The 121,896-nt window shown below is 45.1% G+C and overlaps 3 protein-coding genes and 1 pseudogene across 10 annotated transcripts in view; 2 read left to right on the plus strand and 2 right to left on the minus strand.

Annotated features, from left to right (window-relative positions):
- Positions 1 to 37,346, minus strand: part of ANKRD6 (ankyrin repeat domain 6) — a 161,642-nt gene extending 124,296 nt beyond the window's left edge. For 2 of the 5 annotated variants that reach the window (XR_014780602.1, XM_084789090.1), the window contains exon 1: positions 37,243 to 37,346. The gene's annotated coding sequence lies outside the window, so the exon portion shown is untranslated. Of the gene's footprint in view, positions 1 to 2,299; positions 2,554 to 6,318; positions 6,471 to 37,242 lie in introns of those variants that run through there. The other 3 variants (XM_084789093.1, XM_084789092.1, XM_084789095.1) reach the window with 3 other exon arrangements.
- A 21,025-nt stretch (positions 37,347 to 58,371) lies between these two features.
- On the plus strand, positions 58,372 to 87,347 carry RRAGD (Ras related GTP binding D). The gene is made up of 7 exons (XM_084782962.1): positions 58,372 to 58,711; positions 71,753 to 72,048; positions 77,254 to 77,453; positions 78,235 to 78,349; positions 79,678 to 79,820; positions 83,895 to 84,043; positions 85,759 to 87,347. Exons 1-7 carry the CDS (start codon positions 58,567 to 58,569, stop codon positions 85,908 to 85,910), a joined length of 1,200 nt encoding a protein of 399 aa, XP_084639088.1. The 5' UTR covers positions 58,372 to 58,566; the 3' UTR covers positions 85,911 to 87,347.
- A 6,919-nt stretch (positions 87,348 to 94,266) lies between these two features.
- LOC311598102 (lymphocyte antigen 6E-like) lies at positions 94,267 to 97,193 on the minus strand (annotated as a pseudogene). Its single transcript, XR_014783642.1, has 2 exons — positions 96,104 to 97,193; positions 94,267 to 94,967 (listed from the first exon to the last, which is right to left on the minus strand). The product of XR_014783642.1 is annotated as a lymphocyte antigen 6E-like (transcript).
- Positions 97,194 to 100,643: 3,450 nt separating this feature from the next.
- UBE2J1 (ubiquitin conjugating enzyme E2 J1) lies at positions 100,644 to 121,162 on the plus strand. Of its 3 annotated transcripts, none has more exons than XM_084782935.1 (8): positions 100,650 to 100,885; positions 108,682 to 108,755; positions 109,588 to 109,719; positions 111,301 to 111,385; positions 112,047 to 112,152; positions 114,455 to 114,584; positions 115,676 to 115,795; positions 120,796 to 121,010. In XM_084782935.1, the coding sequence occupies exons 1-8, from the start codon at positions 100,855 to 100,857 to the stop codon at positions 120,886 to 120,888; spliced, it is 771 nt and encodes a 256-aa protein (XP_084639061.1). In that variant the 5' UTR covers positions 100,650 to 100,854; the 3' UTR covers positions 120,889 to 121,010. The 3 variants fall into 3 exon arrangements, with proteins under 3 accessions (XP_084639060.1, XP_084639061.1, XP_084639059.1); XM_084782933.1 differs by having other exon boundaries at positions 100,655 to 100,885; positions 120,816 to 121,162; XM_084782934.1 differs by lacking the exon at positions 115,676 to 115,795 and having other exon boundaries at positions 100,644 to 100,885; positions 120,816 to 121,162.
- Positions 121,163 to 121,896: the final 734 nt, after the last annotated feature.

Raw genomic sequence — 121,896 nt, forward strand, 5'->3', positions numbered from 1 at the left:
AAACAATTTAGTGCTCTTGCTACCATGTCAAACTCCCCAAAGGATGTTCATGGGAGCCAAAGGCACTTGAAAATTAAAAATAGACTTCAGCCTTAATAACAGGCTTTATGTCCTGAGCCTTTCCTCGGCCTCATGATGGGCATTTGGTATGTAAGCACAGAATTGAATTACTATAATTATTCTAAAAGAACAAAATAGTGTCAGTGTATTCAAAGCTTAAAAGATGAACTGTGCACTGAACCCCTACTGTGAGATGTGTTTGCACCCTCAGAGTAGGAGGAGGGAGGAAGCAGGAGGGAGGGGGGCATTCTCTTAACAAAATGTTTTATTTTAAAGAGCCACCACCTCTGTAAGGAGCCCAAGAAATGACTCTGTGTGAGATTTCTTTTATCAAAAGCGTTGACTTCAAAGGTGTCCCTTCTTTTTTTTTTTTTTTTTTTTTTTCTTGCAATGTGGCCCAGGTGAGCCTCAAGCTCAGCCACTGCCTCGGCCTCCCAACTGCTCAGAATTACAGACCACCACACCCAGAGCCCAAGATTTTCTTTTAAGTCAAAATCCTACTGAACTGGAGGTATAGCTCAGTAATAAATGTGTTTCCCTGCTATGCACCAGGAACTAGGTTTGGTCCCCAGCACCACAGAACTAATAGATAATAAAATTCTCTCAGCATTCTGAATATGAAACCTAAATTTGTATTTTAAATCATATTTTTCTGGTTCCGAAAGGACATGTAACACAATCAGCCCCACACATAGGATGTTTGCAAGTGACGAACATACCACATTATTTTACAGTTCCTGTGTTGAATTTCAGATTAGCACTACATCAATTCTTCCACTGAAGTTGTAGAGGGAAACTTGCTTTGTAAAATTTCAGCATATCCAAGGGGCTGGGGAGACAGCCCAGGCAGTGTGTGCCTAACACAGAGCCATGAGGACCTAAATTCAGATTCTCCGCATTTATGTAAAAAGTGGGGCACAGCAGCATGGACCTCTAATCCTAGGGCTGAGGAATTGGAGACAGGGGGATCCCTGGGGATTGCTAGACAGTTAATCTGACTGAAGTGGTCAGCACCAGATGAGAGAGAGAGACCCTGTCTCAAAAAATAAAGCTCGGTGGCAGCTAAGAATACTTGCTACTTTTCCAGAGGACCTGGGTTCAATTCTCAGTACCTACATGGCAGCTCACAGCAGTAACTCAAGTTTCAAGGGATCCGATGTCCTCTTATAGCCTCCAAGGGCACCAGGCACACCGCGGTGGTATACCCATACATGTTAAATTAAATTACAAACAAGATGGAGAATAACAAAGGAAAACACTTGCCTTCAACTTCTGACCTCTATGTGTGTACACACGTACAGAAACACAGAAAACAGTCATGAATACATACACAGATATACACGTGGCACGCACAGTTTTTTTTTCCCAACACATCTTATGTTTAGCTGTGCTCTATTTACACTTGGTAAGTAGTGTTAGGATTCTGTTACAGTCTGCTTACCTGTGATGTCACTGCTTACCTGCCATGGGGGTGTGGCCCTGCCCAGGGCCATATAAAAGAACAGACCCTCTACATGGCTCTCTCTACCTCTCTCTCTCCCCCCCACCCCAACGTGTGTCTCCAGAGATGGGTCTTGTATCTCCCTATTAAACCTCTTAAGTGGATCTGTTTTGTGATGTGATTCCATCCCTCGTACAGCTCCACCGTTCACCTCTAACCTCCGCTGACCACTTTTTACAAGTAGTATGTGAATTCTGCTTCACTTCCTTGACTTCCTGACAGAAGGACAACTCTTTACAAGTTTCCCAATGTACACAAGGTCACACTCTAGAGCAGTAGAAATGATGAGAAGTGAAGCAAGGAGGTGACAGTCAAAGAGCAGCCTGATGCAAGCTGAGCATGGTGACACAGGCCTGCGATCCCAGCACACAGGAGGCTGAGGCAGGAGACTCTCTAGCATGAGTCAGCCTGGGCTGTAACGTGAGGCCCTGTGAGGAGAGGAGAGGGGAAAAAGCAGAACATTGGGAGCAATGTCCCCAGAAAGAGGGAACCAGACCGAGTCAGAGTGCTGGCCCAGCACAACCCAGGCCAGTACCAACATCCCGCCCACCCCGTTCCCCCACCAAAAACAAACAAACAAATAAACAACAGTATGTAAAGAAACAGCACACAATTATTATTTAGAAATTTCAGGTTCATGTCAAAAAAAAAAGTGCCTTTAACCTAGCATCCACCCTTGCTCACTGCCGAACATGTATACAAACGTGTTTCATTGCATCAAACCAAATTAATAATTACCTAGCAGTTCTCATTTTCACTTCAAACCCTGTCAAGCGTCTCTGTCCACACCCGGGAAAGGGCAATCCCAAGACACAGCTCCCGCCACACAGCCTGGTAGAACCTTCTGTCCAGCCTCAGATCACAGTGGAGTTTCACAATGGAGGCCTCTTATCGACTTCACCAGCCTCTGCGGGGACAAGGGACAGCCAAGCACAAAGGCACTAGGGCAGTCCCCGAGCCTGCTTTGTGTGCGCCAGCAGCAGCCTGTCTGTCTGCGGGGATACAAGTGGGGTGAGGGTTCGGACATTTACATGTCAATACGAAAGCCAGCGCCTGCTGCTCCACCACCCCGTCTGGCATCCTGGTCCTCGGGTTTTGTTCCCCCTTACCCAAGGAGCCTGGCGTCTGTGGCTGCCAGCAAGCATTTGGCAAACTCCTTCTGAGAGATTTGCCGTCCTCCTTACTGTGCTGAGCCCAAGTGAATCCATCGCCAACCAGCCAGCAGGCTTTTCAAACTGCCCTGGAATCCACACTGGAGAGCTGCTTGCCTTTTTTTTTTTTTTTTTTTTTTTTAGCTGCTTGCTTTTAAGATAAGAATCGTGGCCTCAGTTCCATCAGTGAGGAGGAGGAGGAGGGGCAAAGACAAACAGATTTCAGAGGCCTACACCCAGGGTCTCACACTCAGTCAAGAAGCAATGGCTGCGAGAGTTTGTTTCTAAGTAAGCGTGAGCCACCAGTCTAAGTATTTTAGGGCTCACGGTTGGAAGTGTGTTATTCATGAGTAAGCAGGTGGGGACAGAAAAGAATACGTGGCCAGTCTACTGCTCTCACAGAGGAGTGGTAACAGGAAAGGAGAAGATCCTAAAGGCCCTGTCCTGTGAGGGAGAAATGATGGAGCCGACGGGAAGGGGAGCACATCCATGAAGGACACACAGACAGAGTTATTGAGGGGCCGCAGACGCAGGAGGAAAGGCCGCTAAAGCGCATGGAGATAACATCTACACAAACAGCAGAGAAGTGGGCAAGCGAGGAGCTTTCCTGCCCGGCTGGTGTCATATGGGGTAGGGGGTGGGGGTGATGGGGGGGGGGGTCAGGTGGCAGAGGCCAGCTGGATGTCAGGACGTAGCAGTCCCTGGATGGGAGAGCTCCACCTTAAGAACAGGTCTTCCCAGAGGCAGAGGCGGGCAGATCTCTGAGTTCCAGGATAGCCATGGCTACACAGGGAAACCCAGAAACAAATTGACTGTGGATATCTATTAACAAAGGAACACAATCTGTGATGCAGACTGATTTGTACTAAGATAAGGCCACACTTTCAGTGCTGGAAATAGCACAGGCATTAGTCACTTCTGAAATTACACGGTGCAAATCCATGACCCCCTTAACTGCGGGTTTGAAAGTAGCAAGGTTGCGGCACTGGATGGAAGTCCCTTAAGTTACTTTTCCTTTCTTCCCTCTTGTTGGGAAGCCTGCTGATGTAATTTGGGCCACTGAAGAACCAGCCTGCCTCCATCTTAGGCTTAAGAGCCATCTTATAGTAAGGCAAACTAGCTTCACTCCTGCTTATGACTAAACCTCTGTTTCTCAAAGCCTGGGCTACGCCCCACCTGTAACCTCAAATACAAATGGTTCGGTACTGCCTGTTCCAGAAACGGCAATGGTGTCTTTGCTTCAGAGAGTTGCATATAACCATCTTGCAACCCTACCTTTGTATCAAAGGGTTAGATGCCCAGCTATGCCCACCTGGTTATTATACGCATCTTGCCACCATGTCTTTGTTTCGGGGGGGGGGGGTCGTTAGGACTAATCTGTCATGCTTATGTTCTGCTCCCGTAACCCCACCTATTCTGAGACCAAATCCATTCGGAAACCCCCTACCCCTGAGCTATAAAAGCCTTGTCTTCCTCACATCCAGTGCTGACCTCTTGAACCCCACCTTAGGAGGAGCCAGCCCACGCCCACGAATAAAAAGCTTGCTTTGATTAACTGCTTGTTTTAATTAATTTGCCCACGATTGAGCCAGTGGTCTTCCTCCTCCCATCTTTGGGATTAACGCAGCATTGACCTTGCGTGTTTGATGGTCAACTGGGCTTCATGATTGCCCCACAGGGTCTCACTGCTGGCCTAGACCCAGGAAGCACAGGACAAAAGGGAGCTCCAGAAAGTGTCAGGGACCTGGGTGGGCACATCGGCAGTGACGAAACCCTTTCCCTTCTAGGAAGCAGTATCTTGGCCTCCGCTGTGACAGCCTGGGCGCACACTGTCCCTGGGTACAGAGCTAGCTTAGACTGATTTCATTAAGCTTCATCAGACAGCATGCTGAGCTCTCAAAACACCACAGTGAGCCACACCCTCCCTTCTCCAAATAATCCCTGCAGATATCACAGAGCTGCTGTCAACAGGAAACCATATAAAACACAGATGAAGACTGGTCGGTTGCCCTCCAAACAGAGCGCCCCTCTTCCTACGCAGCCACCAGCAGGGCTAGGCTTTTGCTGGTGTTGTTGGAGGCAGGGTCTCTCTACATATTGTTGTCTGTCCTGGAACTCCTTATGTAGACCAGGCTGGCCTCGAACTCACAGAGATCTACCTGCCTCTGCCTCCCCAGTGCTGGGATTAAAGGTCTGTGCCAACACCCAACTAATTGGGTTTTTTTGTTGTTGTTGTTTTGTTTGTTTTTTTGTTTTGTTTTTGACATTTGGTTTTATATTTGAGAAGTTTATCAGCAGGGAAAAAAATATTGTTTTTCTTTACTTTGTATTTCATTCATTGCTGCTAAGGCTGAACACTGCTGGGGTTTTTAAAATGGGGGTGGGTAGACAAAGGTGTGTGCCCTAGATTCACAGATTATCTGTGTAAAGCAGTATAAGGGGGCGGGGCTTACTCTATACTCTATCACCACGTGCTTTCGTAACTTTCACATTCCGACAACTTAGCTTTTTTCTATCTTAAGATGGACATGGAGGTAAGAGACTGGCAGGAAGGCCCCAAGTGTGAGGGCAATCAAAACTAAAAAAAAAAAAAGGCAAAGTGTTTAAAAAGTAACAGGCATCACTTTTAAAAGGACACTCAACTGTGCCCCTCAGGCAGTGGAAGAAAAGCCAGGCCAGAAAGACCAGCTCTGGCGCTGGCGGCTGCCAACCCCTTCTTGAGTTGTGCTGACTGGAGCACATGGCTGGGGTTGCATCAAAGTCCGTTTGAGAACAAACCCAGGAGCTGGGGAAGGAATCTCTAAATCCACAGTAGCAATCGCTGTGTCCATGCCTGAGCCACACCCCACGTGTATTCTGCACCTACACCACTTACAGAGACCCAAGGCACATTTTGGTCTGGTTTTGTCCTGGTTTAAAATAAAAGGCAGAGCTTGGAATTCAGACACTTGCTGCTCTTGCAGAGGCCTATGTTATGTTCCCAGCACCCACACGGGGCAGCTCACAGCTGCCTGTAGCTCCAGGTCCAAGGTCCTCCACACCCTCCTTTGTCTACTTGGACACCTGCACTCACATGTGCATGCACACAGAGACACAGATAGACACATAGTTAAAGTAAATAAAATAAAAGGGGCTGGACAAACATTTTAAATAAAAATTATATTGGCCAACATTAACTCTTGGGTACTCTACAAGAGAGGCAATATGCGAAACTGGGTTAAGTTGGGTCCTTAGTACCTGGGAACTCACTGGGTCAATAAAACATTCTTGTGCACATTTTGAAGATGGAACCTTCAGTATAATCCTTGTGAAAAACAACAGTATAACCCCTCTCTCTCAGAGTCAGAACACCCTCTCAACTCAGACCTGCCTCCCTCATGTTTGCGGTTGCTGGGAAGTAAAGTATTAGTCTAAGGGGGGAACAGGGAAATTGAACTTTTAAAAAGGCATTCCATATTGCCTCTCTTAAAAAAAAAGCTGCAGCAAATCAGTTTATTATTTTACTTGAGCAGCTGGGCCTCAGTCAGGAGAGTGTTTGTTGGTCCTTGGATTTGCTCTTCAATCCCAGGAAAACTGGACATGGTCAGGAGGCTGCAATCTCCTTACTCAGGATTCAGAGGTAGAAGAACAGAAGTCCAAGGTCATCTTTGTCTGCACAGCTAGTTGAAGGTCAGCCACAGCCTCTGCTTCTGTTCCTGCCCCCAGGTTCCTGCTTTGTGTTCAAGCTTTGAACTGTGACCTGGAATATGTAAGCCAAATAAACCCTGTTCTCCCTGAGTTATTTTTGGTCAGTGTTTTATCACAGCAATAGAAAACAGTTATGTAGAAAGTTCCAGAAGTAATTCGGGCTGGAGAGATAGATGGCTCAATGGTTGAGAGCTCTTAACGCCCTTGCAAAAGACTACACACAGTCCAGTCGCTAGCACCCATGTCAGGATGCGCACATCCACCTGTAATCCTGGCTTCTGACATCCTCGGGCACCTGCACTCATGTACACATACCTGGGGTTGGGGCTCAGAGAAATAAAAAAAAACTCATAAGTAACCTGATACAGTCTCCTACCATCCTAATCCTTCCTGAATCCTTCCCGTTCAGCATCTCCCTGCTGTATTCACTGTGTGCCTGTTTGTCACTTGGTTGTTGTGAAGGTTATTACATTTGACTACTGCAATACTGCAGTGACACACACACACACACACACACACACCCGAGCATGTAATCAGGGTGTGGGTGTACAGTTGTGGGTGGAGGTTATAAATTAACCTCAAGACGTCATTGTTCATGTGCCACCGCCCTTGTTTCTTTTCTTTTCTTTTCTTTTCTTTTCTTTTTGTTTGTTTGTTTTTCAAGACAGGGTTTCTCTGTGTAGCCTTGACTGTCCTGGACTCGCTTTGTAGGCCAGGCTGCCCTCGAACTCACAAAGAACCACCTGCCTCTTCCTCCCAAGTGCTGGGATTAAAGGCGTGCACCACCCGTGCCTTGTTTCTTGCGACAGGGGTCCCTTACTAAGCTCTACCTCACCACATGCACTAGGCCGGCTGGCCAGTGAGGCCCAGGGATCCGCCAGACAGTGCCTCCCAGCACTGGGATTATAAGTGTGCACCACCACAGCAGCCTTTTCACTTGGGCTCTGGGGATCAAACTCAGACCTCCTGGGTGCACAACAGAACCTTGGTAGCTGAGATGGTGACGTGGAGTGAGGCAATTGCTGGACCCCAATGGCCATGGGGACACCCTTTCTAGAAGGCAATTCTTGGCAACAACTTTTTAACTTGTAAAAGTTCCATCTCTAAGCTACTTTTACACAAAGAGTCTCTTTTACAAAAACCATTTCACGTGTGTCCAATCATGAAAGCCAGAAGGACCACCACCCAGGAGGCTGCCGTGTCGGCAGGAGGCACAGAAGGGGCAGTTTCACTCAGAAAAGCTGTGAGGGAGACCAAGAGTGACTGCTGAAATTAAAAGGGAAGGAAAAGAGGGAGGGAGGGAGGGGGGAGGAGGGAGGGAGGGGGGAGGAGGGAGGGAGGGGGGAGGAGGGAGGGAGGAAAAGAGACAGCTATGATGTGTCACCTCCTTTCAGCCTTTGATGTCTTTATCGTTGGCAACAGACCAGGATCTAGGGTGCTCACCCTGCCTGTTTTGATCACATGCACGCCAGGACAGTTGCCAACACAGCTTGGACTGAAGTAAGCAAGCTCTCTGCCTCCCAGACAGACATTAGAGTAGCAACGCTTAATGAGACAACAGCCACAGAGTGAAAGCCGTATGTCCTCAACTAGGAAATGCACTGTGCACACCTGCAATCCCAGAACTCAGGAGGTGGAGGAAAAAGAATCTAAAGTTCAAGACCATCCCTAGCTTCACAGGCAATTCAAAGGCAGCCTAGACTACATAAATGCTGTCTCAGATTGGGGCGTCGGTGGTGGGGGGGCGGGGCCAGGGGGCTTTGAGAGATGACTCAATCGGTAAATTGTTCTGCAAGTACAGAGACCCAAGTGTTAGTGCCCAGAAAAGCTGCCCCACAGTATGCACTTTTAATCCCAGTGCAGGGGAGATGGAAAAAAGGCAGTTGTCTGGAGCCTGGTGGCCAAGCGGTGTGACCTAATCAGTGAGTCCCAGGTGCCGGTTAAGAGATCCTGTCTCAAAAAACAAGATGGATGGCTAGTGAAGACTACACCTGAGGCTGACCTCTGGCCTCCATTAGTATATATATAAACATGTGCTCATACATATGAACACTGGTATACACACACACATACCAGGAAGTGCCAATTAAAACTTCTGAAAGTATGACAAACACATGCTTTTAAGTAGGTTCTCTAAGCCTACAATAGCAATTACAGACTCAGAGGTATATAGGCAAGAGAAAACAAAAATGTATAACATGTCTGAATTTGAAACTAGGATGCCAGGCTACAAGGAAAGAATCTACTCTGAAATTTCTGATTCCAGAGAAACCAGTGAATACAAAGAAGCACAAACAGATCAGCCACATACGTAGGGCAGGTCAGTGAGTTAAAGAAGCAGCCGCTTGGATATGAGCATGCCCTCCTTCCTCGGGGCTCTCCTCGACCGACCACTATAAGCTCAGAGCCCTGGGAGCTCTGGATGCAACTTTCTTGGGTGGATGGACCCAGCTGCGTGGAGACACAGACTTAGCTACCAGCAACCAAGAGCCAGCAAGAATGAGCCTGTCAGTAGGAGGGAATGGAGGGAGGAAGGGAGGGAGGGAGGGAGGGAGGAGGGAGAGAGAGCGCTCTTGACTTTAATAGGCAAAGAGCACCAACGTGTGCACTAGTATTCCAACAGAACCCACAGCCGGCGCATTCACATTCCAGGTAGCACAGGCTACCCTAGAGGGTATCACACTGAAGGACCCAGCCAGTTTTTGGCAGTACACAGTGAAGTGCATTATTGTACAGCCAAGAATAAGGAAGACCTGAGAAGTGCAATTATCCTAAAGCTAAATCCCGCCTCCCCCCACCTGGGGCACCAATGCTGAGTTCAGGAACTCTGGGCAGAACCACAGTTGCCTAGAGTAACTCTATAGGCATATCTCAAACTATAAATAATAAACATGCACATACGCATATGCATGTGCTGCGTTAGCTAGGGGTGTGGAGTGGAGGGATAGAAGGGAGGGCTGCAGGGGAAGAGTTATCCCTTCATGGAACAAACAGGAGCTGGAACTACAGGCTCTCTTAACTAATCTAATACCTATGGGATCACAGGCAAACCTCTTTACTGAAAAAAAGATATTCCAAGATGATGTTCCAATAGGCATTGTGTTCCATGCACACCGCTCTTTAGGATTAAACTAATAGTACTGTAAGACAATTTTATTGTTTGTTTTGTTTTTCAAGACAGGGTTTCTCTGTGTGGCCCTGGCTGCCCTGGAACTCAATCTGTAAACCAGGCTGGCCTTAAACTCAGAGATCTGCCACTCTCTCCCTCCCAAGTGCTGGGATTAAAGGCGTGCACCACCATCGCCTGGCTGACAACTTCTATAAAAACTAACTGATAAAGAAAAGAATTAAGGGGCTGGAGAGACTGCTCAGCAGTTAAGAGCACTGTCTGATCTTCCAGAGGTCCTGAGTTCAATTCCCAGCACCCACATGGTGGCTCAAAACTGTAGCTCTGGTTCCATGGAATCCTACGCCATCTTCTAGCCTCTGTGGGCAACAGAAGCATACACAGGTTACAACGGTCATAGGTACAGGTGAAGTACCTATACATATAAAATAAAATTAAAAAATTTAAATGTCAAATGACACTATTAAAAGACAGCCTGCAAAATCCAGAAAGGTGCAAAGGACAAATAGCATGAGAGGAGGGAGGAGCGCACAGGCAAGCTGCGTGCAGCTCATCAGGATCCATATTCAAACAAACCACGGTGCCCTCAGATTCCACAGAACAGGAAACTTGAACACTGACTAACGGCTGATGTCATTAGGGAACAAAGGGGGTTTTTTCCTAGATGTGATAATAGTACAAGTATTTTTAACAGGCCCCTGCCTTCTGCAGTTAAATACGGAGATATCAGCAGATAAAATATCCAAAGCATTGGATAAAATAAACTTCAAAGGTTTTTGGAAATATGAATGAAAGGAAATTGATTATTGGTTAATAATTACTGAGATTAGGTTGCAGGTACTAGAAATATCATTATAATATTTTGCCTGCTTTTCTGCTTTCATTTTAAAACAGGGGTGTGTTTCTAATATAAAAATACTCAAGGTAGATATTGAAGACTCACTGACAAACACAACCACTGTGAGGAATGACCCCTATTTATGAGTCAACCAACACTGTCATATGACTTTAATTTTTTTTAGCTTTTATTACATTTTTATTTACTTGTTAGTATGGTGGGGGAGCATATGTATGTCATGTCATATAAATGGCAGTCAGAGGACAATGTCTATCAGTATTCTCTTTGCCCCGCAGGAGTCACGGGCACTGAACTTATAACTTGGTGTCAAGCACCTTTACCTGCTAAACCATCCACAGGCCTGACACTTTTTTTAATTAAATAATATTTTAGGCAAAGTCTCATGTAGCCCAGCCTGGCCCTAAACTCTATACGTATCCAAGTAAAACCTTGGACATCCAATCCTCATACCCCCCACTTCCCAAAAGCTGGGGTTATAGGAAGATACCCCTAATACACACTTATACCAAATTTCTTTTTTAAAATGCTCTTAACCCCTGAGCTGTCTCTCCAGCCCTTCTTTTAGTCATGTTTTTAAAATTATTTATTTATTATATATACAATGCTCTGCCTGCTTGGATGCCTGTATACCAGAAGAGGGCACCAGATCTCATTACAGATGGTTGTGAGCCACCATGTGGTTGCTGGGAATTGAACTCAGGGCTCTTAACCTCTGAGCCATCTCTCCAGTCCCTTTTAGTCATTTTAAGACAGGGTCTCACACTGTAGCCTGGGCTCACTAATCATACACATAGTCCACATATATACATGCAGGCAAAACACCCATACACATAAAAAAAATAAAAATAAAATATACTGAGAACACAAATATTAAATTATAAAACTAAAATAAATAAATAAAACCATAGGCTAGAATAAAATATATATTTATATACTCTTAAGGACCATGGAGGTTTTTTCAATATAATCATAAAGCCAAATATCTATAAAATAAGTATATATATTATTTAAAAAAGAATTCTTTCAAATGAATGAAGGCAAAAACAGTCTACCAGTGAAACAAGCGAAGGACCTGATTAGGCAGTTCTATGCACATTCTAAATTATAACTCCATTATAGCACTAGAATTATTGAAGCTAGGTCCACAGATTGCAACGATAGCAGTCAGTGGACTTGAAGGAAAATATACATATGTACACACATGTGTATACACTGGATGGATATTTACATCCAAAATAAAATCCAACTTCATTGTAGATATTATTTTGTGGATACACTGTGTGTGTGTTTATGTATAAATGTATATAATTTTTAAAGCCATAAAATTGGCAATGATTAAGATAATTTGACAATTCCGATAGTCAGCAAAAGTCATAGAAAGCCACTCACATTTTCATGTGGGCATAGCTTTACCTTTCTGAGGGGCAGGCAAGTCCTTTTAAACACTGAGCCCCCAGGGACCTTTTATTCAATAGAATACTTTATATTACAATAGCAATGAGGGTTGAAATAATTACTTAGAACTATAACCCCAAATATAATTGTTTTTAAAATTTTTGATACTTTATTTTTATTTTATGTATATAGGTGCTTTGCATATGTGTGTATAGGGGTGTGTGTGTGTGTGTGTGTGTCTGTGTGCGTGTGTGTGCACTATGTGTATGCAGTACCCACAGAGGCCAGAAGAGGGTTCTGATCCTCTGGAACTGAAGTTAACAGACATTTGTGAGCTGCCATGTGGGCGCTGGAATCTGAACCTGGGTAGTCTGAAAGAACAGCCAGCGCCCTTAACTGTTGAGCCATCTCTCCAGGCCCTGTTGAATATTTTCAAGATTTATTTCTCTTTATTTTATGTGTATGAGTGTTTTGCCTGCATGTAAGTGCACTGCATGCAAGCCTGGTGCTCACAGAAGCCAGAAGACGGCACCAGTAACACAGAATTAGAGCTACAGATGATCGTGAGCTGCCACATGAGTTCGTGGAGCCTAACCAGGTCCCTGGAAGGAAAGCAAGTGCTCTTAACTGCTCAATCATCTCTCAAGACCCAATATTGCTGAATTTACCAAAAAAAAAACCCCAAAAAACAAAAACAAAAAAAAATTTTTTAAATCAACATTGTGGCACACACCTGTAATCCCAACACCGAGAGAGAGGCAGAAGAGTCAGGAGTCTAAGCTACATAGTGAAACTCTGTCTCAAAACAAGATTACACAACAGAATGAAAGTGATAGCAGTGATAAACTCTGTGTCTGGATTGGAGGGAGAGGCGGCTCAGGGGTTAAGAGCACTGGCTGCTCTTGCAGAGGATCTGGGTTCTGTTCCCAGCACCCGTATGGCGGCTCACAACCCTCTGTAACTCAGACACCTTCTGGAGTCCTTTGTCACTGCATGCATGCAGTACACAGAGACGCATGCAGGCAAGACAACCCTTACACATAAAATCTTAGATGCATGTGTCACTGGAGGGAGGCAGTTCAGTGGCAGGCATTGTGTATCACACACACTGAGTGTGCCTATGTTTAAAGTGACCCGGCAACAATGGGAGGATCAAACTGATGACCTAAGGCTTGATCCCTGGGACCACGTGGTGAAAGCAAAGAACCAACACCTGCAAGCTGTCTTCTGACTTCCACAATACATGTGCACACATGCTCATGGACGCACATGCACACACACACACAGAAGCACACACACTAATATTTTTTGATTAATAATAAAAAATAAAGTGAGACAGGATTTCAGTGAATAAAACAGCTCTGGATGACAGTTTTTTAGATTAATTTTTACTCTTAGGTATTATTTCTATTCTGACCCAATGAACTGGTTTTTATCATTTTAGTTTCATTTTATTTTATTTAAACAGGCTCTTGTAATCTTCCCCATGTTACTGGCCTCACACTCAGTCCTCCTGACTCACCTCCCAAGTGCTGGATTATAGGCACATAATACTATGCCCGGCTACATAAAAATGTGCTTATCAAGAAAAATCAATATACCTGTTTTTTGTTTGTTTGTTATTTTAAGTTTATAGAATAGAGGAGAATTTAGGAGACAGAGGGAGTTTGGGATAGATGTTATTTTATAGTAGAAGAGCTGGAAATGTTAATGAGGAAAAGAATGAAAACCAGAAAAGAATGAAATATTAAGCACAGGGCGAGGCCAAGTAATTGGAGTATGGTAACAGCAACTAGAAACTTCTACATCCCTTGCTGCACCCAGGCAAGAGCTCCATGAAAGTAAAACTAAGGGAGTGAAGCCAGAGCTACAAAACAGAGAAACACTGAGAGACCCCAGTGAGGGATGCTGGTGGAGATGGCGCTCATCGCAGCCTCTGAGGTCAGTTCCATTTCTCTGTACAGGGATGGGTGGTGTCCTACCTTGCTTCTGTGATGCTGTGATAAAACAATGATCAAAAGTAACTTGAGTGAGGTAAGAGGTGTTTGTTTTATTATTTATTTGTATTTGTTTTTGGCTTACAGGTCACAGGGAAGTTAAGGTAGGACTCAAGGCAAGAACCTAGAGGCATGAACTGGAGCAGAGACCAAGGGTGAATGCTGCTTTATTTATTGATTGATTTGATTGATTATACATACGGTATTCTGCCTGCATGTTCACCTGCAAGCCAGAAGAGGGCACCAGATCTCATTATAGATGGCTATGAGGCACCATGTGGTTGCTGGGAATTGAACTCAGGACCTCTAGAAGAGCAAACAGTGCTCTTAACTGTTGAGCCATCTCTCTAGCCCTCTCTTTTTTAATTTTTTAAAAAGACTTATGTATTTGTTTGTTTGTTTGTTATTCTGCCTGCATGTGAACCAGATGCAGAAGAGGGCACCAGATCTCATTACAGATGGTTTTGAGCCACCATGTGATTGTTGGGAATTGAACTCAGGACCTTTGGAAGAACAGCCAGTGCTCTTAATCTCTGAGCCATCTCACCAGCCCTCTTCTTTAATTTTTAAAGATTTATTATTTTACATATGTGGGTCTTTATTTGCATGTACATCTATTTTTACACCAGAAGTCATCTGATCCATGAGACTACAGTTATAGATGGTTGAGATGGTTGTGAGCCACCTATAGTTGTAGATGGTTGTGAGGTACCATGCAGGTGCTGGGAATTGAACTCAAGACCTCTGAAAGCACAGCTAGTGCTTTTACCTGCTGAGTCATGTCTCCAGCCCCAGGACAGACTCTTAATCCTCTGAAATATAACCCCAAATAAATACTTTCTTTTATAAGTTGCTTTGGTCATGTGTTTGGTCACAGCAATAAAAAAGTAACTAATACAATTAGTGATCAAGAAAGTGACCAAAGGGGGCTGGAGATATGACTCAACTGTTAAGAGCACTATCAGCTCTTCCTAGAGGTCCTAAGTTCAATTCCCAGCGACCACATGGTGGCAGCTCACAACCATCTTTAATGTGATCTGATGCCCTCTTCTGGCATGCAGGTGTATATGCAGGCAGAGCATAAATAATAAAACTTAAAAAAAAAAAAGAAAGAAAGAAAGGAAGAAAGAGAGAAAGAAAAGAAAATGGCCAAAGACCATTGCGTTCCCTCTTACAGATAGCTTTAAGTTTGTATCAGGTTCACAGTTGGAGCCAACTGTGACAGGTGGTAACAAAATGGCAGATTATTCAGATTAAGGGCAAAAGTTGAGGTTCAGGAACAGGAATTGATGAGAGACTAATGATATAATTCCACTACAGATCAGGGTAAAGAGGCTTGAAATGTCCAAAGACTGATGACAACACACAGGGAATTTTCAGAGCAGGAAGACAATACCAGCCCTTATGCCCAACACAGATGAATCCAGTGACTAGTGGTTGGACTTAGGGTTGAAGAGACTTGACCCAGGAAACAGGAAAAGGACACTTAAAAACAAAGCAAAACTAACCCAGGGGGCTGGAGGGATGGCTCAGTGGTTAGGAGCACGGGCTATTCTTCCAATTCCCACTACCAGCATGGTAGCTCATTTGTAACTCCAGTTCCAGAAGATTCAAGGTCCTCTTCCGGCCTTTGTGGACACCATGTGCACAAGTGATGCAAAGACATACATTCAGGGAAAACATCCATATACATAAAATTTAAAAATAATAATGGGAAGGGGCTAGATTGATAGTTCAGTGGTTAAGAGCAGGGCTGCTCTTCCAAAAGACCAGAGTTTGGTTCCCAAAACTTACACCAGGAAGCGCACAGCCACCTGTAATTCCAGCTTCAGGGATCCGATGCCTTTGGCCTCTAGGAGCACCTGCACATACCCACATGCAGATACACACATCTACACATAGTTTAAAACAACAAAACAAACCACGCTTTAAAAAAAATATGAACCAGGCAAGGGCCAAGTTGTGACTAAAAATGCTGGTAGAAAATCAAGCGTGCTGGTTAGTTTTACACCAACTTGATGCAAACTAGAGTCATTTTAGAAGAGTGAACCTCAGCTGAGAAATGCTCACACAAGGCTGGTCTCTGGGCAAGCCTGTGGGGCGTTTTCTTGCTTGATGATTGATGTGGGTGGGGCCACCCCAGGCCTGCGTGCTGTGAGAAAGGGAGCTGAGCGAGCCAGTGAACATGGCCTCCCCGTCAGTTCCTGTCTCCAGATGTCTGTCTTGAGCTCGTGCCCTGACGTCCCTTGGTGCTGGTGAATGAACTGAGAGCTGTAAGATCATTTAAACCCCTTCCTCCACAAGCTGCTTTGGTCATGGTGCTTTATCACAGCCATAGAAACCCATGGACGTTGAAATAGCCACCCAAAGCACCAACCATTGCTGGAACCACAGAGAACATCAAATACTCAACATCTACAGCCCCTCCGAGACAAGGTCAACCTGACTGTCTGACACTGTCTATGCTCTGTTTGTGTCAAGACCTCGCCTCACACACCACCCGTTATAAATGGGTGTTTCCTGCGCATCCTCTCCTCCCTCTACAATTGCCTTGTGGGCTGAGTGCAGGGGTGCCAAGGTAATTATCAGTTCTAAAGAAAACACAAAGCCCAAGAGGCAGCACCAGTGCCTCATTATGAAAGACAAGTCCCAGACAATAATCATTTTTCTTAAAGTGAAAATAAATAGACGTTTAACTAGAGGGCAAAAGAGTAAGGGGGTGGAGGTGGGGAAGGGAAATGCTAAGAGCGGACAGTCAAGAAGAAACAACTTGGAAAGGAAAATTTCACAAAGTTATTATGTTATACCTTGAGAAACCACCAAACTCCCCAAAATATGATAAAAAATATAAATGGCCAGAGAAACACTCTAGGTTACCTAGTCATTGAGAAAAAAAAAAATTGAAGCAAAATTCCAAGTTAAAAAGACAACATCTTAACCATGTCCAAGCAAGTCTTAAGTGTTTATAAAGAATGTTAGTGGAGACTTAGGTTCTGACATACAGGTTAACAAAGGCTGTGTACGTTTCCCTGAAGCTTCTTCTCGCTTTTAAATGAAGGATTATGGGTAATATAGGCTTTTTAACTAAACTAAGCAAAACCATCCCGATCCGAAGCCCCCAGAGCAGTAAAGACAATCGCACTAGTGTTGAACTGGATGGTAAGACGCTATTGCTGAAGAACACAGCACATAGAAATCAAGCTGGAACTGAGCTGGAGCCTTTCATAGGGCCTAAAGGCTATTATACAAGGTTGTTGGGGGAGCCGAGACATTAATGGTCTCACCATCAACCTGTCAAGCGAGATGTGCCCACTTGTGCAATCATGAAAGTCTGTTATGGGGGTAACCAAGCACTTTCTGATTCAATGTGACGCCTGCTCCAAAGGAGACGGTTCACATCTGGGTCTGTAAACCTTGTCCAAAGCCCCTGGCTGGGGAGGTTATAGGCCTTAGTACGGAAGCCACTATTGCATTTTGCTAGCTGGACATGATGTGCCCACTAAATCACCTGCTAAATAGATTCCTGCCCATAAGTTAGTGCTGCTTTGGCCAGAGAAGCTTCTTTTGTAGTGGGTGGTGGTTACTGCAGAGGCTCGTAACTGGCCAAAGTGCTAAGAACAAGGAACTACTGAATGCTTTGCCAAACTGAGACTTCTACCTTACCTGTCCACTGACAGACTCAGAAGACACCACAGAGGAAGTAGTGGAAAGAAATGTAAGGGCCAAAGGCAGAAGCTGAGCATTGTGGAACACGGTCTTCTGGCCACAACATGGCTGTTGCACTTTTGAGTTCACAGAAGTTGTGATCATACCTGTACAAGACTGGACCCATAAGCAGCGGGAGAGATGGCTCAGAGTTAAGAATCACTGCTGTTCTTTCAGAGGACCAGGGTGCAGTTCCCAACACATAGGGCAGCTCAGAACCATTTGTAACTCCAGGCCTGAGGAATCCAGAACCCTCTCTAGCCACCGTGGGCACCTGTATGTATGTGTGAAACACAAAAATAACCTTAAAAAAACAAAAAACAAAAACCTGTCAACATCATGTCATGGAGGAGGCAGGAGCTCACAAGTATCTACCCTTCTCTAAGGATCTACAGGCAGTAATGGTTGCTAAGAGAAAGAGACATTTTCTTCAGTTGTGTAGCCACTTGTAAGAAGCCCATGCTCCTGAAAATAACTCCTCACCCAGGTTTTTTTTTTCTCTCACCCATCTTTTTATAAGCAACCCTAATGAACGTCAATGGGTCATACCATAACACACACACACACACACACACACACACACACACACACACACACCCCATACACGTACCACACAAACAACACACACACACATACACACAATCACACACACAAAGACACTAACATAGATGGGAGACTAGTTAGTAAGAGGATAGGAATCAGGAGTGAGTGGGGTCAAGAGAGCTATGCAGGAGTAAATATGATCAAAATGTACTATATATACATAAAACATGTAGATATAAAATAAAAATATAAATCCAGGCAGACAAGATAATCATCTTTATTATCATTATTTTTTTAAAAGATTTATTTATTATTAAGTATACAATGCTCTGCCTGCATGTACACCTGCAGGCCAGACTGCAGGCCAGAAGATGGCACCAGATCTCATTATAGATGGTTGTGAGCCACCAAGAGGTTGCTGGGAATTGAACTAAGACCTCTGGAGGAGCAGTCAGTGCGCTGAACCTCTGAGCCATCTCTCCAGGCCTCTATTATCACCATTTTTAAAAAACGAGAATTAGGAGACTAGCGAGATGCCTCTGTTGGTAAATGCGTTTGCCACCAAGTCTAATGACCTGAGTTCAGTTTCACATGATGGAGAGAGAGAGAAGTTAACTCCTGCAAGTTACCCTTCGATCTCCGCACGTGCACTTTGGCACACACATTCCCACATACCCACTCACATACATACAAGCCAATAAATTTAAGTGCAACTTAAAATTTTATATGAGAATTTTTGGACTTCCTTGACAGAATTTTGGAAATTTCCCTTGGGTCAGGGGCCAAAATATCAAGCGTCATTTGAGGCTGGGTGGAGCTCACGGGCAGAGTGCTAGCTGTATGCACAAGGGAGAAAGAAGAGTCACAGAGATGACCATGGGGCACCTAAGACTTTTGGAAAGCACCTCTGCTCATCAGCAGATGCAGGAAGTTGAGGAAGGTGGAGTGAGAGCTGCACTGCCATGAGCTAAGCCATCAGCAGTGAGCGGGCTGGTGGCCTCACCCTGAGCAGAGCCACCAGCAGTGAGCGGGCTGGTGGCCTCACCCTGAGCAGAGCCATCAGCAGTGAGCAGGCTGGTGGCCTCACTGCTGTTACCTTTGAAGGTGTGTCTGAAAGCAAGGGAAAGGCTTCAAACTGCACTTTAGATCACACACCTCCTGCAAAGGCTCAAAGCTGCTCAGAGGCATGCTGTCCAGCCGAGAATGCCGAGTCCTGTCTGCAAGCAAAAAAGAAATCCTTCACAACGGTTCCAGTCTTTCTAAAATCCCACCTCCAAGTCACTGGCAGCACTATGAGAGTAAGCAGTGCCAACTGAACTCTGAAGTCACTGTAGTCTATGGCCCCTCCATCTTGAATTCTGATTTATCTGTGACACAAGTTATTGCTAAACACAGCACATAAAACTGGCCATTAGTCTAAATACAGAGGCGGTTGGTGTCCAGTACATAGCTGAGGGACTGGTCAAGGTAACAGGCATTCTACCAAATGAAATTCATATTTCACGGTGAGGGACACTGATTGGACTCTGCAAATAAGGCCATCGCCAAAAATGAATTGTGTCACTAACAAGCACTATGTTGAGGAAGAAGTTTCTGTTGTATGTATAGGTGATACATCTTGTAACATTCATAAACATTAACCAAGCTATAGATTTCCTAGTAGAAACTTCATGGATGAAATTTAACTGGCCAACCTCAATTCAACAGAGATGTTAAAACTCATCTGTTCCTTGGAAGGAATCATTTAAAAGCCAATCAAGACTCTTCTATTAAAAAAAAAAAAAACAACTTCTTACAAATTCAATTCAATTTATAAGCATGTAAAAACTTCAAAAGAAAAGTGTCCTCTGGCAATCCACACACACAGATAGAAACAAAAGTAGCATAAGGATTTAAAATATATGAAGCTGGGTGAGGTGGCACACACCTGTAACATCTGCACTTGGTAAGTGGGGGCACAAGAAACCAGAGCTGAAGGGCAGCGGAGGACATATGGCAAGGCTGAAGCCAGCCTGGGCCTCATACGGACACTGTCTTTCAAACTACACTCAGGAGGGTAGGGGAAGTCAGATCTCTGAGTTTCAGGTCACCCTGGCCTACAGAGTAAGTTCCATTAGGGCAGCCAGGGCTATAAAGAGAGAATCAAATCTGTTTTAAAACAGACAAAATAAATAAATAAAAAGCGTGAAGACTAAAAGTATAGCTATACACTGGGCTGCAACACCCATTTTTTTTCATATGTATTAGTGTGTTTGGCTGTGTTGTGTGTCTGTATGAGGGTGTCACAGCCTCTAGAAACAAAATCATACATAGACAGCTGTGATCTACCATGTGGGTGCTAGGAATTAAACCCATATCCTCTGGAAAAGCAACCAGTGCTCTTAAGCACTGAGCCATCTCTCCAGCTCTGAAACAAACACTCTTAAAGATCTGTGTGGGCCAGATATTTCAAGGATAGCTGGAAAGATGAAAGTTCCTTTTTGTCTTACTTAGCAGGCTGTCTTTTTGTTTTAGGTTTCACTCCGACTCTCTGAAATTTTTCTACTTCCTCCTTGGCACACCCACAAGCACACCGTTGACATGTCACGCTGCATGGCAGCGTTCTCAGTCCCCTCAATTCCTTCGCTTCTTTTCTGCCTCTAAAGTTAAAGTCTGCCCTGCTATCAACCCCTCTGAAATCTATACAGACCAAGAAAACTGAACTCAAAATTGAGAATAAAAACCAAAAGGAAAGTTACAAAGTAGTTTAGACGGAAGCAATGCAAGTTCTAGAAAAGGTGTTATTAGCGCACAAAAGACTCTTGGCAAACCATGGCAGGTTACAAAGGAACACACAAGATCACACGATCTTTTCCTGTGTATCATGTGACATTTCTGCTCTGGCTTCCAAACAAAAGCCAGACAGATGTAAGTGCTTGTAGATAACACTCCAGCACGGTTCAGATTTCGGTAAGGAGGCATGTATGATCAAGTTGCGGGAGAGAGGAAAGGGGTGTTCTAGCTTACAGAAAAAACACTACCGATCTGTAGAGCAAGTCCCAGCCGTCTGTTATCCTAACACTGGACACTTAATCAGGTCAAAAGGAAGTACAGCTCCAGCCAATGGGAGCAGAAGCTCACAGCACTAGATAAAATGTCAGGCCAGTGATGAGGCTGCCTCATCGGAGAACAACGGTAGCTTTTTAACCTCAGAGACTAACAATTCTCCCCAGGTACAGTCCATAAGACTGTTTACTCTGTTATCTCAGACCATATTAAAGGCACAGCCCTGTTATTGAAGGGTTGTGGTTTTACCCTGATAAATTAGACAGGCTAACTTTATTTCCAGGACCCAAATACAAATATTTTTCCTTCCAAAATGAATAAGAGGGGCAGAAATGTAGTCTTCCTTGGCACGAATAATATCCTGGGTTCATCCCTAGTACACACATCCCCCAAACACTCAACATACACCCACACACAACACACACACACACACACACACACACACACACCACACACACACACGCCCCCCTCCACCCCAACACAAAACCTAAAGAAAGATTGTCTTCAAGGAAAACCAGGTACAAACATAAGTTCAAGGTTGTCTTTTGTTCATGTTCCCTGCCTTAATTAATAGTATTATCTGAAATAAATAATGGTTTCAATTTGATTAAATATCATGTTAGGATATAAATATTTAAAAGATTTATTCCTTTTAACTAATAATTTAATTTCTGGTAATCTACTTTGAGGAATCAGCTAATAGAATATAAAGTACTTATGTACATATTGTTTCAATGTTGTTTTTAAAATAAAAAACACTTAGGAGGCAGAGGCAGGTAGGTCTCTGAGTTTGAGGCTAGCCGAGTCTACACACTGAGTTCCAGGACTACACAGCCAGGGCTACACAGAGAACACTGTCTTGAAAAACTTAAACAAACAAGCAAACATTGCAGGGTCCTTCTAAATGTTCAGGAAGAAGAGGCCTTACGTAGTGAAGGACACTGAGCTGTTGAGCTTCGAGTGACTGGTGAAGTAAACATCAAACATGGATGGAAGGTTCAGTGGCAGCGGGCCTGTTGAGCATTCTGCAAGGCCATGGGCGTGATGACCAGTGCCAAAACAAATGCTTTAATCCTAAATTATGAGCGCCAGCTTTGCAACAGATGCAAGGTGATTAGCATAAGGCGTACACAGCTCTTCTTCACTCTCTAAATCAGCACGACTTAGGTACAGCCTGGAAACTTAGGAAGGGGAGAGAGAAGACAGTTAAGGACAGAGGAGAGAGGAGGAGGGAGGGGGAAGGGGGGAGGAGGAGCGAGGAGGAGGGAAGGGAAGGGAGGGGAGGGAGGGGGAGGGAGGGAGCAGGAGAAAATACAAGGGCCCTCTTCCAGTCTGACTGGTGACATTGGGAAGCAAGAGCACAAGCTACGCAGAAAAGACCGTGCCTGTGGAGATGAGAAGGCAGCCATCTTCCAGGCAAGGGGAGGCCTCAGAGGAAACCAACCCTACGGACACCTCCGTCTCAGACTTGAACCTACACTCTGAGAAAGTCCATTCCCACTAGTCCAGCCATCCACTCCGTGGCTAGCAAACTAACAGAGAGACTGTCCTAACCAAGCTTCTAGTCTGCGATAAGCACCCTGACCACAGCAATTTGGGAGAAAAAGAGTTATTTCGGCTTACTACTTATAGTCCATCACAAAGGGAAAGCAGGGCAGGAACCTGGAGGCAGGAGCTGATGCGGAGGCCATGGAGGGGTGCTGCTTACTGCCTTGCTCAGCCTGCTTTCCCACAGAACTCAGGACCACCAGCCCAGGGATGTCAGCACCCATAGTGTGCTGGACCCTCCCACATTGGTCATTAATGAAGAAAATGCCCCACAGACTTGCCTATGGGCCAATATAATGAAAGCATCTTCTCTATTCCCAGATGATGTTGGCTTGTGTCAAGAAAGAAAGAAAGAAAGAAAGAAAGAAAGAAAGTCTCACCTGTGCAGACAGTAAGCCCATGTATTAAAAATCATAAAATACATAGAAAATTTAACAAAAACACTCAGCTGTAGGATCTAACGAAGCACCTTAGTGAGATTATAAAACATATATAAAGAAGTGATTACTGTAGAGGTTAGAGTCACGCAGGCAGGGCTGAGCGTACAGCTCAGTGATAGAGGGCTTGCTTACCACGTGTGAGCCCCTGACTTGAATCCCCAGCAAGGGGATAATGTCTCAGGGCTCCCTCATTGTACTGAAAAAGTTCAGGCCACAGGTTACTCCTTAATCAATACGCTCCCACTGTGCTCAGTGGTAAATCACAAGCCTCCTTTCAAAGCCCACTGTAGCTGCTCACTCTTAATCTGTTCTCCAGTTCAACAGATGGCAGCCAATGCCTATGTTACTGAAAGTGTAGCAAAGAAAGAAAAAAGAGAAAAAAAAAAAGAGGCAACTTTGAATGTGACAACTGAATCGGATGTAAACAGTTATACAAGGAAAAGCTGAGGGCTGGTGGGATGGCTCAGTGGTTAGAAGCACCCACTGCCAACGACCTGAGTTTGGTCCCCCAGGACCCACATGGTAGGAGAGAACTGACTCCCACGTTGTCCTCTGACATCCACCTGCTTGCTATGGCACACCATATCCCACACCACACATAAAATAGATAAATGTAAAAAAAATTTTTTGAAGAGAAGAAAATACCTGACTATGGGGATGTTGTTATTGTAAATACTCGAAGATCCTAGCTGTTCATCCAGAACAGATTAACAAAGAGAATTCATCAACATAAATGAGAAAAGAATTGAGAAGTATTTTAAGATTTATTTTATTTAACTGTCTTATACATGTGCCTCTCTCCAGCCCTGTCTATTTTAACTGAAGAAATTACAAGGGTTAGGGAGACAGCTCAGAGATGAGAGTGCTCACTACCCAAGTTTGAAGACCAAGTCCAGAGGTGGAGGAGACTAAGGCTCATCAGTAAGCTCTGGGTTTGATTGACAGACCTTGTTTCAGTGAGTAAATTGAAAGAGTGAACCAGGACGATTCCTTGCATCAACATCGGGCCTCCACATACACATGCATAGGCACACAGGCGCACACGCACAGGTGCATACACACACAGTTACAGGCACACACACAGGCACTGTCACATGGCACGCACACACACAGTCACAGGTGTACACTCACAGTCACAGGTGCACACGCACAGGCACACATGTACAGGCACACTCACATGGGCGCACACACACAATGGAAAGAAAAAGAGAGAGAAAGATTACAGCAGGCTGGGCACTGGAGTGTGCCCTGTAATCCCAGGACTCAAGAAGCAATGGCAAAAGCGCTAACTGTCACAAGTGTGAGGCCAGCTTGACCTCTACAGTGAAACTCTGTCTCTAACCAAGAAAAAGACAAGGAGGCAGGGAAGAGAGGAAAGGAAGGGAAGAAAGATGGAAGGGAAGAGACAGAAAAAAGGGAGGAAGAAAGGGAGGGAAGGGAAGGAGGGGAAGGGAGAGGCACGAAGTAGAAAAGGAGGGGGAGGGAGGAAGAAGAAGGGAGGAGAAGGGGGAGGGGAGGGAGGAGAGGGGGGGAGGGAAATGGGGAAGGAAAGAGGGAGGGAGGGGGGAGGGGAAGTAGATGGAGGAGAGAGGAAGAAGAAGGGAGGGGAGGGGGAAGGAGAGGGGGAAAGGGGAAGGGGCAGGGAGGGGTGGGGGAGGGGGAGGGGAGTAGATGGAGGAGGGAGAGAGGGAGGGAGGGAGGGAGAGAGGACAACAAAATCTTGCCATTGGCGGAATTGTGGGAGCTACGAGACAAAATTGAACACACAAAGGATAAAAATCTTTGGGGCCTGATGCAAGCTTCAAATGGAGTGTGAAGATTCATCAAGATCTATTAAGGAAGCCTGTGTGGCACAAGGTCTCTGCTGAGAAAAATGTTCTGCTCAAACCACTTTTCTTTTTTTTTACATATACATTTATATTACTACACAAATATATACAATACACTAACTACAACAAGAAGAACCATTCTTTTCTTAAACAGTAAAACAAGTCAATCCTTAGTGTTGCTAATGTTTTAAGTGACAGTGTAAAGTCTTACTGCTTCTTCATTTCCACACAGTAAAGGGATTTTTAAGCTTTTGTCAGAAAAAATGTAAAGGCCTAAGAGCAAGAGCAACTCCCCTGGTGAGTGTTAATGCAGTTCCCGGAGACTCTGTGAGCACTAATAAAGTGCGTGTGTGGTGGGGGAGGCGCGGGGGAGCCTTTTGCAGACCAGAGTTGGCGGTTTGTTAAGCAAGAACAATGTCACTGTGCCTCGGATCCCTGGGAGCGAGGGAGTAGTGAATGAGGGTCAGTCTAAACCAGAAACAGAAAAGAGCAGCCACAGCGGCGGGAGCAGGAGCTGGCCGAGGGCACAAAGGCTGCCCTCAGATGTGAAATCAGACCCACGCCTTGCTGGTGGCCAGCCCTGCTCTCCTCCTTTTAAAGTCAGCCAGGCTTTCATGGAACAGGTTCCCTGGAAAGGGCAGCATTATCATCTGTTTTCAAGAAAGGCAACTCAACCAGGTTTGAATGTGTAGACCTGGGTTCTCGGAAATGTTCCTAAATGCTAACTACAAGGGAAAGAAATAAGGCTTTTAAAAGTACAAAAAAAACCCAAACCAAAATAACAACAACAAACTCTACTTGCTTTTTGGTAGAGGGACTGCGCTTTGAGGAGAGCAGTGAGCGGGGCCTCCCTAGTCAAGCACAGCGATGCACTCCACCCTAATTAATGGAGTCTGGCAGCTTTGTTCAGCGATGACCTCAGAGCAGCTTATAATCAATACTTATACTTTCCTCCTGGATCAGAGCTACAGAACAACATTTTCCTCGGTATAATGTGGCTTTGCTTGCTTAGGCTTGGGGAACACTCTGAATGCATCCTTCATCACAACTAATCAAAAATATGCCTTATGGAACTGGGATGCTGACTTCCGCCCAGTGTGGCTGGCTAGGAAATTCAGAGCATACATTCAATGTTGCTTAGGATTTATTCTTTTACTCTTAGAGCAAATGCCTCTGTTCTGCGGGTATTCCGCAGGGTCAAGGAGGGCATGGTAACAAGGAGCACACAGGTCTAGAACAAACAAAACTGGGCATGATTTTATATTTTACCTCAAACAAACAAAAACATGGGTCACTTTTAAGACAGCCAGTAAATTGTTAGTACGATGCTTTTCCCCAAAGGAAGAATAAAGTTTGTTAATTTAGGATTTAAAAAGACAGAGTAGCACAGAAGATACAGACAACGCATATCAAAATGGTGTATACTCTTTTTAAAGATAGGAGTATGCCTTCTTCCAAACGGCCTCCTCAGGACTCAGCCATGGAAAGCAAAGACATTGTAGTATTTAGTGAGCATCTATAGCTGTGAGGGAGAGACGAGGGATGATCAGCAGTTCCATCTTAATAACAGAAGAGGATACATGGAGAACCTTCCCAACGATGGCAGGAATTTGAACTCTAGTAATTCTAATCCTATATCAGATATTGTGGGGCAGAGGAAGCTCGTTACTTAAAAAACAAACACACACCTTTGATAAGCTCCTGTAGGCTCTGTTAAGTCCCTATGAACAATCATTGGTGAAATCACTCCCTTCTATGTCTCCCAACAGGAAGTTAATTTGTCCTCAGTCCTTTATTGGATGACAGTATTTACTTGTATTTCAGTGCCTAAAATGCAACCAAACATCAGATTTTATCTCAGCAAGGTAGCTAAGATTCAAAACACTGCCAATCACCACCAGAGCCTCCTCTGCAGCTTTTTGTAGAGCGGTATGTTCTCCAGAGATGCTCAGCAAACACTCCTCCACTGAGCCCTGGCCCCAGCTCTGAAGCAGAGCTTTTGGGCAGCAGCAATTGGTTAAAGTACTGAGGCTTTGACTCTTCCGGTTTGTTTTCTTAGTTATGTATTTGTATTTTATGTACACTGGCGTTTTGCCTGCACATATGTCTATCTGAAGGTGTTAGAACCCCTGGAACAGAAGTTACAAACAGTTATGAGCTGCCATGTGGGCGCTGGGAATTGAACCCAGGTCCTCTGGAGGAACAGCCAGTGCTCTTAACCACTGAGCCATCTCTCCAGGCCTGACTCTTCTAGTTTTCATTCTTTCCTTTTGTGTATTTGTTGTTTGGGTGTGTGTTTTAGGGCTTCTGTGGCTGTGATTAAACACCATGACCAAAGCAGCTTGGGGAAGGAAGGGTTTGTTTCCTCTCACAGCTTGTACTCCATCTTCCAGGGAAGTCAGGGCAGGAGCTCAGGGCAGGAGCTGACGCAGAGGACATGGAGGGTGCTGCCCACTGGCTTGCTCTCAGAAATTGCTCAGCCTGCTTTCTTATACCATCGAGGCCATCAGCCCAGGGGTGACAGTGCCCACAGTGACCTCAGCCCTTCTACATCAATCATCAATCAATAAAATGCCCTACAAACTTTCCTACAGGCCAATGCTATGGAAATAATTTTTTTCTCTATGCTCTAAAATTTATTTACAGTTAACAAGTTACAAAAAGTACCACAACCAAATTGTAAATCTCATTCATGTGCACATTAAATTGTCCAGGAAAACACTTCAATTCCATTACAAACCATTGCTTTCTAATGCACTTAAGACATAACAGTTTATCTTGTACAATCGCTTTGGAAATCAATCTGGTGCTTTCTCAGAAAACTGGGAATAAGGTTACCTCAAGACCCAGCTATTCCACTCCTTGGAATATACCCAGAAGGTGCTCCGCCACACAACAGGGACATATGCTCAACCATGTTCATAGCAGCCTTATTCATAATAGCCAGAACCTGGAAACAACCTAAATGTCCCTCAGTCCAAGAATGGATAAAGAAACTGTGGTACATTTACACTATGGAATACTACACAGCTATTAAAAACAAGGAAATCCTGAAATTTGCAGGCAAATGGATGGAACTAGGAACGATCATCCTGAGTGAGTTAACCCAGAAGCAGAAAGACTCACACGGTATATACTCACTGATAATTGAACACTAGCCCAAAAGGGATGTCTTCACTTACTAGGAGATTGGGATAGATATGGAGACTTCCTACTGGGACTATAGGTGAGAGAAGTATGGGAGAATGGGGAAATAGAAGGACCCAGAGGGTCCTAGAAACCTACAAGAAGAACATCATGACGGGTAGATCCGGACCCAGGGGGGTCTGCTCAAACTACTGCACCAACCAAGGACAATATATGCAGTAAACATTGAACCCCTACTCAGATCTAGCCAATAGACAGAGCATTCTCCACAATTGTGTGGAGAGCAGGGACTGACTTTGACATGAACTCTGGGGCCCCATATTTGACCACTTCCCTGGTGGCACTCTGAGAAAGAATAGGCAGGCTACCAAGATGAGACTTTGATAGGCTGAGGCCGTATGGTAGGGGAGGAGGGTCCCCTTCTGTCACAGATCTAGGGAAGGGGAATAGGGTGAAAGAGGGAGGGAGGGATGGGAGGAGACAAGTAAGGGAATAACAATTGAGATGCAATCTGAATAAATTAATTTAAAAAAAGAAAGAAAGCATTAAAAAACAGACATAAAGGTTTATCAAAAAATATCTGGACACCCCAATAAGGAAATGTTATGTATGTATAGTCATTAAAAATCACCAATTCAAAGAATTTTTTTCAAATAAGATTCCTTCCCAGGTGCCCCTAGCTTGTGTCAAACTGGCACTGGGTGTTTCCTAGGTCTCCCTCTTTTTTTTTCTCCCCATGTTGTATAAAAACAGAAACAAGGAGGGTTCCTGTTACCCATTACAGATTTTGCAGCTCTTCCAGTTTTTGGACAGGATCCAGAAGAAAACAGAAGGTCCCATGAGCAAGCCATGAATTTGGTATCACATGACTTAGGGATTAAAAGTATCACATAGGGTCAAACAGGCATCCTCTGCCTGTGGAACACACCCTTGAGTTCCTCCTCACACCCCCAACTCCTGCTATTAACTTTCCCCTTCATTCTTACTTTCAAATTTAATCCTTGAGACAGGGTTTCTCTCCAACGCCTGTGAGGCTGAGGGTGATGGGAAACTCCAGATCCTCAGACCCTCTCCTCGCCGCCCTCCTCCCCATGCCCAATGAGAGCTATCTGGCCTGATTTTCAAAAGAACCAGCTATCCCAGACCAAAGCACTAAGTTTTACTTGAACTTGCTCACTTTTAGCACCAAGAGCCACTCTGGGCTCCAGCATCAGCCTCGGCACCAACTTCCTCTTGACTGAGGGAAGAGGCAGGTGAGCTCAGTGAGCACTTTGACTAACGGGGTAAACCCGCTGTTGCGTTCAGAATGCTGCAAATTACTGCCACTGGACACTTGGTTCCAAGCTGCCCCATTAAGCAAGCAAGATGGCAATGCTGCTGTAACAACTGTACTTAGGGCAACAAATGATTTTTTTTTTAAGCCATCAGGGAGCTAGGTTTGTCCCAACAGCTGTCATTGTTGGACCTGTGATCTGGTGTGGCCCTTCCGTCCCCACCCCAACAACAGCCCGCCCCAGATCTAGCATATCATTAACCCATTAAGCCAAGCAAGACAAGCTCTCTGCCTTCCCTGGACTGGTGTGAAGCCAGAACACAAGTCATCATGTGTCTCCTGCCCTCTTTACTGGGAAAAGCGCTTGCCTGTAGCTTCTTACAAGTTTCAAGATGGCACCACAGCAGTCCTCATTGAAAAGCTGTGCTAAGCCTTTAGCCCTCCGCCAATTTATAAGCCCTAAAAATTAAGGTCCTTTTGCTTTGTGCTGCCTCTCCGCTGAAAACAAACTTTAGTCACCATTCTCTACTGCCCCGCTTCTCCCCTCATAGCTATAAAATGGGCACGCAGGGCTTTAATCCCAGTGCTCAGGAGGCAGAGGCAGATGGATCTCTGTAGGAGAGATAGACATGTTTTTGTGTTAATTGATCCCAAGTGTGGGATGGGGAACAGCCTAGTGAGAGAGAGCAGGATGTGTATCCCCTTAGAAGTCGAACCATCTCATGGGGGAGCTTGGATGTTGCCATCTGAAAACATCCTAGTAGGGACTATGAGAGGATATATATAAGCCCAAAACAGGATGCTGAGAGAGAGGACTTGGGATTGTTCTGGCTGTTCATCAACACTTCAAGAGATGCTCCTAGCGAGAACTGCTCCGGGGAAAGCTTCAAGGCTTTGGGCTCCAGCTGAGGCTTCAGGTTCTGGTTGCTCCAAGGTCCGCAGCAACTTTGGTGGGATTGCTGGTTTGCTGAGGTCCTGCTGACTACGCCAGGAGAATGGAGATTCCTTCCTCAGAACTAGTATCCTTAAGGTTTCACTTTTGTGTTCTTTAATCTCCTTTTCCTATAGTTTGGGTTAGTCGGGTTGTAAGGAAGGTAGGCTCATTTAGTAAGTTCATAATAAAATATAGTTGTTAAGAAAATTGAGCCAACAGATCTCTGTGAGTCTGAGGCCAGCCTGGTCTACAGAGAAAGTTCCAGGATAGCTGGAGCTATACAGAGAAACCCTGTTTCAAAAGAGGGGGGAAAAAATGCAAGCAAGCTTCAGCTTTTCTCTTCCGTCTTTTGCCTCAGAGTTCCTAGCTGAGAGCTCAGAGAAGCAGAAGCAAACTTACCTTTTCTGCCCTTACACACACACATATAGGCACCATGAAATGGGACACCCCCCCCCCCCTGTATCTATACCTGGTGGTGTCTCTGTTGGTGGAGTGCTTGTCTGACCGGCCGGCCAGCCCAGGATGCTAAGGGTTGAGCCCACTGGTTGGACCATCCCGTCTCACCAAAGATTTCAGATGTTTAACTATCTCTTTGGTAGAACAGCAGGGCCTCAACTACTAATGGGCAAATGCAGCAGCGGCGCTGTGCTTGGAAGGCGTCACTAAGGCTTCACTTTGGCTAACTGGGCACCAGGACCTTCCCATGACCCGATTTTCACCCCTCAGTATGTCCCTTGTTTACCTGTCAGGCACTAGATAGAGCTAAATGGGGTTTCCTGGCACAAGTGTACTTTTATGTAATTAAGAAGAACCAAACTATATAACTTTAGTTTCCCATAAAAGCAAATAAATAAGATAAATGGCATATATTTTGTGATTATGTAACACATTCCATGCTAAAGCCTTTTTGTTTTGGAGTGAAACGAGCCTCGCACTACACTGCCAGCAGTCTGAAGTAGTTTAATATTAAGATAACATTTAAGAAGCCACTAAGACGTGCGTGTTCTTGTCCTGACCTAATCTCCGCTTCACTCCTTCTTTCTTAAGTGTACGATTTATGGTCAGATGACTGAACAAAGCCAATATTCTTCAGGCACTAGTAAATACTTGAACACAGATGGTTTAATCCATTTTATTTGCTCACAGAACAAGTATGATACCATTATATCCTATATGAAAATGTCATTGATACCTACACTATGAAAACTGTGTGTGCGTGTGTGTGTGCGCGCGCGCGCGCGCGTGCGTGTTAATATGTATGTCTTTGGGAAATGAAAGCTTTATATGAAGGTAGTTATACTTAATTGGCCAGTGATGGGCTGGAGAGATGGCTCAGAGGTTAAGAGCACTGACTGCTCTTCCAAAGGTCCTGAGTTCAATTCCCAGCAACCACGTGGTGGCTCACAACCATCTATAATAAGACCTGATGCCCTCTTCTGGCATGCAGGCAAAACACTCTATAGACAATTAATTGGCCAGTGAAAAGATTGACTTATTGGGACTTTTTGTTGTTTTGGATATTTTTGAGATAGGGTCTTATTCCATTGATCTCCTGCTTCAGAAGATCATTACTCAGCCATCCGCATAGCTGTGCAGGTACCTTGAATCCAGGCAGAGCCACGTAGCTGGCTCTGGCTAACGTCATATGAGCAGAGTGCTGCTACCCAGGCTGGTGGGCAGAGTCAGTGTGGTAAGCCTCTACACTCTCTTCTGCCTTGAGTCACTTCATAGGCATCACAGAGAGGGAAGCACCTTGACCCTTGACTATCATGAAAGAGAACTGCCCAGGAGAGCTAGTTGCCCAGCTTGAAATAACCAACTTGGTTTTGTGCAAACTACCAACTTGGCTGCATGGATACTTTTCCTGGATTAGGCCACTAAGTTCTAGAACTGTTTGTTACTGTGCACAGCATGTATGCCTGAGTGGAAGAGTTTAAGTACATTTTATTAAAAGGCTTCTAACGTGAAGGAAGAATCATATATGTAAGAAAAGCCTGCAAGTTACAATTTTACCATTTTAGCTAAGTAAAAAAAAAAAAAGTCTCAGTAACAGGAACACCGTGTGTTTACGTAAATTCTAACCGTTGTTCCATATTCTCTCTAACAATATGCAATATGAAGCGTTGCCTTAACGACCGCATACTAAACAAAGCAGAGCACACTGTGCAGATATGTTTGAAACAAAGAATAAACCAAAAAAACAGCCTTATAGTTAAAGTCTACCTCTTAAGGACAAATTTACTTAATTTCAGAGGCCAGCTCAGTGGAAGAATACCTGCCCAGCATGCATATCCACAGAGTGGAAGGCTCAGCAGACTTTCAGCTTTACACTGGAGCCCACTAGTAAACAACACAGACACTTGCCTTTCAAGAAGAACACAACTGTTTTACATCTCTTCCCTCTGTCTACGCATGAAGAGGAAGTAGGAGACAGATGATGTCATCCCAGGTTCCCTGGCCACCCCACACGGTCCCTGAACTCAGTGCCCTGGTATAGTCTGGCATCATGAGCAGAAATGTTTACCCTTACATTTTATTTTAAAATACTATTAGGGGGAGAATGGTATAATTATATTATTCTCTCAAAAATAAAAAGAAACAATTTTAAAAGTACTATTGGTGCCGGGCGTGGTGGCGCACACCTTTAATCCCAGCACTTGGGAGGCAGAGCCAGGTGGACCTCTGTGAGTTCAAGGCCAGCCTGGTCTACAAAGCGAGTCCAGGACAGCTAAGGCTACACAGAGAAACCCTGTCTCGAAAAAAAAAAAAAAGTACTATTGGGTTCACAGAGTCCATAACTTCTCATCACGTCCTCTCCCACCTGATGTTAACCAAAATCGGTTTTCTGTCCCTATAAACTTGACTACTCTAGGCGTGGTTCCTCATATGTAAAATCAGAGTCTGCGCGTCACTAACCATAGTGTCTTCTGGGTCGGAGTGCTATTCCTTGGCTGGGTCTGCTGCAGCTGTAATTCACAGGCATGATCTAGTGCATTGAACAAGCTGAGTGCCAACACAGTGCCGAACCAGCTTGAGTACAGAATCTGAAGCCTTTAATCCCAGCTGGGGGCGGGGGGAGGGGGGAGAGCACTGAGTCCTTCCCTAACCCACAACAGCACATCTTTGGAAAGCTGGATTTCCAGAGCTGCCTGTGATGATGTCCTATGGAAAAATTAATGTGGAACAGGAAACGAGAGTGGCGGTGTCCTGATGAGACACTAGCATCCTGCCAGTGGCTGGCTGCATGCTGATGGCCCCATTTGTCATGCAGACACTCAGGAAGACGGCCATGAACTTGAAGCCAGCATAGCTATCTAACAACACCCTGCCTTTGAATAAATAAATATAGGGCTGGAGAGCCGGCTCTGAGGCTAGAACATTCGCTGCTCTTCCAAAGGATTTAGGTTCGAATCCCAACACTCAATTTGCTCACAACCATCTAACTCCGGTCTCTTCTGCTCTCTATGAGCACTGCACACACGGTGCACAGACTTGCACGAAGGCAAAACACCCACACAAATAAGAATCTCAAAAGTATCTTAATTGAAAGTAAGTGTAATTTTTACATGCATCATTTTTTTTCAAGTGGTATCCAAGTACCTAGCTGTTTGCCCCTATCCACCCCTGACTATTCCAACCTAAGAATACCATGAAAAACTTCTTTACACAGTAAGGGCTCCAAGCCCCGCCCCCCAGAGTCCTCCCTTCAACTGAGACTTCAGAGCTGTATGACAGCACTAAACATACTCTGGGGCAGAGCAGGAGGATCTCTGTATGTTGCCTATACAGAGACCCTGACTCATGGAAAAGAAAGAAAAAGAAAAGAAGACCTACTTACTGTAAGAGAGCTGTGTGTGATCCTGAAGAAAAAACAAAGGCACAGCACAGACACACCAAGAAGGAGAAGGAGAAGGAGGAGGAGAAGAAGAAGAAAAAGAAAAAGAGTCTGGGTTAAAGTCATTTAGAAAGGTCACTCTCAGTTAAACGTTCAAAGCCCAAACAATACCCACTGAATAGCTGTATTTTAAAAAAAAAAAAAATTTTTTTTTTTTTTTGCCCTGGGACACATGGACACAAATTACTGTTTTCCAAATTCTTAGGGACTCAAGCAAGCTTTTTAAATTAGAGCCTCCCAGCGTGCAGGAGATGACGGGTTCTCCAAACAGACTGAACACGCCCCGAGTCCACCACAGAGAAACCACCCATGAGCTTTCAGTGGTTTCCACTTTACTCCTGATAGCCTGCTTTTAACTTAAGAATGCACTAAACTGATGCGGAAATGCTTGTTAGGACATTTCCCTTTCCCAGAGTTCTCATTAAGACAAAATCCAGAACACTGACTTGCAGGGGGATAGTAACTTCCCTGGCTCCTCAGCTGGGGTACCACGCCCGCTAGTTACTTTTGTGTTACATGTCTCTGAACAAGATTTCACAGAAGGCACCACAATCTTCTCCATGTGGATCAGAGGACTTTGGGAATTAGAAATGTGCCTTGTTGCTAAGCTGAGTTCTATCACAAGCAATTGGCTTTTATATGGAAGACAGGCTTTGGAAGCACAGGTGGACTAAAGAGGATGCTAAGGTTAACATTTGGTGCCAGACAAGAGTCCAAATAAGCTTGGTGTTTTGTTTCAAAGATGGAACTGTGCTGTGTATCCCAGGCTGACCTCAATCTAATGATCCTGCCTCAGCCTCCAGAGGTCTGGGATCATAGGTTTGTACCACCAAGCCTAGCATTTTTTTTAAATGTGTTTATTTTTATTGATGTGCACTGGTGTTCTGCTTGCATGTACATCTGTGTGAGAGCGTCAGATCTCCTAGACCTGGAATCATAGCTGTGAAGTGTGAACTCCCTGCCATGTGGGTGCCGGGAATCGACCCAGGTGTTCATTCAGACCTTCTAGTGTGATCCGGCTAGAATACAAACACGCCTTTAATCTAGGAGACAGAGGCAAGCAAACAGATCTGAGTTCAAGGCCAGCCTGGTATAGAGCACGTTTCAGGTAAAGAAAAGCTTAGGTCCAGATGTGGTGGTACACGCCTTTAAGCCCAAATCTCTAACAAGAAGGTAAAGGTAGTTTGCAGAAGGAAGCACCCATGTTTGAAAGTGATGCCTAATTGAGTGGCAAACAAGTAGCAAATCAGAGAAGATCTGACAGCATAGCATACACCCAACTCTCAGGAGAAGAGAGAAGAAAGAGAAGCTACTTACGAGGCAATGCAGAGAGAGAGAGAGAGAGAGAGAGAGAGAGAGAGAGAGAGAGCGCAGTTTTTCCAGGACAGTAACAGAGAGAGGCAGGTTAGAGAGAGAAAAGTCAGGTAAAGACCGAATAACCAGAGAATCAGAGAATGTGGAGGAGCCAGGAGATTAGAGCAGATTGCTGGAGTTTGAGGCCAAGCAGAGCAGGCAAAGACCCAGAGAGAAGCCAGACTGAATAAGTCACCTAGGAGAGGAGTTTGAGCCAGAACAGCTGAGTTGAACCAGCCAGTCCATAGCTCAGTAAGAACAAAAAAGGGAGAGCTTATTAAGCAGTAAGCCTCAAAGGCTGAAGATATTCTAAGCCTAGGTTACAATGAACTGAGGCTAGAAGCTTCCAGGACTAGGCCTAGGTTAGCAGACAGAGGGAGTAATCATCAGAAGTGGCGTACGCCTTTAATCCCAGCACTAGGGAGGCAGAGGTAGATAGATCTCTGTGAGTTCGAGGTCAGCCTAGTCTACAAAGTGAGCGCAGGACAGCCAAGGCTACCGCAGAGAAACCCTGTCTCAAAAAATCAAAGGGGGGGGGGGTACTTTTATACCCAGGTCATCTAGAAAAGCAGCCAATGCTCTTAACTTCTGAGCCATCTCACCAGCCCCCTAAGCCTAACACTTTTATCGTAATAGTTTTAGTTTTTTTTTATAAGTTATCTTTGGTTAGATACAACACTGTACAACTGACTGTTTTCTAATCTCTAATTTTCCTTCATTTTTTTCTCTGGCTGCTCCCCCTCTCCAAGCTGAGAGGGCAGAAAGCCCTTCCAAATGTAATATGAATTCCTAGTTTGTTTTTAGATATTTATTTATGTTGTGTCTGGATGAAGCACAGTCAGTGAGGAGGTCAGGGGACTCAGTTTGTGCTAGTCAGTTCCATCTTGTCCCACCTTCTGGGAATCAAGACTCTCCTGAACGGGCCCGTATTCTTAGAATAATGACAAACAACTCACTCATCATATGCTAAGCACACAGTAGGGAGCTTAGTTATTTCAGCTGTGTGAAATCATTACTCCGTGTCAACCAGAACACGTGAGGCGATGTTGCACCTGGGTGTGATTGGTCATTGGCCAGGTTCTTTCCACTACATTTAATTTGGATCAACTTAATATACCTGGCTACCACCAGCCAAGAGACTTGCAGGAAGGATGCCTGGAATGGGAAAGCCCAGTGCCAACTTCGAGGTTATGAATGACGCTTTCAGTTTACAGTTCTAAACATTAAGGCTTTTAAAGATGTGTTTTCCAGTCACACCTAACTGGTCGCTTCACGACTCAGTTTCATGCCACCAAAGTGGCAACACACACACACACACACACACACACACACACACACACACACACCTTACTACCACGTGAATCCTCTCAGTGTACTTCGAGGGAAACAGCCTTGGCCAGTTTTACAAAGCACAACTCCTTTTGGGTCCCCAGTAATGCTCCCCTCCTCTCCAGCTCCCCAAATCTACAGGAAGCGCCACACTTCAATGCCTTAGGTAAGTGAGGACAGCCTGAGAGGCGACGTACAAGGCCCCGAGGACCCGCGGGACCAGCTGCGCCCCAAACGACTGTGCGGACTGGTCTCGCCCCGAGTGCAGGGCATGCACCCCAACGCGCGCGCGCGCGCGCACACACACACACACAGACGCGCGCGCCTGCAGCTAGAAGGCGGGCAAGGAGAGCGGCCCCTGCCAGCGGCGTCCCCTCCGGGTGAGGATTACCAACACCCATAGGTGCCGGCGATTGCCCCGTACCTTTTTCTCCCGCGCCGGCCGGCCGCTCCGCACGGAGCTCGCGGGCCGCTGCGCTCCCTGCCCGCAGCCGCTCGCCTCACACTCCCCCGCGCGCGAGAGGTCCCGACGCCTTAGGGCCCCGCCTGCCACGCCCCCACGGACCACGCCCCACACGGGCCACGCCCCCATCCTGCTGTCCGCAGGGCTACAGCGCCCCGCAGCGGCCGCAGGTCACTTCGCCGCCAGCCCTACCCGCACTCCGGGGCGATGCGTGACGGTGCCCTCTCGGGCCCATGAGGAGGACCCGCGCTGATGGCTGGTTTTCTCAGCAGCACCCGGCGCGTCGAATGAGAGGCCTGAGTGGAGAACCTCCCAGCTCTCCCAGCCCTCCCAGCCCTCCCAGCCCTCCACCTGTGGCCACCACCATGCTGACCTGCTCGAACCGATGGAAGCTCAACACCGAGGAAGGGGCAGAGCCTAAGGAATCCTTTCTCCCGCTGTGGCCCGGCGAGGGACCGGCGTGGATTTACATACCGTTGTCCACGTGTGTGTGTGTGTGTGTGTGTGTGTGTGTGTGTGTGTGTGTGTGTGTGTGTGTGTGTTTTGTGTGTGTGTGTGTGTGTCTGTCTGTCTGTCTGTCTGTCTGTCTGTCTGTCTGTCTGTCTCTGCCACAGTTACTTTTTCAGTACCTAGAAGAGCTCCCTGGACAGCATAAACTGGGCGATTACACTCCAAAAAATGTCACCTGCTTCAAAAAGAAAAGAAAAAGAAAAATGTTATTGAGAGACTTAGTAGACCGGGGAGCTTATAGCCTAATGTAAACCGAAGGTTACTTCAAAGTGTGTGTGCGTGTGTGTGTGTGTGTGTGTGTGTGTGTGTGTGTGTGTGTGTGTGTTTTCAAGTTCCTGGCAGCCCCAAGGACCAGAATCAGATAACCAATGCCATTCCCAGTCTTATATACCACTCTACTCAAGAAAAATCTTCATAGATGGGCTGGCAGCTCAGTGGGTAAATGCTTGCTGGGTAAATGAAGACCCCAATTCAAATCCCCAGCACCGCTTTTAAAAAAAAAGTGGGGGCTGGAGAGACGGCTCAGAGGTGAAGATCACCGGCTGCTCTTCCAAAGGTCCTGAGTTCAATTCCCAGCATCCACATGGTGGCTCACAGCCATCTATGAGATGTAATAACCTCTTCTGGTGTGCATACAGGCAAAACACTGTATACACAATAAATAAAAGTAAATAAACCTTTAAAAATCTAAAAAAAATAAGTGTACACACACCCACATGCTCACACACACACATACACATACATATACATGTATGAATGAATGAATGATTTGATGAATGAATGACAGAAGCCTTTGCTCCTACAGTTGGAGGGATCAGCAGGTGGAACTGTGAACACAAAGCTTCAATCTTACCTGTGACTGGAGGTAAATATTAAGTTAAATTTTTTTTTCCTGTATCCCTTCTGCAATATGGCTGGTTCCAAGCAACACAGGACCTCCTTAGAGTGTTTGCTTCCTAAAAGCATGAGATAGGAGAAACTCCAAAATCCCCTCCCTGCCCACCCTAGAAGACGGTAAGCACTTGATCCTCGGAAACTATTTGGGAATGCCTCCCCCATCACCAGCTTTGTCTTGTAGCCCCAGCTGCCGTTTTATTTAGCACAGTGTGAAAACCCTTCTGGGTGAAAATTTGTTTTCAATGCCTGTCACTCCTTACCTGAAACTGTTCGAAGCCTTTCCAGCCCCTGCCCACCAAGAGCTCCAGGTTGCTCTGGGAGCAGGTCTCAACTAAGCTCCTGAGCTCCCGACTTAAAGTATGTGCACGTGACATCTCAGAGCGATTGTCTCTTTTATCCACCTTGAGAAACCTTCTCCCCTACCTAAGGATTAATATGCAGGTAACAGTTGGTGGGGGTGGGCATTTTCTTGAGTGGTGTAGCCCCTGCTGAGGGGACCATTCTTCTATAAACAATCCTAGTAAAATTAATTGGTTGGATCATTAAAGTTTTTTTGTTTTAACCAAAAAGGGAAAAAAAATCAAAAAGGAAAGAATTGAAAGTAGAAGGGGACCTGGATGAAAAAAGGAGTAAATCAGTGAAAGCAATTTGGGAAGAGAACGAGAGGGAATAATAGGACTGAACCGATTGTTAAGTATAATTAATATACGCTAATAAAAACCAAAACACACATACACAGTTTCCCCAACTGGTTCCTTGAATAAATTCCATGGGTTCCACTTCTCTGAAAGACATTTAAGACTTTACCATAAGTCACGATGAGATGGAGGTTTAAACTATATTTGGGGACAGTCAGAGAAATCACGTTGAAAACACACACACACAAAGCCATCCTGCAAGCGCTGCCCCTGGGAGCTGGCTCTTCTGCGTTTGTTGCCAGACGTTGATTAATGGGAATTCCAGGCAGTGGCTGAGCTGTTTTGGAGATCTTATCTCCAAGGAAGCACAGTTTAGAGAAACCAGTGAAAAGAAACTCCTAAAGCTGCCTGGGTTTGAGGAAGGACCCCAGCCAGCAGCTCCATTCTTCTGTGGCTGGCCCAATCACAGCCGGGCTACTCTAACCACTCTTCCACCCCACCTTAGTTACTTTTCTATTGCTGTGATAAGACACCACGACCAAGAAAACTAACAAAAGAAAATGTCTGATAAAGGTTTACAATTCCAAGACCATCGTGCAGGGAGCATGGCAGCAGGCAGGCGAGATGCTCCTGTGGGAGCCGTAGCTGACACACTCAGCAGACAGAGAGACCTCATTGGAAATGGTATAGACTTTTGAAACCTCAAAGCCCAACCCCCCCCTCACCCCCCATCCCCCATCCCCCACTCCCATCCCCACCCTCACCCCTGTGACACCTCCTCCAACAAGGCCACATCTCCTAATATCCACCAACTGGGGACCAAGTATTCAAACCTATGAGCCTATGGAGACTATTCTCCACCACACGCACCCCACTTCGGCCTCTTCATGAGAGCGATACGTGCTCTGTGACTGACGGTGTTCACTGCCTTGTGGTAATAAGACCTGCTCTTGCTTCCACCAGCATTTATTTGATGAGTTCACTACACTAGTTATTTTCACGCTAGTGTTGATTCAACCTTCAGAACAGAGCAACTTCCCTGCCCTGTCACTTCTATTTTTTCTTTTCACTCAGCATTATGTTCCTGAGATTCCACTAGTAAATTTCTTAATTACTTAGTATATTTGTGCTTGTGTGTGTGTGTGTGTGTGTGTGTGTGTGTGTGTGTGTGTGTAGAGGGCAGAGGTTGATGTGAGGGTTGTTCTATGAGACTTTCACCAACCCTGGAACTCCCTGTTTGAACTAGACTAGTTTGTCCAAAGGCTCCCAGAATCCACCTGTCTCTACTCCCCCCCCCCCCTCAAAGCTGGGGTTACAGCAGACACCACTGTGCGGGGTCATTTTGACTTTAGTGTGGGCATCTAGTCTAAGGCTGCATGCTTTCACAGTAAACACTTTATCCACTGTGCCATGTTCCCAGGCCTTTTTTGGTTTCGGTTTTGGTTTTTGAGACAGGGTTTCTCTGTGTAGTCTTGGCTGTCCTGGACTCGCTTTGTAGATCAGGCTGGCCTCGAACTCACAGAGATCCACCTGCCTCTGCCTCCCAAGTGCTGAGATTAAAGGCGTGCGCCGCCACCACCGCCCTGCACCCAGGCCTTTAAATAGCTTTTGTCATACAAATATACACATTTTAATTACTCATTCTGCTTTTGGACAGCTAGTTGTTGCTGTGCTATGAATATTCTTAACTGTTACTCCAGGGCTACACGTGAAAGGCTGTTTCAGGGGTGAATATGTGGAACTAAAATGGTTAGGCCTTTTTTTTTTTAATATTTATTTATTATGTATACAGTATTCTGCCTGCATGTACATCTGCATGCCAGAAGAGGGCACCAGATCTCATTGTGGATGGTTATGAGCTACTATGTGGTTGCTGGGAATTGAACTCAGGACCTCTGGAAGAACAGTCAGTGCTCTTAACCGCTGAGCCATCTCTCCAGCCCCTAAAATGGTTAGGTCTTAAGGTGTATAAAGTTAGGTTCAAACTGTCACACACCAATGTGTTTCTTCTTGTCCCCTGTCTTCACCAGCACTTGTTTTCTTTGTGTGTCTGTGTGTGTGTGATGATTTTTCATAGTGGTTGAAAATTTTAGTACCCTAATTATCAGTGTAGTTTGCCACCTTTAATGTTTAATAGCTATTTTTGTGTTAACTGATCAAGTCTTCCATATACTTTATTTCCATGTGTTTGTGCTTGTTGTATAGTGCTTCAGAGGTTAGAGGAAGGTGTTCCATACTTGGAACTGAAGTCAACTGACTCACTTGATATAGGTGCTGGGAACTAAAACTGGGCCCTTGGTAAGAGCAGAAGTGCAGCTGGGCACAGCGGAGCACGCCTGCAATCCCAGCACTTGGGAGGCAGAGGTGGTGGTTTCTCTGTCAGTTTGAGGCCAGCCTGGTCTACAAAGTGAGTCCAGGACAGCCAAGGCCACACAGAGAAACCTTATTTGACAAAACAAAACAAAACAAAAAAAACCCAAAAAAACAAAAATAAAAAACAAAAACAACAAACAAAAAACAGAAAGTGCTCTGAGCCATCTTTGCAGCCTCTATTTCGTGTATTTGAGAAGACCTTTCTTACCCAGGGCATATAAAATGTCCTCCCATTTTTTCTGCCATACATTTTAAGTTTACCTTCCTCATTTAAGTCCATTTTCCACCCACAATTCACTTCTTATTTCATCTATAATGCTAGAACTATCTTTGGATGTGTGTCTGTATATGTCTGTATGGTTCTATTTTAAATCTTCTGTAGTGTTCCATTTGTCTATCTCTGTACTAGCACCAGACTGATGGCCGATGGGTTTATTTTGAATGAATATTTTTTTATTTTATTATATAAGTTTGTAGGGGACGGGCTATATGGCCAATGTTCAGCCATCTTGTCAGAGCCTAGGTTCCTATTTCTCCAGCAGTCTATCATCTACCAGAAACCAGCTGACCCTGTCGTGGTTCGACAGTTAGACACCTGTTGTGGTTTATTATGGGGGACGGTCATTTTAAGATCCCCCGAGCTCATAGTAAGAGCTACTCCTTTCTGGCTATAAACTAGCTTTTCCAGTAAGACTACTGGTAAAATCAAATTAAAGGCCAGCTGCCTGCAAGCAGCAGTTCTGGGAACGTTTTCCTGACTAACCAGATCTTTCACAACTTCCCTTTCTCTCTGGAATTTCTCTCTTCTGCAATTATAGCAGCTGTAAAGGTAGACACCTGCTGGAACATTCCAGAGTTAGGTATCCATAGCAACCCTTGCTTATGCAAATAACCACGCCTCTGTGCCTATAAAAACTCTGTGAAAGTTTTCAATAAATGGGGTTTGATCAGAATCCAGACTTGCACCCTTCTTTGTGTCTTGTGTTCTGTCCCTATACAGGAAAATTCTCCTCCCGAGCGTTACTCGAACCCTGGCAGGCCGGGGTATAAGGTGTTCTGTAACTTCTTTTTCTTCTTTATAATGATCTCAAGTTGTCTTAGCTCTCCCATGACATAGTGAAATTGGTTTGTTTTTTTGTTTTTTGTTTTTGTTTTTGTTTTTTTTGGTTTTTCGAGACAGGGTTTCTCTGTGTAGCCTTGGCCATCCTGGACTCACTTTGTAGACCAGGCTGGCCTCGAACTCACAGCGATCCACCTGCCTCTGCCTCCCGAGTGCTGGGATTAAAGGCGTGCGCCACCACGCCCGGCTGTGAAATTGGTTTGTTAGATTCCACGAGAAATTCAGGATTTTTATTTGAATTCATAGTATATGAGATGAGTATATGGTAGATTACATTGTTCACTCAGTTATTTGTTCCCGACCTGCTGTCCTGGGTAGGCTTTTGTTGCTGTGATAAAACACTGACCAAGAGGCTGGAGAGATGGCTCATAGTTTTGAGCACCTTCATTCGGTTCCCACAACACACATGGTAGCTCACAACCATCTGTAACTCACTCTAGTTCCAGGGAGATACCATACCCTCTTCTGAACTCTGAGGGCACCAGGCACACACACAGTTTAAAAACATACATACAGGCAAAACATTCATCCACATAAAAATAAGTAAATAAATAAATCTTTTTAAAATCTTTGTTTAATTAAATAAAAAGAATGTTACATAAGAAGAATCGGAAGGAATGAGACTTTTAACTATATTTCCTACACAAAGCATATGTTTTTTTTTTTACAAATATTACATTTATATTATCACACATATATAAAATAAACTACATACAGCAAGAAGAACCATGAAACAATCAGAAATTATATCAATGTTACATTCATAGTGTTTTGGCTATTTGTATTTGGCAACCTGAAAGAAAACATATTTCCTATTTTGGTGAGTCTAAAATTCTGAACGTAAATCATTATCTATCATATCTCATCTCTATCAACTTAAAACATCTATCTAGACTTAAAAACATCTTAACCCTAAACAACTAAGCTTAACTGTAAAACTAAACTATCTGGTCTTCTACCCCATCAGAGACTTGAGAAGGAATAAAATTAACTACCTGAGTAAACCAGGAATGTAGGTTAGCAGCTTCCAAAGTGGGGGAAAAAAATGGCAGAGACAGTTTGCTGCCTGAGTAGTCACCAAAAACTCTCTATAATGTTGGAGCATCATCTTCAGCCTTCTGGCCCAGTATATCTGACATAAATATTTGTGAGGGAAGCATATGTTCTTAAGATTCACTAAACTAGTTCATTCTTTTTCTTGTTAATAGTTATGACATGGATACGCAACAGCTTGTTAATTTGCTATTTACTGGCTGAAAATCCTTTGAGTTTATACCTTTGGGTTGCTATGAATAAAGCTACTATAAACATCTCTATACATATTTTTCTTTGAGTTACATTCGTTTATGTATGTGTGTGTTTATCACGGGGAACAGTTGGGGTGTAGGAGACACAGCTTAAAGAAAGCATTGGAGAAACCATATCGTTAAACACACGTGCCTATTTTCTTCAAAAGAAGGAAATGCCTGTCACCTGGTCACCCTGAAGGCTGGAGTGAGTGTTGTTTGACAACCTGGTGGTCTTTTTGCTCTTCCCCAGAGCCAACCTTTCAGAATCCCTCTAAATCCTGAGCATTGTCTAGGTCCTAATCCTGAGCTTTGTCTCTCAGTGAATAAATTCCCCCATATGAAAGAGGCCTTAAATTCTTTGCATTCCTCACCAGTAGAATTTATCCTTATGCTTTATCACAGAACCTTCCTCCAGGCCCTAGCTCTGAGTTCTGTTTACCAGCCAGTAGAATTCACACCTACTGTAAAGGTCACAGGGGCTTTGCTAGGGGAGTTTCTATGTAGCTATATCTAAAGTATCTAAAGCTTGCAATAATTGTCACTTGGAAACCTTTTCCCAAAGTTTTACTGTGTTTAAATGTGATAAAGAAAAATAAGCCCTGAGGTCAGATTCTGGGAGTGGTACTGACTTGAGTTATAGTCTTCACTTCACCAGTTCCCCCTGCAGCCCATGAGGCTTGCAGCGGTCTCCAACAGGGCATCGGCAGAGTGGGGTGGAAAGGGTGGGGAGGGTGGAGGAGGGGGGGGTGGGCGACACATGTACCATGGCATTCGTATAGAGGTCAGAGGACAGCCTGAAGAAATCAGCAGGATTTCTCCCTCTACTATGTGGGTTCATCAGGCCTGCCAGAAAGAGTATTAACCTGCTGAGCCATCTTGCAGGTCTCACAGTCTAACTGCAGGAAGAGGAGAAAGCCTGAGTGAGTGTGTGCTGTTGACATGGGCATGTCCCTAAGCCTCAGACCCACGGAAAAATTGCAAAGCCTTCTCCCATCCAGGAGGAGAGGAAGGGCGAGCCTTCCTTTCTGGTTTGTGTGTGGATGTTTGACAGTTTGTGCAGAAAATGTCCATCATAACTTTCTTCCTTTAGGTACTTCCTGAGGACTGCTCCCTACAAAGATTGTTTCTACTGAGACTAGATAAACCTGTCTTCTGGATCCATTTGTTTTTGTTTGTTTGTTTTTGGCTTTTTGAGACAGGGTCTCTCTGTGTAGCCTTGGCTGTCCTGGACTTGCTTTGTAGACTAGGCTGGCCTCGAACTCACAGCTATCTGCCTACCTCTGCCTCCAGAGTGCTGGGATTAAGGGAGTGCACCACTACACCTGGTCCAAGTATTGTTTAAGAAATAATAATCAGGTCATGCTGACCATTGTTTGGATATTGATTGATTTTTGCTGTATGCTTTATTGTAGGTTATACAGAACTGTTTGTGTCTCTTTGTTAGACTGTTTTCTTGCTCTGTTGATTTTTAAATGCTCTATTGATTGTAAAATATAAGAAAATCATGATGTAATCTGTAATGAAAAAAACTGAAACTTGCTTTACTCCATGGGAAGAAAAATAAAGTTCTTCGAGGCTATAAGGCCATTCAGTTTTGACCACAACTTATGCCTGGGTTTCAGTATCCCCCCCCACACCCCACACACCGACTCCCCCACCCTCATTCCTAAATTTCTCCTCAACAACTAATTCCTATAGCTAGTTGTTCACCAACTTGTTTCCCTTAGCAGCTGTTCACCACCTCCTCAATTCTCCCTATCATGGACCCACCAAGACTTTCACTTCTTTCTTCTTCACTGGTTCCTGGAGCTGGTCTGCAGGAGATCAGGCTGGCCTCTAACTCAGAGAGATCCTCCTGAATACTGAGTTAAAGGCATGTGATATGTGCCACTAAGCTCAGCTGATATTACTTCTCTAATCTTTACATGCTCTATGTTGTATTAAGAATCTACTCCAAGATAAAACTTCCATCTTGCAGGGAAGCTAGTTCAGAAACAGGATTCTCTAAAGGGATGTGCAGAAAAACAAAAAATTTAAGCCGGACGTGGTGGCACACGCCTTTAATCCCAGCACTTGGGAGGCAGAGGCAGGCGGATCGCTGTGAGTTCAAGGCCAGTCTGGTCTACAAAGTTAGTCCAGGACAGCCAAGGGTTCACAGAGAAACCCTATCTGGAAAAACCAAAAAAGAAAAGAAAAACTAAAGGGATGTGCAATGTTTCATCCTTCAAGGAAGCTTGTACAGCTCAGGAAGTAAATTACTGAAAGGCTTCAGGAAGTCCCTGAAACTGATCAGATATGCTAGGTTACATAATCATTAAGGACTACAAAGAGATGCTCTCAGACCAGCTGAGCAGCCTAGAAAACGCTGAGAGAACCTTTCAACTTAGAAGAGGCAGCAACTAGGTGAGACGTATAGAAGATCACCTAAGCTACCTGTTAAGAGAGTCTCCAACCTGTTGAGCTGCTTGCAGGTTTTGCAGCAAGTTCCAGGTTTATAGATTTTGCGAGCTGTCACCCATGATTGGGGGGTGGGGGGTGGGGGGTGGGGGAGATTTGGTGATGCAGCCATCCTTTTTTTTTTTTCTAAAAGGGCACATTTATTTTTAATTTTTAACTTTTTTTAATTTAAGTGATTTATTCAGATTACATCCTGATTGTTATCCCACTTGTATCTTCCAGTGATGCAGCTGTCTTTGAGCAATTTCTGCTTCTATAATCCATGCTCTTGAATGTAGCCTCAAGATAATTCATTGGTTCACCAAGTTGGACTTTGTTAATATCCTTACATTTAGTCTGTAATTAGCTGCCTATCTGGGGTGAGTAGATGTCTCCTTCTGTATAGTGTCACAGAATACCCTACAACCCACTGTCCTCACACAGGCTGGCATACGTCCATCATTATCTTCTGCTATCTAACAAACCACCCCAAATGACCATGGCTTTACATTGCAGCCTTTTGCTTGCTGATGGTTCCTAAGGTTGGTTGTCTAGGGTTCGGCTAGAATAGTAAGTTCGTCTGCTACATGGAAGAAACTGCATACACTCACCTGATTAAAGTTTAGGCTAGACAACTCAAGACTGCCGTTTGCAAGTCTGGCCTCTTACTGGGTGTGGTGAATGGCCCCTGTAGGCTTTGAAAGTTTTTTTGTTTTTTGTTTTTGTTTTTGTTTTGTCTTGTTTTTTCTTGTAGTTTTAAAGACAGGGTCTCTCTGTGTAGCCTTGGCTGTACTGGACTCACTTTGTAGACCAGGATGGCCTTGAACTCACAGCGATCTGCCTGCCTCTGCCTCCTGAGTGCTGGGATTAAAGGCTTGTGCTGCCACCATGCCTGGCTTGGCTTTGAACTTTCTCAAACTTACTTTATTTGGAGTTCTTTAATGCTTATACCTCCCTCCCAAGCCACCTACCCTAGATAGGAGAGAAAAGAGGTCCATGAGAACAGAAGTGGACCTTTGTAGACTCAGTTCCCTGGGGCAACTCCACTCTTCGCCACCAGGATTCCAGCCGACCCGTGAAACAGCCAACCAGCAAATGCAGCCGCTGGAACCTGAAGCAGCAGCCAGAACCCAGACCCTCGAAATGTTCTCTGGAGTGTTTCTTTCTAAGAGCGATTGTGGAGAGCTGCGAGGTGCCGCCCCTTAACAAGGCGCAGGTTTCCGCCATCCCGACGGCAAGCTCTCTCTAAGATAAACAAGTCCTTATATGGCAAAAGGCTGTGCAAGGGTAACTGGTGATCTGATGACGAGCAGTCCTGCTCTGACGCGGACCTATGAGGAGGTGGCACCTGGCATGAGCTGATTGTCCCTTGAGTTGTACTTAAGCTTGGCCCTTCCCTTCTTCAGGGCCATTCCCACTGAGCTTAATCCTGAGTAAAGATCTCGAGAAGAAGTCTGGTTGTTGGTGTCTTATTTCTGCTAGATGGTGCGGTGCCGGCAAGCGATGAATGGGCAAATGATGGGAAGCAATGCCAAAAATGAAAAACTCCAGCCTCTTGGTTTTGTGTGTGTGTGTGTGTGTGTGTGTGTGTGTGTGTGTGTGTGTGTGTATGTGTATATATATAATCCTCTCAGAGTCCATACTAGAATGTTCATCAGTTGGCAAAGACCACACCCGCGAAAAAGGCAGTTTTCTTCTAGTGGACAAACACTACGTGTATTCTCTCACAAGTCTGTTTCCAGCAGACAAACACTGCACACCCCCACACAAGTCTGTTTCATATCTCACTCTTGGATTTAAAACAGAAACATGTTTCCATCTTCTGTGGGCCCCCATAGTCTCATATATTTGAATGCTTGGTTCCTAGTCAGTGGAATGTTTGGTAAGGATTAAAAGGTGTGGCCTTGCTGGAGAAGATCTGTCGCTGGGGGTGGACTTTGAGGCTTCAGACGCCCGTGACAGGCTCAGTCTTGTTCTCTGCTTACTGCCTGTGAATCTGGATGGAAGCTCTCGGCTCCTGCTTCGGCACCGTGCCTGCTTGCCTGCCTGATGGAAACTCTTGGCTCCTGCCACAGCACCATGCCTGCTTGCCTGATAGCTCTCGGCTCCTGCCACAGCACCATGCCTGCCTGCCTGATGGAAGCTCCTGGCTCCTGCCACAGCACCATGCCTGCCTGCCTGATGGAAGCTCTTGGCTCCTGCTTCGGCACCATGCCTGCTGCCATGCTCCTTTCCATGATGACCATGGATTTACCCTCTGAAACTTTAAGGAAGCCTCTAATTAAATGTTTATTTGATAAGTTGTCTTGGTCATGGTGTCCCCTTTCAACAACAGAACAGTAACTAAGACACCTGGCAAGGCTGGAGCATTGGAGCCTCTTGGCTCTTAAGCTGGGGCATCGATTTAGTCAGGGCTCTCTAGGGGGACAGAACTAATAGCTAGGGGCCAGACAGCCCAACAATGGTTGTCTGCCAACGGGAGATCCGAGAATCCAGAAGTTGTTCAGTCCACAAGGCTGGATGTCTCAGATGGTCTTCAGTACACTCTGGAATCCCAAAAAAGTAGGCTCCAATGCCAGTGAAGGAAGGACTTGCTAGTGAAGGCAAGCAGGCACAAAGTGAAAGCTTCCTTCTTCCGTGCCATTTATATAGGCTGCCAGCACAAGGCATAGCCCAGATTAAAGGTCAGTCTTCCCAGCTCAAATGGTCCAGATTAAAAGTGGGTCTTCTCGAGGCCAGCCTGGTCTACAAAGCAAGTCCAGAACAGCCCAGGCTAACACAGAGAGACCCTGTCTTGAAAAACAAAAAACAAACAAACAAAAAACAAATAAAAGTGAGTCTTCACGGATAGCAATTGAGATGTAATATTAATAAATTATATATATATGTGCATATATATATATATATATATATATATATATATATATATATATAGTGGGTCTTCACACTTCAGATGATTTCATTAAGAAAAAAAATTGCTTGCAGATGGTGGTGGCACACACCTTTAATCCCAGCACTCAGAAGTCGGGGGGGCAGGCAGATCTCTGAGTTCAAGGCCAGACTGGTCTATAGAGTAAGTTCCAGAGCAGACAGGGCTATACAGAGAAACCCTATCCCAAAAAAGCAAAACAAGCAAACAAAATCCCTTACCCTATACAGCTCTGGCTGTCCTGGAACTCACAGAGATCCACCTGCCTCTGCCTCCCAAGTGCTGGGACTAAAGATGTGCGCCTCTAATCCCAGCCTTCTCATTTTCTCTTCATCTTTATGCTTAAAACCCGGCCTTCTGCGGAGGCTGGAGAGATGGTTCAGAAGTTAAGAGCATTGGCTGTTCTTCCAACAGTCCTGAGTTCAATTCCCAGCAACCACATGGTGGTTTATCTATAATGAGATCTGATGTTGTGGTCTTCTGGCATGTAGACACACAACCTGTAAGAATGCTGTATCCATAATAAATAAATAAATGTTTTAAAAAATTGTTCTTCCAGACTGGGCTCAGTGATGCATGACTTTAGTGCTGGTACTCGGGAGGTAGAGGCAGGCCAGCCTGGTCTACATAAAGAGTTCTAGACCAGCTAGGACTACACAATGAGACCCTGTTTCAACAAACACACTAACCAACCAACCAACCAACCAAACCCCCAAAATCTCAACAACAACAAACAAACCAAAACTATTGCGAGGTATTCACAGAGAAGATTGCTCAGACATAGGTTGAAGCCAATAGAAAGTATTTATTAGACATCTGGTGACTACACTGGGTTTTCAGGATCCCAGTGTAGGCCTGAGCCTTTCTTAGGGTGAGCCCTTAAGGACAAACAAAACAAAACAAAACAAAACAAAAAAACCAACCAACCAACCAAACATGTCCTGGGTTGACATACTTCAGTTAACAAGAACAAGCAGCCAGAAGCAGAGCTACAGCTACAAAAGCCAAAAAGCAAAGTTATTGATGAGTTGGGGGGGGCTGGGGGGGGTAAGGGGGGGAGGGAGGAAATGCTTACTGAAGATAAACCTGAGAGCATAGCCAGAGGCAGAGACATCTGGGACAGACCATAGTTAACAGGATCCTGAGCCAGGCCATGGGAAGAGAGAGGCTGGGGAGAAGGGAGCCAGGAGATCTAGAGGTCAGGAGGGTTAAAGGTAAAAGGTAAAAGGAGCAGCGTAACCAAATGGCTGGATTATATAGAGAAAAGCCACTAGGAGAAGGGCAAGCCCAGCCCGGAGCCTGGGCTGGAGAAGTTTAGGATAGGGAGCAGGGAATGCCAGCCGTACACGGCAACAGGTAGGGTCTGAGGGATGCTGGGAGAACCTGGCAGCTAGGATACACTTTAAGATGTTACTAAGCAGCTTAGTCAGCTGTTGCCCTGGATTGAGGCCTAACAAGAACATTTAGAGACTTTCCCAGAACCATAGACTTTGATGGATCAGGTTTTTGTTTTTCTTTGGGCAGGTGGTGCTGTCTGTGTGCCGAGTACTACAGCCTGGGTGGTACTTCCATCATGGAGTCAGTTGTGCCTAGGTCTGGAGGTCCTATTGCAAAAAACAAAATATCCTTAAAAACTGGTTGTTGTAGCACACATTTCTAGTCTGGGTAGATCTCTGATTTCTTTGAGTTTGAGGCCAGCCTGGGTCTCGATAGCAAGTTAGGGCTGTATAGGTGAGACTCTGCTCCTGGCCCCTCCCAAAGTCATGAAATACAATCCCCAGCTCTCTCTTTCATATTGGCTAGTCCTGAAATTCCTTTCTGCTTTAAAGCCGTGTGATCCTGGTTTGGCCTGAGAGGAAGTCCCTAAAAGATCCCAGGAGGTCCTGAGGCTTCTGTGAGACCTGCCTCTGTCTCCCTAACAGATGACACAGTTGTTGCTCCTTTTTATTCTCAAGAATGATCCGATTCTCAGACAAACCAGTGTGTCCTGGTCTGTTGCTGGTGTTCCCCACCTTCCTGGGGCTGCAGAGATGGCTCAGCTGTTAAGTGGCCGCTCTTTCAGAGAACCTGAGTTCAGTTCCCAGCCCCTACATGGTGGTGGCTCACAACCATCTGTGACGCCAGTCATTACATGATTCCGTCTTCTCTGTGTGTGGGGCTGATGGGTTCTGAGTTGTCCTCCCTGGAGATCCTGGCTTCAGTAACCGGGGTTTGAATGGTCTGAGCCAGAGCTGTTCCTAGGCAGCCTTCTTCCGGTGTACCAATGGCCTTTCCAATGCTTGAAATAGGCCAGTTCAGAGACCTTCCTAGGCTGACAAGCTAGCTTCCTTTTCTGAGGCAGAGATTTATGTTCAGAGATCTCAATCTCACTGAATTGCTGCGGCCTAGCACACCATCTTCCACAGGTGCGGGAGAGCCAAGCACTCTGTGAGCCACAAAGCCCCACTCTCTTCTCTATAGAAAGGACAACCGCCTTTGAGAAATGAGTTCTGAAAGCACCTGAGAATCTCTTCTCATTTACTATTGTAAGGGCAAAATTAATGCTATATTCTATATTCTGTAATTAATGGTGTTCTGTATGAGAACTTGTCCTCTAGGTGACCCCTTCTCCCTGTGTTCCGGGAATGACACCTGCCAGCAGGCCCCAGAAACTCCACTGGAGCCATTACATACAATTAGCTCCCAATGTTCCCCTGAGATAAAATAGACTTCCCGGGCTGGAGAGATGGCTCAGAGGTTAAGAGCACTGGCTGCTCTTCCAGAGGTCCTGAGTTCAATTCCCAGCAACCACATGGTGGCTCACAACCATCTATAATGTGATTTGATGCCCTCTTCTGGTGTGCAGTTGTACTTGCAGGCAGAGCACTGTATACATAATAAATACATCTTTAAAAAAAAAAATAGACTTCCCCTCCAGATCCAGCCTCCACCCAACGTGCCTGAAGGTCAACATTCCTGTGACCTACAACTTCCCTGAAGATCCAGCCTCCACCCAACCTGCCTAAGGGTGGACATTCCAGTAATGCATCACGTCCTCTTACCTTTATAAGCCTGTTGCCCTTGGAGTTTCGGGGTCACTCTCCTATCCTGCTGCGTCAGGAAGGACTGTGCTCCGAAGCTCTGAGCCTGTAATACAGGACCCTGTGTATGTTGCATAGGAATCAAGTCCTGGTGGTCTTTTGGGGGGTCTCGCGATCTGGGTGATCTCAGTATTACACTGAGCGATCTCGGTATTACACTATTTCTACTAACTCTGTGTGTGGCAAAGGTGTTCTGCTGAGGGCCAGAAAAGGCGGCTTCCTGTGGGGAGCATGAGTAGAGCCTGCGTCAGCGGGTCTGTTTTCCCCGTTCACCCTCTGTCCTCCACTTGGTTTCAGTCTTCCTCTGCCCACGGGTTTCTTGGAAATGCATTTCCAAGAAGAGGGCACCGAGATAGGGAAAGGGGAGAGAGGCCAGGGTACTCCTCTTAGCTGCTTTGCTGGGGTGGCTCCAGCAGCTGCTGGCTGATTGAATATAAGGCCTATTTCCTGGTGGCTCTTCAGAACTGACCCCCTTTGCTTCCTCCTGCTAAATCTGGAGGTGGTATGTGTTTTAAAAAAGTGTGCAGTGGAGGTTAGAGCTGTACAGAGGGATGGAATCACACCACGCAACAGATCCATTTAAGAGGATTAATAGGGAGATACAGGAACCATCTCTGGAGACACACACTCTGGAAAGAGAGGGAGAAGGGGGGGGGTAAAGAAGTAGTGAGAGGTAGTGGCACGTGGAGGGTGTCTTTTATATAGCCCAGGGCTGGGCCACGCCCCCGTGGCAGGTAAGCAGTGACATCACAGGTAGGCAGACCGAAGCAGAATGCTAACATTCCTACCTTTTCCTATATTTAAAAATGAGGAATGTTGGATTGGTTTCATATAAGGCAAGTTAAAGTATATAAATGTAGGTAACGGAGAAAAGAGATAGGTAAAAAAGCAATAGCAACAAAACGTCCAAATTATATGTAAAGAGGATGGAAAAATTCTACCCTGAAAATTCAAGGGAGAGGGCAGGCTATGTCGGCCATGTCCTGTAGCAGATAGGGACCTAGGAGTGCTGGGGGAACCTGGAGCACACCATTTCAGTCTTTTGTAAATGGATAAGGGGCGAAGTAATCATCTTAACTGCTTCCTGCAGACAGTAGGGAGTGATAGGGGATTTAAAAGGCTGAAATGTTGGCTAGGTTCTGGAAGAACAGGCTGTTGTATTTGTTGTCCAGGGTCTGAGAAAATCTGCAGCTGAGAAGGGCATTGCAGGTCCAGCTAGGAGGAACAATGCAAGTCCACTTGGCACGATTTCTGAGGTTGGACGGGAGCATTTGTGGGTAGCTGCTTTGACGATGTCCCAGATGTAGGAGGTCTGGCAGGATACTGGAACATATATGTGGGCAGAAGACAAAGTTAGTAGGTCAGGGAGAAATTTTTCTTTTTTAGGTGTACATTTGAAACTCTTGAGAGAGCAAAGAGAAAAGGCTTGAGACGGTGTTAATAATTTGTGAAAATCTTGGGAGAGCAAAGAAAAGGTCTGGATATGGGAGCTTCCTTCCATTGACCAGATTGCTGGCAATAATTAAAACAATTTATTTTTGGAAATGTCCAAGATTGGTTGCAGAGGCATGTAAGCTTTAAGGTGGGTGTTTCCGAAGGTGTGTCAGGAAGAACGGACGTCTGGATGTTTCCCATGGGGAGGTGAGGTCAGTAAGCCACTAGGGTGTCCCCCAAAACAGATTGTGACCCAAGAGACTGGTGCAGACCAGTTAGTAGCTCCTCAGTACTAACTAGCGACCAACAGCCTAGCTCAACTGATAAGCTAGCCACAGCCTAACTCAACAGATGAGTTAGCCACAGGGATGTAGCTATGAGTGCACTCAAAATTTTCAGCGGCTGTCACAGAACAGCAGAGAAAGCTACATCAGGAAACTCACCCGATGGGGACGAGCCTAGTTGAAGGTCAGCAATGAGGACCAGGGTGTCCCCCGCACCCAGTCAATCAGAGAGGGCCAGCAAACTCTCTAAGTAGAGGGAAGCGTTTACGCGACTAGAAAAGGAGAATTTAGCTGGTGTTGGGTGTAAAAAGGTGGGCAAACAGGTAGTTAGGGAAAGGGGAGTCCCAAAACTAGGGAAAAGGAGAAGGAATCCCACCCTTAGGGGAGAAGCTTAGGTTTTGAATTACAGTACTTATGTGGAATTAATTTGACCAGAGAGATGGATTTCCTGTAACTTACAAGAATCCTTCTAAGTTCATAAAGGGAGATAAATTTAGCATCATCACTGTTTGAAATCTGCAGTGAAATGCACATTGTTAGACATGAACACAGTGTAGGAAAAGGGTAGTAGACATATAGCACAGTACAGGCTTGGGAAAAGAGCACAAACACTCTGAGATGGGCTTAGGGAAGGCAGATAGGATCATATAGTGGAATGTTTTACCACAGTTAGATTAATAAATCAGAGCTCCATTCATCAGTCTCAATACTTTGAACAGTTAATACAATAGCATAGTAACAGGAAGAAATAAAGCATTTGTTTAGACATGTTGACCTTTGTAACTTACATTTACCAACTTAAAACACGTTTTAAAAACACCTTTTTGGTGCCGGGCGGTGGTGGCACACGCCTTTAATCCCAGCACTTGGGAGGCAGAGGCAGGTGGATTGCTGTGAGTTCAAGGCCAGCCTGGTCTACATAAGCGACAGTACAGTCAATCAAGGCTACATAGAGAAACCCTGTCTAGAAAAACAAACAAACAAAAAAAGCAAAAAACACCTTTTTGGACGCTTTAAGCAACAGGTGAAATTGACAGTTAAAGTTTGGTCTCCTGCATATGAAGAGGTACCTGAAGTTCCCATGATAGAAGCTGGCCATGTGACTATGTAACCCGAGTATGAATTTAACACAGATCTGTAGCATGACCCTGTTTGGTGAGGCTGCTGAATTTAAGAGCTGTCTGTACTCTGCCAGGTCAAGGAGCTTGAAGGCTGGACATGTCCATAGCTTTTGTGCTGGTTGAACCTCCAGTGACTAGGCACAGAGAACAAGCCTGCATGTAAGCATTGACATCCACAGGCCAAATTTGCCAACAGACTAGGCTGTGGGACCAGTGTCCCATTTTGGTTGTAGTAGCTGTGAGACCGGGGTCTCCTATTGGCTGCATCTGAAACAGGTCCTTGACAGAGCTGGCTCAGGCTGGACCCCGGCGGGAAGGGATGTTGCAGACCTCTATTTTTTTTTTTTCCAGGGGTGGTGGCTAAGGCCTGGAGTATAGTTTGTTATAACAGAGCCTGTCGGGAAGGTTCCTTTCAGGTTTTAAAGATTTTTACCAGTTCATATATGGGGCTTAGGACACATACTCAGCCTTTTAATTAAAATGGCAATGAGTTTTGTCTATCTTAAGAATATTTAAGTAGACAACTTTGTTTATAGTTTATCTGTTAAGTTGGAACATTAAAAACACAAGTAAATTCCAAAAACAGTCTATAAAAGAGAACAGAACAGATTTTGTATGACCAATAATATCACATTTAGAATTTTAGGCTAAACATGGTTTAAGGCAATGATTAAAACTCTAATATTGTAAACAAGTGAATGTTAATACAGTAGAACATTATAGAATAACTTAAAAAAAAACATCAAACCCATTAGCCAGGAAGCCTGTAGTTGAGTCCAGGTTAGTTGGTGACAGTAGAAATAGCATTTATTGCCGGGCGTGGTGGTGTACGCCTTTAATCCCAGCACTCGGGAGGCAGAGGCAGGCGGATCGCTGTGAGTTCAAGGCCAGCCTGGTCTACAAAGTGAGTCCAGGACAGCCAAGGCTACATAGAGAAACCCTGTCTGGAAAAACCAAAAAAAAAAAAAAAAAAAAAAAAAAAAAAAAGCATTTATTTACTTGTCTAGGAATTAGGAAAAGTATAGATTAGAACATAGCTAATAAACAATTGTATACCCAATAAATAATGACACAATTTTTTTTTCCCAAAAGGCAGGTGTGTAATAAACAGCAAAGCTGGGCTGATCGGCTGAGCATATCTATTGAATTGCCAGCATATCTGTAATGGAAAGGGGGTGGGGCCAGAGCATGTGGTTGTCCTTAACAAAGATGGTGGCTAATTACAGTTGTCCTTAGAGGGTAGCCATGTGGTCGCTGATAACAAAGATGGCAACTAGGCACGTGGCCGGTGAGGAGAACATCGGGCAAATTTTAAGACGGTAGCAGGCTGTGAGCGCTGAGGCAGGGTTCCCTAGAAGGCTGTGTAGTGGCTGTTACCCGGGAAGCACAGCTGAGGCGGCGGCTTCGGGCATTATATACAAAAATTAAAGATTAAGGCAGATGATAGAATAGAAGGTACCAGGCAGATATTATGTTATATAGAGTTTATAAGACGGACATGGGGGGAGAAGGAAAGGAGGGAAGGGGGTACCCCAGAGAAAGGAGAGGTACAGAGGAGAGGGAAGTAGAGAGGTAGAGAGAGGTAGAGAAAGAGTGCCACTGGAGGGTGTCTTTTATATGGCCCAGGACAGGGCCACGCCTCCGTGGCAGGTAAGCAGTGACATCACAGGTAGGCCCACTGAAGCCGAATGCTAACAGTATGAGCTTCCTGCCTTCTAATCCATGTCTCTATCCCCTACATTCTGCCTACACCCCTGCAAAATGTTTCCTCGCTTAAAAGACTTTTTCAGTTAACATCTTTGTATACATCACAGAAGTGGCCTTGACCACGCAGCCATGAGGAGTTCTCCTGCCTCTTCTTTGAGAGGCTAGGGCCTTTCCTGTTAAGAGAAGCCACCCACCTAGTAGAAATCGAGGACATGAGTCATGGTTTAGTAACCCTGTTCCTACCCAGATTTATCCAAGGGTCCCCTAGTAAACCTTGCCCCTGGCTGCAAGGCTGAGCTGCCTCTTTCCTCCACCTCACCGACCTTGCTGAGCGGCTGGCACCTGCAGGATCCGGATTACCTGGCCAGCCCGCTGGGTTTTTGTTTTGTTTTGTTTTTTTCTCCCTTCTTCTGTGCTTAACTGAAGGAAGTTCATGCATGTCACACTCACTCTCTCTCTCTCTCTCTCTCCCTCTCCCTCTCCCTCTCCCTCTCCCTCTCCCTCTCCTCTCTCTCTCTCTCTCTCTCTCTCTCTCTCTCTCTCTCTCTCTCTCAAGGATGGGTACACTGTGTCCTGTGGTGAGATGCTTGCAAAGGAGGAAAGTACCTCCTCATCCCACATCGCTACTATTCTAATCGGAGAGCTGCCCCCGCCCCAACACCTCCCACAAAAGGCATGGAACATTTTTTGTGGGACTAAACCAACCAGACACAAGCAGTTGGCCATAAAAAAGCCCCGACTGTGTTACACACCTGAAGCTTTCCCGAAAGTTGCAGAGGGATTATTTAGTATAGTATGTTTATATATAAATCACGAGATATGTGATTTCTTTGGAAACACGTCTATGTAGAGTAGATTTTGGAGTATTCTTGGTGGGAAGTCCTTTGAAAGGCACCTTAAAGAGGCAACTGCTGTTAGAACTACCCCACCACTGTGAATTTCTCTGAGCCCCGGGACTCTATGGCATAAGGCTGCGGTGTGGGGGTCTGAGTATCACGCTGTTGGGGGGTGGAGGAGGAGCAGCTCACTTGGGAGGGTACAAAGCCACAGGCACAGTGGAAGGCAGGCGCCAGGGTCTGGGTGGTCCTCGGCAAGGGGGCAGCTCCGGACCACGTTTCCAGAGACAACGTGCAGGCGCGGGGGAGGGCGGTGGCGTGTGAGCGTCTGGACACCCGCGCGGGCGCCCGGCCAAGCAATCGGTGGCTGCGGCCGGCGAGCGCGCGCCCGGCGGTGCGTGTGTGTGTGTGAGTGTGTGTGTGTGTGTGTGACAAGCGTCAGGTGACTCGGGTCACGCAGTCGCTCCCTCGCGCTCCCGGGGAGAACTGCCGCGCTCCGGCTGGCTCCTCCGGCAGCAGCGGCGGGGAGGGGGCTGGGCGCTGCTGCCGCCCCCCCTGCGCACCAGGCCGGGCCCGGGGGCGCTGCAGGCGCCTCGGCCCACGGGGGACCTCGGAGGCGAGCGTGGGCGTGATGAGCCAGGTGCTGGGCAAGCCGCAGCCGCAGGGTGAGGACGGCGGCGACGACGAGGAGGAGGATGAGCTGGTGGGGCTGGCGGGCTACGAGGACGGGCCCGAGTCCTCGGACACCGAGCTGGACAGCGGTCCGGAGGAGGGAGGTGAGACGGACGGCCGTGCACGCTCGCGGCTCTCGGGGGCGCGGTGCGTGGGGAGGGGGGTGAGGATCCAGGGCGCCGCGATGGGGGAGGGGCGCGGCCGGGCTGCAGACGGCGGCGGGGAGCGGGGTCGGATGTCGAGCTAAAAGAGGCAGCCGGCGGCAGCGTGCCTGCTGGGTCGCCCACAGCTGCGCGTGTCATTCTTCTCCGCCGTGGCCACGGGAGGGTCTGCGGCGTGGGACCCGGACGCTGGGGCGGGGCCCGCGCTGCAGGTGGTGTCCCGGTCTCCAGGAGACCGCGGGGTAAATGCATCAGACCCGGGAGTGGGCGCGTGGCGAGCGATCCTTGACCACTGAAGCTAACTGTTTCTTGCTGAAGGTGCCGGAGTTATCCCTTCGGATGGGGGCTGCCTGCATTTCATTTCTGAGACACAAAGAAGTTCAGTTTAGGATTTCTAGAATGTGTTTTTGTTTTGTTTTGTTTTTAAAGGGGGAGGGGAAGCCCACAAAAGCAGAAGGTCACTTTAAAAGGTCAGTTGGATGGGCTGTTAACATTCTCCATGTAGGTTGTAAACATCCCAGAGAAAGGACTGGTCTCTTTAATGCTCACACTGAGGAAACTGTGAACAGTGAAAGTGCCCGTGACAGGAGTTTAAATAACTTTTATTGAGAATCCACTGAACTTTAAATTCTCTGTACAAAGCCTTTCTCAGAAGACAGTTTTGATCGTGCATCTGGCAGGTACTACTTCAGTGAATCAGAAAGGGGATAAAGTTAACTAAGCCTTGAGCCTGGCAGATGAGAAACAGCTTTCCCAGTCGCCTTTCTACCGGGGTTCTTTTCTGATTCTCCATTGTTTAAACTGGTGTGAGCACCTGTGCCGTTCCCGCTTCTGCTTTTAATTGGTCCCACAGTGGGTCACTCGGCCACGTTTTTTTTTTTTAATTAAATTGCTCAGTCACTTTACTATTACTTAAATAGCATTTGTTAAGACTATAACAGTTAGATCCTCGTAGAGAAAGTCTGAATGGGGATGTATTTGCAAGGTATTTGAAAAGGCGGTTGCATAATAGCCACCTATTGTGTGGTAGTTTAGAGAGAGAAAGGAGACCCTATTTTAGAGGGAAAAGCCAGTAATTTGATACTTGCCTGGGAGCCAGGGAGTTTTACAGGGAAGGGACAGAGCCTGTCTATTTCACTGCTGTCTTTATTGAAGTGCTTGGAGACACTTTTGAAATTCGTCTTGGCAAAATTTGAAGTGAAAGTAAAGCCTTGCCGGAGGGAAAGAATTCCTGAAACAGAGGCTTTCCCGGAGCCCAGAACGGGAGGCTCCCAGTGCTGTTAATCCAAACGCAAATCTGCCTGCAGCAATGTTTTGATGACTTCAGTAATAAACTCCCCATTGGGAGTTCCCGGGTCGGGCGGAATCCTGGAATCTTGCTATAAAAGGGTACAGTATGTTCACGTGGTGAGAAGCGTGCTCGTTAATTTCTGACCCGGCAAACACTGCTGAAGCCTGGCTTTGCTTCGCTCTCTCGTGCACAGGTGGTCTGTTACTTTCTCTGATCTTTTATCTTTGAACACTTACCTTTTGACCTCTGCTCTTTTCCTAGCTTCAGTCTAGAGGTTTAGGCCTTAAAGCAGAATCTCAATTAGAAAATCTGCCTTCTACTGCCGGCACTTCCTGCAACCGATTCTGGACCCCCACCCCCACCGCCCTTCAGCTGGGACTGGGGGAGGGGAAGCCAAGAATTTAGACTTCTTGCTCTGTTTCCTTCTGAAGGCTGGCTGGGTTTTGTTTTAAGGTGTGTGTGTGTGTGTGTGTGTGTGTGTGTGTGTGTGTGTGTGTGTGTGTGTGTGTTTGCATGTATCCAGGTGCCCCAGAAGAGGATCTCCTGGAGCCACCCAGCATAGGTGCTCTGGAAGAGCATCAAGTGCTTTAACGCTGACCCATCCATTTCTGTAGTACATGCTCCTTTTAGATTTTGGTAAAGAATGCAGTTATCTGCTCCCAAGTTTAAGAGGTAGGGGTGTGGAAAGCAAGGGCTTCTTTGGTCTGAGAAAAGATGGAGATGACACGAGCAACACACTAGTGAACCCTTCCCCCTTTCTAACACATAGTGCCTGTATTCAATGGAGGTCAGGGATTTTCCCCAGGAGGGTCAGTACTCTCTGGTGCTGGGGACCTAGGAGTGGAATGTAGGACAGGCTAGCATTGCTAGTTAAGGCAGTTTGTCCCAAGCTGTGCAAGAAAATGTCGACTGAAAATGGCAAGCAGGGCTCCCACTGCCGCAGTCTGTGTGATGCATGGAGGCCCCATCTGCTCTTTGACCTTAGTGCCCTGTGAGGTTTACCATGTGTGGGAAGCTTGAAAGTGTAGTGCAGCTAAGGTGGGACTTAAGGCTCCCGCTCCATATTTTATTCATGAACAGCAGGACTTTTCAAGCAGCTTGGTTTTGATAAGGACTGACTTAGGCGCTTTTCAACCCTTCTCTCGTGTAGTTAATGACAGTTAGGCAAGACTCATCTTCAAATGCTGCCCCAAATAAAACTCTAGATTGGGAACAATGAGAAAATCATTTAAAACCAGGCTGGAGAGATGGCTCAGAGGATAAGAGCACTGGCTGCTCTTCCAGAGGTCCTGTGTTCAATTCCCAGCAACCGCGTGGTGGCTCACAACTATCTATAATGGTATCTGGCGCCCTCTTCTGGCCGGCAGGCACACATGCAGGTAGGATACTGTATAAATAATAAATACATCTTTTTGTTTGTTTTTTGTTTTTTGAGACAGGGTTTCTCTGTGTAGCCTTGGCTGTCCTGGACTCACTGTGTAGACCAGGCTGGCCTTGAACTCACAGCAATCCGCCTGCCTCTGCCTCCTGAGTGCTGAATAAATCTTTTTAAAAAGGAATTAAAAACAATTGAACAGGAGGTAGAGATATGTCAGAGTGGGTAAAGTGCGTGCTATGCAGGCATGAAGACCTGAATTCAGATTTCCGTCATCCATTTGGGGGAGGGGGTATGTACCTGCAATCTCAGCCCTGTGGAGGAAAGACAAGAGGGACCCCTGACGCTTACAACCATCCTAGGCAAGTTGTCAAGCTGCAGGTTCAGAAAGATCCTTTGGCAGAATAAGGTGGATAGAATGGGGAAGGCACACAAGGTCACCTGGCATTCACATACCCGTGTATAGCACCATCACTGTACACACACACACACACACACACACACACACACACACACACAACTACACCCCCCGAAACTAACTACCACAGAGCTAGAGGTGTCCCAGCCCCTGGTTTCAATCCTCAGCACCCCATGCAAAACTCATAATTATGACATCAGTGATGATGAATTTTTGACAGCTAGACTTTAAATTTGCTGAAGTAAGTTACTGTGCTTTAAAACCTGATCAGGAACAAATTAAAAGATATAGCCCCTTTATCTGTTTCCCTCATCATCTAGTCAGAAAATAAAAGGTTTTCCCTAAAGCCCCAATTTTTAGGGGGAAACTTGATGAAGATAGTGTCCCTGAATCTGGTCTGTGCCCCTTGGAGGAAGTGACAGTGTAGTCACCATTGGGTGAGCTGGTGGTGACACTCCCTGAGTCGCCCAGGTCCCACCTACTAGCTGTTAATAGGCTGGGTGTGGTGATACAAGCTTGTAACCTCAGCTCTCCAAAGACAGGCGCAAGGATCACCAGTTCAAGGCCTGAAAAACACCTGGCGCTGTATTCTTTTTACATATCTCTCCCATCTTGTTAGAACTGACATATGGCGATGTAATTGAAAGGCAAGGAAGCATAAAGCAAGTTCTAGATAAGCGATGGACTCTGAGTTTGAAAGTGCATCCTGTCTCTGGGAGAGTCTGTGTCTCTGTCGCAGGTGTCACTTTGTTTCAGACTAGCCTCAATCCCACGGCCCTGCAGGGCAGTCTTGCCTCCTAAGTTAGGTCTTGTTTCTACTTCCTTTATTCTTTTTGTATCTTTTGTCCTGTTTAATAAAAGTGTGTTTAATAAAAGTATATCTATCCTGGACAGCCTCAAGTATCAGTCCCTGCCTTCTTCATTATTTGAGACATCCTGACTTGTTATAGTGGTGGGGTCTGGGGTCTCTGGGGGTTTCAGTGGCTCAGCCTCCCATCCACCTCCCAGGAGTTCGCTGGGATACAGATGCACAGTATTGCATCTGCTGCAAGTAGATTGTGAGGATCCAAACTCACAGCCCCAGTCCCTCACCCCTTCAAAATAAATTTATTTAATTTAAAAAATTAAAATTAAAAAAAAATTCCCTCTCCTCTGTCAAACCTTATAAAGCTCCTTGTTGACAGTGGCTTTTCTTAGCTTTGCTGTGACTCAGATGGACTGTTCACTCCTGGATCAGTGCATTTGAGAAGCTGGTTTGATTCTCTTCTTGTAGATCTCCAAGAAGGATTGCCACTTGTTTCTCAGTGTGTAGAAGAGGTTTATATAAAAGCAGCCTTCGGGGGCTGGAGAGATGGCTCAGTGGTTAAGAGCACTGGCTGTTCTTCTAAAGGTCCTGAGTTCAATTCACAGCAACCACATGGTGGGTCACAACCATCTATAATGTCATCTGATGCCCTCTTCTGGCCTGTGGGTGTACATGCACATTCATACATTAAATAAGTAATTTTTTTAGGGGAAAAAAAAGCAGCCTTCAAAAGTTTCTAACAACACTTCCTCTTTATAGGAAGCACTGGTAAATCACAACACATTAGAGACATAATTGGATATACATATATATGCATATATATTTAAATATTCAGTCTTGTTTTTTAAGCTTCTCATTAATATGATTTGAGAGAGTTTTCTAAAAGATTTTGTTTCTACATAGAACTTTTTTTTATCTTAAGTTTGTGAGACAGAGTCTCACCATGGAGTCATGGTTGGCTTGAAACTTGCTCTGTAGAACAGCCTGGCCTTCAACTTCAGAGACTAGCCTCAAAGGACTCAACTGTCAGGAGCCAGAGTTGATGCAGAGAACCTCCCTGTTCCCTCAGGGAGAACTCCTAGACTAGCTGTTATGATATATAAACTACACTCCGTGCAACAGGTGTGGTACAAGGAAGTTTACTGTGGAAAAGGGGGCGGGGGCGGGGGGGGGGAGGAGAGAGAGAAAAGATATAGTCTGAGTAGCCATGAGGGCAGAGAGAGACAGAGACAGACAGACAGACAGTGTGAGAGCAGTGAGGGAGACAGACAGACAGACAGGGACAGGCAGAGAATGCAAGAGAAGAGAGAGTGCAGTGACAGGCCAGTCCTGTATATCTGGTGTGCAGCTGAAGTGCATCTGGCACACACCTGGTGGCAGGTACTGATGTCAGAGGTTGCTAGGCAACCCAGAGACAGGCTAGTGGATCGATTGTGAACTAACACTAGCAATTCTCAACCTGTGGGTCAAGACCCCTTTAGGGGTTGAAGGACCCTTTCACAGGGGTTGCAAATTAGATACCCTGCATATCAGATATTTGCATTATGACTCATAACAGCAGAAAAATTACAGTTATGAAGTAGCAATGAAATAATTAAATGGTTGGGGGTCACCACAACATGAGGAACTGCATGAAAGTGGGGAAGCATTGGGATTGCTGAGAACCACTGCCCTAGATTCCAGGAGCCTGGGCTGCACTGTGTGAAGAGCGCCCTGACCCTCCACTCGCATTTTTTCTGTCCTGAGCACTCGCCACAGGTCAGCCAGGCACAGTCTTTAGGAGCCCTGTGCTCATGGCACAAACCTGTCTTCTCTTTGCAAGGCTGTTTGGTTTGGGCAGGGCTCTGCTGGCTGCTGGCTGCTTTTGAAAAGTTAAGGACTGATGATACCCCTGCTAGGTGACTCCTTTCTAATTGCTGTTCCTTGGCAGGGTCCTCTAGGGTCTTTATTAGTCTGCCTCAACAGCTGGGCTGTCTTGGTTTTGGGTGGGAACAGATAGCAGATGGACTGCTGCTGTGTTTCTGTCCATGGTAATTTACCTGGGCAGTCTGCCTCTGCCTCCCTGCATGCTGGGATTAAAGGTGTGCACCACCACACCTGGCTCATTCTTTTTTTTTTTTATGTGTGTGTGAGTGTTTTGCCTGCATGTGCACTGCATGCGTGCCTGGTGCCCATGGAAATCAGAAGAACTCATTGGATCTCTTAGAACTAGAGCTGTAGATGGCTGTGAGCCATTATGTGGCTGCTGAGAATTAAACCTGGTTTGTCTGTAAAAGCAATAAGTGATCTAATGGCTGAGCTCCAGACATGAAGGTGTGTGTGTGTGTTCATATATGTGTGAGTATGCATGCACGTGTGTGTGTGTGTGTGTGTGTGTGTGTTCATATATGTGTGAGTATGCATGCACGTGTGTGTGTTTCATATATGTGTAAGTATGCATGCACGTGTGTGTGAAGGTCAGAGGCCAATGTTGAGTGTCATTCCTCAGGTGCCTTGTCTTTTTGTTTTGTTTTGTTTTGTTTTTCAAGACAAGGTTTCTCTGTGTAGCCTTGGCTGTCCTGAACTCACTCTGTAGACCAAGCTGGCTTTGAACTCACATTGATCTACCTGCCTCTACCTCTCAAGTGCTGGGATTAAACGCATGTGCCACCACGCTCGGTGGTGCCTTGTCTTTTGAGATAGGCTCTCTCACTTGGCCTGGAAGTCACCAAATAGACTGGGCTGACTGGGCTGTGAGCACCAGGCTTTGTCTTCACCACCACAGCTATGGGGTTATAATGCAGGCCACCATCATATCCTACTTTAAAAAATATATTTTTTTTAAATGTAAGACAAGGTCTATGATGCCCTGGGTGTCCTGGAACTCTATGTAGACCAGGCTGGCCTCAAACTCACCTGCCTCTGCTTCCTGAGTGCTGAGATTAAAGTGTGCACTGCTGTGCCCCACTCACACCCCACTTTTGCATGTGGGTTTCGGTCTTTGGAGTCACAACCTGTGCTCCACCTGTCCTCAGTGAGCTAAATAAAAGAGCCAAATTAAAAGTGGAAGGCAGAAAGTAATGTGTTCAGTGTGGCCACAAAGTGAAGAGAGACAAGGAGATTCAGCAGACACTTCCAGAGGCCACCAGTTCAATCCCCAGCAACCACATGGTTCCTCATGGCCATCTGTAATGAGATCTAGTGCCCTCTTCTGGCCTTCAGGGATACGTGCAGGCACGACACTGTATACATACATACATACATACATACATCTTAAAAAAGAAAAAACCCTAGAGATCCAGCAGAGTCCCCCAAGTCTGTCTCTTCTTGGTCCTGAAATATGATTAAAATTTAAATAAATGTCCAAGGATATACATGTATGAGCAGTCTTATCGAGGTATGGCCCTGCCCAGCATTGACCCTACATTGTCCAGGTTGCAGTCCCATCCTGACAGAGTGGTAGAGCTGTGTGAAATCTAGAGCCAAGTTCCTCCTCTGACTGGAACCCTTTCCTTCTCCCAGCATGAGGCTGGGGAAATTCCCTTTTCTTCAGGGTCCACTGTTTGAATAGTCTGATAGTCAGACTGACAGACACAAGTGTCTCTTCCTCTTTGCCAGGCCTGTTACAAGGTCTTTTTTTTTTTTTTTTAAAGATTTATTTATTATGTATACAGTGCTCTGCCTGTATGTTAGCTTGCACGCCAGAAGAGGGCATCAGATCACATTATAGATGGTTGTGAGCCACCATGTGGTTACTGGGAATTGAACTCAGGACCTTTGGAAGAGCAGACAGGGCTCTTAACCACTGAGCCATCTCTCCAGCCCTTTCTTTTTTTTTTTTTCCTTTTAATTTAATGAGTGCCCTATCTATATGTATACCTGCATGCCAGAAGAGGGCATCAGATCCCCACATGGTTGCTGGGAGTTGAACTCAGGACCTCTGGAAGAACAGCAGGTGCTCTTAACCTCTGAGCCATTTCTTCAGCGCCCCCCCCACCCCCTCCCCCATTATATAAGTTCTAGGGTCAGATTTGGGTCCTCATGCTTGTACTACAAGCCCTGCTTCCCCAGCCCTTAGAGCAATGTCTGAGTCCTCCACACAGATCCTTCTTGAGAATTGTTATTTGTGTGTTTGTTTTTGTTTTTTGAGACAAGGTTTCTGTGTGCAGCCCTAGCTATCCTTTTGTAGACCAGGCTGGCCTCGAACTCGCCCCTTCCTGAGCTTATAGACACTTTTGGCTTGGCCCTGCCCTTCCGGGAACTTCTCTGGTACATAGTGGGACTGTTGAGTCTCACAGGTGATGCCAGTAAGGGTTATTTTACACCTTCTGGGCCTTTCTTCCTCGTCACCAGTTCGTTCTTGCCCCCCTTCCGGGTATTGAGAGCAGCTTTCATCCTGTCTGCCTTGTCCTCACAGCATTTTAACGTCCATATCCCTATGACCCTTTCCTGGATGGTTCATTCTCTGAGACTGTCATTGTTTTCTTTAGTTTCCATCCTTGTAACTTGGGGGTCTGTTCTGATTCTTTGGGTAAACTAGCTTCTTCCATTTGTTGAGCCTATATTCTCTTCTGTAAGCAGCACTTGAATCTTAACACTACTCACGTGTTCAGCATCTGAGGAAATGTCTGGGAGGGAGATGGCAGCGTCTGCCTCAGATGGCTCTGGGCCCCATGCTCTGTAGTGAGAGCTGCCACACTGCGGGTCTCCAAGCCTGCAGGCTCCTTCCGCCCGTCTCTGGATTGCCTAGGGAGTTCTCATAGCGTTGAGTTGTACTTTGGTCTTGGTTTTCCATGTGCATCTATTTGTTCAGCTACTTTTTAAAATATATTTATTTATTATTATGTATACAGTGCTCTGCCTGCACATACCCCTGGACACCAGAAGAGGGCACCAGATCACATTATAGATGGTTGTGAGCCACCATGTGGTTGCTGGGAATTGAACTCAGGACCTCTGGAAGAGCAATCAGTGTTCTTAACCTCTGAGCCACCTCTCCAAGCCCTCAGCTACTATTTCTAATGCACACCCTTTCTCCATCTTTTAGGGATTCAGCTTGCAAAGGCACTAACATGTGACCTAAGTCCATGCTCTAATTTCCTGAGGCAGACTTGTCATGGCAGTCCTGTGTGTGTGCTCAGTGATTTGGAAAGGAACCTAGTGCCTCAGGTGTACTCTGCATTCTGTATTTGTACCTGTCCCTTTACAGTGTGTTGCTTACTGTGTTTGGAAGATACACAGTTACTACCAATAATAAATTCAATAGTATCCTGGCAACCACTAATCTTTGTAGATTTGTCTGTCTAATTGCTTCATTTGATGGAATTATATGCTATGTAACCATTCTTTCTGTTTTCTTTGCACAGTGCAATGTTTTCAAAGTTTATTCCTATTGTACCTTGAATCAACACGCTAGTCCTTTTTCATGGCTCATTAGTATTCCATTATATAAATATGTCACATTCTATTCATTTACGGATTGATGGGCTTTAAGCTGTGCCTGTTTTTTTGGCTATTGTTAGTGAACATTCATGTACAGGTTTTTGGGCATTTGTGTGTGTGTGTGTGTGTGTGTGTGTGTGTGTGTGTGTGTGTGTGTGTGTGAGAGAGAGAGAGAGAGAGAGAGAGAGAGAGAGAGAGAGAGAGAGAGACAGACTGACTCTCATAGCTAGGCATGGTGGCACACACCTTTGATCTCAGCACCAGAATGTAGAGGCAGAAGGATCTCTTGAGTTTGAGGCCAGCCTGGTCTAATGAGTTCCAGGACAGCCAGGACATAGTGAGACCTGGTCTCAAAGTCCATATGTAAAAATTCAAGTATTTGGTGTTTGTGGAGAAGCGAGGGGGCGGGGGAAGAGAGACTCTTATTATACAGATCTGGCTAGCCTCGAACTCACAAGATATCTGCCTGCCTCTGCCTCCTGAGTGCTGAGGTTAAAGATGTGTGCCATTAAGTCTGGCTGCATATGTTCTTTGTGTGTGTATTTTGGTTGGTTTGGGTTTTTTGTTGTTGTTTGCTTTTGTTTTTTGAGACAGGGTTTCTCTTTGTAGCCTTGGCTGTCCTGGACTCCCCTTGGAGACCAGGCTGGCCTCGAACTCACAGCAATCCTCCTGCCTCTGCCTCCCGAGGGCTGGGACTTCAGGAGTGCACCACTGCACCTGGCTTTGCATATGTCCCTTTTAAAAGTATATTCCTATCAATAGGCCTTATTGTAGCTCCATATTTAAGCTTTGGAGGATGTTCCATTTTACATTTTCAACAGCAGTGTCCATCTCTCTGCCCCTTCCCGACACTGGTTTCTCTCTGTCCTGCTTCTCTCTCACGGTCTGACAAGTTTCTGCAGTGGCTGATAATGGGGGGCATGTATTCCTATGCTCATTAGATAATAAGGATATAGTGATGTGTATGCATCTTCTCTGGAGAGACGTTTAGATCCTTGGCCCCTTTTCTTTTGGGTTTTACTAGGAAAGTTTGCTCTTCATTCATTGCAGAAGCTAGAACCTTGCCACACAATGATTCACAAATGTTTTCATCCATTATGTTGGTGGTCTTTTCATTTTCTTTAATTAAAAAAAAAAAGTTGCTTAGACCAGGCAGTGTTGGCCCATGCCTTTAATCCAGCACTTGGGAGGCAGAGGCAAGTGGATTTCAGTGAGTTCAAGGCCACCCTTGTCCACAGAGGGAGTTCTAGAACAGCCAAGGATATACAGAGTAACCCTGTCTTGAATTAAAAAAAAAAAAAGCCAGGTGGTGGTGGTGCACACCTTTAATCCCAGCACTTGGAGCACTTGGGAGGTAGAAGCAGGCAGATTGGATCGCTGTGAGTTCGAGGCCAGCCTGGTCTACAAAGTGAGTCTAGGGTAGCCAAGGCTACACAGAGAAATCTTGTCTAAAAAAAAAAAAAAAAACAAAGGAAAGGCCTGGAGAGATGGCTCAGAGGTTAAGGCCACTGACTGCTCTTCCAGGGGTCCTGAGTTCAACTCCCAGCAGCCACATGGTGGCTCACAACCATCTGTAATGTGATCTGATACCCTCTTCTGGTGTGCAAGAAGACAGTGTACTCATATACAGAAAATAAATAAATAAATAAATAAATAAATCCTTTTAAACAACAAACAACAACAAAAAAGAAAAAAGAAAGAAAGAAAGAAAGAAAAAGGAATGCATATGGTGTTTTCCAAATGGTCAGAAGAAGTGTCAGTTTCCCTGGAGCTGGAGTTAAAGCTGCCTGTGAGCTACCTGGCCTAGGTGCTTGGAACTGAATTCTGGTCCTCTGAAAGAGCATCAAGTACTTCTGAGCCACCTCTCCAGTGGTCATCTTTTACATTTTTTGTTTGCTTGCTTTTTGTTTTTGTTTCTCTGTGTAACCTTAGCTGTCCTGGAGCTCACTCTGTAGACCAGGCTGGCCTCGAACTCAGAAATCCTTCTGCCTCTGCCTCCTGAGTACTGAGATTAAAGGCAGAATCCACCACCATCCAGGTTTTTAACTAACTAACTAACTAATTAACTAATTATTATTATTTTTTAATATATGGGTGCTCTGTCTGCATGTACACTTGCATGCCAGAAGAGGGCATCAGATCCCTTTATAGAGGGCCGTGAACTCAGGACCTCAGGAATAACAGCCAATGCTCTTGACCTCTGAGCCATCTCCCAGTCCCTCTTTTTAAATTTTTGATGTGTAGTTTGTGTCTTTCCTCCCTCTATGGTAACTTGTACATGGTTACAGCTACGAAACAGCTGCCTAATCAAGGCCTCCAAGATGTTGGCTAACATCTTAGCTCCTCAGTTGAGGTGTCGGTCCATTTTTGAGCTAACCTGTATGCAGTCTCGGGTAAGGGTCTTTGCATGTGGATGACTAGTTGGCCCAGCATCCTTAGCTGAATGAGTCTTGATGCAATGTAGTTCAAGCTGGCCTAGACCTTGAGACACTCCCGACTTAGCCTCCCAGGTGTTGCAATGATTAGCTGTGTATCACCATACCTGCTTGAGTCTTAATTATTTTAGGTCCTTGACTTTACTTAACTATCATAACAGTCCTGAGAAATATTTATTGTCATTATCAATTACATTTTATGGATTTTTAAACCTGATTTTTTTAAAAGAAAACTTTGGTTTTTTAAAATTATGAATACCGGTGTATGTCTAAGTGTAGGTTTGTGCATGTGAGTGTGGTGTGCACAGAGTCTAGAAGGAAAGATTGGATCCCTGGAACTGGCTCAGTAATCCATCTGACCCCAGTCCTAGTCCCAGCACTCAGGAGGCAGAGGCAGGTGGATTTCTGTGAGTTCAAGGCTAGCCTGGTCTACAGAGCTAGTTCCAGAATAGCCAAAGCTACACAGAGAAACTCTGTCTGGAAAAACCAAAAGAAAGAATAAAGGAAGGAAGGAAGGAAGGACAACCACTGGGCCATCTCTCCAGCCCCATTTAATTAATTAATTAATTTATTAATTTATTTTTGTTTTTCTAGACAGGGTTTCCCTGTGTAGCTTTGGCTGTCCTAGACTCGCTTTGTAGACCAGGCTGGCCTCGAACTCAAAGTGATCTGCTGGGATTAAAGGCGTGCGCCACCAACGCCTGGCTCAGCCCCATTTAATTTAAATGTTAGTAACTCCCTGTGGTTCCCTTACCAGGTGACTAGGCTGAAGTGGGCAGGCCTGTGAGAGAGATCCTGATCTCATGTGTTCTCTCCCAGTCTGAATAAGAGATCTCTGGTCTGTGCCTGTGTCCTAGGCTTTGAGGCCTGTGGAGGCACTAGTCAGCAGGTTACCAGGCGTATGTATCTCGTTAGTGCATAGATGCTCTGACGACCACGTAGAAGAGGGCATGCCTCAAGACGTGAATCCTTTTTCAGGCAGTAAGCTCCAGGAAGCCTCTGCTTTTTTGTTTTCCAGAGCTCCTCCTTGAGATACTGAGCCATGCACCGGCATGTATGAGGGAGTTAGGGCAGTTTTTAAGGTTCTCGTGCCCCCCATACTCTTCCTCTCATGAATGGTGGTAGAGGTGACACTGTTGGGAAGCGTAGTGTCTGAGTATAGACCGGCTGAGGTGGAGGGGAGACTGCCAGTTAGCTCCTGGTGACGACTCACCTCGTCCTGGCTTGTGTTCTCTCCAGTTCTGGACTTCAGCGACCCCTTCAGCACTGAGGTGAAGCCCAGAATCCTGCTCATGGGTCTCAGGAGGAGCGGCAAGTCGTCCATACAGAAAGTCGTCTTTCACAAAATGTCCCCGAGTGAGACGCTGTTCCTGGAGAGCACCAACAAGATCTGTAGGGAAGACGTCTCCAACAGCTCCTTTGTTAACTTCCAGATCTGGGACTTCCCGGGGCAGATTGACTTTTTTGACCCTACATTTGACTATGAGATGATCTTCCGGGGAACAGGAGCCCTGATCTTTGTCATCGACTCCCAGGTACGTGCTGTTTCACCACAGGCAGCGCCTACCTCCCCACGTGTGTGTGTATGCCGTGTACATACGGAGGTGTGTGTAAGCATGTGTCTACCATGGGGTGTGTGTGTGTGTGTGTGTGTGTGTGTGTGTGTGTGTGTGTGTGTGTGTGTTAGGAGGCAGAGGGCATCTCTCCAGAGTCTTCTGTCCTGCACTTTGTGCTCAAGTTGTCATCCTGCTGGTCCGGTGGTTTAAGTTTTGAAATCTACAGTGCACCTTACTATCAAGCAAGGATTTCTTAGAGCCCTCAGCTTTTATAGCAGAGGAAAAGGCTTCTGTCCAGTCCAAACACACTTAACCTCACAGATGTAGGCCAGATCACAGAGGACATGTGGGATGACAGGTTCTCTGCAGCAGCAATTTACTTAGAAGGGTACATTTTACAATGTTTACTTTCTAAGTAGATACAATTCTGGGTGAAAAGTTTTCTTCTGAATCAAAGTGTTGTTTTGCCTATGCCTTGCTGTGGTTTTTCCTCTCGGCCCCAAGTTCTTGGAATAATGATTCATGAGACTCAAAATATTTTTATAGATACCTAGGCCATATAGCTAGGTTCTTCTCTGACTAGCTCATAACTTAAAATAACCCATTTACACTAATCTACGTTCTGCCACGAGGCTGCTTCCCTCTGCTCAGGAGCCATGCATCTGTCCTCCTCACACCTTGCTGGCCGAATCTCCCGAGCCTGGCTCAATCCTAGAATCCTTTCTGCCTACTGGATGCCCCACCTCCTGTTTCCTCCTCCGCTATAGGCTGTTAGCTTTTCTTTTCCTTTCTTTCTTTTTTTTTTTTTTTTTTGGTTTTTCGAGACAGGGTCTCTCTGTAGCCTTGGCTGTCCTGGACTCGCTTTGTAGACCAGGCTGGCCTCGAACTCACAGTGATCCACCCGCCTCTGCCTCCCGAGTGCTGAGATTAAAGGCGTGCGCCACCAAGCCCGGCTTAGGCTGTTAGCTTTTCATCTTCCATACAGACACAAGAGATTCCATGTCTGTAAACAACTTGTATACCTGGTGCCTGCAGACGCTAGAAGAGGATGTTAGATCCCCTGAACCTGGAGTTTTAGACAGTTACCATCTGCCATGGAGGTGCTGAGAATTGAACCCGGGTCCTCTGAAAGAGCAACGAGTGCTCCTAACCACGGAGCCATCTCTCTAGCCCTTGAATCAACTTATTACTGGCAGTATGTACTTGATCACTATAACTGTTTTATGTACTTTGTAGATGACTATGAAAATTCGAGGTAGGTATCTTCTAGAAAGATGGATATTTAATGTTTTTTTCCACAGTTCACGTCTGTGTTTGAATAACCAGTTCCTTTTTTTTTTTTGTTTTTTGTTTTTGCCCCTATGGCCGTGAGTACTGGGAAATGTATTCACACAGGGTGGGTTTTGTCGTAGCATTTACTCAGTAATATAAAATCCTTCTGAGTTGTATCTCCTACATTTCCTAGTTATCTGTCATAAAAGTTATTTTTAGTAGCTTTCTGATAGATCTGTGTAAGTCCTCCTTCAGATTGGTTGTTAACGAAGGATAGGGTGCCACTGATTGGTGAGGGCTTCACTCCTCAGCCAGGAGCCGTTCCTCCATCCTCTCTAACTGGACTCAGTGGGAAGAGGAGGAAGGGGGCTCAGGCTGACCATGCCGGGAGCGGGCGTGGGGCTGGGGCCTTCAGGAGCCTGTGACTGGTGTCAGCTGGAGGGTTTCCCAGGAGTGAACTGCCTCAGCAGTCCAGTCAGCCTTCCAGGGTATGTGTAATACAAAGTAACGTCTTTAGGGAGGCATCTGCTCCAGGAGGCTGTACAGCATAACCAGTTCTGACAACAGGGCTCTGAGGGATACCTTCTTCCTCCAGGGGAAGTCTGTAGAGGGTAGATGCCTGGCCTGTGATCTAGTGCATCTAGATCCACTCAAAGCCTGTGCACAGACCCTTCGGGTGCCTGCGGCTTTTGGGAGCCGCTTTCCTGGTCCTCCCACTTGTGTGTGGGTTCCATTCTCTGGGAGGCTGGGCTGAGAACCTGGTCAGAGTTTTCTTCAGCCTTCTGGAGGCTAGCTGAAGAAGGCTCTGCCTGAGAATCAGTTGGGCAGGGAGAAAGGACTGGAAACATGTCAGCTTGTACTGACGTGTTTCCAGTCCTTTCTCCCCTGTCCTCCTGTCTCTCTGCCAGCACCATAAATCAGAGGCTTGAGGCACAGGGGAGTGGCTAGTGTGTGCACAGTACAGGGTGCGAACTCCATCTTCCCTCCCTCATCCATGCCGATTCTGTAGTTGTGTAAGTAGCTGCCTGTGGGTGGGTGGATTCCAACCAGATACTGTGCTGTGCTGTGTAGCGGCTCCAGTGCAAGACTGTCTAAGGCATTTTGTGATATGGCTGTAATTTAGCCCCAAATAGGTGCAGTTCCTTATTTTTACTTGACATTGTTTATTTTATTTTTGATCATGGTTACATGTGTCTCAGTGTGCATGGAACACACACACACACACACACACACACAGGGAAAAAAACAACATAATGGTAGGGGTTAAGCATCTGTAATCCTCTGTTGTGCAGGTGCCCAAGGAGGCCAGAAGAGGGTGCCAGGGCCCCTGGGTCTGAAGTTAGAGGTGGTGGTGGTGAGCCGCCCCACTGGGTGCTGGGAATTGAACCTGAGGCCTCCGCAAGAACAGTATACGCTCTAGCTGCTGAGCCATCCTCCAGCCTCCTCCAGTCATTAAGGCTATATCATCTGCTAGTGTAAGCCGGGTGTGGTGACACCCCTTTAATCCCAGCACTTGGGAGGCAGAGGCAGGTGGATCTCTTGTGAGTTTGAGGTCAACCTGGTCTACATAGTGAGTTCCAGGACAGCCAGGGCCATGTGAAGAGGCCCTATCTCCAAAAAAAGTTTGTTAATGTAAAGTGTGATCAGGTCGTTTTTATCAACTTAACAGGGTGTTTAGAGTGATATAGTCTAGTATTTTTTTTGAATATTGGGCAGCTTTGCTCACAGACCTTCCCCTAAAAGTGAGTTTTCTCCATAATTAAAAATATAAGCCAAAAACCAAAACAAAACAAAAACTCCACACACAGCACAACAAACAGCTGAACTGTCGCAGTGCACACCTTTAATCCCAGCACTCGGGAGGCAGAGGCAGGCGGATCGCTGTGAGTTCAAGGCCAGCCTGGACTACAAAGTGAGTCCTGGACAGCCAGGCCTGCTATACCAAGAAATACTGTTTTGAAAAAACAAAATCAGCAAACAAAAGAAAGAAAGGAAGGAAGAAATGAGAGAGATATAAGCCACAACATGTTTGAGATGTAATTTCCCTGCAGGAGATTACACTTCTTTTAAGTATATACTTAAGGGGCTACAATTTTGTTTTGTTTGTTTTTTATATTTTTATTTTTTATTTTTTATTTTTTTGAGGCAGGGTTTCTCTGTGTAACCTTGGCTGTCCTGAACTAGCTTTGTAGACCAGGCTGACCTCCAACCCACAGTGATCAGCCGGCCTCTGCCTTCCACGTGCTGGGATTAAGGGCGTGCGCCCAGCAAAGGGCTACAATCCTATCTCCCAGGTTACCACTTGACTTTGAAGATGCAGAGCCTTCCCGCCCTCAGGCTCCCTGGGGCCATGTCACACACTGTCCCCCAGGACCCAGCCCCAGGCAGCCACAGATGTGCTCTTATGCCTGTGGATTATCCGCCTTGCCAGAACTTCATATACTGGGAGCTTTTGGGTGGTACTTTAGGTTTTAATGCTCAGTCCCTGGCCTGCTGTCCACTGTGTCCCCCTGTCACACTGTTCAGAGCACGAAGATGAGACGGGATCCATTGTCATTTTTGTCTCCTCTTAGTTTCCTTTTCCTATGTTCAATATTTTAACTCATTTACAAACTAAGGCTTCATTTTTTTTATTGATAAAATTTGGAGAGTAAACAAATGCAAGCCAGGCATGGTGGCACACACCTTTAATCCTAGTACTTGGGAGGCAGAGCACTCTGAATCTGAGGCCAGCCTGGTCTACAAAGTGAGTCCAGGACAGCCAGGACTACACAGAGAAACCCTGTCTTGAAAAACCAAACCCATTCCTCCAAAAAAACCAAAAACCAACCAAATGCAGAATACAAATCCCACCCCACAGAAACAAACACTCCCTACTTTTTGCTATCTGAGTTTTGTGTATATTCCAGGTTTACGGTCATAACGGAGACAAGCGATAGCTTGGGTAGATGTTATAAAGTCCTCTAGAGTCTGTCCTTCCCCCCCACCCTCTCTCTCTCTCTCTCTCTCTCTCTTTCCCTCCCCTCTATCTATCTATCTATCTATCTATCTATCTATCTATCTATCTATCTATCATCTATCTATATTTGTTTGTTTTTTGAGACAAGGTCTTACTGTGTAGCCTTGGCTTTCTAGAACTCACACTGTGGCCTCAAACTCACAGAGAGCCAACTGCTTGTGCCTCCCAAGTGCTGGCGTTAAAGGTGTGCACTACCATGCCTGGGCCTTTTTATATATTTATTCTTTGTTTTTTGTTTTGGTTTTTCGAGACAAGGTTTCTTTTTGTAGTCTTGGCTGTGCTTGACTCACTTTGTAGACCAGGCTGGCTTTGAACTCACAGAAGTTCACGTGCCTCTGCCTCCTGAGTATTGGGATTACAGGTGTGCAGCACTGCACCTGACTTTTTTTTTTTTCTGTAAAAATAAGACCTCTCTATACCTTCCAAACTAGCAGTAATTTAGAGACCTGAGTAACCAGATGTGAGGGTCTGTCTGATGCAGGAGGGCGTGCATACAGCACTCACAGACTCATAGCTGTGGCCTCACAGCAGCCTTTGGCACAAGCTGTGTGTTCATGAGGCTCATCCCTGAAATTTCCATCCACAGGTCATATATATGACATGTTATGGGCCATCTATAAAGCAAAATTTCAGAATGAGTCTCCATGGCAAAACCCTGAATGAAAAACACATACATACAACTTGATTCTTTTTTTTTTTTTTTTTTTTTTTTTAACACTTATTCAGGGCACATACCATGATGTTTCTGTGAAGTCTGTGAGGTGAGAATTTTTTTGTGGGGGATGTTGGGAGTTTGGCAAGATATTTCCAGAGATTATAGCCATGTGTTTCCAGGTGATGAGTGTGTATAGAAGGTTCTGGAAGCAAAGCTAAAGGCATGAACTTTGTTCCAGGATGACTATATGGAAGCACTGGCCAGGCTCCACCTCACAGTGACCAGGGCCTACAAAGTGAACACTGATATCAACTTTGAGGTGTTTATTCATAAAGTGGATGGTCTGTCAGACGATCACAAAATTGAAACCCAAAGAGATATTCACCAGAGGGCAAACGATGACCTTGCGGATGCTGGATTAGAAAAAATTCACCTGAGGTAAGAGCTGACACCTCTTAGGGTCCTGGTGCTAAGAAAGGTTGGAGCAAGTGGGCTTGGGTTTCTGTCACCACGGCTGCCTAGGTGTGGGCTGGCTGGGCATGGGTTACAACTTACCTCTTTATCTGTTTTGTGCATGGTTAGGATCAAAGATGCGTTGCACTGACTAAGTGCTAATTTTTGGTGGAGTAGTGTTTGTTTTACTTTTGTAAATAAGTTGTCAAAGTTAAACTTCTTGCCTCATATGAAAAAACAATAAAACCCATGACTCTCACCCAGGATGCTAACTGGTGCTGAATAGTAGTTCTTGCTAATGGGATGGTATTTATAATCTTAAGCAGACGACACTTAAAAATCATTAGGATAGGAATTCACAGGAAATTTTCTCCCATCTGTTTGTGGGATTAGATAGTATATGCGTCATTGATTTTTGCAAATTGGAAGATTGAAAAAAAAGTGACATGCTTCACTATCAGTGATTGAAAAGCTGCTAGTTGTGCAAGAGAGGCTTGTGGAGAGACGGTGAATACAGGGCCTCTTGTAGCACATAAAGATGCTCTTATGGACAAGGATGCCCGAACTCTAGAGCTTGCCAGGCAGTAAAGAATGGGCGTGGTTCTGGCACCAGAGAGGTGGGAGGCCGCCTGTGGGGACATCCATTATGGATCCTGAAGTGGCCAGTGCTCGTGTGTTAGAATGTACAGAAGATGACTGATGCTAGTGACAGAGCCTAAGGCAACCACTCAGCGGGAGCCTGGTGCAACCCTGCCTTCTCTTTCAGCTTCTACCTGACAAGCATATACGATCACTCCATATTTGAAGCCTTTAGTAAAGTGGTACAGAAACTGATCCCACAGCTCCCGACGCTGGAGAACCTGCTGAACATCTTCATCTCAGTGAGTACATGGTTTGCTCCCGTGCGAGTCCTTTGCAGAGAGCAACAGGGCAAGAGTAAAACATTGTTAACAGCTGCCCGCGTTTCAGGGCCTCTTTAGTAGCACTCAAAAGATACTAGACATACTGTTTTAGAGCCTGTAAAATTTAACTGTGAAAAGGTAGTGCTTCCCGGATCTCTTGGAGTGCATATTCAAGTGGAAGGCAAGCCTCGGTATTAATGGAGCCTTACCTTACGTACGAAGCAAAAAGCCTGGTTTTGGGGCCAGCAGTTTGGCACAGCAAAGGCACGTGTTGCGAAGCCTCACCACCAGAGTCCATGGACCACGGGGTACAAGGAGAGAACCAGCTTCTTCCTGAAAGTAGTCCTCTGACCCCCACATGTGTCCTGTGGCAAGTCCTGACTACCTGGCAATACAAAAAATATGTAAGAAATGTACCACGATTTCCTTAAAACCCCTTGGTTCCGTGAGTGAGGGAAATCTGTATTGAATACCTGCAGATTTAACACCCTGTGAATGACGAGCTTGGTGAATCCTCCAAATGGCCAGAGTTAGGAAACCCTGCCTGATGGTTTACCTAAGGCTAATAATGCAGGCTACTCTGCCTCGCATTTCTTCAAGTCCATCATAAAACTTATGACAGTAAGCTTTATTTATTAATTAATTTATTTTTTAAAAGATTTATTTATTATTATGTATACAGTGCTCTGCCTGCACATACACCTGCAGGCCAGAAGAGGGCATCAGATCCCAGGATTGTTGTAAGCCACCATGTGGTTGCTGAGAATTGAACTCAGGACCTCTGGAAGAGCAGTTAGTGCTCTTAACCTCTGAGCCATCTCTCCAGCCCCCGGCAGTAAAGTTTAAATTGCAGTAAAATGGCACAACTGGAATTCCTTGTAATTTTTGCATATATATATAAATATAATATTGGGACATCATACCTTTTAGACCTTTAAGGAAATCACTTTATTATAAAATTGTTGCCTATTGGTTGTACAAATTAGAAGGCTTCACTGTGGCATTTTCTTTTCTTTTTAAAAATTTTTTGATATTTAATTTGTTCACTTTACATCCTGATTGTAGCCTCCTCCTTCATCACCTCCTGGTCCCACCTTCCCTCCCTCTACTGTGACATTTTCGTAGAGGCACGTGTTACACTTTAATCCATCTTACACGCCATGCTCCTGTTCCTTCCCTCGAGTTGTTCCCTGCCCCCACCCCCAAACCGGTGGAGTGGATTTTTGTTGCCATGTAACCATGAAGTGGTCTGAACTTGCTGTTACTTTAAGGCACGTCTTTCTCCCTCCCCCCCCCCCCCTTCCCAGAACTCTGGAATTGAAAAAGCGTTTCTGTTCGATGTGGTCAGTAAGATTTATATTGCGACTGACAGTACTCCAGTGGACATGCAGACGTACGAGCTCTGCTGTGACATGATAGATGTGGTGATTGACATCTCTTGTATTTATGGGTAAGCAAAACATTCTTCTTTATTGCAATTGGAGCAAATTAATTTTTTCGGACAGTGTATTCTGACTCCGCTTTTCCCTTCTCCGTCCATAGAGGCCGTAGTTGGGCCGTCCCTCCCCGGGTTGGAGACAGAGCTCAGTCATGCTCAAAGTCCATAGAGCAGTCTTCAGGGCTGCAGAAAAAGAGGTGGGGGGGGGATGCTGGGAGGGAGGACCACCTACCAGCCTTTCTTAGCTTCTATAGCATTTTAAAAATTTTATTCACTTGGCTATTGTACTTTTGCATCTTTCTATTTACTCACTTGGCTTTTTTACTTTGGTTTTAAGTAACTGAGGTCTGTAAATAGACCGCTTAACATGCCAATAGTAACAAGTAACCGCTGAGCAGATGCCTTTTATTGTGACTAAAACTTTGTGGGACGTATCACCTAGTTTAATTCCAGCTGTTCCGTGAGGCAGGAGTTACTCTACTTGCTTTACAGATAAAAGAAACAGACTTTGAATGGTGACTTTGCTAACAGCTGCTTTTGCTGTCATAAGAAATGCCTAGGCTCTGAACCTATTGTTCCAAGTGATCATGATCTGAGACTGAAAACCCTGCACACAGCGCACCCCATGGGGGCATCAAGAGCGTTCCCGTTATCCTATTTGTGACAGAAATTGTGGCAAGGACAACTTATGTAGGACCTGTCAGTGCAGGAACATTATGAGCCTCATACCAGTATTTTCATTCTTTTTTTTTTTTAATATTTATTATGTATACAGTATTATGCCTGCATGTGCTGCACGCCAGAAGAGGGCACCAGATCTTAATGTAGATGGTTGTGAGCCACCATGTGGTTGCTGGGAATTGAACTCATGACCTCAGGAAGAGCAGTCAGTGCTCTTAACCGCTGAGCCATCTCTCCAGCCCCAGCATTTCCATTCTTGCCAAGGTCTTAGGAGGTGAGCATGTTATGTGAGCACGTGAGTCTGCATGAGCACAAGTTAGCAACCGGGTTCAGAGAACATGGGACAGAAAGTCAGATGGTGGAAGGCAGAGGGGGATAAGCTCCAACCTTCTAGAGGTTGACAGAGCAGCAGTGCCAGGTGGTGTGACGCAGTGAGAAGAGTGACAGCACAGGGCCTGACAGAAGGCTGGCAGCATGCCGGCCCCAGCTACCGGCTCGCTCTCACTGCAGCTGTACAAGCTTGCTCTGCAGACTCTCAAGCATGCAGAGTGTTTCCAGCTTTAGTAATACAACTTTTTCCACTTGCTAATATTATTTTAAGCCTCTAGGAAGTTTTGGTTTCTATGAACTTTAAGGCCATAGTAAATAAAAACTGGCAGATGTCATTTGGCCAGTTTTCTAATTCTCTACCAACCAGACAATCAAAATCAAATTTTAAAAAATACTGAGGAGGATTTTTTTTTGGTTTTTCAAGACAGGGTCCTAAATTCAAATCCTAGTACAGGAGGTGGTTTTGAATGATTGACAGGTTATAGTGATTCCATTGATACTTTCTTTTTATTTATTTTTTTAAATTAAAAAAAAAATTTTTTTTGGTTTTTCAAGACAGGTTTTTCTGTGTAGCCTTGGCTGTCCTGGACTTACTTTGTAGACCAGGCTAGCCTCGAACTCACAGTGATCCACCTGCCTCTGCCTCCAAAGTGCCGGGATTAAAGGTATGTGCCACCATGCCCAGTGATACTTTTTTAAAAAATAATTTATTTATATATATGAGTGCCCTATTTGCATATATGTCTGCATGACAGAAGAGGGCATCAAACTCCATTTTAGATGGTAGTGAGCCACTGTGTGCTTGCTGGGAATTGCACTCAGGTCCTCTGGAAGAGCAGCCACTACTTAGCTGTCTACTAAGCCATCTTTGCAGCCCTCATCGATACTTTCAAAAACTAGTTTCCATATTTTTTTAAAGAGTTTGAAAGTGAAACAGGACAGGCAAGCTGTAAGCATTGGCAACTGCCAGGAGGAAAGAGATGAAAGAGGGACATGCCTTTTTGAATTAGGATTCAAGAAACCGGCCATGCTGTGCCATGGAGGTCTGCATGTAGCTGCATGGCAGAGGGGAGGGGCACTTCAGGGAGAGTGTCACAGAAAGCATGCTCAGGCTTTTGGGCAGAATCTGAAAGAAAACTAGATAGCAGGATAGCCGTGCTGTGTGCTGGGCACTCTAAGCAGCTGTCTTTTTTTTTTTTTTTTTAAGATAAGATCTGTTATTGTCTGTGCTGGCCTTACTTTTAAGTATGTAGATAACCAGCTTTAGGCATTTTTCTTTTCTTTTTTTTTTTTTTTTGGTTTTTCGAGACAAGGTTTCTCTGTGTAGCCTTGACTGTCCTGGACTCACTTTGTAGTCCAGGCTGGCCTCGAACTCACAGCGATCCGCCTGCCTCTGCCTCCCGAGTGCTGAGATAAAAGGCGTGCGCCACCACGCCCGGCTTAAGGCACATGCCTTCATTATGTTGTGTTTGCCCTTTTTACTTCTACAAGATTAAAGCGTCAGCTTTGATGAAGTTGGTTTTTATTTGGATTTTACATCGTGGTTTACTTCTGTCATTAGTTTTACTCAAGCTATTTATTTGTTTATTTATTATTTTTGCCAGCCCAACTTTCCCCAGTATCTGTCTGGCTTAAAGGATTTTTCTGGCAGCCAGTGTGTGATCAGAACTCAGTATGGGCAACTGTTTACTACACAGTAATTTTTGGGTGAAATTGATAAGGCTTAGTGTAATTTCAGTTGAGTCAAACTTCCCATCGCTTAGTCATGAATTTGGGCAATACATCAGAAAACTTACATAGTTTCAGGTAAAGGGAAAAGCTACACTCTCTCTGTCTGTGAGGAAAGGATTCAGACCCAGGGCCAGTAGTGTCTTCAGTGGGTCCTGCTTTGACCATTAAAGCTGTGATGTCAGTAGGTAGCTGGTGAATTCTGTCACCTCTCCAGTCGGAAACTTGGAAGTACTGATGGTGTACAGAGGAGGAAGCCAAGGTCTGACGTCACTCAGCTTCTTCAAGCTGACACAGTAGAGTGGTGGCTCAACCCTGTGCCTACAGACCACACCTGAAAGCGCTGGCTCCACGGAAGTGACGTCAGCCACGCAGGAACGCTCTGTCTTTCATGGGTTTGCCTGTTTTTACCCATGTGGACATACTTGCTTTTATTTTTCTGATGCACATCTGTCATTTGTGTTTTAGGTTGACTGCTTGGAAATTAGTTGCAGGGCTGTTGATTCTTTGTATTTCCTGAGAACAAGGATACCTTTTTATAGGTCTATAGTTTAGTCATCAAATAAGGCAAACTTTTAGAATGTCTAGCCTACTCTGTTAACTAATATATACCATACTCAAATTTTACCAATAGTCCTATGGTGCTGCTGCATTTTTCTGTGGATCTAGGACCAAGGGCCTTACCTGTGCTAGACAAATGTGTGACCACTGAGCTGTATGCACAGCCTCTTTTATTTTATTTTTATTTTTATCTATCTATCTATCTATCTATCTATCTATCTATCTATCTATCTATGATACAGGGTTTCTCTGTGTAGCCCTGGCTGTCCTGGACTCACTCTGTAGACCAGGCTGGCCTTGAGCTCACAGAGACCCACCTGCCTCTGCCTCCCAAGTGCTAGAATTAAAGGCCTGCCACACCACTGCCCAGTGTTAATTCTGTTTTCTAGTACTTTTTTCCTTTTGCCCAAATCAAGCCTGTGTCCTGTCTGTCTGGACTCTCTTTGGAAGTGTTTGACCTTGCTTTTGGCAGCCTAGCTGTTCTACCAAGTAAAAAACAAAATGCCTTTGGCTCTGGAGGGGTGAGAGTGCTCCTCTTCCCCCCACTTGTGTTCCTCAGGCACCGGGAGCGTTGCCTAGTTGCCACAGTAACCACTCATTGTGCGGATAAGAGAGTACTGTCAGAGTCACCTTCTGTGCCTGTGCCCAAAGGCACTGCAAGTATAAATGACTTATTATTAGGATGCTAGAGTTCTGTGTGTGTTGAACCGGGGGGTCTGTCTCTGGGTTGCGATTTGTAGTTCTTTCTTGGAGGTCAAATACACTTTGGTTTCTGTCTCCATTTAGTCTCAAAGAAGACGGAGCAGGAGCCCCATATGACAAGGAGTCAACGGCCATTATCAAGCTGAATAACACAACAGTTCTTTATTTAAAAGAGGTGACAAAGTTCTTGGCACTCGTTTGCTTTGTCAGAGAGGAAAGCTTTGAAAGAAAAGGTAATTTTTGGTGTGGATTAAAAGAACTGCCTCAGCCCGCACTGCCTCTGTTGCCTGTTGAACGTGTGTGTAGGCGGCGGCATGCCCTCGGAGCCTCGACTTGATTGACAGCCTGAGGCATGCCCTGCACGAATGGGCATCCGGCCCTGCCTGTCCGCTGGGTGTACAAGCTATGACTGGGATGGGGTGGAAGTAGAGCGAGGAATCCTCCCCATTGCCAGCCCGCTGCACCAGGAAGGGATTTCTTAGCCTGTGTTGCAGCTAGAAGGTGTTAGCTGAGCCATGTGACTTGTTCTCCTGATAAAGGTATGTGGCTCTGGCTTCTGCTTAGTATTCACATATTCTTGGAATAACAAGGATGCAGTGACCCACATCGGAAGGGTGTGGCTGACACTGGCTCTGCCAACTGTCTTGTAAGGGTCAAGCAGGTATTGGTGTGTGGCTATGTGTGTATGTTTTAAGTAAAAGCAATTTGCTGATTTTTTTTTCTTTATTTTTAAATGATGTTTGTGTGGCTAGGGCTGTTTACTGGTAGCCAGGGTGTAGCTAACAGGGCTAGGGGTGCCTCAGAGCTTGTCCAGCTACTCTGAGGCCTAGGCTTGCTCTCCAGCCCTACACAAGCCAAACTGAGACAAAGCTGGGAGCAAAGGCAAGCCAGTGAGGTGCAGCGCTAACAGCTGCCAGAGCGGCTTCCATTAATTCGTGAGCAATGAACACTTATAGTCAAGGAACACAGTTGGATATACGCCTTTAATCCTCATGTTGGAGAGGCAGAGGCAGGTGGATCTTTGTGAGTTCGAGGCCAGCCTGGTCTATAGATAGATGGAGTTCCAGGGCAGCCAAGGCTACACAGAGAAACACTGTCTCGAAAAAGCAATAAGCCAATCAACCAACAAATAAACAAACAAGAACATAAAGAACAGGGCTGGAGGCTGGGCGTGGAGGCGCACACCTTCAGTCCCAGCACTTGGGAGGCAGAGGCAGGTGGATCTCTGTGAGTTCGAGGCCAGCCTGGACTATGAAGAGAGTCCAGGACAGCCAGGGTTCTGTGTAACAGAAATCCTATCTTGAAAAACCAAAAAACAAACAAACAAAGGACAGGGCTGGAGAGATGGCTCAGAGGTCAGAGGTTAAGAGCACTGTGGTCCTGAGTTCAATTCCCAGCAACCACATGGTGGCTCACAACCATCTATAATGAGATCTAATGCCCTCTTCTGGCATTCAGGCATATATGCAGGCAGAGTGCTATATACAAAATAATAAAATAAAAAAAAAAAAAAACAAAAAAAACCCGTAAAGAACGAAATGAAATTTCACATCTGAGGAAAGCCTCATGTTACATTTATTTATTTGTTTCTTTCTTTTTAGTTTTTTCAAGACAGGGTTTCTTAGTGTAGCCTTGGCCATCCTGGACTTGCTCTGTAACCAGGCTGGCCTTGAACTCAAAGATCTACCTGCTTCTGCCTCTCAAGTGCTAGGATTACAGATGTGTGCCACTGCACCTGGCACTTTTCAAATCTTTGGAAATGTGAGGAGCGCTCTGGAAGCTCTTTAGGAAACACTTAACCTCACTCACAAGACACCTAACCTGCCTTTCCTGCAGCCTGGGCCTGGTAGGTGATGGCTGCTCCTCTGCTGCCCCCTACTGGCGGTGGCTGACACACATGGCAGCGATTGTTTCTAGCACCGTTTAGTGTGTTTGTCTCCTCCCGCAGGGCTCATAGACTATAATTTTCACTGCTTCCGGAAGGCCATCCATGAAGTTTTTGAGGTGAGAATGAAAATGGTGAAATCTCGAAAGGCCCAGAGTCGGCTACACAAGAAGAAAGGACCCACTGCTAATGGAACCCCGCGAGTGTTGCTGTAGGGGAACGGCAGCACCTGAATCCAGACCTCAGTGATGGGGCTGCACTACAGTAACTGCGGCACTGCGGCAAGACTGGGACACTCACATGGATATGTTAAAGAAAAAACTACCCTTTTTAAAATAAAATAAGCACTTTGAAGCAAAAACTTGTATAATAACAATAAAATGGAACCCACTGTACTTTCACTACATAAATGTAAACTTTTATGTTGATAGAAAAAAAATCCCTCGTGAAAACTGCCAGAACTGTACATATTTTGCACTTTTTCATGTTTTTTCTCACTGAAATGAACTTTGATAAGATGACTTTTCTAAACTCTTCTCTGTACTTGGTGTCAAGGACGTGCATACTATAGTCCATATGGCAATTGGAAATTAATCCAAAGTAATACCCTGCTAATGACTTTTTGTAAATTTGGGGATCTTTGCTACCAATTGTTGAGGGGGAAATCAATTTTCATTGGAGCAGGAACAGGTCAGGGCTGGAAGCTCCAGGCAAGAGCAATAAGAACCTGTCCTATTTATAGGAAGTAGAAACAGGAATTTTGTAGTCGGACAGTGGTGGTGCACACCTTTAATCCTAGCAGGTGGATCTCTGTGAGTTCGAGGCCAGCCTGGTCTATAGCATGAATTCCAGGACAGCCAGGGCTACACAGAGAAACCCTGTCTCAAAAAACAAACAAATGCAAAACTAAGAAATTTTGTAGCAAGCTTACCTATCGGTTTGTATCCCTATGGCCACGCCCTCTTACTCACTGTATCCCTGTGGCCACACCTTCTTACTCACCGACTTTGTGAAGCTCTTTGCCTCCCACACACCTGGCAGTCACTTTATGCAGATGTGTGATTTCTTTTTGCTGCATTTTTCTAATGAACCTTGGGGACCAGATTTCTGAAATGATGCCAGTCAGTGTGGAGAAACCTGGATGTTGTTTGAGGAAATTAGGACAAATAGCATGGATTTGTTGGGGGTAAAAATTGAGTCGGGCTGGTTGGTGCACGCCTTAAATCCCAGCGCTAGGGAGGCAGAGGCAGGCAGATTGTGTGAGTTCGAGGCCAACCTGGTCTACAAAGCAAATCTAGGACAGCCAAAGCTACACAGAGAAACCCTGTCTCTAAAAACCAAAAAAGAAAAAAAAAAAAAAAAGCAGCAGCAGCAGCAGCAGCAGTGCTTCTAAACTTGCCAAGGAGGCACAAATAACAGAGGCCAAGAGGTTTCCCACACGTAGGCAGCTGGCCACTCAAACGATACATGTGTCCTTGTGTGTGCTGTGAATGTCGTCGTGTTGTGCTGTGTCTGAAGTCTTTGTCCAGGCCCAGTTTTTAATGCCCCATGACCACAGGAGTGGAGCAGATCTTCCGTCTTCCACTGAGTTTAGTCCTTGGTGGCTCCATCCGTTCCCTGGCTCACCCTTTCATCTGCGACAACATGCCTCACGCCCTCCACCCGTTCCTACTATGTTCCACTTGCCACAAGCTTGCTCGGCAAGACACAGGACCTAGGAAAGCCTCTGGCCAGTGGGAAAAGGGAGGCCTAAGGACGTACATCAGCTAGCTGCATATGTGGCTTTTTTTTTTTTTTAGATTAGTCGGGAAGTGGGAGTCCTAAATCTAGCCCTATTCCAAACCATTCCAAAGGTGCACATGGCATTAGAAAAGATTGTTTATAAAGCAGAGTATCCTAGGGGTGGCAAAGCTGGCTCTTGCAAAAACGTAGGAAGTGCCTAAAGCAGCTTGTCCCTGAAGCACACTTCCTTTAAGAGCCACCTTCCCATCTTGCTTCCTCAAGTTCTGTAGTTGTGTGTGTGTAGGGGGTTATTTTGTTTTGTTTGAGACAGTGTCTCTCTATGTGGCCCTGGCTGTCCTTGAACTCAGAGATTCGCCTGCTTCTGTGCAGGGATCAAAGGTATGCATCACCATGCCTGGCCAGGTCTTAAGAGTTTTGAAACTGGAGATGGGTGACTGGAATTTATTATTTGAGCCTCCCAATAGTCTGTGCTCTGTTAAGATTTCTAGTAATTATGACATCATGGCTCCTTCCTTATGGTTCCTCCTGTGCAGAGACCCGAATGAGTAGGTAGAAGCCTTAAGTCCCAGAGAAGTTTCTCCTTTCCCTAATTCCTTAATTTTCAAGGCTTTGGTGACAGTCTGGATGGAGGCTGGCTGCTCCTCCTCTTACCCCCGCCTCACCCCAACCACCACACCCAGACACTAGAGAAAAAAAAAACACAGTTTGCTTTTGTGAGACAGGGGTCTGAGATAGCCTAGGCTGCCTCAGACTTGCTAAGTAGCCAAGGATGAGCTCCAATTTCCGGTCCTTCTGCCTCCATTTCCTCTAAATGCTAGGATTATAGGGAAGCACCACCACGCTTGGCTCGGACAGTGCTGAGGCTTTGTGCATGTGGGCCAAGCACTCTACTGAGCCACTGTCCCCAGCTCTTGTTTCTTAATAATTTTTACAAAGTATTTCTCTTTGAATATATAAAGAATTGAGTTTTTAAATAAGACACTAGTTTCAAGATAAGACCCTTACTTGTCTGGTAAACCACATAAAATGGCCGTGTCTAAGTGGAGCGGCCACTTTAGAGCTGGTGATATAATGGGGTTTTTGTTGAAATGTGCCTTAAAAGCCTATCACTCCAAGAACATGTGACTTTGAGGGATAGGCACAAGCGATCCTATGACAAAGGGCCCATGTTGCTGACCGTAAATGCACTCTTTAGTTATCACATGCTAATGCTGATTACTGCCTCAGGCCTTTGAAAGATGTCCGGATGGTGATGTTCTCAAGTGTGTGACTAGAATCACACCGGATCTTCACGTTCATTTTCTATGTGATCTTAGATTTGGGAGTTAGCTTAATGCAGTGCAGATCTGTGTTTATGCTCCAATGTGACTATCAATAAAGGTCAAACTCCTGGCTAGAGTGGCTGCACAGGAACATTTTTGTTTGGTTTTAGGAGTTGAGCACTTGGAGATTTGTAGAGCGGGCAAGCTTTGGCTTTCTCAGTCAAGTACAAATTCTTTGTAGCGGGTGAGACTGAACCAGATACCTGTCCTCCTGGGACTGGTGTGAGTGACGTGTACGGAGTGCTTTGGGAGGAGTATAAAGAAGAGCAGGTTAACGGTTACCAAACGTTATTCTGTAAACATAGTATATTTCGGATCCTTAAATGGGAAAATGACTGAAAACCGCAGCAATACTGTTATGCATGGGATGTACACCAACTCTGTCTGAAGCAGAATTCATAGCATCAGTGGAACTGTCGTGATGGTTAAAGGATAGATGCACTCAACAAACACAGGCCGGGGGAGGTTTGTAATCACACTATGCTTTACTGTTGATAGGACATCATTTGTAACTACCGCCACCACACTCGTCAGGGATGCTAACTGCCAACTTAAAAGCATGTTTGTGTGCCAATGATTGGTGATATACCCATAGCTTAGTTTTCTGGGACCAGAATGGTCTCTTTTGTTAAAATTTAAGATTATGTTTACCATACACACACACACACACACACACACACACACACACACACACACACATCACTGTTTGATTGGTTATGTTAGGTCCATTTAATAAAAAGTTTTAAAAAAAATGTATCGAGGTGGGATCTTTCTATGTTACTCCAACTGATCTTGAACTTCCGGGCTCAACAGGTCTTCTACTTTGGCCTCTGCAGCTGGGTCACAAGTTTGTGCAACCAGCCTTGACTGTTTAGCAAAATCTCTCCATTACTCAGTTCTAACTTTATGCAAATGAAGACAAATCATGGTGTAAATTGATCGTACACTTTCTTTATTTGAGACATGGTCTCAGTATATAGCCCTGACTGTCCTTGGAACTAAATAGATCGGGCTGGCCTTGAACTCGGAGGACTGCCCGCCTCTGTCTTCTGAGCGCTGGAACTGAAGGTGTGTGCCACCAGGCCAAGTTTGAATTTAAACTTTGATTTTTTAATCCCATTTTCCTTCAGCATCAGTCAAGCCTAGGGCCTCCTTATACATACTGGGCAGGCCCCAGCCCTTTGAACCCTCAGTACACCGTATTTTTAAATTTGAGACATACCTATTAGGATGCTGTTGTTTCAGATGATATTGATCTTGGACTGAGAATCCACAAGTATGCCCTTCAGCGTTTTGGCACTCCAAGAACCAGCCAGACTTGCTTCCCATGAAAAGGCTGAGCTGCCACACTGAAGTGTGGGTGTTAATTTGTCTCGGGCTCACTGGCACCCTGGCTGCCCTGCTCTCTCAATCTCTACCAGTAAACTGGGGCAGACAAATTCTAATTTCTATAAAGAGGATCATAAATCATAAAACTACTAGCCCTCCCATGAATTGGGCCTCTTCTGGAGTTGCTCAACTATAGCAGGACAGTCAGACGTTGGTCCCACACAAAGCCCCCCCCAGGCTCTGTTCAGCAGTTGTCTCGGCTGCTGCTGCCTAAGGCCAGGCCCCTCAGGCTGCCGCGCGGTTTCCTTTCCAGCCCTGTAGGAAAGTATGCTCTGGGTTCTCAACTCTCTTTAATGAGGAAGCCAATAAGCAGGTGGTGATCCTGGACTTGGATCTTTAATAAAGCAGTCATTAGGGTTCTGTAAAGCAGTGCAGTAAAGTGGCTCACCTGTATGGCTGTCCATCCAGTGGGAAAGGGACTCCTGGGACTCAGTGTGTAAGAAACAGTCACCAACCCACAAAGTACTGCCTGATTTCATTGTCTAGACAGGGTTTCTCTATGTAGCCATGGCTGTCCTGGATTTGTAGACCAGGCTGGCCTTGAACTCACAGAGATCTGCCTGCCTCTGCCTCCCTAAGTGCTGTGATTATAGGTGTGAAAAGTTATTTAACTCAAGTTCTAAGGAATCTGATGCACTCTCCCGGCCTCCAAAGGCACTGCATGTACATGGTGCATGTACCTACATGCAAAAGGCTATATTATTTAAAATATCACTTACTGTACACGGCTATACGTGTAAATGAAATAAAGTCCATCTGAACTATTAATTTATATATTTAGATCTTTGCATTTATATCACAAATTACATAAAATGTGTAAACTGACATTTCCTCATGCAATTCAACTTTTTTCAGTGTACCTAGTGCCTTAATCATCATCATCATCGTAACATTTTGAATGATCTAATGGTTCTCTTGGCGTTTAACACAGAACACACCTTACCTTTAGTAGGTTATTGTCAGCGGAGGCCTTACGGACTTTTCAAGACCAATCTGCTTGTTGGAGACAGGTGGTCTGGAGTTTGCAGTTTTCCCTTAGCCTTCCAGAGTGCTGGAATTACCTGTGTGTGCTGCCATGCTTGATTGACCTGAGAGCCAGTTTTCTCTTGTTTGTTTTGCCTCATGCTGGGCTCCACAAGCAGGCCACTGCTGCACTTGCCAGTGCTCTAGACTGTTTTCCCCAGCATACTAGTGACCTCCATGAGTAAGTACGTCTATGTGTGTGTGTGTGTGTGTGTTTCCCAGGCTCTCACCCTCAGCAATGATGAATCGGCATGCTTTTGCCTCTCTGCATCTGTTACCGAGGCTGGTGACTTTTATAACAAAATCACTACCATTCAGCATTTAAAAGGACATCTTGTCTCCTTGAACAGTATCTTATTCAAAAGCAAGAGACTGAAGGTCCAAAAATTCTACGTCCTACTCTGCCACATATGGCATATATTACTGTTTACAAACACCTACACCTAAACTCTACGTCAGGTCTCTGAGGAAGTAAAATTGGTGCCAATATTTTCTCACAGGACACTAGAAGGCAGATGGATTGTGACGCCTCTTTGGCATTGAATGTAAGAGTGAGCTGTGGGGAAGGCCGGCTGCTTTTCAGAAGCGGTTTCAAGGGAAAGCCACATAGTGTTAGCTGAGTGTGCTAAAGAAACTGATAATTATAGCCCAGAATGCCGGGGGCACAGAATTCCGAATTCCTACCCTTAGTGCTGACCTTTGTCTGCAGAGTGAAGAAAGTGACATGTATTTATGAACTTAAAAAAAAAAAAGGTTTGTGGCTATTACAGTGGAAAATAAAATAAAAAGGTACTTCGAAGTATTGAACTCAGCCATTAACTGTTACAGTTTCCTGTAGGCTCAATTTTCTTAACCAATATATTTTGGTTAAGAAACGTAGTGACCAAGCATACGTCACTTATAACCTGACTAACCAAAACAATAGGAAATGAGGATTAATGGACACAATAACAAAACCTTAAGGATATCAGTTCTGAGGAACGATTCTCCTGGCATGAGCCGCAGGATTTCTTCTGCTGGAACCTGGGGTAACCAGAACCCAGAACCTCCACAGGAGCTGGAGCCTGGAAGCCTTCCCTCAAGCGGTTCTCTCTAGGCGCGTCTTGAAACACAGCGACGAACAGCCAAATCTATCCCAAGTCTCCAAAAAGCCCCGCCTCCAGCTCTGGGCTCATTTATATCTCTCCTCCCAGAGTCTGTTCACAGAATCTTTTCAGCTGGCAACAATTAAGCTCCTGCACGAGGTGGTCAGTCTTCTAGTGAATTAACCTCACCTGTTCTCTCACGAGACCGTTCCAATCCCACACTTGGGATCCTAAAAACCAGGTTTATCTCCCCTTCAGCTTCCTAATGAGGGCACAGCTGTGAGGAAGGGGCAGCAGCACTCTAAGCTATCCACCTTAATGTGACGACAACTGAGTGTCATCAATCAGCAACTGGCTAGCTGGGAACTGCGGTCATAGATTGAAGTGATAGGGTTAGGGACAGAAGAAAAAGGGCACACGCAGAATGGCAGGGGAAGACTGTATAAAGAGCTCTTAAGAGAGGTGTCAGTGGGGCCAGAGAGATGGCTCAGAGGTTAAGAGCACTGACTGCTCTTGCAGAGGTCCTGAGTTCAATTCCCAGCAACCACATGGTGGCTCACAACCATCTATAATGTGATCAGATGCATACTGTATACATAATAAATGAAATAATAATAATAAAAAAAAGAGGTGTCAGCTCTATAAGGAGGTGCTTTGATGCTTGTCATCTTTGAAGCAGGCTGAGTGTTGCCAGGAGTTAAACTTGTCTTGTTGTCAAAAAACCTTTAGAATAATAAAAACATCTTTAAATGCCATATTCTGTAGGTCTCTGAGGCTTTTGAAGACCTTATTTAACTATTTTACCTTATAGAATGATATCTATTTGACCTAGAATATATATTTTTGTGATAAAATTAGACTAGTTTTTGACATGTCCATAATTTGCATTAATATACAAAATACCACTGAATTAAAAAATAACCTTATTTGTGAGTAACAAGGCCTTGAGATGAGTAGATTCAAAAATCTATCTTTTGTTCTATCCTCCCTCTATATTTCTATATCCCCTTTCTTTTCAGCTCCTCTCTCCTTATCCACAAAAGAAAGAGAAAGGAAAAGCGAGACAGCCCTGAGTCCAACCTAGTTTCCTCGCTAATAATAACCTATAACGAGCTCCCGATGAAAATAGGCATCTGTAGACCAAGAGAGTAAACAGCAACCTATCCAACCCGCCTTAGAGGAAATGGGGCATCATTCTCTTAAGGTTTCTTCAGGCTGCTTTAGGGCAAATAATATCTTTGAAGCCCACTCCCCCCCCCACTCAAAAAAAAAAAGATTGGGGAAAATGGTTAAGTAAGCCAGGGATAGCATTTGTGGTCCATTTTCCAAATGTTGCAAAACTCCAGCCTTAATAGGAGTTGCTTCAAATGTGGCAAATCAGCCACTGGGCAAAATGTCATTTCTGCCACAGACAGAATTCTGCCAAAAAAATAGGCAAGTTTAGATGCAGGGAGAGTCAATGACGGAACTCTGCCAAGTCCTTAATTGTTCCTGCTTCGCAAATATGTCTATCAGGTATATTAGGCCAGAAGGCTGCTGCTAATGTTCCAATGTTATAGTGTTGGGTGACTGTTCAGGCAGTAAATTGTCTCATTTTTTCATTTTGGAAGCTGCTAACCTGCACTTCTGGTTCACTCAGGTATTTAAGTTTTATTCCTTCTCTAATCTCTGATGGAGGTGAAGACCAGACAGTTTAGTCTTCCTTTTTTTTCCCCCTTTGGTTTTTCAAGACAGGGTTTCTGTGTATAACAGCTCTAGCTGTCCTGGAACTCACTCCGTAGACCCGGATGGCCTCGAATTCACAGAGATCCTCCTGCCTCTGCCTCCCAAGTGCTGGGATTAAAGGCATTGGCCACCACACCCGGGGTGATAGTCTTTCAATTAAGCTTAGTTCTTTAGGGGTTAAGATGTTTTTAGATCAAGATAGATGTTTTAAGTTAATAGAGATGAGATATGATAGATATCGATCTTCATTCAGAAATTTAGACCCAACAAGATAGGAAAGATGTTTACTTCAAGTTTGCCAAATACAAATAGCTAAATCACTATGAATGTAACATTTATATAATTCCTGATTGTCTCGTGGTTCTTCTTGCTGTATGTAGTTTATTTTAGTCATGTGTAATAATATAAATGTATATGTTAAAAATATAATAATAATAATAATAATAATAATAACAACAACAACAACAACAACAACAACGTGGGGGGAAAAAGAGAGGCATTAGAAGGCAGAAGACACAGAAGCACCCCAGTTGTCTGCAAGTACATCTGGGCACCTTTTCTCCCTGTCACAAAGGACAATTTTAGCTCAGTTGCAGGTGTTTCCTTTAGAGCCAAACTTAGAAGCTGAAAGCACACTTGTGAAAGCCATCCATTGGTTCATAAGAACCGAGAGAAAGGTGGGTACAGATTGTGGTCTTTTTGTTTGTTTGTTTTTTAAAACAGTTTTAAAAACAATTAAATCTTTTGTTTAATCTAAAACAAAAATTCTTTTTATTTTTATTTATGTCTATGAGTATTTTATCTGCATGCATGTATGTGCACCACATGCATCTCCTCTGCTCCTGGGCATCAGAAGAGGCTGTGAGATTCCTTCAACTGGAGTTGCTGATGGTTGAGTACCCGTATGGGGCCTGGTGACCGAATCCTTGTCCTCTGTAACAGCAGTAAGTGCTTTTAACTGCTGAGCCATCTCTCCAGCTCCTTACTAATAAAAAACAAAATGTCAAAGAGTGAAAGAAACAAAAAGACACAGTCCATGTAAATCAAGCAAAGGCAAGGTTTTTGCTTTATTTCTGAGCATAGTGCTCCCTCATCCCTAGCATGGCAGTGCTGCAGGGTTGGGGGAGGGGGTCCCCACACAGCTCACAACTGTATCAGTAAACTGAATCTCCCAGGAAATAAAAATGTAAAAAGCCACAGGAAAAAGTAATAATGTAAATTGCAATTTGCTATTTAGAAATTTGCTACCATTTAGATACATTTTTGCTTATTCATTGAGGGAAGGAAAAAGAGTGCTTGTCAGTCCCTGGTGCCAGGTGTTCCTATTCTGGGTGCTCTGTTGGTTTTAATACACTCACTTGGTGTCTTAGCACCACAGGTATTAAAAATACACCAGATCCCACACTGTGAGCAGAGCTGTGGAAAAAAACAAAACAAAACTGTTTTCTCTTCCAGATCCCTCAACCGGGCACCAGATGGCAGGCAAAAGCCTAGCAGGCCCAGCATGCTGAAAAAAAGATTTCTTTCTTGTCCTTCAGAGTTTAAACCTGAGAGCTTTATACCAACACAAACAATATTCTATTACTAATATCAGCTACATCACCATTAAAAAAACAACATAGTCCCAGCACTCGGGAGGCAGAGGCAGGCAGATCGCTGTGAGTTCAAGGCCAGCCTGGTCTACAAAGCGAGTCCAGGACAGCCAAGGCTACACAGAGAAACCCTGTCTCAAAAAAACAAAAACAAAAAAAACCAAAAACAAAAAACAAAAAAACCAAACAACAACAAAAAAACAACAACAAAGCAAAACAACCTTCAATTCTAGGGAGGGAAAAATAAGAAAAACCATGGAAAGTGAGCTTTCTTTTTCATTTTTATTTTCATTTTTGTTTTGTTTTGTTTTTCAAGACAGGGTTTCTCTGTGTAGCCTTGGCTGTCCTGGACTCACTTTGTAGACCAGGCTGGCCTCGAACTCACAGCGACCCGCCTGCTTCTGCTTCTGCCTCCGCCAGTGCTAGGATTACAGGCGCACACTTGGCTGTAAGAATAGTTTTAAAGTGACAAATAGGTATCTAAAGGAACGGAACGTCCAAATACCACTGATGTCTAAGAAACATGTACCTTGCACAGCTGCAGCAGTCAGCAAGCTGAACAGAATTCCAAGCCCCAGTAGTGGAGCACTGGCACGGAGCCCGAGGCCAGCGGTGGTTAAATTACAGAAGGCTTGTTTGCAGCAGTAGACACTGATGTGGAGGTTCTCCTGGGGGCAGCTGTCCGAGCAGCCCTTATGCAGGGTGTAGCTAAGGCTGACATTCCCAAAGCCCGCAGCAGCACATGCCATCGTGACACGGTATTTGTCTGGGTCCTCGAAGGTCTTTAGTGACAATCCCAACTGCTCCTCTCGTTGTTGCGGGAGAAGCACATCAGGGAATGGCCTTGCTCCACACCCAGAAGGGCTGCCAGCAGCACAGGCACGACCACCCTCATGCCGGAAGTGACTGACATCTGTTGAAGGCTCACAAGCCAAAACGAAGCCTCCGGGAGAAGCAGACCTGAAGATATCCCGAAACCTTAGATCCAGGTGCTCACCACAGCCTGGAAGTTCCTGGACAGGCAGAGCTGGGTGCCGCTCTAGTGGAATTTTAAATAAGTTTTCTTTTACCTGGGGCTGGGCAGATACTATCCCCTAAACTACCTTGTTAGCTCTCGGGCCCCACATCGCTTGCCATTTGCTTTAATCAGCAGCAGGACTAAGGCTGTCTGCATCTTACTGTTGCCTTTGGCCAGATTGAGGTAATTGTGACCTGCTGTGACCTCCCCCATGGCAGTTTGCTTTTAACTTGATAATCTCAGAGACTCATCTTTTGGGCAGGTGAGGAAGTGACAAACATTACACATCCCGCCAGGCCAGCACAGCAATTAACAACTGACAAATACAGGGACACATTCTTACAGCTGGTTGATACAATATGTGTAGGTGTAGCTCATCCCAACAAGTCTCAAAGAGTAGGAGCCAAGTAGCAATCCCTCTGCCCTCAATGCCTCTCAAACTAACTCGTGAGTGGGTGAGAACAGGGGACCATTTGTACCTGAGCCTGCCACTCACTGGTTCAAATGGTCATGCCTGTTACCCTGGCTACCAATTCTCCATCTCTTAGGAGGAAAAAGCCAATTCCATTGCTGAGAGGTAATTAGCTAATTCTGTAAGAAGTCCCCACCCCCACCCCACCCTTTTTTTGGAGACAGGGTTTCTCTGTGAAGGCCTGGCTGTTCAGGAACTCACTCTGTAGAGTGAGCCACAGGGCCAGTCAGCTATGGCTAGACTATGGACAGTCATCTAAACACTAAGTGGCGAGTGTCATCCCGTGGACCCTCCATATCCAGCCAAAGAAAACAACACGACCCGAGAAGGAAGAAGCTCAGACTGTGACCATCCACCCAGACCAGCCTCACCTTCCAGAGACTACAGGGACCGGCTCTCCAGCCCTGAAGCCAGTGGGCCCACACTGAGGGGGTGGGGAGGGATGTGGGGTAGGGACCATGAAACCCCTTCCTCCTGTTGAACTCAGAGTAATACTGGTCATGACGTTTCCTACAGGGTTATCCCAAAGGCTCCCCAGGATTGGACTCTGACATAAATTTTTTACTACCCCTGCTTCATCTAAAATTAATAGGTTAAAAATAAATCTTATTTCTTTAATGAGTTATGCTTAACTAAGCATCCAATACAGTTGGCCCTTATAAATGATAAACAAAAAAGGCTAGCAATTCCTGGTTACCGCAGCCGATCTGGCAGGAATCCTGTGGGGGGGTCCTGGAGCGCTTCCTGTGTGTAATGACTGGGCCCTGCTTAATAGACTGCTGGTATCTCAAAACCTGCTCCTTCATACCACTCACAGTATTTGAAAAGTAACTAAAAGAAACTAGTTACTAAAGGTAACTAAAAGAAAACTAAAAGTGACTAAGAACTCCATTTTGTGTCTGCTTGGGCACTTTTTCAGCCCTCATCCCCTGCCCCCCCCCCCAACAGTCACATTTACCTTGGCAGCACATTTGGGACTTTCCATGGCTCAGACACGTAACTAAAATATCTGCTGATTGTATAGTCAAAACAAATGCTACCAGATCCCCTGACCTACACCTGACAAGGCCATTGTGGTTTCTCTACAGAAGTACTCTACCCTGAGCTTTGGTGCTGAGAGATTATTCCAGGCAAGAGCCTGCTCTTGGTCCCTGGCTTAATAAAGGACAATGATTTGGCGTTATTTTTTTGGGAACAAGCTCAAGAAACTCGTTCTAAGTACTGCCATTTTGGCGTCAGACACAGGGACATGGTTTAATCACAGGAAGAAACTAAATTCAGGGTCCCAGGCCCCAGGGGAGCTGGGGACTTGCCAATAGCTGCACAGCTTCTCTGGTAAGGAAACAGTTGTCTGCCTCCCGACATCTCAGGGACAACTTGAAAGGAGACAGTTGTCTGAGTCGACTCATCTCGAGGACAACTTCTCCATCTTGCTGGCAGGGTCAATCAAATCCATGTTCCCAGGCCCAGGGACCTACTCCCATCCTTACTGGTGGAAACGCCCTTGCTCAGCCCCGAATGTCAAATTATGATTGGATGATGCTACAGCCCACCGGCTCCCACTCGCTTTATGGCTTCCCCCTTTAAGTTTTTCAGCCCTGATCTAGCAGCACTTGGCTTGATTACGTAAGTTTTTGTCACCTGCATTGACCTGGTGTTTGAGTTATGTTGGATTTAAGCGGACCCCACAGCAATATGTGCAGTGGTCTATAACTTCTCACCTGGACTATAACAGTAATAATATAGCAAGGGGCCAAGAGCCTGTAATGTACCTGAATAAACGAGAACTTAAATGAATTTCTTCAGGACGTCCATTTTCTTCACCCAACACTCTCATGAAGAATAAATGATCAGGCATTGAACACCCAGTAGACCTTGTATTAGGGTGTGCACACTGAGGGGAAGGGACTCACATTCAAAGGGCTTTGGTCGCTCTCGAGGGAAAAGGGGACACAGAGATTATAGCTCAAAGCTATCAAGGTTCTAAAGTGTTTTTGAACCTCATCTTTTGTCATTTGTGGTACCTCCTGAGACAGCTGTAAGGTTTTTGTTGCGTTTGTTTTCTTAAAGTTATCTTCAGGATGAAATTTATTCCAAACTTCACTTGGGAGACAGAGGCAGGTGGATTACTGTGAGTTTGAGGCCAGCCTGGTCTACAAAGCGAGTCCAGGATAGCTAAGGCTACACAGAGAAACCCTATCTCAAAAAGAAAAGAAAGAAAAAAAGAAAGAAAGAAAGAATTCCAAACTTAATTTGGGATAGAATCTTTTTACCTGCTATAAATTCTACCTTTCTTCTAGGAAATTTGTTCTGAAAAAGCAAAGTATTCTTTTGACAAATTTACATTTTCTGGGAAAATTAATTACCCTCTCGTCCAATTCAGTCAAGAATGTAGTAACCTTTATGTAGCACTACTCCTTTTTAAATCAACACATTTACCCTCCCTAGTTAGAGAGAAAGTGGCGTTGGCTTTTCTCTTGCAGTGGTTATAATTAAGCTTTGCCATGTGCCCACAACTCAGTGCTAGGTTTGTTACTGTTGTTTTTACCCAAGGAAGAGCCCCAAAGGGCCAGGTGAAGTTGGCTTCAAGAATAAAAGAAAGGAGACCCGTCTTTATCTCCACTGTTTGGCGGGAAAGGAGAGCCCCAAGGGAAGGTGGACTCGGAGGCTGGTTGACAGTTTTGACATCGGTTGCTGGGCAGGGGAGGGGTGCTGTATGCTAAATTTAGGGACTGACCACAAAGAAAAAAGAATTAACGAAGAAGCGCATTGGAGTTTGGTTTTGCTTGCTTCTCTGTTCATCAGATTATCAATTTACTGCTCTGAAAATATCACCTTTAACGGCTTAAAAGGTGCCATCTAAATGTAGCTTTTTTTCCTCCCACTTCGCTCTGTTGAGACAAATCACTATGAAATTCACATATGCACCGTTAACTCTGTCAATATAAAAATATAACACTAACTTGTCCAACTGGTTAATATTCATCTCACAACCTTTCTAATCTCTACTGGGTCCTGGTCCCTCTGTCCCTCCTTTCCTCATTAAGCCTTCTGAATATACATGAACCTGTCCTACACATTCCCCTCAAGTCTGACCTGTTCTGTTTATGCGCCTTTACTAAAATTCCACGCGATCTTTTGGTTTCATTTTCTGGAAGGTTCTGATGCACACCGAAAAACGGGTGCCTTATAGCTAATCACACTGCGGAGCTAGAGACCACCGGCACACAAGTCCACTGCAGTCCGTCGCAGCAACACCAAAAGCGGGCTCGGAGAGGCGCAGGTCACGGTCGCCTGCTCTCCCACTCTCCCCGCTCGCCCGCCCGCCGCGCCGTTCTTCCGAGCATCCCGCGAGGTCCGGGCCGGGGCGAGGGTTACCCCTGAAGGGCTCGCGGCAAGGTGGCCTCCGGGGGCTGGGCCGAGGGGACGACGAGGGTGCGGCCCGTCTCCGCAGATCACCGGGCCCGCCGCCGCCGAGTGAGTGACCGAGACCGCCACGAAGCGACTGCCACGTCAGGCCGACTTCACAGACCGGCGCGGGCGGTGACGCAGCGGCGGCGGCGGCGGCGGCGCATCGGGCGGAACGTCAGCCCCGCAGGCCGTCCGCAGCCCGGCGCCCGGTTCGGAGACGCCCCGGCGGCCGGCCGGCCCTCAGGGAGGCGGACCCCGCGGCCCGCAGCTCGCCCGCGGTCGGTCGGGCTGGACTGGGCGGTGTCAGCCGAGGCCCTCGCCAGGCGAGACCCGGGCAGCCGCGGCGGCGCCGACGGGAGCGGCAGCGGGGAGACTGGCCATGGAGACCCGCTACAACCTCAAGAGCCCGGGTGAGCGGGGGCTGCGGGTGGGCCGGGTCGGACCGGGCGAGGAGGGGGAGCCCCGGGCTCACGGGCGCGGCGCCTCCGCCCGCTCGTGTCCGCCGGCCCTCGCGGCGGCCCGGGGTTCGCGCTTTACGCGAGGCCGCTGCCGGTCCCGGGGTGCAGGCCGCAGGGCGGGGCGGCCGCTGCGGCTCCCCTGATGTGCGGGCGTCTCCTGGTTCCTTGCCTCTCTTTCCCGGGAGCGGAGCTGGAGACAGCCATGCCAAGGGCAGGTGTCAAGGCGGCGTCGGCGGGTTCTACTGGAGGTATCCCTTGCTGGACCCGCATCCTTAGTTTCCCCCTCCGTCGCTGCCGACGAACTTTTTGTTCGGGGTTTGACTCACGTTTGAGGAATCTGCCGTTGGAATGTCCCATGTCAGTATTTGGGGGCGAATTTATAGACATAAAGATGTCTTGTAACTAAACACAGTTGAGCTGTGTACTTGAGAATAAACCATGATTTGGGGGAGTGAACTGCTAATACGTGTGAATGCATGAAGACAATGCCCCCCAGACAATCTTGCCCTCCAGTTATTTTCTGGTGCGTTAAGAACACTGCAACCCTCCCCCCACCCCACTATCAGTAGTCTAGTTTTAAGGCAGGTGTAATACAAATTACTGGATTCTATACATGGTCTTTGTTCTAAATGTACCTTGGTAATTTGTCAGGAAAAAAAACAAAACCAAAAACCCTCCCAGGAGCGCTAATTAATAAACCCCAGCGTATGCTGCTGTTTTAAGTTTTCTTTCTACACACTAGTTTCGACTTTAAGTCTAACATCCTTCTGGAAAGAGTGGTCGTTGTGAGTTTTGTTTTTTTTTTTTTTAATTTTCAGAATATATAAACGAAAAGCCCAAGGATATTGGCCCAACAGAATGTTGTTAGCTTGAATGCTGACAAGAAAGTGTCCTTAGGTAAATATAGTCAGTCATATTTTAGGGGGTTTGTTTAAAAATTGGCCATGCTTGTGCAAGAATTATATTTACACAGCTGAATTTTAACGGGCTACATTCTCTGTATTAGGCACATTACTTAAAACCTGAAGAATTAAAAAAAAAAAAAAGAGAAAGTCACATGAAGTAGAAAAGCTTTAATTTTGGTGCCAGAATGATCGAATTAGTTAGGCTCTTTTTTTTTTTTTTTTTTTTTTTTTTGAGACAGAGTTTCTCTGTGTAGCCTTGGCGGTCCTGGAACTTACTCTGTAGACCAGTTGGCTTTGAACTCAGAAATCCACCTGCTTCTGCCTCTCAAATGCTGAGATTAAAGGCATGAGCCATCACTACCTGGCTAAATTAGTTGGGCTTTAAAAATAAAACTGTGTAGTAAATTATACAGTGTTTCCTTAGGCATATGGCTGCTGTAGATCAGCAGAGGGACTTAGGCAGATGTCCAGAGAATAATTAGAAAATGTCAAAAATTGTTCAATGTTTTTTAAAAAAAGATTCCTTTTAATCTCTCTCTCTCTCTCTCTCTCTCTCTCTCTCTCTCTCTCTCTCTGTGTGTGTGTGTGTGTGTGTGTGTGTGTGTGTGCATTGTTGCTTTGTTTGCATGTAGGGCTGTGTGAGGGTGTCAGATCCTCTGGAAGTGGATCTATAGACATTTGTGAGCTGCCACGTAGGTGCTGGGAGAACTAGGGTTCTCTGGAAGAGTAGCCAGTGCTGTTAACCTCTTAGCCAACCTTCAAAAAATGATAACATTTAAGCAACTTTAGGAATTAAATACATTTCTACCTGGGCATGGTGATACATGCCTTTTATTCTGCAGTGGTAGGCAGATCTCTGTGAGATCCAGCCTGATGTGCATAGTTTACAAATTTCCAGAGTATGTTGAGCTTTGGTTGACTTTTGTATCTGTTTATAAATTCCATTCTTTTTTAGGTTTCCTCAATGATGGTGGTATTCTAAAAGCAAGTTTAAAAAAACTTTGCCACTGGTGTAGACGATTTTGAGTTAATGAGACGATGAGGTCGGTGACCCACAGGACTCGCTGAGAGGTGGAGAAGCCTGGTGATAGTGCTTGCTCTAAATAGTCTCAAATCTTTGTTATTTATAGGTTAATGACTATGTGAAAGGAAGTAATTAAAGCGTCCCACTTCCTATCTGCCAGGTTGGGTTATCTCAGTGACATGGACAGGAAACTTTAAAAAGAGAAGACAATACAGACAGTGGTTAAAGAGTTGACTCGTGTAGCTGGTAACTTTGTTCAGTTCCTGCCAGCCTAGAGTCCTCCTATTTGTACTTTGGTGTCAACCGAAGGAGGCTTCCCGCGAATCAGTTTCCAGCCAGCTCAGGCCCTTCTCAGCTGTAGACACATATGGTTACAGTGATGGAACATTTCTACACATCCCCACGGACTGAAAGTCTCTGCGAGTTGTAAAACCCACATTCACTGATAGCCTCACCTTCTTCAGACTTGTGTAGCTCCCTAAAATCCATATCCTGTGGATTCCCGGCACTCAAGGAGCTGCCGCCCTTCACACACCATCCCAAAGCCTTGAGCAGGCTAGGCAAACTGGTCCCCCGCTGAGATATCTACAGCGCTGGTGGCACCTTGAAGTTCTTGCTCCTTTACCTTACCCCAGCGGTGAATGGTGTCACTGTTGTCACCAGAGCCATTGAAACAAAGGTGGATTTGGTCTCTTCTCAAATGGACAGTGTTTCAGCAGCAATCCCTTAGCAGCCAACAGCTAAGTTGGGTAGCTTGCTGGGTCGGGTTGGTCGGAAGTAACCCGTGCTTGCGTTTCCAGCTCCATCTTTGCCTCTCTTAGGCTGCTTTGCATTTTCACCTGAACCACTCTCCAGTTGTGTTGTCTTCATCCCTATTGGAGCCTCTGTTTGGAATGCTTTCCTTTTAACTCACCCGAAATTCCTATTCCTGAGGTGTCCATAAGGCTCAGCCTTCTCAGTTCCCTCAGGTACCTAGGCCGTCCTCAGCTCTGCTCCACCTGGTCAGTACTGTCACATTGCTATATGCATGTTAAGCAGGGAGCGCTTCTCTCTTGACTCACACATTCTTCAAGTGTGTTTTGTTCATTTTGTTTATATTTTAAATTAATTTTATTTTTTATATGTGGGAATACCTGAGTGTGGCTGTGCATTCTGTGTGAGCCTGGTGCTTGCTGAGGCCAGAAGAGGGCATTGGGCCCTTTGGAACTGGATTGTGACCGTCCATGTGGGTGCTGGGCATCAAATCCTTGTCCTCTGGAAGAGTAGCTGCTGCTCCTAGCTGCTGAGCCATCTCCAGCCCTCTGTTTTGTTTTCCTTTTTAACATTTATTTAGTGTGTATGTGTGTGTGTGTGTGTGTGTGCGCGCGCGCGCGCCCACGCACTATGACACTCAAATGGAGGTCAGATACAACCTGCTGGAGTCAGGTCTCTCCTTCCATCATGTGGGACTCAGAGATCGAACTCATGTTGTCAGGGTTGGTGGCAAGTGCCTTTGCCTAATGAACATCTCTCTGTTTTTCTTTTGTTTCATTTTTTGTTTGTTTGTTTGCTTTTCGTTTTTCGAGACAGGGTTTCTCTGTGTGGCCTTGGCTGTCCTGCACTTGGTTTGTAGACTGCTCATAGAGACCCCCCTGCCTCTGCATCCCAGCTGCTGGGATTAAAGGTGTGTACCTGGCTTCTTTAATTTTTTTTTTAAAGAAAATATCTTTGTAGTGTCTTTGTAAGCAGAAACATTAGTTCTTATACATTTGCTGACGTCCCTTCTCCTGAGAACAGGAAGGGGAAGTTGGGAGCATCATTTGGGTTCCTGATGGGAATCTCTAGTTTGCTGCCTCCTGAGCCATAGTGTGTCTTAGGAACTGACGACATTATGATACCGCCTTTCCAAGAGAAACTGATGTTTGGAAGACAGTGGCCTATAAAAGATCCCTTTAGTTTTACATTTTGACCCTAAATTTAGTGTAAGTACAGTGAACTAGCTGAGTGAAAGAAGAGGGCAAATGCTGGGCCCATGGAGCCTACAGTCTTGATCCAGAGAGACCAAATGGTCTCCAGAAAAGCAAAACTTAAGAGTAGGAATGCCGGGCTGGAGAGATGGCTCAGAGGTTAAGAGCATTGGCTGTTCTTCCAAAGGGCCTGAGTTCAATTCCCAGCAACCAGATGGTGCCTCAGAGTCATTTAGAGTGAGATCTGGTGCCCTCTTCTGGCCTGCAGGCAGAATACTTATACATAATAAAATAAATAAATCTTAAAAAAAGAAAAAAAGAGTAGGAATGCCATTATCTTTCCTTTATGACTGATGTTGTCCCTCACAGTTAGAGGAAACAATCTTGCTGGGAGACAGAGATGGGGGAGGGCGGGGGGTTAACATAGGCACTGTGGTAGAAGCAAGAGACAGTGGTCAGCAGGGACAGATGCTCTAGCTTTAGTTGCTTGGTAGCACTCTGCACTTGGAACCAGAATGGTTTTGTTTTGTTTTGTTTGTTTTTGTTTTTTGAGACAAGGTTTCTCTGCATAGCCTTGACTGTTGTGAACTTGCTTTGTAGACCAGGCTGGCCTCAAACTCACAGTGGGCTGCCTGCCTCTGCCTCCTGAGTGCTCGATTAAAGGAGTGTGCCACCACGCCTGGCTCATTTTTATGTGACTTTAAAACAAGAAGTTATGGCTAATTTCTGTCTTGGTTATTTCTTGTTGCTGTGATGAAATATTCTGACAAAAGCAACTGCAGGGAGATTGGATTATTTTTGGCTCACAGTTCAAGGTTAGAGTCCATTGTAGTGGGGAAGCCATGGCCGCAGGAGGTTGGAGCATGCAGTCACATTGCATCTAAAGGCAAGTGCAGAACATTGTGAATGCTTATGCTCAGTTACTGTCTCCTTTTGTTTAAAGTATGGTTCAGGACCCTAGCTTAGGCAATAGTGGCATCTACAGTGAGTGGGTCTGTCCACTTCAGTAATCAGATCAAGACCATCTCTTGGTTATGACCAACAACTTATCTCCCAGGTGATTTTTATACCTCATCAAATTGACATGAAATTAACTATCATAATACTGGGTTTTCAACCTGGCAGTACCTAGAATCACCTAGCAGATGAGCCTCTGAGCAGTTCCTGTGAAGATTGTATGGGTTAGGTTAGCCTTAACTGTGGGAGGCACCATTCCATGGTCTGGGCTTCTGGACTGGGATAAAAAGGAAGCATAGGATGAGTGCTAGCACTCAGCTCTCCGCTTCCTGACTGTGGGTGTAGGCTAAGCAGCTAGCTGTTGCATGGTTTTCCCACCATGAAGAACTGTACCTTGTGAGCGGGGATAAACTCTTCTTTAAGTTGCTTTTGTCTGGGTATTTATACAGCCACAAGAAAAGTAATGCAAGAAGACTTTGGTCCTTTTCTTTAAAATTATTATTTGTACTGGCTGGTTTTGTGTCATAAGCTAGAGTCATCAGAGAGATGGGAGCCTCAATTGAGAAAGTGCCTCTATAAGATCCAGCTGTAAGACATTATCTTAATTAGTGATCAGTGGGGGAGGGCCCAGCCCTGGGCTGGTGGTCCTGGGTTCTATAGGAAATCAGGCTGTGCAAGCCATGGGGAGCAAGCCAATAAGCAGCACCCCTCCATGGCCTCTGCATCAGCTCCTGCCTCCAGGTTCCTGCTGTTTTAGTTCCTGTCCTGACTTCCTTTGGCAATGTGGAAGTGTAAGCTGAATAAATCCTTTCCTTCTCAATTTGCTTTTTGGTCATGGTGTTTTGTTGCAGCAATAGAAACCCTGAGATGATGATGACATCCTCCTCCTCCTCCTCCTCCTCTTCCTCATCATCATCATATGCATGTGCAGTATGCAGGTGTGCATGTGCATGCGTGTCAAGGTGAATGTGTGGCAGTCAGAGGACAGCCTCAGTCAGTTCTTGCTTCTGTCTTGTGGATGAGGACTCTTAGTTGCTGTTTTTGCTGTGAGCTTTAGTTGGCCTGCAAGCATCCAGGTGATTTTCTTGTCTCCACCTCGTCTTAACACAGGAGTGCTGGATTTACAAACATGTATGCTACTGCCACTGCGGCTAGCCTTTTCCCTGAGTCCTGGGGATTGAACTGAGATCGTCAGGCTTGCTTGGCATGTGTTCTTACCTGCTGAGTCATCTTAGCAGCCTTCAGTCTTTCTCCTTGGCCCCTAGATGGGAGGCTTCTCCACACTGACCTTTTCAACCAAAACAGTTACCTATTGGTTATTTTTCATATTAGGGTTCTGATTAAGCTTTTCTTTGAATAAAAGATTTTGTCTTATGTCAAATTCATTTACAAATATCACCAGTCACAGCTCCAGATTCTTGGGAAGAGAAATGTTGGAAGACTTTAACGTTCATTCATTGTATTTGAATAATCTCTGTTCTAAGCTGTGAGAAGACCAAAGTGACATAGAGCCTTACAATACTTATCAGAAATGACGGGTTAAACAGATCCTGGGGGACAGTGTCAGGACAACACATAGCAAGAGCCTCAGCCTTGTTGGTCTCAGGGCAGTGGGTGACCGACCTCACTGGCCGTTAGAGTCATTTGAAGACGATTCCTAGTCTGTATTCTACCTCGGATACTATTTGCCCAGATGAGGACGGGTGGGTAAGTATCACGTGGACCTTCCTGCAGAAATTACTGAAAGGTGGGCCATGGTGATGCGTCCCTTTCATCCTAGCAGTCAGGAGGAGTGACAGGTCAGAGGCAGGTGAAGCTCTCTGTGAGTTCCAGGCCAGCCAAAAGGCTGCATAGTTAGACCACTTGTCTCAAAAAACAAACAAAAACCCAAAATGAAACAAAACGACAGTAACAAACGACATTGCTTGTATGTGAGAGCCAGTCTAGGTGGCACAGGTGTCTGAACAGGTTTGCAAGCAGAGGAAACTAAGTAAGGAGGTCTGGAGCAGAGAGCAAGTGAGGCGTCTCTGAGAAATGAACAAAGTTGAATGTCTAGAATTTGGAGCAAGAGGTTGTGTCAGATATGTATGTCTCTAATACAGACTTGATCATGCTGTATTAATATTTATTGCCTTCCAACTCTGAGGTCTCGGTGCCCTAGAATTTTATGATTGTAGCTGCCACACCTAGCACCTAGTAAATACTTGAAGTATTTGATAAGTGGGCAAATTCTCAGACTAGGAAATGGAAAAGAATAGGAAGATTGTGAAGTAGAAGTTTGGTTTTGTCATATGAAACAGCCCTGCTGTGTGGCCCTGGCTGGCTTCAAGCTTGAAAGCTTCCTGTTTTGGCCTCCTGAGTTCAGGGGTTCCTGGTGTGTGCCATCACTCCTGGGGAGGAACTTTTTTTGGGAGGTGGGGTTCCAAGACAAGGTTTCTCTGTATCCTTGGTTGTCCTGGACTCACTTTGTAGACCAGGCTGGCCTCGAACTCACAGTGATCCACCTGCCTCTGCATCCCTGAGTGCTGGGATGACAGGCGTGCACCACCATGCCTGGCTGGAACTTTTTTAAAGCATAGATTTAAAAAAAATCTTAGATTCAAATGATACAGTTTGAAAAGCAGCTCCAGATTGAGCTGGCTCTGTGCATGGGAGTTGCTTTCCTATTAGCCTGTCTCTCTACCACGCTAACTTTTTTTTTTGTACATTTCATATTCATTCCTCTGCCTGTTCAGTCTCTTCTGTAGAGCTACCTGTTTTTTTGTCTAGAACTCAGAGACCACCTGCCTCTGCCACCTGAGAGCTGGGGTTAAAGGGGAGCACTGTCACAGCTGGCTAGAAAGGTTTGTATTAGTCAGTGCTGATCACTTAGAAAAGTGTATTTTAAATATCTCCATTTTCTGGATTTTCTTTTAGCTGTTAAACGGCTGATGAAAGAAGCGGCAGAGTTAAAAGACCCAACAGATCATTACCATGCCCAGCCTCTGGAGGTCAGTCTCTGTGTCCGTCTTCCTCAGGATGCCTTAGTATCTAAGACAGCTCTAGGAAGGACTGTGTTTCCATTGCTTGGCTTGTTAATGATGTGTGTGACATTGTTACTGACCCACTTTAGTTCCTGAGTGCTTCATTGGCCTTTCATCAGGTCCCTGAGGCAAAGCTGATTTAGGGTCTCTGTAAGTGAGTTCCAGATACTAACTTGGTGCTGAGGGAGGGAGGGTAGTAGGAAGGACCCCAGACACTATGGCAAGAAGCCTCCAGCCCCGCAGGGGTCTCTGCAGCGACCCTGGGCTTTTGCCACAAACTTCTCTACCTTGTGTTTTCACCTGTGAAAGGATACTGAATGTGCAGGTCAGGTTTTCATGGTAATAGGGAAGACACAAATTCCATAATGTGTGAGAACTTTGAGAATTGAAAAGTAACTTAGTAACTGTGTCATGACATATAGCCAGTCTATTAATGTTACTAGCCAGTTATACATAATGAGGAATACTTTGTAAAGATTTGTTAAAATGACTCAAATTTATACTAATGACTTGGCTATATTTTTGTAATTGGTGTTTTAATTAAATGAATCTTATATATAATAGGACTCAGAATTTTTAACTTATTTGGTTTAAAAAGATTTTAGCTTTTATGAAAGATAAAATTTACATTAAACAACCCCCTTTTTATTAATGACTTTGAGACATTTTGAGCATTGAAAGTATTATATCACTATTAGGAAGCATTTGATTTTCTTCACCTGAAATTTTTAATGTTACTATTGATAAAAATGATAAAATTTAAATGTTCTTGGCCCTGTGGATTCTTGTTCTTGTTTAGGATAACCTTTTTGAATGGCACTTCACAGTTAGAGGGCCCCCAGATTCCGACTTTGATGGAGGAGTCTATCATGGACGCATCGTTCTGCCACCAGAGTACCCCATGAAACCACCCAGCATTATTCTGCTAACGGTAAGAGCTCTCGGCTTTTCACAGTGCCTGTGGGCTAGGCTCTGTAGCCATCTGCAGCTACACTCAGCTTAGTCACATGCAATGAAGTAGAATATTGCTCTCATTTTTCCTTCAGAGCCTAGACCATGGTACTTTTTCCTCAGAATAATTGAGAGGAAGCTGATGCATCTGTGAAGTACAGTGATAGTAGTGAATGTATAAGTGTCGAAGCTCGCTTGTTAGGAGTCAGTGAACGAGGGTGTGAGGAGTGCTACAGAAACCTTAATAAATGTTATTTAGTTTTTTTATATCTTAGAATTTCTACCTTTGTGTGTTTTATTTTCATGTGGAAGAATATATACTATTGCTATATTAACTCTCTTGATTGCTAAGCTTTCCTTCCCCCACTTGTTTAGTTTTTTCCTAATCATGAAAAAATACAACACACACACACACACACACACACACACACACACAAACACAATGGTCTTTTTGTTGCCTTATTTCTGTCTTTGATAATCTTACTGCTGTGTAGGCTATTGCAGTCCAGTTTCACAGATGTTCTCTGTTAAAGCGTGCTTTCTCCGCTGATCTGAGAACTGCCATGGCTTCTCAGACTTCATCCTGCTGCAGCGAGGCAGCTCTCTGGGACACGAGGTGCTCATCCACAGGAGCGGACTAGCACAGCTGTCGCTGCACTTTGGAGAATGTAAAAGGCATTTGATTTAGAGACACTGGCCAGGGCTCTAACAAGTGCCCTTTCCATCTTAGTGCATGTAGGTCATATATTGTCTTTGAAATTTAGCTTTTGTTCCTGTCAAGTGGAAGGATGTTTTGGCAAATACAGCCACATCCTAAAGTTGCTGGCATCTTGAAGCTGCTTAACAAGTACTGGGTCTCCCTGCTAACGTTGATGTTGGTGTAAGGCTGGGGCTGCCCTTTAGGCTTCCATCTTGGGACTCACTGCAGTTAACTGGGAGCAACAAATGTGTGTGTGTGTGTGTGTGTGTGTGTGTGTGTGTGTGTGTGTGTGTGTAGTAGGTACCAGCTGAAGCAGCCGCACCCTCCTCAGGGGTCAGTGTTGCCTTCTCATTCTCATCCTCCCTTAAAGCCACTTCCAGCTGTGATTCAGGAAGTGGTTCTAGAACATGACCCAGGAGTGTCCAGGAGGCAGGACCGAGTCGTCTCCTCCCAGTGGAGTGCTAGTTCTGTCTTAGTGTCTGTTCTTTCTCAATTTCTTCCTTAATGTTGTGGCTACTTCACCTGCTCAGGACAGCAGCTGCTTTTTATTTGTGAGTTAGCTTCAGCAGTCACCTCTGAAAGGACAGTAGGTGCCAGGAGTCTCTTAGTCTTTTCCTCTTTTCTTTCTTCCTTCCTTCCTTCCCTCCCTCTTCCTTCTTTCCTTTTTTTATTTTTTGAGACAGAGTTTCCTTGGCTGTCTTGGACTTAATTTGCAGACCAGGCTGGCCTTGAACTCACAGAGATCCACTTGCTTTCCTGCCTGCCTCTGCCTCCCCTAGTGCTGGGATTACAGGTGTACTCCACTGTGCCTGGCTTAAATAAGACTTTTGCAGTTTTTAAAATGTGTTCTTTATTTCTAAGGCCAATGGACGATTTGAAGTAGGCAAGAAGATCTGTTTAAGTATCTCAGGACATCATCCTGAAACCTGGCAGCCTTCATGGAGCAGTGAGTATTAATGAATATAAGATCCTGTCACTGTTTAGTGTATACAAATGAATTATACTCTTTTGAGATTGAAGATGCTTTGGCCAATCTGTGATACACTGAGAAATTAACAAGAATACCTTTCAATGTAGGTTCGTACATTAGTTTATAAACTCTCACTTGTATCTCTTCTCAGAACCTTCAGATCTTTTTCCAGAGTAAACCTAATTCCTCTTAAAATGCTTATTTTGTCTGTGTCTCTATTTGTGTACTTGTTTGTGTGCAGATGTGTGTGAGGCCAGCAGTTGTGGGGTGTCTTCGTCAATTCTCTTCTACCCTATGTCTGGAGGCAGTCTCCCTCTGAACCTGGAGCTTGCACATTTTGTTAGACTTGATGGCCAAGCCAACCCCCAGGAGTCGCCTGCCTCTGCCTCCCAAGTGCTGGGGTTACAGGCGTGTGCCACTATGAAGCCCTTTTTTATTTCTTAAAACAAACACACTGAAAGCACAAGAGTGCTCAAGACCAAATTTGGTCCCCAAGCTTGCACTGCTGATCTGGTTCCTAATGCAGCGCCTACCCCAATCCCACCCCTCCCCCAGCCCTGACCCCAGCCCATCCCGGCCCCTCCCCCAGCCCTGACCCCAGCCCATTTCACTGAATTATGTTACCTTTCTGTTTCAGTAAGGACTGCATTGCTGGCCATCATTGGGTTTATGCCAACTAAAGGAGAGGGAGCCATAGGTTCTCTAGATTACACGCCCGAGGAGAGAAGAGCACTTGCCAAAAAGTAAGTTCCTTGTTAGAGCCGAGTGGTATTAGTGGTTAGCAGTGTTACGTATCTTTCTCTGCTGTCCCCTTGCTTAAGGATCCAGTCTTAGCATTGTAGAAATCCAGTTCTGCAGATTTCCTCAGAGTGGAAACTTGTGATCAGTCACAGGGTTTCACTTGATGTCCATGTCAGACAGGTGCTTTTCCACTGAGCTGTACTGCCAGTCCAACTATCTCATTCTTTTAAACGTAGTTCATGGGCTGGAGAGATGGCTCTGTGGCTAGGAACACTGGCTGCTCTTCCAGAGGACCTGGGTTTGATTCCCAGCACCCACATTATGGTTCCTAACTATAACTCCTACCCCATAGGCTCCAGCTGACTCCACCTTCTGGCTTCTGTGGCCACAGGAACATATATGATGTACAGATGTATATGCAGGCAAAACATCCATAACACATAAAAAAATAATAATTAAGAATAAAGTAGTTGGTAACGGTCTACTAAGAGTTGTTTTTCTCCAGTGGGAGACATACCTCCTGGGAAGTATTACTGCCCTTTGTCCCACTTCAGACAGCATCACAAGTGGGAAGAGCCAGAGCCATTGTTTATGTACAGTTGTTTGCAGGATCAACTCCCTAGGTGGTAACGGAACCCAGCTCATGGCAGATAAGAGGAGGATCTGGGATAAAATAAAGGAAAAAAATTTAAAGGTAGTAATATGGTAATACTGCCTTCTCAGGGTTTTGTTATTTGTTTTCCTCTTTTTGGTGTATTTTTATCTACATATCATAATAATTCATTCACTTTAAAGTGCTGTTTTCTTTCAGTAGTGCTGAGATGATGGAGACAACCTCGCCCTTTTTGAGACAGGGTCTCACTGTATATCCCTGGCTGTCCTGGAACTCACTTTGTAGACCAGGATGGCCTTGAACTCACACAGATCCACCTGCCTTTGCCTCTCCAGTGCTGGGATTAAGGGCATGCACCACCACACCTGGGTACAATAGTTGGTTTGATACATTTTCTGTGCTGAAGTCTTCTGCCTACACCAGTTGTGAAGCTGAGGATGACCTTGAACTCTTTATCTTATTCCTCCACCTCCCAACTGCTGGGACCACCGGTGTGCAACACCAGTGTGCACTCTACAGTGCTTGGGATCATGCCAGGGCTGTGTGTGTGCTAGGCAAGCCTTCTACCAATTGAGTCACACCCCTGCCCTTAGTGCGGTTTTGGCTCCATCTAGAATACAAAAGGGTGGTGGGAAAGCAAGTACATCTAACGAAACAGTGTAGTTGTAGGTCTACTCTGCCTAATGTAACTGGTGACTCAGCCTATCTGAAGTTTTCCCACAAGTTGTTGCAAATCTTTCATCTGTATTCCTGCGTAAGTGAATAGCATAGGTGAATATTTTCTAAGTAATATCTGTAAATTGGCTGTGTGTGTGTGTGTGTGTGTGTGTGTGTGTGTGTGTGTGTGTGTGTGAGAGAGAGAGAGAGAGAGAGAGAGAGAGAGAGAGAGAGAGAGAGAGAGAGAGAGAGAGAGAGAGAGAGACTTTTTTTTTTTTGAGACCGTCTTACTATGAAGCCGTGGCTGTCCTGGAACTCACTATTTAGACCTGGCTGTCCTTGAACTCACAAGTTCTGGCATTAAAGGTGTGTGTCAACACACCTGGCCATAAACTCTATTTTTAATTGGCTTCTTTGCTGTTTTATATGTTTCTGCTAGGAGATAATTGGAGCTTTATATTAGACTTTTTCTGCAGACTTTGAATGGGCTCATGATCTGTGTTCTTGAGGGTAGTATCATACAGTCTAATAGACAGTTTATATAAATATGCTTCCACTGTAGAGCTGAAGCTCTATTCTTTAGATAACTTATTTTTTAAAAATGAAATCTAAACTTTTTTTAATGAACACTTTTACTTATCTGAGAACTAATACTGCCTCGATTGTCTCACAGCCTATAGATAGATGACTGTTAGTGGTTTTTTCTGTTAGTTATTTAGTATCTAAGTTTTTTAAAAAAGATTTATTTATTTTTGCTTTATGGATATCTTGCCTGTGTGTGTGTGCATATGGCTGTGTGTTGTGTGTGCAGTGCCTGTGAAGGTCAGAGAGGGTGTTGGGTCCCTGAGAACTTAAGTTGCAGGTGGTGGTTACCTACCATGTGGGTCCCGGGAGTTGAAGGCCAGTCCTCTGGAAGAGCACTTAGTGCTCTTAAGTGCTGAGCATCTCCAGCCCCTGTCTGAGTGTCTCAATAAAGGTGAATTGGTACTCTACTGTTTGGGCCGTGCTCACTGAACAACATTGTCTCCTACCAGATCACAAGATTTCTGTTGTGAAGGCTGTGGCTCTGCCATGAAGGATGTTCTGTTGCCTTTAAAATCTGGAAGTGATTCAAGCCAGGCTGATCAAGAAGCCAAAGAACTGGCCAGACAAATTAGTTTTAAGGTACTCTAAATTCCTGAACAGATCCGCTTGTGGAGCCTTTTTGTTTACTGTTGAATTCTAGGTAAGAAGGAAAGTAATATATTTTGGATTGAAATTTTGTAAATAATGTCTTCACATTATGAAACATGTAAGCTGTGCTCAGGAAGGCCTTTGGGGCAGCAGTTAAAGCTAGACTAGCATAAAGACTGCATCCGGATCTCAACTTTGCAGTTTACTGGCAGTATGCTGACATGTCCGACATAGTACTTTACCATCATGTGCCCCCTTTATCCCTGTAAATGACAATCCTACCTCCCTGTGGGACTTTGTCAGGATATGGTAATTAGCACATGTGGTACATGTATTATAGGTGCATTTAGAACCATCTCCAGTGCTTTATAAATTCTAGTTCTTTTTGAACAGACTAGGCAACCTCACGTCCAAGAAATAACTGCTGTTAATATTTTGGCATATTTCCCTTTTTCTGCATATTTTAACCAAATATAAAATTTACAAGATATTTTACTCCTTTGAGTAAGCACACTCATGTTTCTGGAGTTTAACTAAGCTGTATTAAGCAGTGTGCATCCTCTCACCTGCTTTCCTGCCCTCTGCTTCTGGTCCAGTTCTCGGGAGTTTTCTTTTGGTTCCTTTCTATGATTCCTATTATACTTAACATCTTTTCTCTGAAGATCTTAGGGTCAGATGTGTTTTGAGTATTGTGATTTCCCAGATTCGAAAAAAAATACATACAGCTGAAGTTGACTGTTACAGTAAAGCCTGGTCAACCTGGGACTGTTGACTACTGTTACAGCCCAGGTAGCCTCACAAGCTACATCAGACTTTATATATGAATCGCCCGAAGCTCTAGTTTGCAGAGATCTTAGACGTGTGGTCGGGAGCCATGGGTGGTGGTGGCCTTAGCAGCTGCCTGAGGACGCAGGTTGTCTCCTTGTCCTCCTGTCACACCTAGATATAGCAGCTGCCAGCACGCTTAGCCGGCTGATGGTAAATATGAGAGGAGCAAAGGAAATAAAGTCAGGAGAGGGGATTAGATGGTTGTTAATACGTTTCTTCTTGTAACACTGCTCTTGGGTATATCTTATTTATAGGCCGAAGTCAATTCATCTGGGAAGACTATCGCTGAATCAGATTTAAACCACTCTTTCTCACTAAGTGATTCACAAGATGATTTACCTACAACATTCCAGGGTGCTACAGCAAGCACATCGGTATGGCTCTTATCTTTTAATACACACAACACACACCCACCCACACACACACACACACACCCCACATACCCACATACCACACTACACCCCCCGCACACACACTACACACACACTACACACATGTACACCACACACACACTATACCTCGCACTCTACAACCCCCCCATACCACACATATAACATACACACAACACACACATATATACCACACAGACACATGCACACATACCTCCACACTATATACCATATACCATGTACCATATACATACCATACACACCACACAGACACGCACATACCACACACGTACACACTGTATATATACCACACACATGCACACACTTGTTTGGAGTAAGATAAGATTCTAGATCAAATACTGAAAATTATGTTTTTGGGGTCTTTTTTTTTAGTAGTAGGACTAGCCCAGCTGCCCCACTAATTATGTTGTTTGGAACAAATCTTTCTGGGCATCAGGTTTCTTTGTTAAGTGGGGTTGGATGAAATAGTTTCTAAGTCTTGTTGTTGTTTGAGAATGCTGTGATTTCTTTAAAGTCAGTGTTAACACAGGGCTAGCCTAGATAAAACATGAGCACTAATAGCTTTCTGGTATTCTAGGCACTGAGTGGTAAATCCCCTGAGCCACAGTCCTGCCGTAGTTCTGCCTGGTGCTCTGTCACATGTGGCTATCTAAGTTTAAATTCAGTCACATTTAGTGAAGTCAGCCACGCTGCCCCTCAGGCACACTGGCTGTGTCCTAAGCTCTCTGCAGCACATGACTAGCAGCTTACACACAGAACTTAAATTCTGCTCCTGCTGCCCTGTTGAATTGCTGCCTGGTGTGGAGTTAATGACCAGGCACTGGATGGAAGAACAAGTGTCTATGGGTGGTGATAGCTCTGCTCTGACCCATTGCTTCAAAAAGTGGCTCAGCACAGGTGATCAGAGAGGCTGATTAAAAATATTGCTGTCGTAGTGCTAAATAATGAGTATTATGAGGAGAAAATACATGGTTTGACTTAACATGTATACATGATGAACTTATGTCTTTTGGAGTCAGCTTTGTTACAGATTATTTGACTAGGAAGCCACATCTTAAATTCCCTCGGGTCTGTAGAAGGCATTTACTGATTGGTCAAGGGAGTTGTGCACATGCTACTATGTATGAATAGACCCGGCATTAAACTTAGGTCATCGTGCTTGGCAGCAAGCACCTCTATGTACTAAGCCATCTCACTGGCCCGATAGTACTTCAGAGGTCAGAAAAAGAAAAAGAATCTACTATAAAGTGGGACTAAATACCTTTGAGTGGCTTTCTTTTACTTGAGTGGCTTATGTGTAAAATGGGCACATAAATATGCTTTAAATCTGTCAAGTGCCTTGTTACCTACTCCAGTTAATACTTATTTTAGTTATCATTTGCTTTGTCATTAGTAAATGTCTATGGCTTAGTGTTTTATATAGTTAGTGGACTAGGAAAAATACCTGAGAGTAGCTTGTGTTCTTTATTCTGTCAGCTTCCTGGTCCCACCCAGGGATTGAAATTTGGAGTAAGCCATTCTGTCTATACGAAAAATCACTCCAGGGCTGGTGTAATGGCCCAATGGGTAAAAGCATTTGCCACACAAGTCTGGCAGCCCAAGTCAACCCCTGGAGCCCACATAAAGGTGGAAAAGGACCAACATCTCAGTGTTGTCCTCTGACTTCCATAGTGTGACATGGCACATGACCCACATATATCATGTGGATGTACATCTACAGTAAATAAGTGAATAAAAATTTAAAAGCATTTAATATAAAAAGCAAACAAAATCACCTACTGTTTGTTATTGTAAACATCACTATGACTATAAATATTTTAGAAAGGAAAAATTTAATCATTTCATAACATTTCATCAATATTTAACTACTTGTTCAAAAGGCACCTGAAATATAGAAACCTAAGTAAAACATTTATATAAGCTTTTTTTTTTTTTTGGTTTTTTGAGACAAGGTTTGTCTGTGTATCCTTGGCTGTCCTGGACTCACTTTGTAGACCAGGCTGGCCTCGAACTCACAGCGATCCGCCTGCCTCTGCCTCCCGAGGGTGGGAATAAAGGCGTGCGCCACCACGCCCGGCTATATAAGCTTTTTTTTGCGGCCAGGGGGGTGGGGTTCAAGACAGGTTTTCTCTGTCTGCAGCGTTGGCTGTCCTGGAAGTCACTCATAGAGATCCTCCTGCCTCTGCCTCTTGAGTGCTGGGATTAAAGGCGTGCACCACTACCACCCAGCAATAAGCGTTTTCGTTAAAGCACATGCACTAAATATTGGGCATCAATTGATTCATTTCTTCTGTAGTACAGGAATCAAACCTAGAGTCTTATGTGGCCTGGGTTATTTTTTAAAAAGGCATGGTCTTGCTACGTACTCCAAGTTAGCCTTGAGTTTACCAGTCCTCTTGCCTCAGCCTCCCAAGTTCTAAGATTACCAGCATGTTTTAAGGAGTGTTTTCTAAATGTATTAGTCATGCTAATAAGGAGGCTAAGAACTACTCTAAGTAAATTTACAACTTAGTTTTCGAACTTAAATCTGAATGCCTCAAAAGGATATGTTAATAGTAGCCATATTAGTAATGATTAACATTTACTAAGTAATTGTGTATCATAAGCACTTTATGTCATTAATCCATTTAATCCTCACAACTGCTGAATTGGATATTATCCTCATTGTACGGATGAGGGAGCTAAGAGTTAGGTTAAATAACTGGCTTAGGAACACACATCTAGTAAGCAAAGCTAGAGTAAAAATAATAAAGAGTCACTGTTTTGTCAATTTTACGGGCAGGATAATCCCCCTTAAACCAAGGAAAAATAATATACTCAATGAAAGTTTTCATATGAGCCAGTCTCTTAGGCGATAGTGGTACTGTCATCATGCTCTTCCCTTTAGAGCTGCTCCTCATGGGAATGGTGGTGTGCGCCTGCAGCCTTAGCATGGGGGGAGGCGGAGGCGAGAGGACCACATGTTCAAGGCCGGCTGAACCTCGTGAATCTGTTCTCTTTAAGCTTTAGTCCTTGGATCTACTGAACATGCTTGTGCTCTTAGCTGAGCAGCAGCAGGATGCGGAAGTTAGGCTGTAATGTTTCTGTATTGGCTGCTGTAACTCAAGTTCACTCACTGAATACTGGGTCACTTCCTATGTGGCATTCGTGAGGATATGGGGCCTCATATAACACAGAGCTCTTCAGTGCACTCTTCAATGGACAGATCGTCCCTTGGAGTCCTAGACTGTACAAGTCTGATTTTATGCAGCTTTTAATTCAGCATTAGTACAATTTCTTAACTCAATGTGGGTTAACTACATTTAACAAATTCCAAAGAATAATTTTAAGAAATTCAGTTTATGTAAGCTTTTTTCCTATACTAGGGAGCAAACCCAGTGTTTTGTGGATGGTAGGAAAGTGCTCTGCCACTAAGAGGCGCACCCTTGTATTTTGAAATGAAGTGTTGGTATGTGGCCCAGGCTGGCCTTGAATTTACCATCTTGTCTTCACTGCTCTTTGAGTGCTGCTATTTTGGCTGGGAGCTATCACACACAGTTAACATCTTTTTTCTTTTTCCTTTTCTTTCTTTCTTTCTTTCTTTCTTTCTTTCTTTCTTTCTTTCTTTTTTTCTTTCTTCAAGACAGGGTTTCTCTATGTAGCCCTGGCTGTCCTGGACTCCCTTTGTAGACCAGGCTGGCCTGGAATTCACAGGGATCCACCTGCCTCTGCATCCCGAGTGCTGGGATTAAAGGCATGCGCCACCACGCCTGGCCAGTTAACATCTTTTAAAGTTGAAATGAATGGCAGGTTTCAAATGGAAATTCTGCAAGTAACTTAGATCAGCCGTTTCCCCCTTATATTTAAAGTTTGTTGCCAGCACAAAGCTTAAGGGCTTTTTTTTTTTTTAGACAGGGTTTCTCTGTGTAGCCTTGGCTGTCCTGGACTCGCTTCTGTAGACCAGGCTGGCCTTGAACTCACAGCAATCCACCTGCCTCACTTATCTTAATGGCTAAAAGAAGTATTTGGATTATATTACTTGATTCTTTTCTGTTTACATTTTCTCTACTGGAAAGTATTTGAAAGGTCTTGTATGTAACTCGTGTTACACAGAGTAGAACATACATTTCTATATCTTTTCTCAAAGAATGAGTATGTTCTGGTGGTGACAGCTGCTCCCAGTGAGAGAATTAAAGGCCTCTGATGTAGCCGAGGCAGGCTAAGGAGTCTGTGTGTATGTAGTTCTGTGTTTTGTGCCTTCTTTGAGTGTGATACTGCCAGTTTTAGTATCTCCAAGGCAAACTTAAGATTTTAAAGCCCTTATGTCACATTATGATTGTCCCCTAACTGAGTAGTCCTGCTGACTGGAAGAAGCTGTCACCCGTGCTGTGGAGAAACAGCCATGTGCAGAGCACTGAGGCACTCACGTACCCACAGCATTCTTGACAACATCAAACACCCAATTCTAAGTTAAAGATACTTTTAGACTTGGGTTTAGTTCACTTGTCTGGGATTGTGGGAAGGGGTAAGCTGTGTTTGAAAACAAGCACACTTTTACAATAGTGATATGAAAAATTTGTGGTTAAATTATTTTCTTACTAGTGTTGATATGGTAAAGTAATACTGAGGAAGTCAGAGTCACAGAAAGTGTACTTTTTGGAGTTGGATTCTTTCTACCATTTGTAGTGAGTACTTTTCAAGTTGGAAACGGAGAACAAATTGCTTCTCTCCTCAGTCTTCCGACGGAAGAGCAGGGAGCAGAAGCTGCTGTTGCTGTGTTTGCTGTCACCTGTTGTTAAACAGGCCCCTCCACCTCACGGTGCTCAGGACATCACCGGCTTCTGGCTTATTCGTCAGGTGGTTCCTAGTCTCAGCATTCAGATGGCCTTTGGTAGATTTCCCTGGTCACATTGAATACTTCTAGGTATTCTCAAACTGTTAACAAGTGCAGATACAATTTATTTTATTTTACTAATTTCAAACAGATTTTCTTATCCTTTCCTAGTATGGAACCCAGAATGCATCTGGAGCACCCTTGCCACAACCTACCCAATCAGCTCCTAAGAGTACCTCCATGAGCCCTCGGCAGCGCCGAGCCCAGCAGCAGAGTCAGAGAAGGTCATCCACTGCCCCCGACGTCAGCCAAGGCCAGCCACCAAGAGCCAACCACACAGAGCACGGCGGGTCGGCCATGCTGATCGTCATCCTGACTTTGGCATTGGCAGCTCTTATATTCCGGCGAATATACCTGGCCAATGAGTACATATTTGACTTTGAGTTATAATGCTGGTTTGTGACTAAGAGCTGTGACTCGGTTGCTTCATTAAACATTCTGCATTGGGTATAACCTAAGGATTGTTTACAAGAAGATTATTTTGTACTTACCCTTCGTTACGTTTTTACTGTTACAGATTCACTGTGCTGTAGGCAGACACCCAGCTGTGCTCCAGCCGTCTGTGCTGCCTAAGTGAAGGGACTAGGAGCCGTGGTTCCTTGTCTGCTGTTTAACCTGTTTCACAAGCAAGTAGCTTACTGTGGCTGCTCACGCCCGAGCTGCTTCTCTATAGATTTGCAGTGCTTTTCTATGTAGTCCTTTGGAATTTTCAGATAAAAAGTGGTGTTTCCACATCAGGAGTATTACTGGCTACTCAGTACCAGCAGCTGGGTACTGTCCTCAGTGATGTACAGTTGGAGACTAACAAGTGGCCGAGGGACAGCAGGCTGCTCACTTGCTTCTTGAAAATGGCCACTTACAGGAAAGGCTGGGACTGCCCATTCTGTGGTTTTGTATTTGAAATTTGTTCAGTGAGAATACTTTTTATTTCAGACATTTATGAAAATCTTTGTTATATTCTTGTTTTTGGATATTACTTGAAGAGGAAAGACTCTGTAGCCACTTTGATATGTACCATCTCCAATATGCACACAAATGGAAAGCAAGCAGGCTTTCATAACCCTGTCTTAAGGAAGAAAGGGTCCAAGCCAAGAAATTATTTCATTTTTCTTTCACAAGTTAGGTGAAGAGATCTTAAAGTTTGGATCTTTGCTCTGCTTTTATCTGTCCATGCTTTGAATTATATGCTCAT

The sequence above is a fragment of the Acomys minous genome (genome assembly GCF_964271855.1).
Source record: "Acomys minous genome assembly, chromosome: 1".
Classification (NCBI taxonomy): Eukaryota; Metazoa; Chordata; class Mammalia; order Rodentia; family Muridae; genus Acomys; species Acomys minous.

What these genes read in the sequence shown, in the direction of transcription:
- RRAGD (XM_084782962.1), top strand. Translation starts at nt 58,567, where the DNA reads ATGAGCCAGGTGCTGGGCAAGCCGCAGCCGCAGGGTGAGGACGGCGGC. An exon ending in CAGCGGTCCGGAGGAGGGAG is followed by an intron (nt 58,712 to 71,752) that starts GTGAGACGGACG and finishes TGTTCTCTCCAG; the next exon opens with TTCTGGACTTCAGCGACCCC. An exon ending in GACATCTCTTGTATTTATGG is followed by an intron (nt 79,821 to 83,894) that starts GTAAGCAAAACA and finishes GTCTCCATTTAG; the next exon opens with TCTCAAAGAAGACGGAGCAG.
- UBE2J1 (XM_084782933.1), top strand. Translation starts at nt 100,855, where the DNA reads ATGGAGACCCGCTACAACCTCAAGAGCCCGG. An exon ending in CTACAACCTCAAGAGCCCGG is followed by an intron (nt 100,886 to 108,681) that starts GTGAGCGGGGGC and finishes ATTTTCTTTTAG; the next exon opens with CTGTTAAACGGCTGATGAAA. An exon ending in ACCATGCCCAGCCTCTGGAG is followed by an intron (nt 108,756 to 109,587) that starts GTCAGTCTCTGT and finishes GTTCTTGTTTAG; the next exon opens with GATAACCTTTTTGAATGGCA.